The 115,678-nt window shown below is 52.9% G+C and overlaps 10 protein-coding genes and 2 long non-coding RNA genes across 27 annotated transcripts; 3 read left to right on the top strand and 9 right to left on the bottom strand.

The window, feature by feature from the left end:
- Positions 1–8,024: 8,024 nt before the first annotated feature.
- LOC148672517 (growth hormone secretagogue receptor type 1) lies at positions 8,025–13,698 on the bottom strand. Its single transcript, XM_088628307.1, has 3 exons — positions 11,500–13,698; positions 10,324–10,786; positions 8,025–9,457 (listed from the first exon to the last, which is right to left on the bottom strand). The coding sequence occupies exons 1-3, from the start codon at positions 11,839–11,841 to the stop codon at positions 9,174–9,176; spliced, it is 1,089 nt and encodes a 362-aa protein (XP_088484433.1). The 5' UTR covers positions 11,842–13,698; the 3' UTR covers positions 8,025–9,173.
- Positions 13,699–16,353: 2,655 nt separating this feature from the next.
- Positions 16,354–19,533, top strand: LOC148672515 (uncharacterized). Its single transcript, XM_088628305.1, has 4 exons — positions 16,354–16,564; positions 17,046–17,137; positions 17,360–17,509; positions 18,253–19,533. The coding sequence occupies exons 1-4, from the start codon at positions 16,525–16,527 to the stop codon at positions 18,904–18,906; spliced, it is 936 nt and encodes a 311-aa protein (XP_088484431.1). The 5' UTR covers positions 16,354–16,524; the 3' UTR covers positions 18,907–19,533.
- LOC148672516 (uncharacterized) lies at positions 16,449–17,039 on the bottom strand. Its single transcript, XR_015935807.1, has 2 exons — positions 16,857–17,039; positions 16,449–16,803 (listed from the first exon to the last, which is right to left on the bottom strand). It is a non-coding gene; the product is annotated as an uncharacterized LOC148672516 (long non-coding RNA).
- Positions 19,534–19,824: 291 nt separating the features above from the next.
- On the bottom strand, positions 19,825–24,531 carry ppp1r35 (protein phosphatase 1, regulatory subunit 35). Of its 3 annotated transcripts, none has more exons than XR_015935805.1 (7): positions 24,317–24,531; positions 23,405–23,661; positions 22,763–22,955; positions 21,630–21,863; positions 21,217–21,350; positions 20,439–20,692; positions 19,825–20,243 (listed from the first exon to the last, which is right to left on the bottom strand). XR_015935805.1 is itself a non-coding variant. In XM_088628304.1 (6 exons), the coding sequence occupies exons 2-6, from the start codon at positions 23,630–23,632 to the stop codon at positions 20,519–20,521; spliced, it is 963 nt and encodes a 320-aa protein (XP_088484430.1). In that variant the 5' UTR covers positions 23,633–23,661; positions 24,317–24,531; the 3' UTR covers positions 19,825–20,518. The 3 variants fall into 3 exon arrangements, 1 of the variants encoding a protein (XP_088484430.1); XR_015935806.1 differs by having other exon boundaries at positions 20,463–20,692; XM_088628304.1 differs by having other exon boundaries at positions 19,825–20,692.
- Positions 24,532–27,537: 3,006 nt separating this feature from the next.
- On the bottom strand, positions 27,538–36,360 carry slc12a9 (solute carrier family 12 member 9). Of its 3 annotated transcripts, none has more exons than XM_088628293.1 (14): positions 35,523–36,360; positions 34,002–34,166; positions 33,371–33,505; positions 33,131–33,268; positions 32,694–32,990; positions 32,432–32,539; positions 32,204–32,315; positions 31,626–31,783; positions 30,945–31,027; positions 30,735–30,859; positions 30,414–30,606; positions 29,807–29,981; positions 29,129–29,275; positions 27,538–28,695 (listed from the first exon to the last, which is right to left on the bottom strand). In XM_088628293.1, exons 2-14 carry the CDS (start codon positions 34,162–34,164, stop codon positions 27,737–27,739), a joined length of 2,793 nt encoding a protein of 930 aa, XP_088484419.1. In that variant the 5' UTR covers positions 34,165–34,166; positions 35,523–36,360; the 3' UTR covers positions 27,538–27,736. The 3 variants fall into 3 exon arrangements, with proteins under 3 accessions (XP_088484419.1, XP_088484420.1, XP_088484421.1); XM_088628294.1 differs by lacking the exon at positions 35,523–36,360 and adding an exon at positions 34,352–35,319; XM_088628295.1 differs by lacking the exons at positions 34,002–34,166; positions 35,523–36,360 and having other exon boundaries at positions 33,124–33,268.
- A 138-nt stretch (positions 36,361–36,498) lies between these two features.
- Positions 36,499–39,711, bottom strand: ufsp1 (UFM1-specific peptidase 1). Of its 7 annotated transcripts, none has more exons than XM_088628302.1 (2): positions 39,532–39,711; positions 36,499–37,476 (listed from the first exon to the last, which is right to left on the bottom strand). In XM_088628302.1, exon 2 carries the CDS (start codon positions 37,424–37,426, stop codon positions 36,767–36,769), a length of 660 nt encoding a protein of 219 aa, XP_088484428.1. In that variant the 5' UTR covers positions 37,427–37,476; positions 39,532–39,711; the 3' UTR covers positions 36,499–36,766. The 7 variants fall into 7 exon arrangements, with proteins under 7 accessions (XP_088484428.1, XP_088484424.1, XP_088484426.1 ...); XM_088628298.1 differs by lacking the exon at positions 39,532–39,711 and adding an exon at positions 39,318–39,525; XM_088628300.1 differs by lacking the exon at positions 39,532–39,711 and adding an exon at positions 39,010–39,287.
- Positions 39,712–41,461: 1,750 nt separating this feature from the next.
- gigyf1a (GRB10 interacting GYF protein 1a) lies at positions 41,462–71,165 on the bottom strand. 2 transcript variants are annotated; one of them, XM_088628290.1, is made up of 27 exons: positions 70,908–71,165; positions 66,690–67,214; positions 66,241–66,304; positions 65,168–65,297; positions 64,820–64,915; positions 63,881–63,989; positions 61,731–61,839; positions 61,360–61,400; positions 61,117–61,269; positions 59,697–59,959; positions 59,488–59,602; positions 58,738–58,971; positions 58,236–58,381; positions 57,670–57,829; positions 57,257–57,423; positions 56,301–56,404; positions 56,107–56,207; positions 55,806–55,891; positions 54,973–55,080; positions 54,157–54,348; positions 53,542–53,729; positions 52,665–52,828; positions 52,411–52,574; positions 52,085–52,129; positions 51,787–51,934; positions 47,195–51,141; positions 41,462–46,023 (listed from the first exon to the last, which is right to left on the bottom strand). In XM_088628290.1, exons 3-26 carry the CDS (start codon positions 66,273–66,275, stop codon positions 51,074–51,076), a joined length of 3,126 nt encoding a protein of 1,041 aa, XP_088484416.1. In that variant the 5' UTR covers positions 66,276–66,304; positions 66,690–67,214; positions 70,908–71,165; the 3' UTR covers positions 41,462–46,023; positions 47,195–51,073. The 2 variants fall into 2 exon arrangements, with proteins under 2 accessions (XP_088484416.1, XP_088484417.1); XM_088628291.1 differs by having other exon boundaries at positions 59,697–59,902; positions 70,908–71,164.
- Positions 71,166–72,672: 1,507 nt separating this feature from the next.
- pop7 (POP7 homolog, ribonuclease P/MRP subunit) lies at positions 72,673–75,348 on the top strand. The gene is made up of 2 exons (XM_088628292.1): positions 72,673–72,833; positions 74,108–75,348. The coding sequence occupies exon 2, from the start codon at positions 74,112–74,114 to the stop codon at positions 74,559–74,561; it is 450 nt and encodes a 149-aa protein (XP_088484418.1). The 5' UTR covers positions 72,673–72,833; positions 74,108–74,111; the 3' UTR covers positions 74,562–75,348.
- A 377-nt stretch (positions 75,349–75,725) lies between these two features.
- LOC148672509 (uncharacterized) lies at positions 75,726–78,710 on the bottom strand. The gene is made up of 3 exons (XR_015935802.1): positions 76,411–78,710; positions 76,169–76,293; positions 75,726–75,777 (listed from the first exon to the last, which is right to left on the bottom strand). It is a non-coding gene; the product is annotated as an uncharacterized LOC148672509 (long non-coding RNA).
- Positions 78,711–80,317: 1,607 nt separating this feature from the next.
- On the bottom strand, positions 80,318–87,402 carry LOC148672508 (uncharacterized). Its single transcript, XM_088628288.1, has 4 exons — positions 86,537–87,402; positions 85,099–85,394; positions 81,516–81,635; positions 80,318–80,903 (listed from the first exon to the last, which is right to left on the bottom strand). Exons 1-4 carry the CDS (start codon positions 86,691–86,693, stop codon positions 80,787–80,789), a joined length of 690 nt encoding a protein of 229 aa, XP_088484414.1. The 5' UTR covers positions 86,694–87,402; the 3' UTR covers positions 80,318–80,786.
- On the top strand, positions 85,392–105,212 carry epoa (erythropoietin a). 4 transcript variants are annotated; one of them, XM_088628285.1, is made up of 5 exons: positions 85,392–86,024; positions 97,094–97,224; positions 97,780–97,866; positions 98,295–98,459; positions 103,484–105,212. In XM_088628285.1, exons 1-5 carry the CDS (start codon positions 85,946–85,948, stop codon positions 103,631–103,633), a joined length of 612 nt encoding a protein of 203 aa, XP_088484411.1. In that variant the 5' UTR covers positions 85,392–85,945; the 3' UTR covers positions 103,634–105,212. The 4 variants fall into 4 exon arrangements, with proteins under 4 accessions (XP_088484411.1, XP_088484410.1, XP_088484413.1 ...); XM_088628284.1 differs by lacking the exon at positions 85,392–86,024 and adding an exon at positions 86,166–86,281; XM_088628287.1 differs by lacking the exon at positions 85,392–86,024 and adding an exon at positions 86,272–86,406.
- A 531-nt stretch (positions 105,213–105,743) lies between these two features.
- Positions 105,744–114,030, bottom strand: LOC148672506 (zona pellucida sperm-binding protein 3-like). 2 transcript variants are annotated; one of them, XM_088628282.1, is made up of 9 exons: positions 113,256–114,030; positions 112,054–112,169; positions 110,088–110,191; positions 109,273–109,456; positions 108,938–109,058; positions 107,780–107,871; positions 107,389–107,501; positions 107,079–107,237; positions 105,744–105,868 (listed from the first exon to the last, which is right to left on the bottom strand). In XM_088628282.1, the coding sequence occupies exons 1-8, from the start codon at positions 113,679–113,681 to the stop codon at positions 107,080–107,082; spliced, it is 1,314 nt and encodes a 437-aa protein (XP_088484408.1). In that variant the 5' UTR covers positions 113,682–114,030; the 3' UTR covers positions 105,744–105,868; position 107,079. The 2 variants fall into 2 exon arrangements, with proteins under 2 accessions (XP_088484408.1, XP_088484409.1); XM_088628283.1 differs by having other exon boundaries at positions 109,279–109,456; positions 113,256–114,021.
- Positions 114,031–115,678: the final 1,648 nt, after the last annotated feature.

Below are 115,678 nucleotides of genomic sequence, written 5' to 3'. Positions count from 1 at the left end.
AGAGTTACAGGATGTCACTGGGAGAGGGAATCAGAGAAAGGAATGGAGAGAGGGGACTTGTTCTGTCTCACAATAATAATACAGTGTGTGATCTCCTATCCCAGCCTGAAAGAAAGACAGTGAGTATCACTGTATCAATAATAATACAGCGTGTGATCTCCTGTCCCAGCCTGAGGAACAGACAGTGGGTCTGTCTCTCAATAATAATACAGTGTGTGATCTCCTGTCCCAGCCTGAGGAACAGACAGTGAGTCTGTCTCTCAATAAAAACAATACAGTGTGTGATCTCCCGTCACAGCCTGAGGAACAGACAGTGAACCTGTCTCTCCATAATAATAATACAGTGTGTGATCTCCTGTCCCAGCCTGAGGAACAGACAGTGAGTATCACTGTATCAATAATAATACAGTGTGTGATCTCCTGTCCCAGCCTGAGGAACAGACAGTGAGTATCACTGTATCAATAATAATACAGTGTGTGATCTCCTGTCCCAGCCTGAGGAACAGACAGTGGGCCTGTCTCTCAATAATAATACAGTGTGTGATCTCCTGTCCCAGCCTGAGGAACAGACAGAGTGTCTGTCTCTCAATAATAATAATACAGTGTGTGATCTCCTGTCCCAGCCTGAGGAACAGACAGTGAGCCTGTCTCTCCATATTAATAATACAGTGTGTGATCTCCTGTCACAGCCTGAGGAACAGACAGTGAGTATCACTGTATCAATAATAATAAAGCGTGTGATCTCCTGTCCCAGCCTGAGGAACAGACAGTGAGCCTGTCTCTCAATAATAATAATACAGTATATGATCTCCTGTCACAGCCTGAGGAACAGACAGTGAGCCTGTCTCTCCATAATAATAATACAGTGTGTGATCTCCTGTCACAGCCTGAGGAACAGACAGTGAGCCTGTCTCTCAATAATAATAAAACAGTGTGTGATCTCCTGTCCCAGCCCGAGGAACAGAAAGGAGCCTCTCTCTCAATAATAATAAAACAGTGTGTGATCTCCTGTCCCAGCCTGAGGAACAGTGAGCCTGTCTCCCAATAACAATAATAATACAGTGTGTGATCTCCTGTCACAGCCTGAGGAAAAGACAGTGAGCCTGTCTCTCAATAATAATAATACATTGTGTGATCTTCTGTCACAGCCTGAGGAAGAGACAGTGAGTATCACTGTATCAATAATAATACAGTGTGTGATCTCCTGTCCCAGCCTGAGGAACAGACAGTGGGCCTGTCTCTCAATAATAATACAGTGTGTGATCTCCTGTCCCAGCCTGAGGAACAGTGAGCCTGTCTCCCAATAACAATAATAATACAGTGTGTGATCTCCTGTCACAGCCTGAGGAAAAGACAGTGAGCCTGTCTCTCAATAATAATAATACATTGTGTGATCTTCTGTCACAGCCTGAGGAAGAGACAGTGAGTATCACTGTATCAATAATAATACAGTGTGTGATCTCCTGTCCCAGCCTGAGGAACAGACAGTGGGCCTGTCTCTCAATAATAATACAGTGTGTGATCTCCTGTCCCAGCCTGAGGAACAGACAGTGAGTATCACTGTATCAATAATAATACAGCGTGTGATCTCCTGTCCCAGTCTGAGGAACAGACAGTGAGTCTGTCTCTCCATAATAATAATACAGTGTGTGATCTCCTGTCCCAGCCTGAGGAACAGACAGTGAGTCTGTCTCTCAATAAAAACAATACAGTGTGTGATCTCCCGTCACAGCCTGAGGAACAGACAGTGAACCTGTCTCTCCATAATAATAATACAGTGTGTGATCTCCTGTCACAGCCTGAGGAACAGACAGTGAGTATCACTGTATCAATAATAATACAGTGTGTGATCTCCTGTCCCAGCCTGAGGAACAGACAGTGAGACTGTCTCTCCATAATAATAATACAGTGTGTGATCTCCTGTCCCAGCCTGAGGAACAGACAGTGAGTATCACTGTATCAATAATAATACAGTGTGTGATCTCCTGTCCCAGCCTGAGGAACAGACAGTGGGCCTGTCTATCAATAATAATACAGTGTGTGATCTCCTGTCCCAGCCTGAGGAACAGACAGAGTGTCTGTCTCTCCATAATAATAATACAGTGTGTGATCTCCTGTCCCAGCCTGAGGAACAGACAGTGAGCCTGTCTCTCCATAATAATAATACAATGTGTGATCTCCTGTCACAGCCTGAGGAACAGACAGTGAGTATCACTATATCAATAATAATAAAGCGTGTGATCTCCTGTCCCAGCCTGAGGAACAGACAGTGAGTCTGTCTCTCCATAATAATAATACAGTGTGTGATCTCCTGTCCCAGCCTGAGGAACAGACAGTGAGCCCGTCTCTCCATAATAATAATACAGTGTGTGATCTCCTGTCCCAGCCTGAGGAACAGACAGTGAGTATCACTGTATCAATAATAATACAGTGTGTGATCTCCTGTCCCAGCCTGAGGAACAGACAGTGGGCCTGTCTCTCAATAATAATACAGTGTGTGATCTCCTGTCCCAGCCTGAGGAACAGACAGTGAGTATCACTGTATCAATAATAATACAGTGTGTGATCTCCTGTCCCAGCCTGAGGAACAGACAGTGGGCCTGTCTCTCAATAATAATACAGTGTGTGATCTCCTGTCCCAGCCTGAGGAACAGACAGTGAGTCTGTCTCTCCATAATAATAATACAGTGTGTGATCTCCTGTCCCAGCCTGAGGAACAGACAGTGAGTCTGTCTCTCCATAATAATAATACAGTGTGTGATCTCCTGTCCCAGCCTGAGGAACAGACAGTGAGCCTGTCTCTCCATAATAATAATACAGTGTGTGATCTCCTGTCACAGCCTGAGGAACAGACAGTGAGTATCACTGTATCAATAATATTACAGTGTGTGATCTCCTGTCACAGCCTGAGGAACAGACAGTGAGCCTGTCTCTCAATAATAATAATACAGTGTGTGATCTCCTGTCCCAGCCCGAGAAACAGAAAGGAGCCTCTCTCTCAATAATAATAAAACAGTGTGTGATCTCCTGTCCCAGCCTGAGGAACAGACAGTGAGCCTGTCTCTCCATAATAATAATACAGTGTGTGATCTCCTGTCCCAGCCTGAGGAACAGACAGTGAGTATCACTGTATCAATAATAATACAGTGTGTGATCTCCTGTCCCAGCCTGAGGAACAGACAGTGAGCCTGTCTCTCCATAATAATAATACAGTGTGTGATCTCCTGTCACAGCCTGAGGAACAGACAGTGAGTATCACTGTATCAATAATAATACAGCGTGTGATCTCCTGTCCCAGCCTGAGGAACAGACAGTGAACCTGTCTCTCCATAATAATAAAACAGTGTGTGATCTCCTGTCCCAGCCTGAGGAACAGTGAGCCTGTCTCCCAATAATAATAATAATACAGTGTGTGATCTCCTGTCCCAGCCTGAAGAACAGACAGTGAGTATCACTGTATCAATAATAATACAGTGTGTGATCTCCTGTCCCAGCCTGAGGAACAGACAGTGGGCCTGTCTCTCAATAATAATACAGTGTGTGATCTTCTGTCCCAGCCTGAGGAACAGACAAGGCAAGCTGCTGGAGTGCTGCTGCTCCCAGTATCCAGAATTCGCACAGCTCTTTTTAGAACAGGGAATTGGTTTGACTGCTCATTAACATTTGGCAGCGAAGTGTCCAGCAAAGCCTAATGAAGAGTAAAATACAGAAACAAGCGGCGCGATCTGGCTGCAGCTGTTGCTATGGCTACCACCGACAGAAGGGAAATGTCGCACAGGAATCACACGCTGCCCCCTAGTGGAACAAGCCTGAAACTGCTTAGAGCCTGACTGTACCCTGTAAAGGCCCAGCTAGACAGTCTGATATAGAGACTGTACAGAGAGACACTGGATAGCAGCTCAAGAGAGCGTTAAAGACAAAGCAACCGGGATGCAGACATAGTTTTAAATGCTGTGTCGGAATGACGCTTTCTGCTGTTTCTGAAGCTCCCCCCCGTGCTACACCAGCAGTTCTGGTGTTTGGCCAGTAGGTGGCACAGGTGTCCGCTATTCGGGGGGGCGTCCGGAGTGCTTACAGCCCAGACTGTGACCCTTCACTGGGACTTCCGCGCTTCCATGGAAACGCCGGAACACTACAGGGGCAGGTCCAGTCACTACCCTGGTATCACCGGCTGAGGAAGAGGAGGAAGGAGAAGGGGGGATGGGGGGAGGAGGTCAGTCCATACACGCTGGGTCTCTCGGTTGTGAGACACAGACCATACCGCTGACTATGGCTCGTTATCCATAGTCAAAGCAGATATGTTTACAGAGAATCATAAACGAGAACGGGACTTATAGGCCCTGAGAGTATTTACCATGGTACATTTCAGTGTTAGTCATAGAATACTTCCCTGGGCTATCCAATCTTACATTTGACCATAGCTTTCATTTACAAGTGTTTCGAGTTTCTACTGTTCTTCTTTGCTTCCATCCTTATTTCACTGGTCTTTACTGCGCTTTAATCCTCATTCAGTGCTGGCGACTGCTCTTTCACCCTGATTTCGGAAGTCCTTACTGCACTGTACTGTGCATTGCTGTAGTAAAACGCGTTTCCCCACGGTACAAGCGAGCCCCGCTGAGGCAGGAGAGCTGTAGCTAAACTCCTCAAGAGAAAGCGAGAAAGCCACAGGCAGGCAGGAAGAGCTCCAGCGGGACATAACAGAGCATCACGCCCGCCAGCCACACGCCGACCCCCGCAGGACGATCGACCTGCACCGCCAGGCTCTGGGCTGGGCCGGGCCGGGCCCCCGGCGCTGGGCTGTCCTGAGAAGCAGTTCTGCGCCTCGCTCTAATCAGAGCACAGGCTCACCTGCCACGGCTGTGTCCCCGGGACGCAGCTCCCACGGGGCCGACTCCGTGAGAGAGCGGTGCCGCGGGGTCATTAAAGGCCCGGGCCCCGCCGAGACAATCTGAGCTCTCCCCGCGAAGCGCCAGGAACTCGGCCGGGGAGGCACGTTTCCCTGCCCCCCCCCGCTTCGATCGGTCCCGGCGGGTTTCCACGCCGGCCAGCTCTGCTCACACGACAGCACGGCGAGAGCTGCTCTCTCCCGTGTGCGGTGACGGTCACCTTCTCTAGCAGAGATGGAGACACTGCGTAACCGCTCTGTCCCAAAAACACGGGTTAGAAGGCAAGTGAGACAGATTCGTGGTGCCGTTTTATTCAGACTAACAGTTAGGGATGAACTTTGCATCGTCGGCACTATAAGTTTTTGAGTCTGAAAACCGGTCGGACAGCTGGTTTCGGCGCATCTTGAATTCTGGGCTACTCTACTTCTCCGAGGCGGGGGTGGGGTAGGGTGGGTTCGGTGAGTCCTGAATTCCAGTAAACTGTAGATCTCTGGGCCGGAGAGAGTTACAGGGGTCAGCCTAGGTAACAAAAAACCTTTAAGATTTACCAGCCAAAGCCGCACCCTAGTGACGGTTAATTTTGAAGCCAGCTCGTAAACTCGGACCCACCCCCCTTCTCCTCGCTGAGAGTGCTCTGGACCGCTTCCCTGCGGAAAGAACCGCGCATGTGCACTTCTACAGCCCGGTTTTCTGCGGTGTGAGCGGCTGTCAGGTGTGCGTCCGGCAGACACTTTTAACCAGCGATGGAGGAGACAGGCTCCATCTCTCGCACAAGTTAAGGTATCTCTTAGCAAAGAACCCCAGAGGGCCCCCCTTCACCACCGTAGCCTGGACAGCTTGTTCCACCCACCCACATCTCTGTGTGTAAAGACAAGCCTCCCATTCTCAGTCCCGAGATGCACTGCCCCTTTATGTAGAGGTGTTATGGCTCCCCTGAATGCAGCGCGTCAAGCCTGCCTGGTGCTCATTCGCTTCGTAACTGAGTGAAGACGAGGTCAGACTCCAGATTGTGCCCCCTACTTCAGAAAACAGAAATAATTTGGCGTTTCCGGTTGACTCATGTCAGCAATCATCACCCGGCCTCCTTGAGCGTCCTCCGGGGTGTGTGTCTTAATAAACGTTTAGTGCTAGAACTCCATCACTGCGATCTCTTAATTCTATAAACAGCGTGGCGTATATATTTCGACCTGTGAATGAATCAATCGTAGGGACAGCTCGTCTGTAGCCTTTCCTGATAATGGAGACGCTGGCAGGTGGCAGACGACTTGCGGTGGTGGCTGTCCGGTCTCTGAATTGGGTTTTGTTCCTGGACGTCCTAACCGAATCAGTGTTACGAGGGCAGGGCAGCGATCGCTAGCCGCTGCCGCACAAGCAGGGATGGAGATTTATGGCGCTGGGAGAGAACAGGCCAGCAGAACGATGCCCTGGGGCTGGACCGCCTCTCGCTCTTCCTGCCCAGACCCCGGCCGGCATCGATCGGCTGCCCTGAGTCTGAACCTGGCGCAGCGACAGACTGCCATCCCCTGCAGCTTTCAGTCTCTTCTCTCCCCTCCATCTGTGTCTCTCTCCTCCATCACTCTCTCCTCCATCTGCATCTCTCTCCTCCACCTCTCTCCACTCCATCACTCTCTCCTCCATCCCTCTCTCTTCTCTCACCTCCATCTGCATCTCTCTCCTCCATCACTCTCCCCTCCATCTGCATCTCTCTCCTCCATCTCTCTCCACTCCATCACTCTCTCCTCCATCCCTCTCTACTCCATCACTCTCTCCTCCTTCTCTCTCCACTCCATCACTCTCTCCTCCATCACTCTCCCCTCCATCTGCTTCTCTCTCCTCCATCACTCTCCACTCCATCACTCTCTCCTCCATCTGCATCTCTCTCCTTCATCTCTCTCCACTCCATCTCTCTTTCCTCCATCACTCTCTCTTCCTTCTCTCTCTTCTCTCTCTCCTCCATCTCTTTCCTCTCCATTTCTCTCCACTCCATCACTCTCTTCCCCATCACTCTCCACTCCATCACTCTCTCCCCCATCACTCTCCACTCCATCACTCTCCAATCCATCACTCTCTCCTCCTTCTCTCTTCTCTCTCTCCTCCTTCTCTCTTTCCTCTCTATCTCCCCCTCCATCTGTCCTCATCTTTCTCTTCTCTCTCCCCCATCAATCTTTTCTCCATCTCTCTGCTTTCTCTGTCTCTCTCCATCTCTCTCTTCTTCTGCACTCTCTTTCCCATCTCCCTCCCCTCCATCTCTTTCCTTCTCTCTGTTGCCCACCGTCCTCAGTCTCTCTGTCTTCTCCTCCATCTCCCTCTCGCTCTGTCTGTTGCCCATCTTTCAGTTTCCCTGTTTGTCTCACTGTCACCCTCTCGTTCTTGTCCAGGTCTCTCCATTACAATAACACACGAGGTGATGAAATTAAGGAAATTGATTTCAGGCAGCAGGTCAGTAGCTCCGGACTGGTTGGAAGTGCAGATTATCTGAAGATGGAATAATCGCTGTGGAGTATAAAGGAGAGGAAAATCTGGTGATATAGCAGTGATTCATTTCGAACATTGATTAAATAATTTATTGATCCACTTGTACGGGAAAACAGAGGAAACACTCAGAAGCTAATAGAATATAGAAAACCAAGCATTCTCTCTAAGCCTCCTGAACATACTACCTACAGGCTGGAGATCACAGCCAGTGTCCCAGTCCAGGATGAGTCCCTACAAAACAGAGATCCCAGTCAGGGTCCCAGTCCAAGGTGAGCCCCTACAGCCCAGAGATCCCAGTCCAGGATGAGTCCCTACAGCCCAGAGATCACAGTCAGGGTCCCAGTCCAGGATGAGCCCCTACAGCCCAGAGATCACAGTCAGAATCCCAGTCCAGGATGAGTCCCTACAGCCCAGAGATCACAGTCAGGGTCCCAGTCCAGGATGAGCCCCTACAGCCCAGAGATCACAGTCAGGGTCCCAGTCCAGGATGAGCCCCTACAGCCCAGAGATCACAGTCAGGGTCCCAGTCCAGGATGAGCCCCTACAGCCCAGAGATCACAGCCAGCGTCCCAGTCCAGGATGAGCCCCTACAGCCCAGAGATCACAGACAGGGTCCCAGTCCAGGATGAGTCCCTACAGCACAGAGATCCCAGACAGGGTCCCAGTCCAGGATGAGTCCCTATAGCCCAGAGATCACAGACAGGGTCCCAGTCCAGGATGAGCCCCTACAGCCCAGAGATCACAGACAGGGTCCCAGTCCAGGATGAGTCCCTACAGCACAGAGATCCCAGTCAGGGTCCCAGTACAGGATGGGCCCCTACAGCCCAGAGATCACAGACAGGGTCCCAGTCCAGGATGAGCCCCTACAGCCCAGAGATCCCAGTCCAGGATGGAATGCTATGATAGTGCTGTCAGATGTGTAGTAAGGTATACAGTATATCCTGCAGAGGAGTTTGTGCTGGAAAGTGAAATATCAGTCAGAAGGCTTGTATTCTTTCAGACGGGAAAACCCTGCAGCTGTCCGCAGGACAGGACCCTGAAATGTCAGTGCCACTTTGCCGAAAACGGACAAAGAAATTGACTTCACTTTGTGTTTGTTGATTTCTGCTGTACAGCGTCTCCGCAGGCCAGCCCCTCGCCCCTCACTCGGCCCCGGGACAGAGCACAGCTTGCTCCACACCTCTCCCAGTCCAGCCCGGCGTTTCGGGTCCGACCCGAGATTCTTAGACCCGGCAACAGCAGACCAGCGACCAGAGGCTGACAGCCGCTCGCAGGACAGGGGCTGGTTTGGGGTCAGAAATTTGAAATTTCACTGGCATCCCAGCCACCTCCAGGTGTGCCGTTCCTGCCTCCAGAGCCCCAGAACCCCCCCCCCATAGCAAAAAAAAAACAGGTGCAACAGTCCAGTCTTCAGATTCCTGTACAAGCCTGTACGTCAGACCCTCAGGGCAGGGAACTGTTGATTCTACTAAGTTGGTGCTGCCTCTGTTTTGTGCTTGGCGTTGATCTCACAAGTTGTTCTCTCTGTTCCTTTATAATATCCAGGGTCTGCACAAGACCCACAGGACCAGAGCAGCAGCATGAGCAAACATGAGCCATGTCCTTGTGGTTCACTGGCTGAACCACCCCTGCAGTAACAGTACTCCACCACCAGGGGGGCAGGTGAAACCACCCCTGCAGTAACAGTACTCCACCACAGGGGTGCAGGTGGAACCACCCCTGCAGTAACAGTAATCCACCACAGGGGGGCAGGTGAAACCACTCCTGCAGTAACAGTACTCCATCACCAGGGGGCAGAAAGTATGCCCAAGTCTATAGGTTGGTTTCGGAGTCCCAGGGGGCAGGGGAGCTGCGGGCGCCCAGGGGCAGTCTCTGGCGGCGACCCAGCAGACGGCAGACGGCGGCGCGGTAGCGAGCGGACATGGTGTTGTAGAGGATGGGGTTGATGGCGGCGCTGAGGTAGTACAGGACGAAAGAGACCAGGTTGAAGTACTGGCTGATGTAGTACATGTCCGTGGTGCCCAGGGACAGCGAGAAGAGCATCCGCCCCACATAGAAGGGGAGCCAGCACAGCACGAACGCCAAGACGATCACCGCTGGAGGGGGCAGGGCAAGGAAGACAGCGTGAGAGACCACATCACTGCACAGGTCAAACAGCAGTGTCTCACACACACAACATCAACTGGACTGTTAGAGAGTCCTAAACAGACAATACACACTAGCCGAATATCTGACCAAGCTAAATAACAGCAAACAGAAAGACCCTGATGAAGTACAGGCTCAGTGACCACAGCCTGGCCATAGAAACTGAACACAGGCAGACCTGGCTGCCCAGAGAGGACAGGCTCAGTGACCACAGCCTGGACACAGAAACTGAACGAAGGCAGACCTGGCTGCCCAGAGAGGACAGGCTCAGTGACCACAGCCTGGACACAGAAACTGAACGAAGGCAGACCTGGCTGCCCAGAGAGGACAGGATCAGTGACCACAGCCTGGACACAGAAACTGAACACAGGCAGACCTGGCTGTCCAGAGAGGACGGGCTCAGTGACCACAGCCTGGCCATAGAAACTGGGCGACACAGGCAGACCTGGCTGCCCAGAGAGGACAGGCTGTGCTCCCACTGCCAGCGGGGAGAAACAGAGACAGAGGTGCACTTCCTACTGCACTGTGGCACATATTCTGGGATATTTGTCACAGCACAGGAGGCCAGTGAGCCTCAGGACCAGCTGGCTCAGGGGGCTCTGTTTTGGCCTCAGCTCTTGGCTCAGCAGGGTCTTGTGGTGGTAGGAGTTTTGGTCGCCGTTTTTTAGGTGTAGCCAATACTTTATTACCCTCTTCTGTGTTTATTAATAATGGATGTTGGCCTAATTCGGCCCTGCACCCGTTGTTAGGTGTTTTTCTCTGCACACGAAGATGTTCCTGCAGGCTTTGTGGGCGAGTTGATGTTGAAGAGACTCACCCAGCATCTTCACGGTCTGCCGGTTGCTCCTGTCGCGGTGGGAGCTGTGCCGGCGGTGCCACAGCTTGTGCCCGATGAGGCCGTACAGCACGCTGAGGCAGCACACGGGCACCAGGAAGTACAGGCTGGACACCCACATCATGGCCGCCATCAGCCCCGAGCTGGTGGCGTACTGCGTGGAGCGGCACTCGCTGCCCGCGCCGTTCTCCAGCTCCTCCACGCCCACCAGGGCGAAGACGGGCCCGGCGCTGAGCAGGGCCACGGCCCACAGCAGCCCGATCAGCGCCCGCACCTTGCCGCGGGTCACCAGCACCTTGGCGCGCAGCGGGAAGCACACGGCCAGGTAGCGCTCGATGCTGAGCGCGGTGATGTGCAGGATGCTGGAGTTGGTGCAGGCCTCGCTCAGGAACTGGGCCAGCTTGCACACCAGGCTGCCGAAGTTCCACGGCCGGAAGCGCCACAGCTGGGGGATTGTGGGAAGGAGAGGGGAGGGCAGAACAGCAGAACGTCAGCTTGCGGCGGTTTTGACAGGACTTTGTCAGGTGTAACGTGACTATACTGCCCTATCATAGACAAGATCTCAGAAAATACTCTAGTGCTACACTGCACTCTGACTACAGTATTGTACTATGCTCTTCCATACTGCACTTTCTGTGCTGATATAGCTGGAGCTACACTGCGCTATACTGTCGTGTTCAGTACTGTACTGTGTTACGCTGCACTGTACTGTTCTGTGCCGTTACATGCTGAGATATACTGTAATCTGTACTGCTCTGTATTATAGCATACTGTACTGATCTACACTGTATTCTACAGTATTGTGTGCTGTTGTGCTCTATTGTACTGCACTGTGCTACAGTCTTGTGTGCTGTCGTGCTCTATTGTACTGCACTGTGCTACGGTCTTGTGTGCTCTTGTGCTCTGTTGTACTGCACTGTGCTACGGTCTTGTGTGCTCTTGTGCTCTGTTGTACTGCACTGTGCTACGGTCTTGTGTGCTCTTGTGCTCTATTGTACTGCACTGTGCTACGGTCTTGTGTGCTCTTGTGCTCTATTGTACTGCACTGTGCTACGGTCTTGTGTGCTCTTGTGCTCCATTGTACTGCACTGTGCTACGGTCTTGTGTGCTCTTGTGCTCTGTTGTACTGCCTCTCTCTCCGGCAGGGGAGGTCTGTACCTTGTAGAGGTCGAGGGGCATGAGGAGGAAGATGAAGATGTCGGACAGTGCCATGCTGCAGAGGTACAGGTAGGTGGTGCTGCGCAGGTCGGGGTACAGCCACACCACCAGGATGGTCAGCACGTTGCCGACCAGGCCCACCAGGAAGAGCAGCGTGCACACCGCCGTGACCGCGCACAGCTCGGGCACGGAGAACAGCGCCTCCTCCTGCCCTGCTGGCCACCACTCGCTCCCGTTGCCCCCGGCCGCCCCGCAGCCCTCGCTGCCCACTCCCGCTCCAGGGCACAGGAGCAGCTCCTCCGAGGAATTCCTCTCCCCGTCTCCGCTGAACAGCACGTCCATCTCTCCCGCGGGGTCAGGCTCGGGGATGTTGCGGGTCCTTGTCCTGTCAGCGAGTTGTTGGGCTGCTCGCTTTTTCTCCAATTCCTTGAAGCAGGAGGGCTGCTTCCTCCTGCTCAGATCTGCGCACAAAGTCTGCCCAAGGTGTGCTTAAAGAGTGCCCAAGGTGTGTTTAAAGAGTGCCCAAAGTGTGCTCACAGAGTGCCTAAAGTGTGTTTAAAGAGTTTAAAGTGTGCCCAAGGTGGTCCCCGTGCGGGCTGGGCCTGGTCTGGGCAGTGGGTGTTGCCCAGACCTGACCACCCCCCCTGGGCGGAGTTAGTACACCTATTCCACTGTGTCCCAGGACACAGTCCATCAGACAGGCCTTGCTCACACCTGAAGAAGGCTCCACAGCTGAAACGTTGTTTTCTTTTTTCTCTTTTCAGCATGGAATAAACCTATTGCTTGTTCCTCTCAGGTCATGGTCACCGAGACCGCCCCACAAGGCTTGCAGAGGGTCAGTGTCGTGCTGATTAGAACTGCCCCTGGTACCACAGCCCAGAACCAGCCCGCACCGGGCCTTCAGAGCTGGTCCAGTTTGTGTTGGTGAGAGGGGGAAGAGAAGGAGTGTTTGTTGTCAAGTCCTCCTGCAGCATTCTGGGGTACAGGGACAGACACCCCCAGAGAAGTACTGAGATTTGATCTATACAGTACCTGTACTCAGGGCACTTCACAATCCTCCAGCCAGGCCAATGTCACACTCACACTGTACTCTACTATACTGGAGTCCACTCCATTGTATTACTCTGCACTTTACTGTACTGTATCAGACTGTGCAGCACCTTATTATACTGTGCTGCACTTTACTGTACTGTATCAGACTGTACTGCACCTTATTAAACCACTGTGCACTTTACCGAACTGTATTATAGTGTTCTGCACTTTATTGTACTGAATCATACTGTACTGCACCTTATTATACTGTACTGCACTTTACTGTACTGTATCAGACTGTACTGTACTATCATTTTCCCTACGGGATTAATAAAGTATTATCTATCTATCTACTGCGCCTTATTATACTGTACTGCACTTTACTGTACTGTATCAGAGTGTACTGCACCTTATTAAACTGCTGTGCACTTTACCGTACTGTATTATAGTGTTCTGCACTTTATTGTACTGAATCATACTGTACTGCACTTTATCACACTGCTCAGTACTTTACTGTATGTATTACACTGCACCTTATTACACTGTACTCCACTTTACTCCATTATACTGTACTACACCTTACTACACTGCTCTGCTCTTTACTGTACTGTATTATACTGTACTGCACCTTATTGCACTGCATTGCACTTTACTGTATTGCACCTTATTACACTGTACTCCACTTTACTGCCTAATACTGTACTACACCTTATTACACTGCTCTGCTCTTTACTGTACTGTATCATACTGTTCTGCAGTGCAGAGAGTGGAACTATACCAGACTCCAGTCAACTATATGGAGTTGTATTGGACCGCTCTCTACTTCCAATTACTGTATATAGATTTAATTGAAAGGCAGATAGCTGGAACAGAGTGCTATTAATAGAGAGTCATCTAATAGAGAATTATCTGTGAGTGTAGCAGGATAGTGCCGGACTGTGCTCAGTAGTTCAATCACAATGTAGTTAATCTCTTCTCTCTGCTCTTTCCAGGGGCTGGACTGGAGTTCTTTATCCATCCCATTTACAGGTCCGAAACAAAAGCCCCCCAAGGGAGGCTCAAGGGGGTGAGCTGGCCAATCAGCTGTTCTTGCCCTGTTAAGTGACACGTGAGGGTGTCCAATCACGTTCCTCTGTTGCAGGCTGGGTTTGTCAGTGAGAGGGGAGTGGGAGCTGTTGATCTGAAAAACAGGACAATAACAAAAATGCAAAGAACTAAGATTATATTCTTCATCTTTATACTCACCAATTACTCAATCTGCTATTTGGTATAGGGCAACTCTTCATAGCTTTGATTCTGAATTGTCTTTTGATGAACATTAATGTGAAGATACAGATGATCAGTCTGAGTGTCTTTACAGTCTCTACAGATCTGATGGTGATGAGTGTGAATGTGAAGATACAGATGAGCTGGACTGAGTGTCTTTCCAGTCTCTACAGATCTGATGGCGATGAGTGTGAATGTGAAGATACAGATGAGCTGGACTGAGTGTCTTTACAGTCTCTACAGATCTGATGGTGATGAGTGTGAATGTGAAGATACAGATGAGCTGGACTGACTGTCTTACAGTCTCTACAGATCTGATGGTGATGAGTGTGAATGTGAAGATACACATGAGCTGGACTGAGTGTCTTTATAGTTGTATGTCTCTCTCATGCAAGCTCAGTTCCTTTCTCATCCATCCATTTTCTAACTGTTTCATGCGATTCAGGGTTGCAGGGCAGTCGGAGCCTATCCCAGCAAGCAACAGGCGTAAGGCAGGTACACCCTGGACGGGACACCAGTCCATCGCAGGCCATTCACACACACACAGGCATCTACACACTCACACCAGGTTTCCTAGGAGCTGATTACCCTACCAGTATGTCTTTGGACTGTGGGAGGAAACCAGAGAGAACATGCAAACTCCAAGCAGACAGCACCCAGGAATCGAACCCAGGGCCCCAGCGCAGCAAGCCAGCAATCACACCACCCTCCTCTTTCATCTTTTACTTTTGTTGTGTTTCATCCATTTTTTTATGATCTGTATTTGTCTTTTTTCTGTATTTTATGTCCATTATAACAGTGCTACAATATACTGTGTGAATACAACAGCAATGCCAATAGCAGACAGTGAGATGCATGTGCGATGTACAATGTTCTCATGTATATTAAAGCTTCAATAAGACATAATTCACTTGATAGCTAGGAGGTGCCTTTTCCAGCCCCTTGAGCACAGTGTTACCAAGTGTTCAGAGTTGCTTCTACAGCGGGTGACCACTGTACAGCATGACCGGTCCTGCGTGGACCGGGCTGAAGAGCTCCTACCTGTCCAACGACACCACTGGCTCAATCACGCTGGGATCCACCGGGAAAGTCCGCCTGCTGGAGCCAGGCTGCTATTCATCAGCGGTAGCACTCAGGTCTTCCTCCCTGCGTGTGGGTCTTCAGCTTCAGGCTGGGCTGCAGGTATCCAGTCAGACATGAGCCTGTGTCTCTCTTTCTCTGCCTGCCTGCTCAGCCAGATCCGAGGAGGGACAGACAGGGGAGGGGGGGGCTCTCTCTCTCTCTCCTCCTCTCTCTGTTCACTCACCTTCAGAGACAAGGAGCCTCTCTCTCCTCTCTCTCTCTCTGCTCCTCTCTCTGTTCACTCTGTTCCTCTCTCTGTTCACTCACCTCCAGACACAGGGACCCCCTCTCTCCTCTCTCTCTCCTCTTCTCTGTTCACTCACCTCCAGACACAGGGCCCCCCTCTCTCCTCTCTCTCTCCTCTTCTCTCTGTTCACTCACCTCCAGACACAGGGACCCCCTCTCTCCTCTCTCTCCTCCTCTCACTGTTCACTCACCTCCAGACACAGGGACCCTCTCTCTCCTCTCTCTGCTCCTCTCTCTGTTCACTCACCTTGACACAGGGACCCCCTCTCTCCTCTCTCTCCTCCTCTCTCTGTTCACTCACCTCCAGACACAGGGACCCTCTCTCTCCTCTCTCTCCTCCTCTCTCTGTTCACTCACCTCCAGACACAGGGACCCCCTCTCTCCTCTTCTCTCTGTTCACTCACCTTGACACAGGGACCCCTTCTCTCCTCTCTCTCCTCCTCTCTCTGTTCACTCACCTCCAGACACAGGGACCCCCTCTCTCCTCTCTCTGCTCCTCTCTCTGTTCACTCACCTCCAGACACAGGGACCCTCTCTCTCCTCTCTCTGCTCCTCTCTCTGTTCACTCACCTCCAGGGAGAGATGGAGAGGAGGACTCCCTCTCAATGACATCATCGTCATGATGTCATCTTTCCACTCGGTGTTTAACATCAGCCCTGCCACAGTGGGCAGAGGGACATTGTCCTCTCTCTCTTCTCTCTCCACTGCTGCCGCTGCTCCTGTCCATGAGCGGCCACGTGTCTCCATGTCCGTCCTCCTCACCGGTCCGGCCTCAGTCTGAAAGACAGGGCTTCGGGTCTCTGAGCTAAACAGCCCTGTGCTGAATCACCACTGATACCCTTGGATGGACGGAGAGGACCCATGGATGGACAGATGGAAACAGATCTCTTGGATGGAGTGGACAGACAGCTGCGGACAGTGGACAGCACACTTGGTTGGACAGAAGGATGCACAGAGGTGATACTTGGACAGACATAGACGGACAGTCTACTTGGAAGCTCAGACAGAAAGTCTAGTACTACATTCATTACAATAAAAAATAACAGTTTAACTAAAACTTTATGAACGTGGGCTTTATGTTTTTCTGCCCGCAAAGCCTGCTTTCGCATGCCGCGCTTCGCCCGCCCAGACGGAACAGTACTGCAGTGCAGAGAGCTGGCCGCCAGAGGGCAGCAAGCGAGCACTCACACCGTGAGCTCAAATGAAACTGAAAATGTAACTACAGGAAAGTTGAAGTCAAGAAAACAGGCGGGGAATTCAGCAGCTGACAGGCCGCTGACGAATTTAATGTTTTTTTTTAAGAGTAATATGTATATTGTAAATTAATCTTTCTGCGATTGCTTGAGGTTTTTGGTTACGATGGAGCAGCCTCAGAATGACGGACTGAGAAACGGAGCAGGTGAGCTCGGGAGAGAGGGAGACCGGGCGAAGCGATCAGGACGCTAATATATTAAAATTACTGCGTTTGCTGTTAGTCTTATTTAGGAGAATGTGTGAAGCGAGAGAGCCGGTAATGCCGACTTTTTAGTGAAACGTTGTGACTTCAGCCTCCCAGTATTGTTGCGTGTTAATGGGGTCAGACAAGCTACAGTACAAGTCGGTAAACAGCCTGGCCGTAGACACTGGACACACACAGACCTGGCTGTCCAGAGAGGACAGGCTCAGTGACCAGAGACTGGACGTAGACAGACCTGGCTGTCCAGAGAAGACAGGCTCAATGACCACAGCCCGGACACAGATATTGGAGATGGAGAAACTGAGGTCTTTCAGAGAGACAGGAGGAAGATGGGGGCTGGCGAGGGAGACAGAATTCAGTGACAGTGTTTTTGGAAGCGATGATGATGATGATGATGATGATGATGAGGTTTATTGATGCTCAGACCCAGGAGCTGTGCAAGTGAAGTTTCCCTGCTGTGCAAAGATCTCCAGCCTGGAGGCACTGAAGGAGCGGATCCAGTCCACCCTGAACCAGGTGAGAAACCAGGACGGGCCTCCTGCCTCCTGCCTCCTGGAGTGGTGGACCTGGCTGCCTTGTTTGGGAATGTAATAAAATAATTCTGAAAATAAAAGTCTTGGATCAACTGCTTTTTACTGGATTTTGTTTCTGAAACAGCTGCAGGAACCAGAGTAAAGTGCACAGAATCACCGGAGCCAATGTGCTGATGGTTCTGGGCGTCTTTCTCCATCCCCACAGGGCAGCAGCGACTTCACCTGCCCACAGTGCGCCTTCCGTTGGTCGTGGCCTCAAGTGCGACAACTGGCTCTGCTGAGTGAGGAGGAGAGGGTGGGACTGGAGAGGAAAATTCTAGAGCTCAGTGTGGACAACACTGACCAATACAGGAAGGTCAGCTAATGCACACTGATGTCCGGTGTGTCTGTATTAACCCCCCTCTCTCTCAGTGCAGTGTTAATGGACTGTAGTGTCCAGTGTGTCTGTATTAACCCCTCTCTCTCTCAGTGCAGTGTTAATGTACTGTAGTGTCCAGTGTGTCTGTATTAACCCCCCTCTCTCTCAGTGCAGTGTTAATGGACTGTAGTGTCCAGTGTGTCTGTATTAACCCCTCTCTCTCTCAGTGCAGTGTTAATGTACTGTAGTGTCCAGTGTGTCTGTATTAACCCCTCTCTCTCTCAGTGCAGTGTTAATGGACTGTAGTGTCCAGTGTGTCTGTATTAACCCCTCTCTCTCTCAGTGCAGTGTTAATGGACTGTTGTGCCCAGTGTGTCTGTATTAACCCCTCTCTCTCAGTGCAGTGTTAATATACTGTAGTGTCCAGTGTGTCTGTATTAACCCCTCTCTCAGTGCAGTGTTAATGTACTGTAGTGTTCAGTGTGTCTGTATTAACCCCTCTCTCAGTGCAGTGTTAATGGACTGTAGTGTCCAGTGTGTCTGTATCAACCCCTCTCTCTCTCAGTGCAGTGTTAATGTACTGTAGTGTCCAGTGTGTCTGCATTAACCCCTCTCTCTCAGTGCAGTGTTAATGGACTGTAGTGTCCAGTGTGTCTGTATTAACCCCTCTCTCTCTCAGTGCAGTGTTAATGGACTGTAGTGTCCAGTGTGTCTGTATTAACCCCTCTCTCTCCCTGCAGTGCCCACGGTGTACTTGTCTGTGTGAGCAGGTGCCAGGTGCAGGAGGGGTAGGGCTCTGCGCGGTGTGCGGCCCCTGCTCTCTGGACCTGCGCCGCCTGTACCGCTTCTGTTGGGACTGTCTGCGGGAGTGGAAGGGGAGGCCGGAGAGAGGGAGGGCCCGTGGGCGCGGGAGCAGCTCGCGGGACGGGGGGACGGGGAAGGAGGCAGGAGAGAGGCGGGGAGCCCGGTCCCGCTCCAGGGAGGGACACGGGGCCGGGAGGGACGAGGAGGACAGAGCGGAGACCGACTGTGGCAACGACCGCTGCCCCCAGCAGGCACTCCTGCTGCACTGCCCCGCGGTGGACGAGCCGGGAAACGAGGTACACGGCTGCCCCTCGGTCCGCGCCTGCCCCGCCTGCTTCACCCTGGTGTCCCACATGCTGGACGGCTGTCCCGAGGTGGACTGTCCCAACCTGTCCTGCGGGGCCGCCTTCTGCTTCCGCTGCCTGGAGATGAACGGGGACCACGAGTTGCCGCACAGGGTGGAGACTGAGGAGGAGGAGGAGGAGGAGGAGGAAGAGGAAGAGGAGGAGGAGGAGGATTATGATGATGATCTGGAGTATGACGAGGACGCGCATTGCGTCATTCAGCCCCGGCAGAAACCATTCTTGTAAGTGGCGGGCGGCAGAGAGAGGGCAGGAGAGGGAAAGAGAGAGGAGAGGAAGGCGAGGAGAAGGGGGAGAGGGTGAGAGAGACAGGGACAGGCAGAGCCTGTACTCCGTCATTCACCTCCGCGAGACAAGTCCATTTTACCCCACTTATGATGTGTTGTTGCAATAGTAGATCTCCTGAGTACAAAAGGAACTGCAGGTCAGGCACTGGGTGTCCGTGCTTGGCTGAGGAGCCAATGGTGTGAACCTCCCTTTTGTGAGATTATGACTAAGCACTTCTAAGGCAGGATCTCCCTAAAAGGTACATTGTGATTCTGAGGGATGACAGCTGTGAGCTCAGAGCAGACTGTTCCAGATCGGGTGGAACATAATTGATTTTCCTAGAGTTTCAAAAACAGAAGGGTATCACTGATAAATAAGTGCAGCTTTAGAGCACCATCTTTATCACAGCTGAACAAATCAGTGAGCACACATGTTTTGGAAACAAGGGGCTATGTCTGTAACTCTCTAGAAATGCTCAATGTTATCTCTTTACACTGCAGTCAAACTCAATTTGTGACTAAGAGTGAGGCCACATAAAATCTGTTTCATTGTTACTGTCCATGCAATAAACAGCATGTTTAAACCAGACTTTGAATCTGTGGTTTCCAGAGACGGTTAAGAAGCAGTTAATACCATATAATAAAAAACAACTATTATGTGTTGGAGTTCAGGGTACAACAGCACTGCACAGCTCCTGGTCTCTCTGTGGACAACAGCTGTACTGCACAGCTCCTGGTCTCTATAGAATCATCAAGAAACAATGTACACCACCAGACAGGAGTATTTAACCCATTCCAATGATATCCTGTTGTCTTGAATTACAAATCATGTATACACATTGTAAATGACTTTAAATTGAACACAGGAAAGATATGTAAATATGTAAGCAATCAACATTTTATACATTTGAGCTTTTGCTTACATTTAGGTTTTTATACCCAAAAGTGTTCAGTTTTCAGTGAAAAACATTTATTTATAATATAATTGTCTATAAAATATACAAGACTGTGACACAAAATGTATAAAACAGTTGACTTAAAAAAGTGTACACTTCATCTGCAATTCAAGAAAAAGGAACGCTGGTAGCACAGAGGCTCATGGCTGCCTTGCAGTGCTGGGGCCTTGGGTTCGAGCCCGACCTGGATCTGGGGTGCTATCTGTGGGGAGTTCGCGTGTTCTCCCTGGGTTTCCTTGAGTTTCCTCAAAGTGCGCGTGTTTGTGTCTGTCGGTCCAGTGTGTACCCCGTCTTACAGCCGCTGCTTGTGGGCACAGACTCCAGTCCCCCCTGTGACCCTGAACTGGAAGAAGCATTCAGAAAATAGACGGACAAAATGGAATCTTACAGGAAAGGGGTGAATACTTATGCAAAACATTGTAATAATTGTAATAATAATAATAATAATAATAATAATTCTCTCATAATAATAAAAACTCACACACAGAATTATTTAAATAATTTAAGACAAAAATATCTACTATATATAAATACACACCCGCTTACTACAGCTCTATCACACCTCAAAGCTCACACACTCTCAGTCAGAGCGGCTCAGCTCCTCGCAGACAGGGGGCGTCATGCCTCCCACTGCCGATGCTTGTGGTAGAGATCGAAGGTTGCCTGCGAGGGCCTGGGCACGGGACGGGGTCGCGGGAGGGTCACCCCCTCCCCTGGCAGGAATGGGGTCTCTCGCAGCAGCTCGCTGGGGCTGTAGAAGTGTAGGAGGTCGGGTCCCGCTGTTGGAGACTCCTGGAATTGCACACAGAAAGCAAACTGGCTCGGTCAGGGGAGAACTGAGCGGACCAGCCCAAATCCAAAAGCCCTGGGACACTAGAGCTCCCTTACTAAATTAAATATCTTGTTTCACTGATACATAACTTACAAGTGTTCCCACTAATTAGATTTAGGCAATTCAAGACGAAAGGCCAGTGAAGTAATCCAGTCAGCCAGTCCCTGCTGAGACCAACGGGTGGTGAAAGGGAGCTTGAGTCATGTAGGGCACATTGTGGACTAAACCAATTTTCCAGGTACCCATTTGACAACTTGTGTCAATAATTATGCAACCCACTACTTTGAAACGTTCACTTTTCATTTTATTGCAATGTACCCGTCTCCTAAAAAAAAGAGGTATCTGCTCAGCGCCTCCTTATCTTTTCAGAGAGCAATAATGTCTAGACAATACATCAAAAATCCTCCTGCTTTCTTACAACATGGTTTACCCTGGAGGTGACTGGCGGGTAGAGCGACGAGCCTGTGACTCCTCCCCTACTGACCTTGTTGCCGTGGGCGCGAGGGGGCGGGGCCAGCAGCAGCCTCTCTTTGACAGCCTCACTGATCAGCTCATCCTCCGGCACACTGACACTGACCAGGGCGCGATAGAGCTGCTGGGAACGAGGGATGTTCACTCCTGACAGAGAGGGACACAGGCTGTAAGAGGGAGTTAAGACAGCATTTTTCCTTCTTCAATTCTTCCCAACCTCTCATTTGCCCCTCTCTTTGATGAACTTCCTCTCCTCTCTCTTTCACTCCAGTACTCATTTCTCACATCTACCCCATCTCTCTCCTCCCTCTCCAAGCCCTCTTTCCTCCAGTCCCTCTCTCCTCTTTCCATAATTTGTTGCTTTGCTCCTCCTCTCCTCTCATACCCTGTCCTGTGCTCCTCGGCTCCACTGTTCCCACCTCTCACCCTCAGTGGCTCTGATCTCAATGGCGTTCTTCCTGTGTGCCGACTTCCTCAGCTGGTCCTGCACCGCCCTTTTGGGGTCAAACTCCGCCTCAGCCACGCCTCTTAGCTCCACTCCGACGGCCAGGGTGGTGTTCAGCTCCGGACCTTCTGCGAGGACCCCTGACTGGCAATCCAGGGGTGTCTCTCGCACTGCCTGCTTCTCTTGGTGCCTTTTCCGTATCTTGTCTTGATCCCCTGTTCACAAAAAATAAAACTGATCACCATATTCACAACCATGCTAATAACCACACACTGACTGTACTAATGGCAATATTGACAACTGATTTACTGTTGCATCAAGGTATGTTTTCTTTTAAAGTTACACAAATCAAGCTACACATACTACAGCCCACTTGATTTTACAAACCAAAGAGCCGGGATGAAAATGTAACATCAAATGTCCTACAAATATAGCAAACACCTGTGATTACTGCTTTCAGATCTTCTTTATATAGGTTTCTGATGGCAATCATGTGAGACTCAGAAAACCCCCAGTGGTTTTTGAATGGTTCCCAAAGGATTTGAAGAGGGAGAGAGAAAGTGAGACATGAAGAGGAAAGAGAAAAGACCATCTGGACAGCAGGATTTTCCCATCAGGCTCTGGAAAAGCCCCACTCCAGCAGGCTTGATACGTTACTGTTAACTTGCCCATTTCCAAAGACCAGGAGCAATGTAATTGTTATTATTAAAGCTGGAGACCACTTAATGAAATAATGAAGAGACCATTAGGAGAAAAAAAAAAATAAAGTCAGTTCCCTGATTAAACAAATTATGTGATGAACTGCCAGACAATAGAGCAGTTCCAAATGAGAGGAGGCCACTTGAGCTGGTGCTTGTATTGTGGGTAGTTAGTAGGTAACTGATTCTAGGATCTCCTCCAGCTGTTTGTCGAAAGAAGTCATGGTATCAGCTTCAATAACTTGTTCCACGCTCCCACAACTCTTATTATAAAGAAGTGCCTCCTGCTCTTAGTTTGAATCTACATGCAGATTCCAGTCTGAGGAATAACACACCAGCGATTGGGGCTCCTGGGGCATTGGGGACCCCTACAGACAATACCTCTAAGGGCTCAAGCAGCAATGCACTTTTCCCACCTTTGGGGGCCTTGTATTTAGCTGACTTGCTCGGCGCCTGTGGTTCCTGTCGGCCGAAGAGAGCTGCTGTACTATCCCGGGGCTGGGGGTGTGCCCCACTTGTGGTCACTGTGGAAATGGCTGGCCCGTCCCGCTGTGGGGGCGAGAGATTGGCCGCTCCGGCCTGCGAACCCGGGCTGACATCAAAGCGGACCTGAAGACAAAAATGGTGTACTGCGAGGGGCCGTCCCATGAGAGAGACGCACCAGCACACACCAAGGCAGACTCCCGGATGATGTCGCACCACTGGCTGTGTGCCATTCTGCCTTACTCCACCTGCATTTAACAATCTGTGTCTGTTTCCCGCTCCCTCACTCACAGTACCTTCCTGTTAACGTGTTCCTCTCTGCTTCACTCTGTCTGTCCTGTAAAACTCCAACCCCAGCTGTCTGTGTATCTCTCCTTTTCTCTTCCTCTCCCTGTCCTGATCTGTGTGTGTCTGTCTCTCTTCCTTTCCCTGTCCAGATCTGTGTGTCTGTCTCTCTTCCTCTCCCTGTCCTTATCTGTGTGTGTCTGTCTCTCTTCCTCTCCCTGTCCTGATCTGTGCATCTCTCTCTCTTCCTCTCCCTGTCCTGATCTGTCTGTGTGTTTCTCAATCAGTACCTGTCTGGGAACATGTCTCCCCCCTCCCTCTCCATCTCTCTTCAGGATCCCTGTCGTTCTGCCCAGTCTGTCAGGAGTCAGAGAGAGGTCAAGGTCAGACGTCGAGGGCAGGTGAAGACTTCTTGGACTGCTGGTCCCCATGGGCACAGGGGGTGGCCGGGGACATAGGTGGCTGTCATGGTCAATATAGCCCCCTAGACTGCACATCTGGGGGGTCGCCATAGCCATTCTGCCACTGCAGTCTTTCTTATGCCTGCCTATCCATCAAAACACAAACAAAACACATTCATTAGAATGTCAAACTTGCAATAAACATCAGATCTGAAGTAAATCCTCTCAGTCCAGCTCATCTGTATCTTCACATTCACACTCATCACCATCAGATCTGTAGAGACTGTAAAGACACTCAGACTGATCATCTGTATCTTCACATTCACACTCCTCACCATCAGATCTGTACAGTAAAGACACTCAGTCCAGCTCATCTGTATCTTCACATTCACACTCATCACCATCAGATCTGTAGAGACTGTAAAGACACTCAGTCCAGCTCATCTGTATCTTCACATTCACACTCATCCCCATCAGATCTGTAGAGACTGTAAAGACACTCAGTCCAGCTCATCTGTATCTTCACATTCACACTCATCCCCATCAGATCTGTAGAGACTGTAAAGACACTCAGTCCAGCTCATCTGTATCTTCACATTCACACTCATCACCATCAGATCTGTAGAGACTGGAAAGACACTCAGTCCAGCAATTGACTTTTGAATCCCATTCTCAATAAAAGATTCAATTTTAATAAATGACCTAAGAATTCAAGCAGTTTTGTCGTTCGCTATGAATCTTGCAATGAGCTACAGTGACAATAACGTTCATTACTGCTTGACACAAACCATACAATCTTACCTGAAAATATTTCCAACTGTAACGTATCGTTTTTCCGTGTTATAAAGTCTTTACTACAATTAATTAAAATATCACAAATGACATAAAAGTGATTATTTTATATAAGGCTGCGTTTTTTTTCTTTAAGTCCTTATTCCAACCCACTAACGTTCAAACTTCCCTCCACGAACCCCGCCGCAGCCATCTTTCTCAGTTCCAGTTACAAACAAGACCTTTGACCCCTCACTTCCTGTCTCCGCCGGAAGCGGTACAAACTAACTTCCCCTTAGTGCACTACAGTTCCCAGAAGTCGCTTCGAGCTTGTGTTTGCTCGTGCTTGCTGGCAATTCGCGTCTTCAGGAATTAAAGCACTGCCACCTAATACTTTTTGACCCTACATTTTTGTCCGGGACTCAGAATTAAGTGTCCCATCTACGCTGAAAAGGAGATTTCAGAAAAAAGAAAGGGGAGAAGGAGGAATGGGAGACGGGAAAATGTATCCATTTGACTCCTCCTGATATAGTGTTCTTTATGTGTCATGCGAAGAAGGCTCCACAGCCGAAATGTTGTGTTTACTTTCTTCTCTTTTCAGCATGGAATAAACCTTTACTTGTTCCTTTGCAACCTACGCATGCTGAAGCAGCTACCTACTTGAACTACATGTGTTCTTTATACCGGTGACTGATCTGTCTCTATGCCATCTTCAGGAACAGCTGTACTACTTTAAAGCCAGCTATGTTTTTTCGGATCATCATTCAGAATCAGAAATTCATTTAGAAATTCAGAATCACTGACTGCTGTTCCTTGAAGTTTCTGCTCATGACAGCAGTGCAGACACACTGACCCCACAGGACCAGGGCTGGACACCCTGCAGACACACTGACCCCACAGGACCAGGACTGGACACCCTGCAGACACACTGACCCCCCAGGACCTGCACTAGACACCCTGCAGACACACTGGCCCCCCAGGACCAGGACTGGACACCCTGAAGACACACTGACCCCCCAGGACCAGGACTGGACACCCTGCAAACACACTGACCCTCCAGGACCAGGAATGGACACCCTGCAGACACACTGACCCCCCAGGACCAGGACTGGACACCCTGCAGACACACTGACCCCCCAGGACCTGCACTAGACACCCTGCAGACACACTGACCCCCCAGGACTGGACACCCTGCAGACACACTGACCCCCCAGGACCAGGACTGGTCTACCTCAGTTAATTAAGTTTTGGCTAAATGATTAATTGTCAATCAACAGTCCAGAAACACACCACATAAGATCAGATCAGGAGGAGGCAAAAGAGAGAAAAAATGGGAAAAAAAGGTGTGAAAAGAGAGGGAGGAGAAGAGGAGAGGGCACTTGAAGCTCGAGCCAAGCAAAAACTTCAAGGTCGTCAGAAAAGACCCAACTGGAGCCAAGTATTTAAACCTTGCTAAGAGAGCGTGGTATTCTGTAGCTCTCTTGGAGTTCCTGAATAAAGGATCCCTGTTTAAAATTGCCTCTCCCGCCTTGTGGGTGCATTTAACAAGATAGGGATACAGTGTACTCCCATTTATTTTGTGGCATCCAGATTAGAGAGAGATTTAATCTCAATTGTAGATTGTATTCTAGTATAGCCGGCAGCTGAGCTCTTCTTTGGCTTCTGTAGACGTTACTTGAGAATCAGATACTTTCCAGCAGCCTGGGGTTTTCTGGGGGACAAGTTGTAGACCTCTGAAACGCCTTGTCTGTGCACCTGTAACAGGAACTTGTGTGTTGTAGGTTTATGCTGTGTATAGTGTACTGCGTGTTACTGTCATTATGAATAAATATTTGCTTAACCCAATGTGCCTGCATTATTACTCTTTTTAGCAAAACTGTGCCAGAGAACAAAAAACTCACGTGCCTCTGATTATACCAACCCCTCGGGTATATTCTTGGATAAATGATTGGGGGGTTATGATCAACTATTTTACTTATTTAATAACCTGCTCGGTCATTTACCGATCTTCACCATATTCGTAATCCCACCCATTTGTACCAATTTATTTCTAAACCTGTGTGATTACTCTTTTTCTGGAAACCTTATTGATGCTCCATTTGAAAATACGTTGTGTTGAACCTGTTAGCATCTAAATTGTTACTGCAGATTAAAAGGCTTTGCTTTCTCTTAATGCAAAAAGCTTATTACTGTATATTTCTTTATTAATATTACTTCATGAAGTACCACGATGAGGTCCTCCTTTCTGTACATGTCTCTTGCAAATAAAGAGAAATTCTTTAACAAATGAAATATCAAAACGTCTACTTTCATATTATAATAAACTGCCGAAATATTCTAAATAACCTGAAATTACATTTGGATAGTTGCTCCGCGCTGCATATTTTAACACGACTTTATAACTTTCAAGTCACAGAAACCTGTATTCGTTTCTGGGTTTTACACGTACATTTCCAGTTTTTCACCCGAACAGTAACGAAAACATTCGTCGCGGGCACTTCTGTATTCCTGAACACTACTTGCGTCCTAATAACTTCGCTTCGGTCGAACCCATGGAATAGACTGCGCAGTTTTTTGGAGGGGGAAGGGAAGCGATTTGATGCGTCATCAGCCGGCGCCAGGAACCTCGGCAGCGAGGTTTAAGAGGCGCGGTTGCCATGGTGCGTTTGAAACCGAATGGGCTGGCCTGTATTTTGGTCCCATCTGAATTTCATTACAATTTTTAAAGTTTTTAAACCTCATTTTTTTGACACAGCTTTCTCCCGAGCCAGACCTCCATGAGAACCAACAGTCTGGACTTTTCTGTCTGTTGGATCCGCTTGCAGGGCAGTGCCCCGTTCTGCCTGATTTAAATCCCCTTCCTACCCCTGTCTGCCCATGAGCGTCTGAGTAAGGCTCTGTGCTTGCAACGCGGGCAAAGCTACGCAGGGCACGAGCTACTGTCCGCTGGTGTTCAGTGCCAAAGCTGTGTCAAAGCTAACTCCCTGGAAGAAGCTGGTTTTAGTTAAATTTTAAATTTCCAAAGTGCTTTTGCAAAGGCAGAAGGGACATAATCTGAATGTGGAACAGAGGGGATCTGAAAATGATGATACAGAGGCATCCCTTTTAAGACAAGGTGGGCGTTGAGGTGAGGCACAGATTAATTTAAAAAATAGTATTATTATTAAGAATACTATTCTTATCTACTGCACGAATATATATAAGAATAGAATAATGAAGTGAATTTGGTATTGTGCTGCTCATCACACAAATTAAAGCTCAAAAGCTCAGGTTTTATATACAGAGTTCGTATGTACACAGTTTATACAGGACAAGCAACACAGTCCACAGGCGCTCGCTCTCATTGGCTCCTTGAAGACAACAGCAAGCTCCGATTGGACGGCTGACGTCGGGGACAAAATAAGAGTCGGAGCCAGAGAAAGCGTGGGAAGGCCGGCTGTCGGAAGCCAGTCAGAGGTCAGTGCAGGTCACCGGGGTCAGACCGTGGATGAGCAAGGTGGGGCCGAGGTCACGGGTCATGACCTCCAGCTGGGACAGGTAGCTCTGCAGCTGGCTGGTGTCAGCGGGGGGGCAGGGCAGGTACAGGAAGCGCACGACGGCGTCGCCGCTGTTCTCCCGCAGCAGCCTGTTGAGCGCGGACAGGAAGTCGTCCGACACGGGTCCTGGAAGCGTGGCGCAGGCCGCGGAGGGCGCGGTGGCGAGGGACGAGCCATCGAAATCGGCACCCTGACCCCCGCCCCCTGCCCCCGGCGTGGCGGCCCGGGGCTTCTTCCCCCAGTGCAGCCGGGCCACGGTGTCCCAGTCCACGATCCGGATGGTGGCCCTGATGCGCAGCTTCCCCAGCAGCTCCCGGAGCTTCTCCTCCTTGGCCATCCAGCCCTGGTCGCCAGACTCCGACTCCACGCAGAGGAAGATGCGCAGGCGGGCGCGGCGCCACCCCGTGGCCATGTTGAGAATGCAGGCCATCTGCAGCAGGAAGAGGCTACAGACGTCCACGAAGCCGCTGCTCTCGGGACGCAGCAGGTTGAGGGGCCAGACATCGATGCTGCCCTTCTCCCTCTCTCTTCCTCTCCTCCACCCCCCGAGCCCCCTCTCCCTCTCCACCTCCAGCTGGAAGAAGTAGCGGGCCAGGCACACGTTCTTCTGCATCTTGATGGCGTCCGCGATGATGCTGACGTACTCGTCCGGCGCCAGAGAGCGGCTGGACTCTGCGTCCCGCACGGGGGGGAAGTGGGCTTGCAGTGAGGGGATGTCCACCCCAAAACTGTCCCCCCCTCCTCCTCCTCCTCCTCCTCCTCCTCTCCCGCCTCCCTCCGTCACATTCCGAAAGACAGGGTCCTGCAGGAAGTAGTCTTCTGGCACGCAGTTGTCATAGAAACCCAGGACCAGTGTGTTGGGCTTCATTCCGCCTGGAGAGAGGAGAGAGGAGGAGAGAAAGAGAGAGGGAGAGAGAGAGAGGAGGAGAGAGGGAGAGGGAGAGGGTAGGGTGGGAGAGAAAGAGAGAGAGGGAGAGGAAAAGGGAAAGAGGGGAGAGAGAGGGAAATGGAGAGAGTAAGAGGGAGCAGAGTAAAACAGAAGGGCTCATCCTCCTGTCCTCAATCGTGCAGACACGGTCACAGGGAGTCTACCTGTACTAGTCCTAATACTGCCACTGCTGCTGCGTACTGCTGCTGTGAATATTAAAATAATTACTACATTCGATAGTTCCAATATTGCTAACATACGCTAGTTTTACAAATAGTGTTCCTAGTACTGCTACTGTGGTTTTTATATTTAATAATGCTGGTACTGATTTTTCTGCTGTAAAAACCTTGCTACCAAATTGTAAACCGTTCTGCTCACCCAGGCCGGTGATCCGCAGGAGATGCTGGGTGCCCTGCCGCACAGAGGGCGACAGCGTGAGGTCAACGAACGCCTTCACCCCCAGCTTGTCCACCAGGCTGAGCCAGAAATTGTATTGGGGCTGTATTGGGTCTGAAGGCAGGGTGTCTGAGAGAGAGGTGAACACTACAGTCCATTAACACTGCACTGAGAGAGAGGGGTTAATACAGACACACTGGACACTACAGTACATTAACACTGCACTTAGAGAGGGGTTAATACAGACACACTGGACACTACAGTCCATTAACACTACACTGAGAGAGAGGGGTTAATACAGACACATTGGACACTACAGTCCATTAACACTGCACTGAGAGAGAGGGGTTAATACAGACACACTGGACACTACAGTACATTAACACTGCACTGAGAGAGAGGGGTTAATACAGACACACTGGACACTACAGTCCATTAACACTGCACTGAGAGAGAAAGTGAACATTTAATACACACTGGACACAACAGTAGAGTAATGCAGTAATGAGACTGAGTAGAACAGTATAGTAGAAGCAATATAGTAGAACAGAGTTACAGGAGCTGATTTTAAGACACCGACACACTAAGGTACTGAGGTACAGGCTGTCCAGAGCTCTGCAGCCCTCCAGTGTCCCCATGTGCACTGGTCAGTGTTCTCACCCAGGTCCCCCAGCTGCACATGCCCCAGGATGAACAGGCCCCCCTTCTTGAGGTCGTTGATAAAGCTGATGAGCTGGCAGCTGGAACGGGGGTTGGCCACCATCAGCAGGACCTGCGGCCGCCAGAACTTCACATGCTCCTTCCTCACGTCCAGCATCAGGAGGTACTTCCGCACCTGGACACAGCGAGAGTCAGTCCGTATAGATAGACTGCAGACTGGGCTGTGCAGCAATATTACAGACCAAATACTACAGACCAGTCTGTACAGAGATACTACAGACCAGACCGTGCGGGGATGCTACAGACCAGGCCGTGCGGAGATGCCACAGAGCAGGCCGTGAAGAGATACTACGGACCAGGCCGTGCAGAGATACTACGGACCAGGCCGTGCAGAGATACTACGGACCAGGCCGTGCAGAGATACTACGGACCAGGCCGTGCAGAGATGCCACGGACCAAACCGTGCAGAGATGCCACAGAGCAGGCCGTGCAGAGATGCCACAGAGCAGGCCTTGCAGAGATGCCACAGAGCAGGCCTTGCAGAGATGCCACAGACCAGGCCGTGCAGAGATGCCACAGACCATGCTTGACAGAGCGGTCTGCGTACCTGGTGGAAGATGAGGGCCTGGCTGATGTAGCCCCAGCTGCTGGTGGGGGCGCGGTAGTGGAGGAGCAGCAGCAGCAGCAGCAGCAGCACCATGCTGGCGGAGGAGTAGACTGCGTTGATCAGGAACATCATCACCACGCAGCTCAGCAGGCCCAGCAGGCAGGTGTGCCAGGAGAACAGCTGGAACGTGGGCCTGGGGGAGAGGAGAGAAACAGAGAGAAGGAGCTCGGGCTGGAGGAGGGAGCAGACAGGCAGAGGGACAAGGCGCCAGCCGGGCAGAAACGCCTCTCTCTCCCCCTCGTGTCCGCAGGTGCGACTCACCTGAAGTTCGGAGCCGATGCCCACTCCAGCGCCAGGCAGGCCAGGTCGACAGCTGCGTACGCCAGGAGGTAGAACACGGTGACCAGGCTGGCCAGCGCGTTGAGCTGACCCGCGCACAGCACCACCTGGGCACAAACCAGTCGTCAGTCACGGCGCTCCCCCTCCCCTGATCGCCCCCGTGCTCCCCACCCCCACCTCCCTCACGCTCACCTGCACCAGAGCCCAGGTGTACAGCACGGCCACCCAGGGGTTCCCCGAGCTGGACGTCACCTTGGCCGGGGCCAGGGGCCGTCCTGCAACAGAACAAAACCCACAATCAATAATCAATAATCGAACTTGACATCTAATTCCACATAGCACTTCATGCAGCTGGGCCTGTTTCAAACCCTGTTGTCATCTCTCCCTCCTTCTTACAGCCTGCTCTCCCAGTCTCCTTCACTGCCTCAGTGTCAGATTTTTCAGAACGTTTTCTTTGGTTTCTTTCTCTTGTACTTTGGAAGACCAAAGAAAAACAGACGGCTATTCCACCTCAGTGCACTACAGATCAATCCTCACTCTGCCTCACCCAGCCCTGTCGTGCCCTGCCTCGCTGAGCCCCACTCTGCCTCACCCTGCCCTGCCGCGCTGTGCCCCACTCTGCCTCACCCTGCCCCGTCCAGCCTCCCTCTGCCTCACCCTGCCCAGCCTCACCTTGTCCTGACCCGTCCAGCCTTGCTCTGCCTCACTCCATCCTGCCCTGTCCAGCCTCGCTCTGCCTCACTCCGTCCTGCCCTGTCCAGCCTCGCTCTGCCTCACCTTGTCCTGCCCTGTCCAGCCTCGCTCTGCCTCACCCCGTCCTGCCTCATTCTGCCTCACTCTGCCCCGTCCTGCCTTGCCCCTGTCCCGCCTCACCGAACAGCTCGTCCTTGGCCAGGGCGTGCAGGATCCGCGACGCTCCGATCAGCGTGCCCATCGAGGCCGACAGCGAGGCACAGTACACACCGATGATCACGAAGGGGGGCCACACGTTGATCCGCTGGAAAAATCCGTAATCCTGGAGCAGCAGCACCCTGGGGAGCACAGACAGCGACAGGATCAGGGTCTCTATCTTTAGCCTGGAGCCGAGAAGACCACGAGTGACTGACAACTCGATCCAAGGATTCAGAATCCTCAAGCATTCGTGACAAAGCCAAACAAAAAGGAAAACGCAAACCAGTGGCAACCACTGGGTAGTACATTAGAACTGAGACCGGGGGGTGGGGACACCTCTTTACACAGACAGTGGCAGGAGTGTGGAGCAAGCCGTGCCCAGTTGAGTCGTGGAAGCAGGTTCCCTTGGGTCCCTCAGGAAGATGACTGGATCAATCAGCTGCCAGCTAACAATGCTAGATACCCGAACAGCCCCTCTTGTCTGTAACCCCTGGTTTGTTCTCGTGAACTGCCTCGCTAAGTGTTGACAGCAGAGTAGAGGAGTGCTCGGGGCTGCAGACCTGTCGCAGGTGGAGCTGACGAGGAAGAAGAGCAACAGGTAGATGACGAGGGTGTAGGAGACGGCGATGATGGTGCCCTTGGGAATAGACAGGCTGGGGTTCTTCAACTCCCCTGGAGAGAGACGAGCCGGAGGGACAGAGGAAGAGAGAGGCTGTTAGCAACGTCACTGCGGCAGCTGCTGCTGCCGTGACGACGGCTGTCACGACTACCAGGAACGAGAGCAATACCAGACATGTTGGCCCCGGCCATGATTCCTTTACAGCCGGTGAACATCACGGCAAACACAGTGGCGAAGGTCATCATCTTGGCCGTGGTGTAGTCTCTGGAGTAGTTCCCTGGTCAGAGGGAGGGGACAGACAGAAAGAGCCTTAGTCTCGCTGCAGGTCCCCTGGGCCTGCTCCTCTGCCTCTCCCTCCTTCCCCCCCCCCCGTGACCCTCCTTCCCTTGCCCAATCCCACCCCCCCAACCACCACCACCGCCCTCCCTCACCATACAGGTTGCTCCTCAGCGTGGTGGCATTGAAGCCTGTGTAGCTGGCATTGTAAGTGATGTTGGCGCCGTCCTGGTGGACGATGAAGAAGCTGCGCGGGGACAAGGCCAGGGGGCTAATGAAGATGGACAGCAGGGAGAGGGTGACGATGAGGAGGATGAAGAAGGAGGCACGGGAGTAGACCTTCGCCCCCACCAGGCAGACGAGCAGACAGAGCAGCAGGAGAGCGGATGAGTACATCAGGCTGTACCAGTAGCCCTGGGGCAGGACACGCAGGGCGTCGTGCTCGGAGGAGCCTGGGGGAGAGAGACAGAGAATGGGCGAGGATGGACAGAACCAGCGAGGGCAGAGAAGAAAGGAGGGGACTGGAGATGGAAACAAAAACAGAAATGCAAGACTCAAAAAAAGGGAAGATCTACGACCCCTGACCTCTGACCTGGCACCTTGCCGAAGACATCCAGTATGGCCTCCACAAGCCCCAGCATGTAGACCCCACAGGCACACACGTTGGCCAGGTAGAACATCAGGCCGATACTGCCTCCAAACTCCGGGCCCAGAGTCCGGCTGATCATGACTGACACGTATAGTCAAGGGTAAAACTATCAGTGGACAAACTCAGCCTGCAGAGGAGTCTTTCAGCATGTCAGCTCAGCTCCATATTATCTGGAAAGGATACAGTAAGCCCCGCCCCCCTGCACTGCCCCATTGGTGGAGATGGCGCAGACGGACAGGATCGTCAGGAAGATGATGAAGTAGGCCACGCCCAGCATGAGCAGAGCCTGCAGGAGTCCAGCCTGACCCACGACAAAGCCTTAACAACAATAAGAATGTGTTACCAACAGTTATTCGTAATAATTCCTTATACTTATGTAGCGCTTTTCTGGATACTCCACTCAAAGCCCTTTACTGGTAATGGGGACTCTCTATGGTCATGAAACATTTCAGGGCCTTGCTTGAAAAGAGTAGGGGTGTTGACCTGGTGTCCTGGTCTAATTTCCCCCTGGATTTTACCAGTCATGGCCTCCTGATATCCCCCTCTCTGAACATTGCTTCATCACTCTGCCCTCCTCCCCACTGAGAGCTGGTGTGTGGGGAGAGTACTGGTGCATCATCCAGGTGGGGCTGCACACTGGTGGTGGGGGAGGGGATCAAAATGACCTATGAAGCGCTCTGAGTGGAGTGTCCAGGAAAGCGCTGTACAAGTTCCCGGTCTTGCTGTCGTCTCTGCGTTTATACCTGAGCCAACCCTACTCCTGCTACCTACTCCCCCCCACCCCCCATCAAAGCGCTGTGCGCCGCGGCCTCACCGATGCGCAGGAAGACCACGATGTTGAACATGGACAGGACGGTCGGCACCATGACGCCGAAGAACGTGCCCAGACTGCGGCTGGCGCCGCCGGGGGCTGTGGCGCTCCCCCCCGACACGCCGAACAGCCCATAGTTGAGGAGGGGCGAGCTCTCCCTGGACATGGCTGAGGGAGAGGGAGAGAGAGAGAGAGGAGAGTGAGGGCACACTGGCTAGCACCCTACAGCAAGAGTAGGACTGCGTCCCGTCCACTAGAGGGCGGCAGCTGTCACTCGAGCGGGGGCCCCTGCGATTCAGATCAGTTTTAACACGGAGCTGGGGACTCCTTTCAGCGGCCCGGCTCCTACTGACCTGGCGTACGAGTTCAGTGCGGAGGCGGTATCATCCCCGGTTAGTGCGCCACCTCTCAGCTCGCTGCATTTGCCCCAGAGAGATGGGAGCAGGGGGGCGAGACGCAGCGAGAGGACAGGGACTTGTAACTGCGCCAGAACCGACCCCAAAAACTGTCTGCGGCGGCAAACGGCACGAAGGCGTGTTCCCACGCCGACTCAAATCTGCAGCGCGCCGTCAGTACACAACGAGTACAGGCCATTCCACGCGAGACAAATCACGAAATAGGCGATGTTCGCCTTTGAGCCTCGTGCGGAAACTGTCTAGCAGGCGAAACGTTGTTGTCCCCCCGCTTATTTCTGCTCTTCACCTCTACGTGCTCGTTTCAGGCGACTCACGCTGACGCCGCACGCCCCGGTACAGCGCACCGCATTACCGGTGGGCTAACCGCGGCGATTGCGGAACCCGGCGTTGCCACACCGCCGTCTTCTCTGTCAAGCGCCACAGGCAAACCCGCAGGAACCGACAGGGGCGCGGCTGTACGAACTGGTCAACAGCCCAGCGTGAACAAAAGGGGAACCGAGATCGCTGCCGGCTGAGCCCGAGCTACCACGGAAAGCGACCCTCTGCGGGCCACCTGAGCACGGCTAACAGACGAGAGAGGGTCGGCCCAGCCGGGAAGGGCTCGGAACCGATATCGCAGTTCGGACTGGGCGGGGAAAATAGTTTCGGTACATTGGGGCCGACAGGACCAGGGTGTTCTGTATGTTGAGGATGTCGACAGCAACATCCCTTTCGGACCGCGGTGCAGGCGCTTCCTCGTCATCATTAGCGTCTCTTATTTTCAGACTCTTTGACAGCGGCCGGCCGGCCCGCTGCCTCTTGTTTTGTTTCCGGTTTGCGCGGCGCCGGGCGAGGTGACGCGTCTCTTCCGCTGCTGCGTTTGCCCGAGTTACCGCGCCGGGCAGCCTCGCCGCCACGGTCCCTGCGAGCGGCGTCCCAGTGAGGACGAGAAAGAGAGCCGTGAATAATTTCGGTGCTGCGGGGGAGGACGAGGGGGGTCACTGGCGAGGATGCACGGGGGAGAGGAAACGGAGCAAAGAGCGGGGGGCTGCTCGCGCGCGCACGCGCTTTTCTGAGGCCGAATTTCTTTATTTTTTTCAAGCAATCATAATAAAAACTACGCCCTTACCTTAAGGTCCTCGCCTCCGCGGGCGAGCTCGGTGGAGGGAGCGGTGTCGGGACCGCTCGGTCGGTGCGGGGCGCCTCCGCCTGTGCTTAGCCGGCAGTAGCAGCTTCACTTCACACAACTTGTGCCGCCGCTGGGACGCAGAGGGAGGTCGCCCTGTCCCGCACACGCACACGCACACGGGCACCTAGACGCGGCAGAGCATCCTCTTGCGACCGCCGATGCCGGGACTGCAAGGTGAACGCACAGCCTCCGCGCTGTCGCTGTTATCCCCGCCGCTGGGAGGGGAGAGTCGAGGAGAGCACGGCGCGCCTCTGTCTGCGGAGAACCTCACACCCCACTGTCAACCCCCCCCTTCGGCACACACCCCGTTTTTTCCTGCCCGTGACTGTTAGCCGGAGAGTCATGGGACTCTTCATGTGACGAGGTAGAGAGAGAGGGGGAGGGAGGGAGAGCAGGTTAGAGATAAGGGAGGGGAGGAGAGACCAAAGGAAAGGAAGAGAGTCAGAGGGGGCAGATGGAGCAGCTGCACGGGCACAGTGGCACCCAGAGAGGAAAGGCAGCTCCGGCACACGCAGGGCCTGACACGGATGCTCACATCCTGGATGCTGGAGGTCGTTGGCACCGTGACTGTACTCCCAGCAGTCCCTGCGCCCCGAGCTAGAGCAGGGGTCAAGGGGTCACTCACAGACTCCCTTCTGGTGGGGCCTCGGCTAGAACTCACACATCGGCTCTAATTAACCACGCGGCTGTCACACTTCCCTCTGGGCTCACAGGCCTGTGACACGGGGAGGGGTCTTGTGCGATCAGCTGCGAGAGAGAAGCCCCACGAGGCTGCTCCGGGGAAGAACTGGGAGGACTGGGCTAACTGGGTTAACTGGTAACGGAGGACGGAGGAGAGTGCAGACGCCAGCACCAGACCCTGCAGGAGGGGAGCTACAGCGCATTACTGCCATACAAACACACTTACAGCAGGGTGTTGTAGTCACAGCAGGTTTAATCAGCTGCTGCCGAGGACGGTCGATCAGAACACTGTCAGGGGCACATCAGCCCACATGCCCTCCGAGCGCAGGATCGCAACACCGCGGTACCGTCCGCGACCGGCTGCCCCCTCGGCGGGGTCCGAGTTACCACACAGGGCCACGGCTCTAACCCCCCCCCAGCGGAAACAGTCAGGACTGTAGGGGCTCCCCCTTTGCCCCCCTGACGGGCCCCCTCGCCGGTGGATCCGCCCGCCCCCCTGCGGCTCACCTCCCCGGGGGCTGGGGCAGGCAGAGGTTGTAGAAGGAGCCCGAGTCCAGGGAGCCCAGCCCCCTCCAGGCCACCCAGCCCCCCCTCTGGGCCGCCGGCCCGTCCAGCGTGGCGCCGTAGTAGTGGGGGTCCAGGACCAGCAGGTAGCTCCCCCGCTTCCCGTCGCAGACCCCCAGCACCCCCTTCGAGGCGTTGTCCCGGTCGCCCCCCATCATGACGGGCGAGCCGTGCGCGCGGAAGTGCCCGTGGAGCTGGCCCGCGACGTCCCGCAGCTCGGGCCCGGGCCGGACGTGCAGGACCCGGCAGGGGACGTCGTGAAAGTGGTCCAGGAGCATGGCCGCCTCGCAGGCCCCGATCCAGTCGCGGGACCCCAGGAAGGAGGCCGGCTTGTCTCCCATGGCGACCAGGGCCCGCTGGATTTCGGGCAGGCTGGGCGGGGCGGCCGTGCTGCTCCCGGGCCCGGTCACGCCGTTCAGGCAGACCCAGGAGGAGAGGGTCTGCAGCGTCCGGTAGCCGCAGCCCCACCCCCGGTCGTCGTGGCCGTCGCAGCCGTAGTGGAAGTACCGGCACGGCCCCCTGATCAGGGCACAGCGGCTGATGTCCCCCTCCGGCTCGGGCAGCGGCAGTCCGAGGTGGACGCCCGGGTCCCCCTCCATCCCTCCAGCTCCTCACGATGGCCGTCCACGGGCCAGGGGGCACGCCTCTACTGCAACAGCAGAAGGAGAAAGGCAGAGGTTAATACCACAAACACGTCCGGTCTCCCGAACAAGAGGCTCCGCTCCTCGTACTGGTCGATCTGGACTGAACCGACTCACAGCTCCTCTCCAGTCCCTGGAGCAGGTCGATTCTCAATTTATACTGGTCGATCTGGACTGAACCGACTCACAGCTCCTCTCCAGTCCCTGGAGCAGGTTGATTCTGAATTTGTACTGGTCGATCTGGACTGAACCGACTCAGCTCCTCTCCAGTCCCTGGAGCAGGTTGATTCTGAATTCGTACTGGTCGATCTGGACTGAACCGACTCAGCTCCACTCCAGTCCCTGGAGCAGGTTGATTCTGAATTCGTACTGGTCGATCTGGACTGAACCGACTCACAGTTCCTATCCAGTCCCTGGAGCAGGTTGATTCTCAATTCGTACTGGTCGATCTGGACTGAACCGACTCACAGCTCCTCTCCAGTCCCTGGAGCAGGTTGATTCTCAATTCGTACTGGTCGATCTGGACTGAACCGACTCACAGCTCCTCTCCAGTCCCTGGAGCAGGTTGATTCTCAATTCGTACTGGTCGATCTGGACTGAACCTACTCACAGCTCCTCTCCGGTCCCTGGAGCAGGTTAATTCTCAATTGGTAATGATCAATCTTTACTTGAAACATCACGATAGGAAAATGAACTTGCAGAATTCAACTAGAAGTTCTTTCATGGGGAAACTAGCTGACATCAAAACACAGCAAACTGTTCATCATTCTTGACCTGTCCTGACACCAGGCATTATAAATAACAAACACAACTCCTCGCACTGATATAGCATCATTCATGCCAATGAATCTCCCTCGACACTATTGGTACCAGCCAGAGTGTAGTTCTATTCTGATCTTTTCCTAAATAGTTTCATTTCCAGCCAACGACCGATTGTATTCGCCTATCCTAAAGCGTATAGCATAAGCAACTTTATTATACTATACACAGCTGAAGAACAAAACAGAAGCGTGAGTGTATCGGGCGAAACTGATGACCCAATATTCCCCTCTCCGCATCCCCGTGGTAATACAGCATCTAGAACTCCTCCTGAAATGAGGACATTTCTTTCTGCCCTAAAGAGAACCCTGTGCAGCAAGTAGTGTTCATATTTAACACAGGTCAGGCGTTCGGCACTGCAGAGAGCGGTACCTCTTTCACGCCGAGCAGACGCGTCAGAGCAGCGCTAGGCTGGCTGTGAAGTGTCTATTTTCTGTATCTGTTTTAATATTTTGTCTCCTTTTGTGTATTTCTGATGTTTAAATTAAAAACTTTTTTTTAAAAGAAGCAACAGGAACGCACTTCCTGTGGGCGAGCTCCGTGAAGCCGCCAATAGAAAAGGAACTTCCCGTCAGAGAGCCTACTGAGAATTTCAAAATAAAAGTCCCAAACCTTAAAGAACCGAGCTGGATTATCTGATATTTTAATGTAAAAACAAATTCCTTCAATTTTTAAACGTCTTCAGTTAAAATCCATTTCTTTCTACTTGTCAGTTACTTTACCGGCTCCGCTGGTGAAATTCTTCCCTTGAACTACAAACTCCCTGGAGGGGGGACACAGTTACGTTCCGCATTCAGGTCTAAGAATAGTGTACGCTCCAAATAAATGAAGGCCTTGAGCCAGAACGGAATTTAGATGTTGCGTCTTGAAGGTAACGAGTATCAGCAGCTTTCATAATGAAATCAGCTTAAGGAAACGCAAATATTCATACTTTATCGTCAAAACAGTCGCCAATCCATTATTTAAATATTCGAGTGGGAGCTGTTTCTAGCGAGGAATCAGCATTCCAAAAGTTGCCTTTTTAACTTACTCTCAGTCGCAACTATTGAAAACCTTGGCTTTGATCAACTGCGCAGTAGCAGTAGTAGTAGTAGTAATCACAGATCTGGTGCCTACCCTAAGGGTCAAATACACCAGCAGTGATGACGTCAGGCGATATTATCAGAGACGAGATGTGCATAAAACGTGAATAGTAATAAATAATGCAAATTGTCCTGGTAAAGCTGCTTTTTCTTTGTATGTACAGCTCTGTCAGGACAGTAGAGGTTATCAGTTTAGCACAGGTGCAGCTCAGAATCAATCGCTTTTAGGGTATCGATGCAATTTCCAAATCCTGCTCTGTCTGAAGGTTTCTGGGTTCTCGGGAAACATGAGTACGAGTGACGATGCACCACGTTCCGTCATGAAACCGTTACTGCATAGCCGCTGCGCCGGAAACAGCCCGCGCCAGACAGCCTGGAAGAGTTTCCGGTGTGGGGACTGTTTCCGAGAGGGAAACACCTCCCCCTGCAGGTGCCTAATAATAATAATAATAATAATAATAATAATAATAATAATAATAATAATAATAATAATAAAATAATAATAATAATAATAATAATAATAATTAATCATCATCATAATAGGAATTCCCCTCAAGAGTGCAGCTATAAGTGGGGAGAAGAACAGAGTGATGAAGCCAGTTCAGAGAGGGGGATTATTAGGAGGGAATGACTGGTAAAGGCCAGGGGGATATTTGGCCAGGACGCCTACTCTTTTCGAGAAATGCCCTGGGCTTTTTAATGACCGGAGTCAGGACCTCGGTTTTACGTCTCATCCGAAGGACAGTGCCTGTTTACAGTGTAGTGTCCCTGTCACTCTACTGGGGTAATAACAACCCACACAGACTGCAGGGTGAGCGCCCCCTGCTGGCCCCACTAACACCTCTTCCAGCAGCAGCCTTAGCTTTCCCAGGAGGTCTCCCATCCAGGTACTAACCTGGCTCACAGGTGCCGATTTCCAGCGGGCTGCCAGTTCTGGCTGCTGACCCATGTGGCTTCAGGCCCTAGAAAGCAGAACCTGAGTGTTGTGCTGTGAGCTGTTAGGATCATTTATGCGGGGTTTTCCCATTCCGGTAGGTTCAACGTAGCAGAATGTGGGCGTCGTCACTTACCAGTGCAGGCCAATAGAGGGCCCTCCAGTCTAACTCCAGTTCTGTAGGCCACCCTCAAGCAAGTGTTTAAACTTAATGGGAGCTCTTCTTAACTATTCGTTAAGCGATTTGTTCAGTTCAGGTGACACCAGCCCTTAAAGCGGAACAGGTTTCCGTTCTGAATGAGCTCTAAATGTTATAATCAGTTGCTTGATTAACTGATGACAACACAATTCATCAATGTTGGGAATTTAACAGCAGCCTACAGAACCCGCTGGATTAGGGTGCAGAGACGGGGCAGGAGGCCTCTGTGATACAGGCGCCTGTGGTTAGTCTGTGCAAGGCAGCTGTGAGTTCCTTAACAGCTTAACAGGACCAACAACACTCATAAGACTCCTGTCACAGAGCAGTCAGGTCCACTCCAGGTTTTACAGGACACAAGAGGCCCCTACTTAGGGAACAAAAACAGCCTTCCTGCTTTATTCGAATTGCTGTGCAAGGGGAATGTTCATCTGCATGCACAACTCATTTGTAATTAGGCCTGACGAATACGAGAACACAGAAGCACACTCTCACATCTGAGGAGTCACACTCACAGATTTCTGCACACATACAAAGGTCCACACTGAAAAGACACACATGTACACAGCTGGACTGGTACGTATGCACACGCTGAAACTTCACAGGCCATTCGGAGTTACGGGTGATGCTAAAGGGCAGGATTGGGATAGAGAGAGGAGGACATTAAAGGATGAGAGTGAGGGGAACTGTAGAGAGTTCGGATTGGGATCAGGCGTAGGATTTCTGGAGTTGGCGACAGAGGAGTAGGATTGCAGGCAAGGGGGAGGTTAGGAGCAACAGTGAAGCAAGAGTCTTGGACCAAGTGGAAACCTGAGGGCAGGAGTGCTGGACGGGAGGGACATCGGGGACAGGAGATTGTTCAGGCTGGGGCTCCTGGCCAGATTAGGAGCAGGACTGCACGTCGTCACATCCATCTGCAGATTCTCCAAGACGAAAAGAAACCAGCAACAGACCTCTCCCGATTCAACTTTAAATCGGTTTATTTTTTGTTCTCTTCAAAGAAAAAACTATTTACATTTTCTTTCAGTTGTTCTGTTTCGTTTTAGATCTCTAGAACATTCACAAAGTTCAAAGCTGGAGCTGAGCGAAATGGGTGTGAAAAGGCAGAATTGTGTGAAGCCAAAATTAAAACACAAACAGGACCATGACCGGAGCGCGGGATAAGAAGCAACAGCTCGTCTCATTCTCCTCCTCAGTCCAGAAGCCCCACTGTTCTGTTACAGCAGAAAGGAAACCTAGGAGGTTCTTAAAATATTTAGACAACTTGAAACACTGCTGCTCACAGTTCTGTACAATCACAATACAAAAACTGGTTTAATTCCAGTTAAAAACCTACAGTATTAAATAGGTCTGTGCAAATTAAAAAACCTTGGTATCAAACAATCGACTTATCGGTAGACAATCCCACTGAACACTCGCTCATCCTAGCAGTTGGGGGTTCAAATCTAGGATTACTATCACGATACACAGGGGCAATACTGATGTTGAGAACGCCAGTGTGTACCACTGGCACTTATTAGACTTTTGACCAGCTCCGGCAAGGAGCTTTTGGCTGGAGCGGTCATCCCTCTTACCGCTCCGGATACGGACAGAAATCCCTTAAGAGGTGGGGTGTCCACATCACAAGCCACATTAGTTACATAAGGTCTGACCCTTCTCGTATAAAATCAGAATACCTCCAAAACAAAACAAGCACACAGAGAGGTCACATCTCCGATCCACTGTGTAGGGGAGCTCCTGAGAGCAAAGCACGCTGGGATGGCAAGTAATACATCAAGGCGAGGATCTGTGTGTATCCCCATCTAAACTTCAAGATGCCAGGGCTTTGGGAAAACACTGCATTCCGTTTTATGAACAGCACTGGAATTCTCTGTGTGCAACATTTTAATGGACCCTACTGGGAACGATGGTGAGAAAAAGACGAGACTGCCCGCCCTGCAGAATGCAGATGCAGCACCAGAAGAACTGAATCCCCATTAAATATTTATTTCTCCCACATTAAGTATAAAATCGGACTGGAATCGTTCGGGAAGACAGGTGCTGAAAGTGCGCTGGAAAAGCCCCAGAGAAAGCAGACAGGCGTAGCGTCACTTGGGATCGTGGAGTCGGAAGACGCAGAAGGCGGGAGGAAGCAGACATGCTGTAAGGTAAGGAGCTCATTTTCTCCGAAACATCTTGCACGGGAGAACATTACAGAAGGAATTGTGACATAACCTAGCACAGCTGGATCAGGCCTGCTCAGTCCTGGTCCTGGAGGGCCAGGGTGTCTGTGGGTTGTTATGTCCGATGACGGCCCCAGGACCCTGACAGCTGAACGAGACAGATCTGTTGGTCCAATCCAGCCAATAACAGGCCTGGAGTCTGGAGTGAAAACCTACTGACATCACAGGCCCATTCAAGACCAGGACTGCCTCTCTACTTCTGCATATCAGTGGGTGAATTTCAAAGTTCCGGTGGGGAAAAAAAAATCACAGGGGCTGGGCTGATCTTATCTTCAAGTTCTGGACTTTGTGACGGCCTGGGTTTATAGTTCTAGACTTTGCGGTACTGGAAACATTTTTGATTTTTATTGTCCTGGGCTGTTCCGGGCTTTTCTGTACCAAATTAACCCGGTTTCTGGATCTGGACTTTACTATACGGCTCTGCTGCATAGATCTACTGGACTGATCTCCATACTCTTTATTCTGCAGTACTGTTCTACACCCTGTGCTGTACTGGACTTCACAGCTCTTCATTGAACAGTCTTGCCCTGAACTGGACCAGAAGATCCTGCACAGCTAAAAGATCACACCAAGAACAATAATCAAAGAGAAGCCAGTTAGAAAAAGGCCCCCAGTCCACCTTTCTGCTGTAAAAACCCTCCCAATATTACCATCAACGTGTTATCACTGCCAGTTCACACCTTTTCACAAGAGTCATGTGACAGCGCGGCACCTCGTGCCCGGGGCAAAGACAACATCTACACTGTCCCCTTTTCTTTCTCTGTTCGGTAAGTGTAGGGGAATGTTTCATTGGAGGAGATATAGGCATTGGAGGGTAATCGAGAGAACAAGATAAGCTAATGCCTTTCCCTAGGTATCTGGGTAATTAACTATTCCAGCTTCCTCTGCAAGAGGTTCATTTGACCATCCTGAGACTCAAACAAGCAATGTGCACGAACAGAGGTGAACAGGTCCCACCTAGGGAGCGGACCAGACTCTGTGCACACCGACAGCTCTCCTCCAACCCTTGCTCATTCACAACTCAGCCCAAACCGGAGAAGCCAGAGACTTTCCTAACGGCAACTCTGCAAATCATTTCGCAATAAGGCAACAGCCCTGAGCACCTCTGTGCCTACTGCTAGCTTCCCCGAAATGGGACAATCCTCTGTGCTGTGAGCGAGGGGGTCCGGAGTCCGGCTGCCATACCAATCGGGGAACACGGGACCGATATTCAGTTCCCAAATCCTCAATCAACCTCCAGGCCCATCGAACCAAAAATAAGTCTAGTGTTGTTGCTGCAATCGGAGGCACCGCGCCGTTGCCAGAGAGCCACACAGAGTAAAACAGAACAGCTCAGCCGATGCCTGCTGTTCTGTGAAACACCGCCCTGCCGCACAGCGACCCCTGTCCCAGAAGCACTGGGTGTCAAGATCCAGAGCAGCCAGTTCAGGCCTGGTTCCAGAAAGGCAACGACTTTCAGGTTGAATAGGATTCAGATTTAAACCTGCTTGTCAGGCAACTTATTAAATAATACAATTTGGAGATCAATGTGAATTGGAATCTGTGCACTCCTTCAGCCTTCGAGGACCAGGCTTCTGCTGTTTGAATGGGCGACTTGCTTAATTTAGCAGTCACACACGGGTGTTGCCAATCTTTAGAAACCAGTGAAGCCTAAGGCCCACAGGATTGGAGTTCTTCAGAAACAGGTCTGTAGAGCTGCTCTATGGCATCTACAGAGCACATCCTGTTAATGGGGCTCTGTACAAGCACATTACACAGCAAATTCTGCAAGTTGGGCGCAACTGCACACTTGAAATTCCACAGCACGCTTGTAGGCACTGATCTGCAATGCCATCCCCGCAAGGGGACAGTACTTTGACAATCCTATCCAGCCACGCAGGGGGAGAATATACTCGACTCCCACGGTGCCCAATGCGGCCAGGAAACGCTATCTGGCAGAGAGGCTATTTGGCACAACTCCAGTCAAGCGCAAAGAAGCACAACACAGTCCGGCCTCCAGCACTGAGGCCGGGAAGCAAAGAAAAGGAAAATAAAAAGACACCCCCCTCCCCAGAAGCGATGGTACCAGGAATCAGCAAGTGGGTTTGAGAGCAGATGCTGGCTGCACAGCAGGGGGCAGCTCGCCCGTCGGGCCAGGCGCAGCCAAGCGCAGGTGCGCGCAGACCTCCGGCACAGAGGCTGCACAGCGGCTACATATCGGCGCTTCAGACTGGACTTTATTTTAACACTTGTGCACATGATTCAGAGGGAGACTGCCAGGGCATCTCAGTCCCATCCCTGTGCTCAGTTTCTGGAAGCTCGCTGGCCTGCGCGGCCTGGGAACGGGCGTCAACCCCCTGCCCCCTCCCCGCTGGTCACTCACCTGGGCGAGACCACACCCCCTCGCCACACAGGTGAGGCCCGAGGGGGAGGCGCCATGGCTACGGCTCGCTCTCGGTGTTCCCCCATTTTAAAATCTGTGAGCTTTCCCCCCCACCCCCCCCGCATGTCATCATAAAAAGAACGCGTGAGCCACGAGGGGTGGCCGATTTGTACAGTTAAGGCATGTCAACGAAATTGGAAAAAAACAAAAACAAAAACCAAACATCTTACATTATTTACATTAGAAGCTCTTTCTTCTTCTTTTATGTACAATATGAGACACATCACAGTCCAGCTGCTGGCCCGTTCAGAGCCAGGAGGAACAGGGGTCCCCTGAGCCTGCCCACTCACACCCCGCACCCAGCCGTGCAGGGGGGCTGGCTGATTCGGGCTGACGGTTCGAGGCGGGGCCCTCCCTGGATCTCTGCACTCCTGCCCCGGCGGCGCCCCTGGCGGCGCCCCCCCCCCGGTCCCGGCTGTGTTTGGAGAAGAGGAAGGCTCGGCGCGGCGCGGAGACAGGGCCCGAGCTCCGCCGAGTCCGTCCGGCCAGGGGAGGGGCAGAGGGGGAGGGCACGAGGAAAAGATCAAATCAAATGAACCAGACTTTCCTGGAAAAGTTCCAAACCAAATCCAAACAAAAAAGGTGGGAGGGGGGATTGGAAAACAGGAATTCGGATACACTGGGATAACAGGCGGATGATCCCCGAACCCCCTCCAACCCCTCTGCCGACACCGTCACAGCTGCTCTCCGTTCCCCAACTCCAAAGAGCTGGGCGGAGACTTGCGGCCCGTCCTTCACGAAAGGGAAACGAGCGAAGGCTGAACGAGGGCGGTGCAGGGGTGCAAGCTGGGAGAGGCAGGAGGAGCGAGGAGGACATTCATAGTCTGTCCGCACGGGAGGTCGAGGGAAGGTCTTTCCGAAGCTGTGGGACATGCAATTCCTGCAAAAGGGATGAGAAACAGAAAAGGAGACGCGATTCAGAGACCGGGGACAGAAGCTCACAGTTCACAGTTTAATGATGGAGCAGCTACTGCCCAAAGAACTAGCGCTGCGCGTCCCACAGAAACACACCAGAATGATCTTTTCACTGCTCACATCATAGTTCGGAGTTAAAATGGTTTATTCGGCACTACAAGATAACAGGAGGAGAGACGCAGCTCTCACTGACAGCACTGAGAGATCACAGCAGAGTGAGCACTGACTGGAGGAGACACAGCTCTCACTGACAGCACTGAGACATCACAGCAGAGTGAGCACTGACTGGAGGAGAGACGCAGCTCTCACTGACAGCACTGAGAGATCACAGCAGAGTGAGCACTGACTGGAGGAGACACAGCTCTCACTGACAGCACTGAGAGATCACAGCAGAGTGAGCACTGACTGGAGGAGAGACACAGCTCTCACTGACAGCACTGAGAGATCACAGCAGAGTGAGCACTGACTGGAGGAGAGACGCAGCTCTCACTGACAGCACTGAGAGATCACAGCAGAGTGAGCACTGACTGGAGGAGAGACGCAGCTCTCACTGACAGCACTGAGAGATCACAGCAGAGTGAGCACTGACTGGAGGAGACACAGCTCTCACTGACAGCCCTGAGACATCACAGCAGAGTGAGCACTGACTGGAGGAGACACAGCTCTCATTGAGCCTCTCATTCTCAGTTCTTTACTCATCGTCAAACCGCTATTTGTATCATTTAATACAAATTCACCAGCACAGTCACTCCTGACTACTATAGACACTGCTAGAGCCACTGCTGTCCTTCTCCTCTCACACTCACCCTGAATTCACCAGCACACACACTGTCACACCTGAATGGACTGTAGACACTGCTAGAGCCACTGCTGTCCCTCTCCTCTCACACTCCCCCTGAATTCACCAACACACACACACTGTCACACCTGACTGTACTGTAGACACTGCTAGAGCCACTGCTGTCCCTCTCCTCTCACACTCCCCCTGAATTCACCAGCACACACACACACTGTCACACCTGACTGTACTGTAGACACTGCTAGAGCCACTGCTGTCCCTCTGCTCTCACACTCACCCTGGATTCACCAGCACACACTGCTGCCCCTCGCTTCCAATCTCCTCTAACTTTCCTTACCTTGTGTCTCCGACTGGTGTGTGGCCCCTTCTCTCCCTCCAATGCGCCGAAAATCTTCACTCCACCTCCCGCAGAAGAAGGGGGAAAAGTATAAAAAAAACTTGCTTGTGTTCCTCCTCCATTTGGCCAATTTGCTGAACAAACCAAATTTGAACGAAAACAATCCAGGCCAGTCAGGAAGATTATCCACAGCTTGAACCAGCATGTACTTTATATGATCTCCAAAATCCCTTCTGGTTCAGGTTAAAAAGTTTTTTTTGTCTCTAATAGAAGTTCCCGGGACACCCACTGCAGCGACACGGGCTTGTGATCCATGGGAAACGGAATGGCAAAGGTCTCCATCTGCCGGACACCCTCCAGCCATTTCCGGTCTCTTCCCGTTCACTGGGCTCGTCGCTGCTGTCCCGGCTCCCCAAACTCCCGCCCGGCCCTGTCCCGGATCGGCCTGGGAGGGAGCGGTCACGGAAAAATGTTGGGATGGGGCGGGCGTGTGTGTGTGTGTGTGTGTGCGTGTGCGTGTGCGTGTGCGTGTGCGTGTGCGTGTTGGGGGGAGGGGGGGGGCGTGCAGCGCTCTCGACTGGCAGAGGCTTCGAAAGAACGTTCGGAGCTCGTTTTTGGGGGTTCAGCTTCCAGAGCTTCCTTCATGGCTGAGGCCCGGCTATCCCCAGCGTTGTCCTTGCTAGCGGTCGCCGAGTCCGTCCCGCGGCCCCTCCCCCGCGCTGCGGAAGAGGGCGCGGGCGTCTGTCCCGTGCCTGCGTGAGAGAGAGAAAGTCTCGACCTCCTCTCTCGCCCAGCCCAGCGTCCGGTCCCGGCTGGGCTCCGCAAGCTTCTCGTCCGCCCCAGACGTGCCCCGTCTCCCGCCTTCTGCCAGCTTGAGAACATCCTCACAGTTGCCCCCGACCTGTTTTCCTCCCCCCAAGGAACGAAAGTGCATAGTGGGACGCCCCAGCAGGACCCGTCCAGGGGCATTTCTCCTCTCTCGGCCCCAAGGAAAACCGTGGAAAAATTCTTCCAATCGGATGATGGCATTCCCAGTTGTACACTTCCTCAGACAGCAGAGGCGCCATCTTCCTTCCTTCTGGGCCTTCAGCTCCTTGCGGCCCTCCACTCCCACCCACCTGTATTTTTTTACATTTTCTTTTTTTTTTTAGCAATATGGAAAAAAAATAAAATAAAACCAACAATCCCCAACAAAAATCATCGCCTGAAAAAATGAAGCAAAGACTTCTTTTCTGATTGAAGTGTCGTGTACCGGACAGATTCTCTCCTTAGTTTAAGCCGTTCGGCTTCTGTGTGTTTTTTTCCCGCTCTCTCTTTTCTGAAATTAACAGGCAGTTTAAGCCAAAACTGAAATGACAAAAAAAAATTAGCCATACAGAAAATCTTCACACTCAACGAACATAACACCCCCCCTCCCCCCAATAAGATTCCCACCCCCTCCCCCCAGAAAAAAAATCTTTCACAAGTTTTTGTAAAACCAGTTGTGTTGTGGTAAGCCCCTGTTTCTCTCCCCCTCCCCCCCACACCACTCATTCCTACAAAAAACTGTTTTCGGATGGGGATCTGGGGGGGGGGTGTTTGTCACATTGTAGGAACGGAAATGCCAACCCCCCCTGCCCCGCCACTTCCTCTTCCTGTTTCGAGCGCTTGTGACAGAAGAGTCCCGCGTGGATCAATCGCGCATGTGGGGGGGGGGGGGTAAGGGGGGGGCCCCATCAGATTTCCAGGAGGCCTGTAAACAACCACACACCCCCAGTGAGGAATACAGGTATAAAAAAACTGGTTTTGACAGGGTTCAGAAGAGGCAGTGTCTTCAACAGTAGCAGTCTGGTGTTCGTAGGTTTTTTTTAAAATTACTTTTTTTGTCATTTTGAGTTTTTTTTATACAAATAAAAAAAGAACAAAGCCTCCACCTTCCGTCCGATTCCTCTGTGAAATAATCCCCGCGTCCCGTCAGGTGCGAGGATCTGGGATCGTTTTTTCCTCCATTTCCGTTCTGTTTTGGAATACATTCAATGTTTTTTGTTTCGAAACAGAAAAAACACAAACGCACTTAGACGGGAGGCAATGAAGACTCATAGCAGCCTCAAAGTGCTCTGAATCTTAGTTCAAATACTTATCACTTTATATATATAATGGATATATAAAAAAGACAAAATTAGCATCGTCATCATCATCAATAGCAACAACAATGAGAGTAACACAATATACTAACATCTGCACATCTGGCTGTTTCTTAACACAGTTCAGATGTCTGTATCTTTTATAGCTCGGTAGAAAACCCACTCACACAAACATTCACTCCATTCCTTCATGCTCTCCAAGTTGCATGACAAATCGACAACAGGCAATATAAATCACATCCAAGAACTGACAACAAATGATTTTCTCTTTCAAGAGAGTCCCTGGACAAATATGGAGAACCACAAGGGCCAGAAGGCTGGAATGGGGAGGTGAGACGGCACACTTTCACTGCCCACAAAGCCAAGTAAAGACCTGCTTTCCACGCCAGAGGGAAAGAGCTCGAGAAATGAGAGAGAGAATCACAAGTCTTCAGACTCCTTAGGCTCCAGTTGAAGCTGCTGGGACGAATTCACAAACACACCAACAGAGAAAGGCCGATCTGGACAACACAAACAGGAACGCCACCCGGCACGAGGAGACAGCGCAGGAGTCTAGCTTACACCCACGCAAGCACTGATACTCACACAAACGCATGAAGAGGCGCAGTGTAGCCGGGGACACAGTCAGAGGCCGGGGACTGATGACCCACCTGCAGGTGGCTGCGCAGGTGCAGCTGGGCACACAAGCAGAGGCCAGGGACTGATTGCCTACACGCAGGTGGCTGCACAGACGCAGCTGGGGACACATGCAGAGGCTGGGGACTGAAGGTGCACACGCAGGTGGCTGTACATGCTGGAGCTGAGCCACATGTCCCGAAGAGAAATGTTAACGCAAGAGGGAAGCAGAACAGGTGTTCAATAATGAGAGGCAGGCTGGGACTAGGGCAACTGCCAGGGAAGAAGGAAAACATATTTATCCAGGGACTAAGAGCTGGTGATGAGAATGATGCCTTGTGCAATATTGCCCACTCTGCCTCGCGCACACACACAAATACAAAATCCTCACTTCAACAAAATGACAATAATGGCCTCTCTTCTTTTGATACATCTTGGTAAGCAATGAAAAAAATACATTGTGCAGACTAATGTATGACTCTGTCTCACACACGCACGCACTCGCACCGATATCCACCTCGACTCCACATCCATTTTTTTTTGTTATTTTTACATAAGTGCAAATCTTCAAGTTTCTTTTTAAATCCATATTTTTTTCAGAATAGCTTCAAACTTTTATATATATATAAACGTTTTTTTAAAAAACAAAAAAACAGTGTTTGTTTTTCAAGAAAGGATTTGTTTTCCGATATGAAAAAAAAAAATCGACCCTCCCTTTCCCCCCCAGCTACGTCCTGCAAAAACACAGACTATCCAGTTATTTATATATATGTATACACACACACATATATATATTCAGTCTCAAGGTTTCTAAAATAAGAAAACAAATGGAAAACCCGAAGCAAATCCCCTCTTAATAAAGTGCATTAGTTAGTTTAAGGTGCTTAATGTAGTAAGTGCCAGAGGGATCCCCTTCCTCTCTCAGTTCGAGGGGTGAAGAGAAGGCCCTAACTGTGGCTCCTAAAGGAACGAGTGGAGCCCCTCCCCACATCAAACCCTTCACCTCCACACCCCTACCTCTCTCTCCAGGGACCCCCCCGTCTTGCCCCGCCCCCCCTGCCCCCCGCCCACCCCCAGCAGTGCACATTCCTCAATCAGTAAGACTGATTTGACAAAAGGCAACAGGATCACTATTGCTATTTCAATAGTCCTCCACAGGCTCCATCTCACTCAGGCTCATTCGCTCTCCTGAACTGTGGAACGAGTAACCTGGAGAGAGAGAGGGAGACAGGGAGACAGAGAGGGAGGGGGAGAGGGGTGGACAAGAGGAGAAAAAGAATGAAAAAAATAGACATGACTTATTGTGGCAGCTGTATATATACAGCTACAGGCACTGGCCAAAACATTAGGACTCCCCCAGTCTAATGGACAGACTTGGTGCGCAGGGCAACGTGTAGTTGGGCTTGGAGTCCAGGAGAGAAGAGGTCTCACCTCCCAAGGCAGGAACAATCCCCACCCAAACCAGATCTTAACTGAATGTCATCCTACCAAAACACCTGCGGCCTCATCCCGCTCTGTTATATCAGGAAATTTAGAATGTCTTGCTGCTCACAGACGTCCAAAGCATAACTCAAGCAGGGGGTTCTAATATATCAACCAATGAGTCTCTCTAATATACTAGGACTGCAGTGCCTCCTTGTCTGAATAACATCTGGTCTGCAGTACTTCAGTGTGTATGGTGCCTTACTGCAGTGCCCCCTTGTGGCATCAGGTCTGAATAACATCGGGCCTGCAGTACCTCAGTTTAGTCTTACTGAAGGGGCCATGTGGGCCCCAATCCTAACAGACTGGGGCCACAGCAGCCCAGAGTGTACGGTGTAGCACATGGGCGGGGCGCAACAGTAGGCACTGTACCCAATATACTGGGGTCGGAGTGAAGCATCATGGTTTGCTTCTTCTTCATCTTGCTGGCCTGGCTGCCGTCGTACACCCCCGCCTTCCCGCTGTGAGCCGACTGAAACATGGACTGAAGACTGCTAGGGTTGAGACTGCGCATAGCATCCTGCAGAGGGAGAGGCAGGGGGGGCGCGCAGAGGAGCAGAAAGAGAGGGTGAGATGGGAGAGCTGTCAACACCCACTACACAAAAAGAAGTAAACAGAATTAAAAGGGAAAACGGAGCACAAGAAAACCAGAGAGAAATAGCGGCAATACCTGTAGAGGGAAGTTCATGGTCAGTCCTGCCACTTCTTTAGATAGCTGCAGAAACAGGATACAGAGGGGTCAGCACAGGGAGGTGCGGACACAATAACCACCCCCACCAGGAACAAGATGGCCGAGAATCACCAGCACAGACCCAGTCTGCAATACAGCACGGTTTCCTGGCTCTGCAGGCCTTAAAAACCGCTGACAATTCTGTAAGCCTTCACCGCTGCAGAGCTGGGAATCGGGGCGCGACTGGAACCCCTTCCTCAGCCCTCGCTGGGGGCGGGCGAGTGGGTTTAACGACTTCTGTTCCGCTGAACATACGGCCTGCCCACCTGCTGCTGCTGTCTGTGGTGATTGGCTTTCTGTTTGGCACGGCGCTCCAGGAACTGTTTGGCGAACTCTTTGGCTTCCACGGTGTCTCCCAGGTAGGAGCGGATGAAGTCGTGGACCTCGTACGGAGACTCCACCTCCTTCAGGTAGGACACGATGGTGGGGACTGGAGAAGAGGATTTCACACGTATGAGGGGCAGAGAGAAAGAGTGCGAAGGCAGCAGAGTCTGACAGAGAGGGGGAGCGGAAGCGTTACCGTCGGGGGAGGAGGAGTTGTTGGAGGAGGTATTGAGTGCGTGCAGCATCTGCTCGCACCAAGTAGTGAACCCGTCCTGCGGCTGCGGCTTCATGCCCTGCAATAACTTGAGCAGCTTCTCCTCCTCCTCTGTGCGCTTCCTTCTGTTCATCACATACTGGTCGCTGCATGGGAGAGAGAGCCGAGCACCGTGACTTTACCGGCACCCACGGCAATACACCGGGACTCTCACCGACACACTGGCACCTTGGGCAGTGCACTATCAATCTCACCGATACACCGTCACTCTCGGCAGTGCACTATCAATCGCACCGATACACCGTCACTCTCGGCAGTGCACTATCAATCGCACCGATACACCGTCACTCTCGGCAGTGCACTATCAATCGCACCGATACACAGTCACTCTCGGCAGTGCACTATCAATCGCACCAATACACCGACACTCTCGCCAGCACACTGACAGTCTCACCGATACACCTCTCGTCAGCACACCATCACTCTCCGATATATCAGAACTCTCGATGATACACCGTCAATTTTGGCAGTACACCATCACTCTGATCGATATATCGTCATCTCTCGTCAGTACACCGTCACTCTCACCGATATATCATCATCTCTCGTCAGTACACCGTCACTCTCACCGATACACCCTCGTCAATCTTGTCAATACACCGCCCACATCGTTTGTAACACCATTACTACACGCGACACACATCAATACACCATCAGTCTTGTTAACACACTGTCAACCTCGTCAATATACCATGCATCTCCTCATCTCATACAGCCCACTGTGTGGGAGAAAGACCTGTATGCTGTCTGTCTCAGCTGTCTTAGTGAAGACATGTGGGAAATGCTGTATGAGGCCTACCTGAGTGAGGGACTGCTGCGGCTATTCTTCAGACCCAGGTTCCTCAGTCCAGCCTGATTTTTCAAAGCCTCATCCCACAGGCCCATCCCAGTCTTGCCCTCCATCGCGCTGGCCCAGAGCGCAGCGCCATCCCCCCACTGACTCGCCAGGGAAGACACGCTCGGGCTGCCCATGGACAGACCTCCATGCTGAGGGAAGAGAGCAGAGAAGACAATGTCAAGATCAGGTCAAGATCATACACTTACAGTGACCCCTGATCCTACATATGTGCCTGTGCTATAGTGACCCCTGACCATACACACAAGCCCTCACACTGTAATGACCCCTGACCTGTACACAAGCCCCTGCAGTGACCCCTGACCCTAGACACACCCATTGTAGTGATGCTACATATGAACCCCACCTGCAGTGACCCCTCCCCTGCCATGACCCCTGACCTTAGACACAAGCTCAACCCTGCAGTGACACCTGACCCTAAAAGTGAGCCCCCCCCACTATAGTGACCCCCTGACCCTGCACATGAGCTACTCCCCTGCCATGACCCATGACCTTGCACATGGACCCTTGACCCTGTAGTGACCCCTGACCCCTGCAGTCTGCGCCCCAGTCGCTCACCGCTCTCTGCTGCTGCTGGGCCCGCTGCTGCTGCTGCTTGTGCAGCTGCCTCTCCGCCTCCTGCTGCAGCTCCAGCAGGCTCTTGCCCTGCTTGGGCAGGCTGGTCCAGGAGGACGGGTTCTGCTGCGAGGCAACGGCCACCTGCTGCTGGGTCTGCTGGATTAGCTTCATGATCAGCTCGTGCTGCCGGCACTGTGCAAAGGAGGGGTTTCAGAGTGGAGTCAATGTGGGTTGCACCTCAGAAGTGGGGCCCCGTCCATCCCGCCTGCCACCCATGACCCTGACCCCCCAATCCCAGAAATCCATAGGGCTGCTTCTCCTGCCTGCACATGCCCTGGCTGTCTGTCTGCACCTCTCTCTTGGAGCATGTGGTCCTGTCAGCTCGCCCCAGTTCTTATTTCTGTTACTAAGTTAATGTTCAGTCTAAAACCAGTGACTGCTTTCTATTCTCTCTTAGGGAAAACATCTGACCTTGACAGAGCTGAGAGCACATTTACTAATCAGCCCCAAGCAGAAACTGAATCAACCCACCTGTGATGAAGAACTCAGCTGGAGAAAAACCCAAAGAGACAATGTTGCTCCAGAACCACTGACCTAGAGCAGGAGTTCTGACCCAGTCTCAAAGCCCCCTTGCCCACTGGTTGCCATTACAGCACACTTGAAATCTGCATTTGCACCGATAGATAAATGATTTTCCACAGTCAGGTGGCAAATACCTGTTACCCTCTTCCACCAAACCGATATGCCAAGCCGAGGAAGGGGTCTCCTTCCTCGGCTTGGCATATCCACCTGCCCATCTCTTCTTCTTATCCCTACCTGTTCCCTCCGTTTCTGCTCATCCTGCCTTCTCTTCTCCTCCCTCCGTTTCCTCTCCTCCTCTTCACGCTTAGCCCTGAGTTCAGCGTCTCGCCTCTCCTGCTGGAGCTGGAGGGCAACACAGACGAGACATAGGGTCAGGCACCCAGTGGGGAAACCAGAGGCACAGAGGCAGAGGGGAAGGGCCATCCATCGGCCTTACAACCCCATGTAAAAATGTTATCTTCTCACTCTCCCATACCAGTGTCCTGACGACCTATTGCCCCCCAGAAATACAGGATGCTCATTGCTGGTGAGCCCAGGTGACACCATTTTATTCCCTCAGAGGCCACCTGAAATTCTGCAGCTTGAGAGGACAACCAGGTGATGAGCCCAAGGGCCTCATAAACAAAGTGGAACGGCCCCTTCCCGGATCCCCTGTGCTTTCAGGGCACAGTTTCATGCAGAAACCCATTCAAAGATGGCCAACACAAAGCTTGTGGTCAAAGAGAGATGCACAGAGCTCCACGAAAAAAAAAACAAAGAAAGACATGACGGGCTAGCCGGGCAGATAGGAATGGGCTGTAGAAGTCGGGCAGCACAGCTCATTCTCGGAGAGGAGGAGGAAGCCAGCAGGCAGCCCAGGGGGCGAACGTCCATCACAGATCGAGGGGGCAGTGAGTGGACACTACCTACCATCGACAACCCACTACTGTTCTAACAGGGGTTACGGAATGAGCGAGAGGAGGGGAGAGCTGCTTGTGGAACACATTCATTCATTTCTCACCACATCCCAGTCGCTCCCATGGAACTCGTTCAAGCTGGACAAGGGAAACAAACCAAAAGATTCTCACCTTCTGTCTCTCCAGCTGTAGCTGTTCGAGAGTTGGACCCTGAGTTGAAGAATTCATTGTTAAGTCCCATAAACTGGCTTCACCTCCTGGGGAGAGACCACGCGGGTGGGGAAAAGGGGAGATGGAGGGACACAGCATTAGTATGCATGAGCATGTCGGGAGCGAGTCAGGGGTCACTATCCTGGGTGTCCAGTCCTTGCGTGAGGCCCAGAGTCCAGTATGTCAGTATGTGAATAGCCTGTCGAGTCTCTGGTGAGTGTCCAGGGAGTGTGACAGGTGGGCGCTGCAGGCACAGACCTACCTGACGGCTGTGAAGCTGAGGTATGCATGTCCCACATGGACCCTGTATCTGGCACTGACATCGACCTGCTCATCGAAGGAATCATACCCTGCTCTCCGCACCTGGGACACACAGACAGAGGAGGGGAAGAGTTGCTGAGGAGTTCAGGCAGGCAGCAGGACGGAGAGTGAGGGAGAGGGTCAGTGTGCCGTTACCTGTTGATGAGCTGGAACAGCTGCTGCTGCTGGAGCTGCTGGAAGAGAGCTGCTGCCGCTGCCAGCTCCTGCTGTTTCTTCAGCCTCTCCTGGTCCATATTCCCCTGAAATACAGTCAGGGAGTCAACATCTCCTGGTCTATAATCCCCCCTGTAGCACACACACACCTCTCCTGATCCATAAACCCTCCTGTAACACTCACACACACCTCTCCTGGTCCATAAACCCTCCTGTAACACTCACACACCTCTTCTGATCCTTTAACCCTCCCGTAATACTCACTCACACACACCTCTCCTGGTCCATAAACCCTCCTGTAATACTCACACACACCTCTCCTGGTCCATAAACCCTCCTGTAACACTCACACACACCTCTCCTGGTCCATAAACCCTCCTGTAACACTCACACACCTCTTCTGATCCTTTAACCCTCCCGTAACACTCACTCACACACACCTCTCCTGGTCCATAAACCCTCCTGTAATACTCACACACACACACCTCTTCTGGTCCATAAACCCTCCTGTAATACTCACTCACACACACACCTCTCCTGGTCCATAAACCCTCCTGTAATACTCACACACACACACACCTCTCCTGGTCCATAAACCCTCCTGTAACACTCACACAGACACACACACCCCTCCTGGTCCATAAACCCTCCTGTAACACTCACACACACCCCTCCTGGTCCATAAACCCTCCTGTAACACTCACACACACCCCTCCTGGTCCATAAACCCTCCTGTAACACTCTCACACACCCCTCCTGGTCCATAAACCCTCCTGTAACACTCTCACACACCCACCTCTCCTGCTCCACACTCTCCTGTATTCCTGCTGTTAAATTCCTGCCCTGACACTGTCCTTTCACGCATGCAGCGGAAAGGCAGATCCACACGCAACAGAGAGAGAGATGCGGAGCCCCAGACGGCCCAGGTGAGGTCCTACCAGCAGGGGTGGGGGCGACGGACCAGGAGCGAAAGGCACTCGTCCCCACATCTTGATGACCTCTCCCAGCGGCTGGAAGCCCTCGTCGCAGCCGCGCTTCACCAGCAGGGTCATGGTGAAGTAGCCCGCCTGGAACCACTCCGACATCTCCAGCGTGGTGAAGGGGCCTGGGGAGGGGCAGGGAAGCAGGAAGCTACAGCCTGGAGCAGCGGAGGTTTTCACACAGGTAACACAGACACGCAGAAGCGCATCTCCTCCCCCACACCAACACTGCCAAGAACTTCTTACTTTTCTGAAAACCCTCTTGTACGTAAAAGGTCTTAGTATCTGCTCTTTGCATCTCGGAGACCCCCCCCCTGCACTGACCGGCCCGGGGGCCGGAGACCCCCCCGGTACAGTGTGTAGCAGTTTACCCTGTATCTCTCCCTGCGGGTCCTTGTAGAACCACTTCATGGCCGCCTCGTGCGACAGCGGCAGGGCGGCGGCAGTGTTCCTGCTCTCCTGCAGCGTCTGCGTGAAGCACTCCTCCTCCAGAGACGTGTCCTGGAGCGAGGCCACCATCTTCTCCGCCTCCTGCGCAAGAGAAAACCCGCGTTAACGTTAACTCCGTCTCCCAGACCACGGCCCATCACCACCGGGCAGATCTCGCACGCAGGGAGAGTCCGCAGACTTAACCCAGCCTCCCACGAGGTGCTGCTCTGTTGATCAGTAAGGGTTATAGTGGTTCCCTTCTGAGCTTTTCTCTCTTGATTTTCACCAGGACTGACACGAGACCTAGTTCTCACGCCACAGTGGCATGTCACTTGACCACCAGCTGTCAATAATAAATCTAAGTGACGCCAAAAACATTTAGGTCCATCTCCCGGCGACAATGGCGTGGCCAGGGGTCGCTGGCGGCTTGTGCAGCACACGGGTCACACGTCCAGGCAGAAACCCCTCGACCCACAGAAGACACGCAGGGGCGCCACAGCCCACCTACCTGTTGCAGGTGCTTCATCCCTTCATCATCCTCGGTGTCCCCTCCCTGAGGGAATTCAATAGCAGCAGAGGAGGAAGGGGGGGAGGAGGAGAGGGTGGAGGAGGTTCCAGGACTCAGCTGGGCAGTGCCCCCTACTGGCGAATTATCTTCACACAAAAACACAAGAGCAGAGTTTGACGTCAGTGGGCAGGTTTGGCCCTCGTGTCCCTGTACCTGCTGTTTAGACCAACAGTGGACAATACTTTATCAAATCAAAGTGACACCAAAAGCGTTCAGCATCCAAACTTGCATACCCTTACATGCACAGCGCGGGACGTTTCTGCCCACGCTCAACGCATTTCAAACTCACGGAACGGACCACGGCAGCACGCAGCATACTTGTGCAACGCAGTGCTCAACACCCCAGTACACTCCTCCTGCGGCCAGAGAGGCAGACTGACTCAAGGCCCCGCGGGACCCCCGAGGGCAGAACGGCACTCAACAGAGGCGGGCGCGTCCGTACCTTCGCCGCTCGTCTTGCTGGGTCTGGCGGGGTGCGGTCCCAGCCCAGGGGATGGGGTAGTGTCCGCGTCCGGAGAGGGCAGCCCCAGGGACGCGGGCTGGGCCTCTGTTACCGCTGGGGGGGTGCCGGTGGCGGGAGCCGCAGCGGCAGCAGCGTTAGCCGAGACAGCTGGGGGCGAGGGGGGGGCGGTGGACTTCACCTCTCCCTCGGACATCACCACGCCCTCCTTCGCTTCTGCAGAGCAGCGCAGGCGGGCCAGCGGAGAGAGAGGGGGAGAGAGTCAGCGGACGGCCAGACCGCCCTCAGCCTCTGTGAACAACACCCGCCTCCGCAATCACCCCACCACACTCCCTCCTCCCATGCAACCCCAGCAGAACTGGAAAGGAACTGCTCTCTCAGCCCAGAGGACCCCAGAGCTCTTCACATACAGGGGAGGACCCCTTCATTCACACAGCAGCCCACCGCACACCCCAAAGGGGAGCTGGGAGGAACTACTTCGCCAGCTGAAGTTAAGATGCAGAGGGGCCTGACTGGAGTGAGATCCTGCTTTGGGCCTGTACAAAGTCCTCATCCCTACTTTTACACATTGCCCCAGGATATTTAACGATCGAAGTTGCTGGGACTTCAGTTTAACGTCCCGTCTGCAGGACGGCGCCTCCTACAGGGCAGTAGGTCTAGAACCAGGTTCCGACGGGGTACTGGCTTGCCCATTCTCTTTCCGCTCATCTCTCTCTCATGCTCGGCGTGTACCTCTCTCTGAGCTGCTGTCCTTCCTCTCCCTCTCCTCGCTGGGCTCCTCCTCCTCCTCCTCCAGGCCCTGGAACTCCAGCTCCTGCTCCTCGGGGATCGGATCCTTCGAGCCCTTCTACCGAAACGGACGGAGAAAGAGGGGGAAGAGAGGTGTGGGGAAAGTCCGGCAGGAGGAGGACGGCAAGAGAGAAGGCGGAGGCCCCGGATACCTTAATGGAGAGGAAGGCCCCGGAGGAGTCGAAGGTGCCCATCTCCCCGTCCTCGTCGTCCGTGCACCACTCCGGCAAGCCGTCCCGCTCATCCTCCATGCTGTCGCTGCGGCGCCGCCCCTCCCCGTGCTCCCGGAAGTCGAAGTCGAACTTGCGGCGCCGCTCGCCGCCGTGCTCGCGCCAGCCCGCGGAGCGAGGGCCGCCGTCTGACAGGGAGCGAGAGAGAGGAGGAGGGAGGGAGAGCGAGGGGCAGAGTGAGACACCTACAGATAGAGCCACAGGCAGAGACCCAGAGAGGGGGGGAGGCAGGGAGCGACCAGAGATGCACACAGGTGAGGAGACGGAGAGCGAGAAAGAATTCAGAGCACTGCATTGACCGTCTCTGCATGTCCGCTGCATTCTTGCTGATGCTAGAAGCAAGCTGTATGCAGCACAGTATTATTACAGTGTGTGTCTACAGCACACAGTCAAGCATGAGTCAGTGCCCAGCTCAGGGGGCATGGCCTGTTACCAGTGTGTACCAGTGCCCACAGCACTGTGTAGTCAGTGTGTCTGTGACCACCGTGTACCAGTATCCACAGTACCCACTGAACCACACAGCCAGTGTTTACATGTGGCCTGCGACCACCGCGTACCAGTACCCTCCGCACCGCGTGGCCAGTGTGCCCATGACCACCGCGTACCAGTACCCACCTCACGGCTAGTGTATTCGTGACCACCGCGTACCAGTACCCTCCGCACCACGCGGCCAGTGTGCCCATGACCACCGCGTACCAGTACCCACCTCACGGCTAGTGTATTCGTGACCACCGCGTACCAGTACCCTCCGCACCACGCGGCCAGTGTGCCCATGACCACCGCGTACCAGTACCCTCCGCACCACGCGGCCAGTGTGTCCGTGACCACCGCGTACCAGTACCCTCCGCACCACGCGGCCAGTGTGTCCGTGACCACCGCGTACCAGTACCCACCTCACGGCCAGTGTGTCCGTGACCACCGCGTACCAGTACCCACCTCACGGCTAGTGTATTCGTGACCACCGTGTACTAGTACCCTCCGCACCGCACAGCCAGTGTGTACCTGTGCCCCAGTGACCAGTGTTACTGGTGCCCACCACACTATGTGGCCAGTGTGTGTCCGTGCCCTGTTACCAGTGTGTATTAGTACCCACCACAATGTGTGGCCAATGTGTAACTGTGCCCCCCCATGACCAGTTTATGCGTGTACCTGCCACGCTGTGTGTTCGGTGAGTGCCGTGCCCTGTTGCCACTGTGCACCGGTGCCCACCGCACTGCACAGCCAGTGTGTATAAGTGCCTGTAGCCAGCGTGTACTGATGCCCACCATTCCGTGCACCCAGTGAGTGCTTGTGCCCTGTGGGCAGTGTTTACTGGGCTGTGCTTAAAATGGCAGGTGTTTACCATCTCTGCGTGACCCGGCCAGTCTCCAGCTGCCCCCAGGCTCAGCGCCCTCCTCGTCCTCGTGCTCCTCTCTCAGCGTGCGCCAGTTCTCGCTGTCCGAACGCGTGTACTCCTTCCTGAGCCCAGGGCCCGCCTCCTCGAACCCGACACGCACTGTGGGGGTGGGAGGGGGAGAGTTTAATACGGCCGGCACCAACAGAGCAAGGGAACACTCTACAAATCAAGACCCTGGGCGATCCTCACCTCCATCTCTTCTGATGGGCTTCTCGAACCTCCTCTCTCCTCTGCAGGGGTGGAAGGACACAGCACAGAGTGAAGTTAGTCATTCTGCTTTCCACCAGCCCCCTGGGCTTTACCCGAGGTAGCAGCCCTGCAGTTTCTAAACTGGTGCTGTACTGCTGTATTCCAGTGCAACCCTGAAGCAGCCTACAGAAACAAGTCCGGCACCAGCGGGGCAGTGAGAGGCACAAGGCAGGACAGCATCAGTGGGTGCAGGAGTGTGAAAGAAGGAGTAAGGGAGGGATAGGAGGGGTGAAGGGTTGAAAGCACATGAGCAAAGAGCAAGGAAGAGGAAGAGAGGAGATGGCAAAGGAGTAAAAAAAGGGGAGAAATACCTGTCGTCCCAGCTCTGGCTGCGGTGAATCTCTCTCCCGCTGCGCCCAAATCCCACTTCCGGGTCTTCAATACTTCTTTGGTAAAATCCACTGTCGCCTCGTCCCCGACCTGCCCTCCGACAGATGGACAGAGCATTAGAGCAAGAACCAACACCTACACCGAACTCCACTGTCACTGCCTCCTCAGACTGCGCGTGCACGGACGCCACGAGTGCGCATGCACACTCATACAGGTACGCTCACACATGCACACACACAGATTCACAGACGCCACACGCATGCGGGCACGCTCACACATGCACATGTAGATTCACATAGACACTGCACACGCACGCACACATATACATTCTCACACAGATGCCACATGCATGCAGGCACTCACACATGTACACTCGCACATTCAAAATAGGATGCCACGAGCACACGCGTACATTCACAAATGGATTCCACTTGCACATGTGTACATTCACACACGAACGCCATACGCACGTGTGCACACACGTACATTCACACACGGACGCCAAACACGCGCGTGCGCGCGCACACACACACATACATTCACACTCAGACCCCAAGCGTGTGCACACACACATGCACACGCATACATTCACACACAGATGCCAAGGGGGTGCACACACATTCACACTCAGACCCCAAGCATGTGCGCACACACACATGCATACATTCACTCAGATGCCAAGCGGGTGCACACACACATGCACACGCATACATTCACACACAGACGCCAAGCGCATGGACACACACACACCTACATTCAAACACAGACGCCAAGCGCGTGCACACACATGCACACATTCACACACAGACGCCAAGTGGGTGCACACACACACATGCATACATTCACTCGGATGCCAAGCGGGTGCACACACACATGCACACGCATATATTCACACACAGACGCCAAGCGGGTACACACACTCACACAGGGTCACCACACGCATGCAGGCACACTCACACGTACACATTCAGACAGACGCCATAAGCTTGCACACACACTCACACGTACACATTCACACAGATGCCACACACACTCACACGTGTACAGTCATGCACAGACACCAAGCACATGCACGCTCACTCACACATGCACACATGTCCATTCACACAGACGCTGTATGCGTGCATGCACACTCACACATGCATTTGTGTACATTCACACATGGACACTAAGCATGTGCACGCACACTCACACATGCACACGTGTACATTCACACACGGACACTAAGCATGTGCACGCACACTCACACATGCACACGTGTACATTCACACACGGACACTAAGCATGTGCACGCACACTCACACATGCACACGTGTACATTCACACACGGACACTAAGCATGTGCACGCACACTCACACATGCACACGTGTACATTCACACATGGACGCCGCACACTCACCATGCACACAGACACACAACAAACAATCAGCAAATATGGGAGAGAGGACAGTTTGGCACTGGTTCTACTGAACCTCCTGAGGAATGTTTTTTGTGTGTGGTTCGAGTGGCGGCTCGATGTAAAAGTGTCACTTGGGAGTAAAACTGAGTTCAAGAAATTGAAGCCATTGAAGCAAAATCGGAGAAAAAGATCACAGCGATGAGCCTGGTAGCAAAAACCTCCTTCTGGACCAGGATTTTCAAACAGGCGACCCAGGATGGTGACTGGGGATACTGTGCTGTAGGCACAACCATCCTTCAGAAGAGATATTTACACAGAGGCCGCGATTACTTGCTCATTAAAGATCCCAGGGCGGTTCTTAAGAGGGGGACCGTTAACTCCTGGGTCCTGACCCTTTCTGGCCTTTCTGAGCTAGTGTATCAGTTTCTATCCCCTCCCTCTGACTTGTGTGCAGGGGGGCCATTGGTGCACCATGGATGCTGTGTGGTGCGTCTACCTACCCAGGTGGGGGCAGCACTTCACTAAGGAATGAAAAGAGCCCCCCCCACGACCACATGTGAAAGCTCTTTAGGGTGTTCAGGGATGAAGAGCATAAAGCAAATGCCCCCCAAAAAACACAAAACAAAAATAATGCCACACGATAAACCTACAAAAACCATCTACTGTAATGAAAGATAGTGAAAAAACGTCATCAACACTGCGCTACTCCACACTAATCAGTCAGCTCTCACCTCTGCCTCTGGTGCTGCCCCTTCCTCTGGCCACACCAGCTGGGATTGCTCCACCTTTTCCCATCAGCCTCAGCACCGCCACACTGTTCACAGACATGGAGAAGTTTCTCTGCAAAGACATATGGATTAAGACTGTCAGACCGAGCCTTTAACAGCACTGGGTCTGTGTTATTATGAATGGGCTCAACAGTTGGGCAGCACGATGGTACAGCGGCGAGCACTTCTGCCTTGGTGCCCTGGGGCCCTGGGGTCAATTCCAGACCTGGGGTGCTGTCTGTGTGGAGTTTGTACGCTCTCCCCGCATTTGCGTGGGTACCCTCCGAGTGCTCCAGTTTCCTCCTGCTCACTACTTTAGACTTCAATGAAGTTGCTTTTTCGGTCACTTGTGAGCGTCAGGAACTCCTAATGTCAGATGTACCATTTCCAAAGGCTGGAGCGCACAGGACTTTATACAACCTGACTTCAGCTCGCTGGCTGTTATTTCTGATCAAGCAGTTCTAGTAGGTAGTCAGACGCACGTGGGGGTGACTCGGTATCAGACACCACCCCCAAAATAAGCATTTCTTCCTGCTGCAGGGCCAACCGCTGAAACTTCAGGCTCCCCACCTGAACACAACTGGTAAACAGTACCCAGTACTAAGCACTTCTGATCTTGTAAGACCTAAGAGCACGTTTACCAACCAGCCTGTGATGAAGAACTCGGCTGGAACAAAACCCGGAAGACAGAGCGTTCCTCCAGGCCCGGGACTGGGAAGCACTGCAGCAGGGACTTCGGCAGACACAAGCAGCATGTCTGTTTGTCTGTGCTTTAGCACCTCCATCTCCTGCCTCAGATTATCCCAGTGAAGTCAAGATCCCAGCGTGGTTCCCATACCACACGGCGGCCCCTGGGGACCATGGGCTTCCCGGGAAAAGGAGGCTGGGGCTCTCCTGCCTCACCTGCTCCTCCTCTGTCAGAGGCACCAGGGCCAGGGGCTGGAGAGGCTCCTCCTGGAGAATAGCAGCAAACTCCTTATCCTGCATCTCCTCTGGGACCTGGAGAGGGGACCGGCGCACAGGCCAGACGAGGGCAGCGAATGAAACAGGGGAAGAGAAGAGACGGGAGGGGAAAATATGTTAGAGGTATGGAGGAAAAGAAAATAAGAAAACAGGGCGACGAGGAGTGCTGTCAGAAATTTAGGAAGCCCAGATGATGACAGTAGTGCTTGTTCAAACCGGCTGACCTGAGCTCCTACTGCCCTATAGTGTGAGTGGCCAAATCAGCGAGACTGCAGGTCCAGCCCTCACCTTCTCTTCTTTAATGTAAAGTGCTAACATCTCCTCTCTGCCGTATCGGTACTCCGCCAGCTTGTACTTTGGCATCGCGGGAGAGGGGGGAGGTGACGTCACACTCCCCCCACTGGACAGTGCACGGAGCCTAGGGAGAGAGGCAGAGAGGGGTGGGCGTTAACATAGACACACTACATATGGAAAGAATAACTGCTAGAGATGGCACTGGACACTACAGTCCATTAACACTGCACTGAGATAGAGGGGTTAATACAGACACACTGGACACTACAGTCCATTAACACTGCACTGAGAGAGAGAGAGGGGTTAATACAGACACACTGGACACTACAGTCCATTAACACTGCACTGAGAGAGAGAGAGGGGTTAATACAGACACACTGGACACTACAGTCCATTAACACTGCACTGAGAGAGAGAGAGGGGTTAATACAGACACACTGGACACTACAGTCCATTAACACTGCACTGAGAGAGAGAGGGGGGTTAATACAGACACACTGGACACTACAGTCCATTAACACTGCACTGAGAGAGAGAGAGGTTAATACAGACACACTGGACACTACAGTCCATTAACACTGCACTGAGAGAGAGGGGTTAATACAGACACACTGGACACTACAGTCCATTAACACTGCACTGAGAGAGAGAGGGGTTAATACAGACACACTGGACACTACAGTCCATTAACACTGCACTGAGAGAGAGAGGGGTAATACAGACACACTGGACACTACAGTCCATTAACACTGCACTGAGCGAGAGAGGGGTTAATACATTCACACTGGACACTACAGTCCATTAACACTGCACTGAGAGAGAGGGGTTAATACAGACACACTGGACACTACAGTCCATTAAAACTGCACTGACAGAGAGGGGTTAATACAGACACACTGGACACTACAGTCCATTAACACTGCACTGAGAGAGAGGGGGGTTAATACAGACACACTGGACACTACAGTACATTAACATTGCACAGAGGGGGTTTGGTATACAGACACACTGAACACTGGGCACTGAATTTAGAGAACATCTCCCTGCCCCCCCAAGCAGCACCGTACCATTCTGGTCCGAAGTTAAGTGTCTCAGCAGTCATTGTCTTCTCCTCCACAGGGTGCTGACGTACTGATATTGAAGGAAAAAAATAAAAATGATTAAAATGGGCTTGCTGGCTCAACATTGATGTAATCATGGCAGAATTCTGCACACCATTTCCACCCCTGTCCTATCCCAACGCTAACGAGAGACGTGCCACTCCTCCAAGTGGCGCCAGCTCTCCTGTGGGGCCCCTGGCAGGGAAAGGTTGAGACATTTCATTGCCAGCAACTACTGCTGCACGCCATATTGTTGTGCATTTGATACATAAACTTTGATTTGATTTGAGACTGGCAGGGGAGCAGCACCCTCCTCCTCTGAGGTGTCTCCCCGCTGCCTGCGGGAACAGGGGGTGGCCTCTGCAGGCAGGTCACACGGGCGCTCCTGTGTGTGTGTGTGCCCGCGCGGTTCTTACCCTGTCCAGCGGAGAGGAGAGCCAGGGCCTCGAGGTTGTGCTGCGAGGGGGGAGGCAACGAAGGCAGCGTGGTTCCGATGCCCGGGTGAGAGACGGAAGGAGGGGGACCCCCCACAGGAGAGAATAGCTGCCTTAGTGGTGGGGGGCGGGGGTGGGGTGGGGGGGAGTGGGGAAAGGAGGAGAGAAAAGGGGGTCGCCGAGCGAAGGCCAAAAAACTGAAGCCGAGAAGGGGTGGAGACGACGGGCAACACCAAAGTAACGACCAGAAGCAGAGCAGTGCTGCCCTACCGAGACGAACTCAGACCTGAAGTGGTGGGCGAGTCTGTGGGGGGTGGGGGGGAGCCTGTGTATGTGCGTGTGGGGTGGGGGGGGGAGGGCGTGTGGGGGGGGGAGGCGGCGGCGCGTTGGCGTCTCTCTCGTTGTCCTGCGTCCGGCCCACTTCTCTCTGGGATGCGCCGTATTCGCCTCTCTCCTCGCTCTTCTCCCAGCGTGGTTTCGGCCGCCTGCTCCTTGTCTCCCGAATTCCTGGAAGGAAAGAACAGCAGGCGGTGGGGAGGGGAGCAGAGCAGATCCGACCAGGAAGGGGAAGGGGAGAGGAGAGCTTCAGGACTGCGCGGCAGGAAAGCCACTGGCAGTGCCAGCACGAAGGGCACGCCTGCGGTCAGGTACGCACACGAGGCTCAAAGAGAAACGGGAACCCGCGGGGCTCACTTGGGGTGCTAGCGGCTGAGCGATCCGGGGTGCCAGCGTGGTGAAGGCGCCACGGTCTCTTGGGAACTCCAGCTCCACAAACAGATGGATCCAGAATAAACCCCACTATCGAACGGTTTCAATGCAAACATCGAACCCAAAACAGGAAAAGGCGGAATGTCAGCTCCCCAGAGGGCAGAGAGCAACGGAGCTCGGGGGGAACGACTCCCCGACGCTGGCGGCACTCTGAAATCACGGGCACCACAGCCAGCCACAAGGGCGGCGCTGCTGCGCGCCAATCTGAGAATACTCCAGCAGCCACCCTGCAACTCACAACTGGAAACCCACTGGAGCTCAGCAGGTGTGAGCCTGGTCAGTACCTGGATGGGAGACCTCCTGGGAAAGCTAAGGCTGCTGCTGGAAGAGGTGTTAGTGGGGCCAGCAGGGGGCGCTCAGCCTGCGGTCCATGTGGGTCCTAATGCCCCAGTATTGTGACAGGGACACTATACTGTAAACAGGCCCCGTCCTTCGGGTGAGACATAAATCCAAGGTCCTGACTCTCTGTGGTCATTAAAAATCCCAGGGCATTTCTTGAAAACAGTAGGGGTGTTACCCCGGCGTCCTGGCCAAGCTTCCCCCTGGCCTTTACCAATCATGGCCTCCTAATAATCCCCCTCTCTGAACTGGCTTCATCACTCTGCTCTCCTCCCCACTGAGAGCTGGTGTGTGGTGAGCGTTCTGGCGCACTATGGCTGCGGTCGCATCATCCAGGTGGGGCTGCACATTGGTGGTGGTGGAGGGGATCCCCATTACCTGTAAAGCGCTTTGAGTGGAGTGTCCAGAAAAGCGTTATATAAGTGTAAGCAATAATAATTATTTTTATTAATAAATAATACTCCGGCAAGCTCAAGCCCACTTTTCTTCAGAGGCTCTGTGCCAACTCGGGACTGGCATTCAGTGGGGCTAATTCAGTGTGGCAGGAACCATACTGGGTCCAGGGATCCGGGATCGGTGGTCTGCAGAAGTCCAGCTGGGCTCGGATCAAGCTCGGACCATCACTGGCCATGCAGCTCAGGGCCACACGCCTCCTGCCCTCTCAGAGCGATAACCGAGTTCTCTTCATCCCTTTTACTCCTGACAATGTAAAACAGTCCACTATTCTGCCCAGCAGAAGGCCCAAGGCCAGCCAGCTGCATTCAAGTTAATGTAGTATCTAAAAGACACGAGCTCAGGCTCAAACCACTGTGACAGCTCCTGTTGTAAATGGCTAATTTTTTTACCACTATTTTGGCAGCATAACGGACTCCCACTGGACTGCAGTTTGATCCACTGCAGGGTTTAGAGTGTGTCAGACTCAAATGACACAACTGGGCCAGGTCTGGCCAATTACAGGAGGCTCTTCTATAAAGGCAACAGCAGGTGCTGGAGCATTCAAGCGGTCAATTTGCCAGTTCTGTCCCTCTCCTCTCACACTCACCCCGAATTCAACAGCACACACACACATTGTCACACCTGACTGTACTGTAGACACTGCTAGAGCCACTGCTGTCCCTCTCCTCTCACACTCACCCTGAATTCACCAGCACACACACACACTGTCACACCTGACTGTACTGTAGACACTGCTAGAGCCACTGCTGTCCCTCTGCTCTCACACTCACCCTGAATTCACCAACACACACACACATAAACTGTCACACCTGACTGTGCTGTAGACACTGCTAGAGCCACTGCTGTCCCTCTCCTCTCACACTCCCTCTGAATTCACCAGCACACACACACACTGTCACACCTGACTGTACTGTAGACACTGCTAGAGCCACTGCTGTCCCTCTCCTCTCACACTCACCCTGAATTCACCAGCACACACACACTGTCACATCCTGCTGCGAACTGTAACACAGCAGACACTGATAGAACCACCACTGACAAGAAAATATGAACATTTCAGTCTTAAAAAACTGTGCTTTGAAGTCTCATGGTATTCTCATCATCATCTCAATAGTTACCCTCCTCCAAAGCAATGCCTTAAAGAAATGAACAAAACACTCTGAACAGACAAAATCATACAAACGTGCCTTAAAGTAAAGTACTGAACAGCTGAAAAAGAAACTCAATCCTCCCCCTAAAGGCAACACTGCTTTGTTGCTGACCAGCCCAGCTCCAGATCCGGACAACTATACTGGTTTAAACCATCAGAGAGAACAGTGTGTCACTGGTCCAGGCGGAGACCGAGTAATGAAGAAACCCAGGTCTCAGTGCATCACTTTCGTGAGTGCTCGGTCACCGAGGGGCACCTAACTCAGGATTTCATCGCAGCGCAGGGCCGTCCACTTTCCAATAAGTACTGAATCGACCCTTGATTGCTGAATTCGCTCCGATCGATAACGAAGGATCAGCCGGAGAGTAGGCTTTAATGAGATAAGATAGATCAGATTTTTATCGTCCCCTGAGGGATTTTTTTTTATGGATGACGGGGAGCGCAGGTGCCGGGCCTGACAGCCCCCTGCCAAAAACAACGTCCGTGCGGGACCAGACCTCCACGGACCGCACGCAGAAAATCACCCAGCTCCCTGAACCACAGGCCAGCGCCAGCTCGCAGGGATCGGAGTGCGCGCACTGCCCTGCGCGGTTTTAGCGCATCCAAACAAAACTTCAAAACACAAAAACTCGCCGCCGCCACCACAAACCCGTCTGCACCTTGGTACGGTGACAAGCACCTCAGGGGGGACAGTCCTAGCTTGCGGGGCGCTGCACGGCGCCCCCCGAAAACTGCCCGTCCCCACCCCACACGCCAGGCTCCCGGACCCACTGCGCGGCTGCAGTCCGTCACCTCCACGGCGTCAGAACAGGCGCACCATCGGCACCGTGAACACCGACACGACCCGCTCTGCGCTCACGCCGCCCCGCCAGCCCTGCCGCCCGGTCTTGATTAACGCATGAGCGGCGCAGGAAACGCAGCACCACCTTGTTACAACACCAGCACCGATGGCAGAAGCAGCTGCAGCTGCGGCGACGTCCCAGCAGCGGCCTACCCTGCGCGGTGCAAAGCGACGTTACTGAGGCTGTCGTGGGAGGAACAAACTAAAAACAAACAAACCCGTGCAAGTTCCAAAAAAGACGGGTGTCGCACAGCTGTGCACGCCGGGCGATCCTGCACCGATCCAGCCCCCGAGATTCCCGGTCGGGAGAGAGGGGGCCCGACGCTGCAGGCCTTCCAGCAGGGAGGGGGAGGAGGAGGAGGAGGAGGGGGGGGGGGCGGGGTGTGAGAGGCACTGACCCCCTCCCGCCCACCTCCCCTCCCCGCCGGCCGCCCCTCCAACTCTACCCCGCTGCTCTCGCCGCGGCCTTCACCTGCTCTCGGTCTTTCCTCCTGCCCTTTCATCCCCACGACGAGGCGAAAGAAACCCTCAATCCGCGCAAGACTTAGAGCCCCCCAAACAGACAAACCGCACCCCTGTCGCTTACACACACACCTCCTCCTAAAAAATACAGTTAAACCCGGGAAGAAGCAAGTCTGGCGCTTACCTGCGTTTTGTTTATGTTCCCGACTTGAGTTTTTTAAATGTATTTCTCTCTCCTTGAATTATTTTGTTCGTCTTCTTTCCGCTGTCTCGATTTTTTTTCCTCCGCCGGATTACTCGCTGCTATTATTATTAATAACTATTATTACTACTGTTGTTTTAAATTCTATTTTTAAATGCAAGTAGTATCCAACAGTCGTTGCGCGTTTGTCGCTGTGCTCGCTCGCTCCTTGTTTGTGTTTTAAAAAAAGATGGCCGTCCTACTCGCGCCACGTGATAGGGGAGCTCGAGAAGCTGAGTTTTTCCCCGAACCACAGAAGTCGCCCCCTGTCACGTGATATATGATCCAGCAGGGTTGGAGGATGCCGCGCGGCTCCGGCTTCTAACTCTGTTTTTTCACTTAATGCGCCAGCATAATGTGTGGAGTGCTGTTCATGTGGACCCCTTAACTAAAGCCAGCTTGCAATGAAAAACACGAAAGGCCCTCCAGGACCAGGACTAGACAGCTTGCTTTAAAGAGACCTGGAGAGACTGCAGACACATTGACCCCTCCAGAACCAGGACTGGACAGCCCTGCTTTAAAGAGACCTGGAGAGACTGCAGACAACTGACCCCTCCAGGACCAGGACTGGAAAGCCCTGCTTTAAAGAGACCAGGAGAGACTGCAGACACACTGACCCCTCCAGAACCAGGACTGGACAGCCCTGCTTTAAAGAGACCTGGAGAGACTGTAGACACACTGACCCCTCCAGGACCAGGACTGGACAGCCCTGCTTTAAACAGACCAGGAGAGACTGCAGACACACTGACTCCTCCAGGACCAGGACTCGACAGCCTTGCATTAACTGTACAAGAAGCCTTTTCCTTGCTCTGCAGCAGGTGAAGGTTTAAAGGGACCTGCAAGCCCCAGAGCTGGGCGCCTCTGATTTAAATACACCTCTTTCAGCAGCATTCAGGGCAGAGAACGGATGACATATCTTCACACAAAGGACAGTGGGTTTCTGGAAAACGTTGCCCAAGAGCTCTGTTGAAGCTGATTCCCCTGGATCTTATAAGAAAGGGCTGGATAGGATTTGTGGCTCATTAGCAATCCAATTAGCACGAGGGGCAGAGGGGCCTGCTCACTTTTGTAACTCTTTGTATGCACTTGTGCGCTTGTGAAGTGACCCTCCTGTCAGCTGGGAGAACGTTGTGCAAGTCAACTCATACGCTTCATTCCTCCTTCGCCTCTGCAGATCTGGAAACTCCCTTCTGGGACTATTGGAAAACGCGCATGGCTGCGTCCATCACAGGCCTGACCAGGTGGTGCTTGCATGTTCTGCCTCCGGTCTGGTTTCTGAAAGGTCACTCTCAGGTCACTTTCCCGCCTCCCCTCTCATGCGTGAGCCTGGGTCTCGTCTCTCTCACACACAGCTGGTTTCCAGACACCGGGCACTTATAAAATCCACCTCCATAGCATCGGCTTAAACTTCCTCCTCTAGATGCCAGAGCAGCACATATTTTTAGGGAAAAAATTCAATATGTAGCTAAAATAACTTTAAAAATCCATCAGCCATTGTATGAAGTTCCATAATTCAACACTTTTATGCCACATAGAGGTACTTCTTGCCGTTTCAGATGGCTATTGGACTTCAAACTTAAATCAATTAAGTTTTTCAGGGGGTTCACATACTGTATCTATATATAGACGCTAACTCCTCGTTGTCATGCATTTGTTGGTCGCTGTGGCGTCCGTCTATTAACGTTGTCCTACCGGGGCTTTCCGCCTTTCCGGGTCGGACCAGTTCAGCGGTGTCGCTCTAAAACCCTTCCTTCTCTCTGCATGCGAAGCCCCAGGACAGGGAGCCGAGACCGCTGTCCGGGTCGCAACAGCACGAACGACACCACCGACGTCGATCTGTAGTCTTCAGTTCTCTCACTTGGAGAAAAGGTCAGTGGTTTCGTTGTGCAAAATAAAAGACAAAAACAAACGAACTAGCTGAACCAATGCCAGGAGCCGTTTTAAGTAACCGCAAAGAGGTGGGCCACGTCATCTGCACCGATGTTTCCTGACGCGTTAAGCCGCCAGAGAAGCTCACCTAATCGGCCTTCACCAGGGCATAAAGCCCCCTCCCAACTTAACTCGCTTTCTTAAGGCAGAAAGAAATGTTGTATGTTCACTGTGCTGTCGTCCGATTTCACTAAAGAGCGCGAACACGTTTATTACGAAAACGTGAGAGTAAAACCGATGAAGCCGAGACTTTGAATGATGAAATCAGGAGGATGTTATTCCGGAACTTTTCGGAACACATTTGCCAGCAACAGAACTCTTCATAAAATGTATTGCTCTTTTTGCTACGACTTGCGTGTCGTCCTGGGATTGTTTTCATTTTGTTTGGCATTACTGTATCTCTCCATTCATGGCTGTGCAGACCAGCAAAGAAATTCTGTCTCTTCTCCCTTAAAATGACACATTCCCTGCGTTTCGCCGCGTAATTCCAAATTCAAATACATTTGGTGTAAACATAGGCTAAAAGCTTTGGAGGCGTCTGACAATCGACCAACAATAACAGTAACAGTAAACCAACTGGATGTGTAAGTCTTACTGACAAAGTCATCATAAATGTATTCCATTGAATATTTAAAGATTAGGCAAAAAAATATGTACAGTACATGTTTCTGCAGTTTCACATAAAGAATAAAACCCAGGTTTAACCCAGGAATTCTCTACCTTGGTGTTCTCCTTCATATATAAAAAAGACAGTACACATACTCCCGTTTATGACTACATTTGTACAGAGAGGAGTGTGACGATATTCTACATAAAGGCAACAGTAGACCCTGGAGGGGTCAGTGTGTCTATATGATTGCATATATATTGCTGGATATTAATGTATTAGCCAATATTGTTCACAAAGTAATTATGTTTTAACACAACACCAACTCCCTCTACCTGCTCCTCCTCCATCTCTCTCTCTGTCTGCTCCTCTCCCTCTCTCTCTGCCTGGTCCTCTCTCCCTGCCTGCTCCTCTCTCTCTCTCTATCCCTCTCTCTCCCTGCCTGCTCCTCTCCCTCTCTCTGCCTGCTCCTCTCTCCCCCTCTCCCTCTCTCCCTGCCTGCTCCTCTCTCCCCCTCTCCCTCTCTCCCTGCCTGCTCCTCTCTCCCCCTCTCCCTCTCTCTCTCTGCCTGCTCCTCTCTCCCTCTCTCTGCCTGCTCCTGTTCCAGTGTGATGGCGGATCCCCGGAGTCCTGTGTCTGTCCCTGCCAGTGGAGGCACTGCCCGGCCACTGGGGGGCGCTGGCGAGGTGGAGATGGACCCCGTGGAGTTCACCCTGCGGAAGCGGCTCCCGCGCAAGCTGCCGCGCCGCCGCAACGACGTCTACGTCAACATGAAGACCGACTTCCGCGCCCAGCTGGCCCGCTGCCAGAAGCTGCTGGAGGGCGGCGGGCAGCGGGAGATCTGCGTGCACGGCCTGGGCCTGGCCATCAACCGCGCCATCAACATCGCGCTGCAGCTGCAGGCCGCCAGCCAGGGGGCGCTGCAGATCGCCGCCAACACCTCCACCGTGGAGCTGGTGGACGACCTGGAGCCCGAGGACGAGGAGGGGGGCGAGCCGCTGACCCGCACGCGCAACAACTCCGCCATCCACATTAAGGTCTTCTACGGCGAGGGGCACTGAGGGGACTGGAGCGGGCAGGGACGCGCTGACCGGTCCCGCAGGGTCTCCGGTCCCGGGGCATTCTGGCTCTCGGAGGACAGCGCGTTGGGAGATCCCATCTGCACGCGGTGTTGCACTGATCCGCGGCAGGACGGCCCAGGCTCCTGATCGCTCCCTGCGTGCCCCCCCCCCAGCTGGTCTCTGAGCAGGTCGTCACTTCTCGGCCGTTGCTGTGGTTTAATGACTGCTGGGACAAGAGCTGACAGCCTGATCACACCGCCGCGCTGCTGGAGAAGGTGCGTGGGTCCTGCTGGGTGGGGTGGGCCTGCGCAGGCCCAGCGTCCTTTCTGCCCCATCGCCCTTTTTCCAGGCGAGGGCCTTGACTCTGTGCCGTGAACAGGACGAGGCTGGAATCTGAGCAGCAGCCTTTCCCTGACGGTGTCGGCCAAGGAGATGCTGTGCAAAAAGAATGACGCTGATAGAGTAGTTTTCATCCCATCGGCAGTCGTGTCGTGTTTCATGTCGTGAGACATCAGCGAAAACGGACTTGCGTTCCGGGAGCGGGTTTGTCCTGAGGGATCCAGGAAGGAGTGGGTGCCTCAGGTCCGCTTGGATTCAGGCTGGAAAGGCAGAGCAGTGAGGCGGACGGAGGGGGGTGACCAGTGCAGAGCTGCAGTGCTTGGCTGTTCGTGTGTATTTCAGCCCCTGGGAGGTCATGGGTACATCCGTGTGGGCACACTTGACACGGGACGGTTGTTTTGTTTCTGATTGTTCCTCTGTAAATAAAAGTATTTTCTGTTTGACCGAAGCCCCTGGCATCTCTTAGGATTGGTATGTCAATAATCCAACAGTAGGTAAGGCAGATTCCCAAGCCTGCTGCTTGCACTTGCAGACATTTACACCAACAGGTCTGTGGAGGCCAGGTTATACTACAGGATGCCTTTCTGATTTCATCAGTACCATAAGTGCAAGAGCCTCCTTCAGCTGGTAATACCTGGGGTGGATCAGCTCCTGCTGTGCAGTGAGAACCTGATGGCAATCGCTGTAAAACCCGGAGTGGATCAGACTGCTGTGCAATGGGAGACTGATTGACCATACTATAAAACCTGGAGTGGGAGTCTAATTTGTTTGTGTGTGTTCTTTGTGCTTCACCATTCTTTGCTGTAAGCTTCCTTTCCCAGCTGATAATTAACTCAATTACAGTCTTGTATTAGTTCAGGTGGTCAGCATGCGTAGGCTGCAAAGGAACAAGTAATAGGTTTCAGGTGAAGAAGAAGAAGGCTTCACGGCCAAAAAGTTTTGTTTTCTTTCTTGTCTTTTCAGCATGGAATAAACCTATTGTTCCTTTACAGTCTTGTATATCCTATGTAATAATTTAATATTATCACTAGGGGGCACTCACGCAGTAGCATCTAGAAGGTCTGCATCTCAATAGTTCATGCAAACATCGGAGGAAATAAAAGTCAGGTCATCCATACCTTTGTAAACTGGTGCTGCATTTGTTAAAAATGAGCAAAACAATCTCGCTCATCCGTAACTTCACATTAACACACATCACCATCAGATCTGTAGAGACTGTAAAGACACTCAGTCCAGCTCATCTGTAGCTTCACATTCACACTCATCACCATTAGATCTGTAGAGACTGTAAAGACAGTTTCTGCAGTCCAGGTCCTCTGCAGCTTCACGTTAACACTGTTTTTTGTACTTCACACTGATCCTTTCCTTTCAAACACCTCTGCCTTTTGTAGACCTAGGAATAAAAGCAGCTTGTTAGTCCTGTAACTCTGGAACTGCTGAATCAGCAGGTCCCACCCACTTTGGGAAATGAAATACTACAAGAGGATAAGGAACAGGCAGGCTGAATCACCTTTGTACGACAGCAGGGACTGGAACCCACAACCTTCCAGCTGGATCCCCCTCTCTGAACTGCTTCATCACTCTGTTCTCCTCCCTACCGAGTGCTGGTGTGTGGGAAGAGTACTGGTGCACTATGGCTGCCATCGCATCATCCAGGTGGGGGTGCACTCTGGTGGTGCTTGAGGGGATCCCCAATAACTGTAAGAGTGGAGTGTCCAGAAAAGCGCTATATAAGTGTAAGGAATTATAATAATAATAATTATTATTATTATTATTATGAGAGACCGAGCATCCTATTGCTACATAAAATTAAAATACTGGGGCAAGTGAACAAGGGGTTAGTTTTCTAAGAGCAGCAAGGTGGGGGTCTCCACTCCACAAGTCCCTCTGTCCCAGCTGGCGGAGAGGCGGTGGTGAGGGGTGTCAGGGTTCAGGTTTTCTTCAGGACGGCGACCACAGGTCTGGGCGATTGTTCTGTCCCTGCTCCTCGCACCCCAACTCCACGCCGCGCTGTGGACGAGAGTCCTGCTCTTGATTTTGGAGAGAGAGAGAGAGAGAACGGAGGGAGGGGGAGCAGGTTCCTAATACTCTGGATGATGACTGAGTCAGGGGCCATGCCGTGACAGAGAGGGGCAGACAGCGGCCGTCCGGTCTTCAGGAGACGCGGGCCAGTGTTTGCTTGTTTACTGTGCTATTCAGACCGCGCCGGTGTGGGGCTGTGCATTGTCACTCTGCGGCTCAGTTCCTGGGCCAGGGCTGTGCCGGAGCCGGAGCCGGAGCCAGCGCGAGGGTTATAAAAAGAAGCCCCGCGCGGGCCGGGGAGCGAAATACCAAAACCCTGTGGTAACTCAACACCCCCCCCCACTCCTCCTCCTCACTGTTTATTCTGACTGCGCGATGAGCCCCTCGTCACCTCGGCGAGCAGAGCCGGCGTATTTATAGCAGGGTCGCGGGGAAACAATCGAGAGGTCAGCCAAGGCGCAGACGGAGACAGGCGCGGGACGGCGCTGGCCAGTCCTGCCCCCCCCCCCGCCGAGCCCGAGCCGAAGCCGAGAGGCAGGGTCTGTAGGTCTCTGCTGTTTTTAGCCGAGGAGTGGGGAGGGAGGGGGCGCTGATCAGCACGCCATCTACACCGCATCCTGTCCTGTCCGCCTAGCAGCACAGTCTGTGGCGGGGCCCAGGCCTGTGGGACCCTACCAGAACCCAGTGGGGACCCTGGCCCAGTGTCCTCTGGTTCGGGCCTTCTGCTCGTCAGGTGTCTGTAGCGGGAACCAGCCCGAGAGCCAAGAACACTGCCATCAGAGTCTCTCCCCCTCCCCAGTCTCCAGTCCCCCTGGCACGGCTCGGCTGGCGAATACTGGGGGTGTGGAGGCAGCCGGTGGGGGAGGGACGTTGTTCTCCCCCTCCAGCCGCGGGCAGGTTATGTCTTTCGCCCCACTGGACGTTACTCCCAGCCGTGGGGCCGCACATCCTCCTTTTCCTGGAGCAGAGAAGGCCGAGTGGATCCTGAGAGAACACTGACAGAGCTGGCCCAGGGGAGCCGAGAGCCAGGAGGGAAACAGGCACCAGAGCACGAGGGGAAAACACCAGGAACTGCCTTTAGAACTGAGAACAGAAAGAACTTCTTTACACAGAGCATGGTGGGGGTGTGGAACAAGCTACACAGCCATGTTGCTGAAGTCGGTAACCAGGCTCCTTTCAAGAAACAGCTAGATGCTCAGATACTCCATCCGGGACAGGGTGTGGTTGTTTACACAAAGGGTGGTGGGAGAGTGAGGCAAGCTAGCCCGCCATGTCCTTGGATTAATTAGCCTCACGTTCGTATCCTGTCTCACGATCTTATGATGTCGCTGCTCTGGGGTTGGCGTGCGCTGGCCTGCAATCCTGGCGTGGCTCTGTCTCTGGAGGGGTTCAGAGGTGAGGTGAGTCACAGAGGCACCCGGACGCTGGACCCTCCGGACCTCCGAGGGGCTGCGTCTTTGCCGCGGCGGCCCGAGAACGTGAGCACCGATAAGACTGAGCGGGCTGAACGGATGTCCCATTTCAGGACGGGCACGTGCAGGCAGCACCGGCGCCGTGTTTCAGACTGTCAGGAATCCCCCAGCGGTTAGAACAACAAACAACCCCCCGAACCCAGGCCGGCGCTCACGATTGATTTTTACTTATCTGTCTGCCTCCTGTTCAGAGCGCCTGTTTGCTCGTGGGCTGCAGGGGCGGCCGGCGCAGGGGGCCTGGGGTACGTGTGGCGGGACATGTCCAACTGCAGGGGGCAGGGGGCGGGGAACTGTATGGCTGTAGGGCAGGGGGCTGTGGGGCTGTGGGGCTGTGGGGCTGTAGAGCAGGGGGCAGGGGGCAGGGGGCTGTGGGGCTGTAGAGCAGGGGGCAGGAGGTTGTGGGGCTGTGGGGCTGTGGGGCTGTGAGGCTGTAGGGCAGGGGGCAGGGGGCTGTGGGGCTGTGTGGCTGTGGGGCTGTAGAGCAGGGGGCAGGGGGCTGTGGGGCTGTGGGGCTGTGGGGCTGTGGGGCTGTAGAGCAGGGGGCAGGGGGCTGTGGGGCTGTGGGGCTGTGGGGCTGTAGAGCAGGGGGCAGGGGGCAGGGGGCTGTGGGGCTGTGGGGCTGTAGAGCAGGGGGCAGGGGGCAGGGGGCTGTGGGGCTGTGGGGCTGTAGGGCAGGGGGCAGGGGGCTGTGGGGCTGTGTGGCTGTGGGGCTGTAGAGCAGGGGGCAGGGGGCTGTGGGGCTGTGGGGCTGTGTGGCTGTGGGGCTGTAGAGCAGGGGGCAGGGGGTTGTGGGGCTGTGTGGCTGTAGGGCAGGGGGCTGTGGGGCTGTGGGACTGTGGGGCTGTAGAGCAGGGGGCAGGGGGCTGTGGGGCTGTGGGGCTGTATGGCTGTGGGGCTGTGGGGCTGTAGGGCAGGGGGCAGGGGGCTGTAGGGCAGGGGGCTGTGGGGCTGTGGGGCTGTAGGGCAGGGGGCAGGGGGTTGTGGGGCTGTGGGGCTGTAGGGCAGGGGGCAGGGAGCTGTGGGGCTGTGGGGCTGTAGAGCAGGGGGCAGGGGGCAGGGGGCTGTGGGGCTGTAGAGCAGGGGGCTGTGGGGCTGTGGGGCTGTGGGGCTGTGGGGCAGGGGGCAGGGGGCTGTGGGGCTGTAGGGCAGGGGGCAGGGGGCTGTGGGGCTGTGTGGCTGTGGGGCTGTAGAGCAGGGGGCAGGGGGCTGTGGGGCTGTGGGGCTGTGGGGCTGTGGGGCAGGGGGCAGGGGGCAGGGGGCTGTGGGGCTGTAGAGCAGGGGGCAGGGGGTTGTGGGGCTGTGGGGCCGTAGGGCAGGGGGCAGGGGGCAGGGGGCTGTGGGGCTGTAGAGCAGGGGGCTGTGGGGCTGTGGGGCTGTGGCGCTGTAGAGCAGGGGGCTGTGGGGCTGTGGGACTGTGGGGCTGTAGAGCAGGGGGCAGGGGGCTGTGGGGCTGTGGGGCTGTGGGACTGTGGGGCTGTGGGGCTGTGGGGCTGTAGAGCAGGAGGCAGGGGGCTGTGGGGCTGTGGGGCTGTGGGACTGTGGGGCTGTGGGGCTGTAGAGCAGGAGGCAGGGGGCTGTGGGGCTGTGGGGCTGTGGGACTGTGGGGCTGTGGGGCTGTAGAGCAGGGGGCAGGGGGCTGTGGGGCTGTAGAGCAGGGGGCAGGGGGCTGTGGGGCTGTGGGGCTGTGGGGCTGTGGGACTGTGGGGCTGTGGGGCTGTGGGGCTGTAGAGCAGGAGGCAGGGGGCTGTGGGGCTGTGGGGCTGTGGGACTGTGGGGCTGTGGGGCTGTAGAGCAGGGGGCAGGGGGCTGTGGGGCTGTAGAGCAGGGGGCAGGGGGCTGTGGGGCTGTAGAGCAGGGGGCTGTGGGGCTGTGGGGCTGTGGGGCTGTGGGGCTGTGGCGCTGTAGAGCAGGGGGCAGGGGGCTGTGGGGCTGTGGGGCTATGGGGCTGCGGCGAGCCAGGGGAGCACAGCGCCCTGATGAAAGGTAGACAGACAGGCAGGCAGGCCGGCCGGTGGGCAGACGGAGCAGCGCACAGTAAACAAGCGCGCTGGAGGGGGCCAGGCTATATAAAGACGAGGGGCCCTGGGTCGGAGCCAGGCCGGACTGGCTGGCCGACAGTGCAGCAGGACAGGAAAGAGGAAGGGAAGTGTTTTGGGGGGGAGTGGGGGGAGAGGAGGCCATGGCGGCAGAGCTGGGAGTCGGAAGATCCCTCTGTCCAGCAGGTGAGCACAGAGCTCCCAGACAGGACATTCGCCCACACGTGGCCCTCTCTCCTTCTGCCTGTCCTTTTGTCTGTGCCGGGGTCACACTCTCTCCTTCTTGACCCTTTGGTCAGCGTTCACCCCTGGACTTTCCTTCTTTCTCCTCCTCCTTCTCTTTCTTTCAGTCTTCCTCAATCCCTCTCTCCCTCCTCCTCCCGCTGCCTGTCCCTTGCACCCCTGGACCTCTGGTAGGGTGACCAGGCCCTCCATGGCGACTCTCGGAGGGCAGCCAGCTCTCCAGCACTCTCCTGGGAAGGAAGCAGGAGGGAATTCTTCATAACTCACATTGCCACCAGAGGGAGCCCTGCCCCTACACCTCTTTAATATAACATGAGGACCCCCTTCGCCCCCACATATGCACACAAATCCCCCTGAACCCCAATCAGCCAGAGATGGCACCCCTCTGGGAGGAATCTCAACATGCCGTGCAACAGGCACCCCACCAGGGAGAATTCAGGCCCCCTTCTGGTTTTGGGACACCACAGCCTTTGAGTCAGAAAGCCTACAGTCAGGGCTGAGGCAGAACAGCGTGCAGTACAGTCACCACTCTTCCCACGCCTGTTCCAGCTGAGATGGTTACGTCACACGTCATTGAACTCACCAGGGCCTTGACTGCACCCTGGAGATCCAAAGTCACTTCTGAAACACCACAGTCAGGACGCAGCCTGTTTAGGAACGGAAAACAATTCCACAGATTCCTCCTGACAGGTCAGCAAAGGGTTTGATGAAGTAAATGATCGACTTGAACAGAAACCAGGGATTGTGGGAGCCTCCAGGACAAGCAGGATGGCCTGGTTCTGGGATCGAGACCCCCCCCCAATCCTGCCACAGACCCCAGACTCCCCATGCGTCTCCCTTACCTGCCGCTGAGCTCCGTCCAGGGCTGCTGTCGGTGTAGTAACTCGCGGACACCCCAGCCGCAATCCCCCAGGTGTTACAGGCTCCTCATTAACCTCAGGGAGGGGTTGAGCGGGAGACATCTGATTCAAAACAAGTCAAGACTGAAGTGAAAACCAAGGAGAGAGGGTGCACCTCCAGGACCAGAAGTATCATTGCACCTCCAGGACCAAGAGTGAGTATCTGTGCCCCTGCAGGACCAGGAGTGAGTATCAGTGCCCCTCCAGGAGCAGGAGAGAATATCAGTGCCCCTCCAGGAGGAGAAGAGAATATCAACGTCACCTGCAGGAGCAGGAGAGAAAATCAGCACCCCTGCTGGACCAGGAGTGAATATCAGTGCCTCCTGCAGGAGCAGGGGTGAATATCAGTGCCCCTCCAGGAGCAGGAGAGAATATCAATGTCACCTGCAGGAGCAGGAGTGAATATCAGCACCCCTGCTGGACCAGGAGTGAATATCAGTGCCCCTCCAGGAGCAGGGGTGAATATCAGTGCCCCTCCAGGAGCCGGAGAGAATATCAATGTCACCTGCAGGAGCAGGAGTGAATATCAGCACCCCTGCTGGACCAGGAGTGAATATCAGTGCCTCCTGCAGGAGCAGGGGTGAATATCAGTGCCCCTCCAGGAGCAGGAGAGAATATCAATGTCACCTGCAGGAACAGGAGTGAATATCAGCACCCCTGCTGGACCAGGAGTGAATATCAGCACCCCTGCTGGACCAGGAGTGAATATCAGTGCCTCCTGCAGGAGCAGGGGTGAATATCAGTGCCCCTCCAGGAGCAGGAGAGAATATCAATGTCACCTGCAGGAGCAGGAGTGAATATCAGCGCCTTCTGCAGGAGCAGGAGCAAATATCTGCATACCTACTCATACTCTTTATTGAATACGCCACTCCAGAACCTATGTGTTGGTCTGCCTGCTTCCGGCATAGGCAAATGATGTAAACTGAAGACAGTACTTTAAACAGAGGTATTTGCTTTCTTCACCTTTTAAACTACTGCAGAGTGAAGAACTCTCCACAGCCCTTGACAAGAGCCTAGATACTGAAGACATTTTAAAATTCTCAATAAATCATAAATTATTAGTTCAATTCACTTTATAAGTTTACTTAACTTTATTACTTTATTACAATTCACTTTATTAACTTACATTAAAGATGTAAAATATTACCGAATATACCGAGTCACAAAAGTAAATAACGATTTCCATTTCTGATGATGCTCATTATTAATTGATTAGGTGTCATAGTGTCCATTACAAGGGTTGTTCCAGATGAAGGCTGGGCTCTGTGATTCATTGTGCTCGAACCCGGTCTGCCAGCCACCTGTCACTAGGATTCAATTGTCTGGGTGCTGCAGGAGGAGGCGGGGAGGGGCAGAGATTTCCAAACCTCCAATAAGCGACGAGCCTCCTGCACATCGCCGTGGAGCTTGTGACCTGTCAAGAGGTGATTGGCCCTCAATTGGGGCGGCGGGTCAGAGCAGCCCTTGTGGTCACATGGTAATAATAATAATAATAAACTTTATTTTATATAGCGCCTTTAAAGGTGGCTTCTCAAAGCGCTTTACAGGGTGACAATAACAATAAATAAGAAGGATACAACAATAAATAAGAAGAATACACAAGATAAGACACAATTACAATTACAACAATACAACAATAACAATAGAGGAGACCGTGGAAGGTGGTACTAAGAAGAGCAGAGGGGTGAAGAATGGGACCAGTTAAGTAAAGGCTTTTCTGAAGAAGAGGGTTTTGAGTCTGGATTTGAAGGAGTTTAGAGAAGGTGACTCTCTGATATCCTTATGGTGACATGGTGACCTGAGACCTAAATGCAATTAGTTATTCCAAACTGTTTGGCTATGTAATATTTAAAAAGTTTTAAAATGTAAAATTTGTTCACATATTTTAACATATGATAAGGGTGATAACCATTTGGATAGCTATAGAACAGGGGTGGCCTGCTGTGGCCCTGGAGAGCCTCAGTCTGCCTGGTCCGGTAGCCCAGCCTTGAAGCATCGATCTGTAAAAGGTGGGACACGTGGGTTTCCGTCAGCTGAGCAATCAAACCTGCTCAATGGCCAGCCGAGCTCCCTCAGGGCTGCGGGGTGTTGGTATTTCCACTTCAGGTTAACAGTGGTGGGGTGGTGAGCACTGCTGCCTCACAGCGCTCAGGCCCTGGTTCAATTTCAGACCCGAAGGGCAGTCTGTGTGGAGTTTGCATGTTCCCCCTGGGTTTGCGTGGGTTTCCTCCCACAGTCCAAAAACCTACTGGGAGGTTAACTGGCTGCTGGGAAACTGGGACCTGGTGTGAGTATGTTTGTGTGTCTCCCCTGCGATGGACTGGCGATGGTGCGTGCCCTGCCTTGCGCCCGTTGCTTGCTGGGATAGGCTCCGGCACCCTCATGACCCTGAGCTGGACAAAGCATCTAGAAACTGGATGGACGGATTCACTGAAGTGTCCAAAACGAAATTGTTCCAGGTGTTGGGGGTTCGATGGTTTAAGGAGTGACCCATCAAACCTGCTGGCCACCCTGTTATAGAATATCTCAAAGACATACAGGATGTTTAAGAGGACAGTTCTATAAGGGATCCCTTAATATTTGTGAATACTATCTACTATATGGATCCTATAAGAAATGTATTGGATTCCTGAATTACTATTCTTCTAGGAGATACTTACATCAGTATCCTATAGAAAGACCTACAGAGATGTCCTATAGTTTAGTATTGCCCATGATAACAAGATGTTGTCTTGTACTGTTAATGCTGCGCAATAGGACTTTTAGAGTAAATGTTATTTCTAATGAATTAAACCGTGTAGGCCACAGGGTACAAATATTTATATTGGCTTCCCCTTTGCAGTATTCGATAGATTAACGAATAACAGACACGGAGGTAGAGGCTGTAGACAACGTTCAGGTTGTCTGAACTGCACACATCACCAAGTCCTCACGTGGAACGTCCGCGACCAGCCAATCGCCGCCGCGGTGACGTAGAGACCAGCCAATCGCCTCTCGGGTGACGGCCTTGCTCTCGCTGCGAGTTTAAAAGGCGAGGGTGGAAAAGAGGGGGGACGGGGTGGGGGGGGGGGGGGTCGGGAGTTGAAACAATCCTCCATCAGAAAGTTCTGTGTAAACACGGCATGCGACCTCTCGCCCTCTGGGTGACCTTCCGCGAGGTTGTTTCCTTCAAGTGTCCCTGTGGACTCCGCTGTCCACGTACCCATTCCTGCAGAGGGGTGCGAAGACACGCGCTTCCCAGGCTGCGATCGGATGTCGCCAGTTTTATGTGAAGTTAATGCCACTGGGCTTGGCTGTGTAGTCCATTTAGAATCTAACCGGGCTCGGTCTGTATTCCCGCTTCCAATGCGGGAATCTGCAGAAAACAAATCCTAGAAACATCTGGAGTGATCAATGAACTCCGACAGTGGAAGAGCACCTTTGTGAAGCCATGTCACCGATTAGTCGCGATCGATTAGCGCGGCGCTGCTCTCAGCAGCACGGCCGGCAGCGGCAGGCGCCCTCTCCCAGGCTGCTCGCTGGTTACCTGCGGGGGTCCGGCTCGCGGGGGAGATTCCCGGCAGCGAACGTGCAGGATGTTGCGTTGGTCTTTTTTTCCACGCGCCGGGCCGTGTCCCTCGGGGGCAGCTCTGGAACTCCATCCTCGAGGAAAGCCCTGCTTCCGCCCCCGAGGCTCCGGGGACAGCTTGATTGATATAGGGCGGCGCGGGGCCGCCGGGCAGCTCTCAGCACACGGCCAGCCGGCGCGCAGCCCGAGTGCGGACAGCGCAGACCGACTGGCAGAGGGAGAGAGAGAGAGGGAGGGAAGGGAGAACTTGCACGCTGTCCAAAAAAAAAAGAAAAAAGGGGGAAGGGGGCGCAACATCGCAGTAAAATATTAACCTTGAAAGACTCCACTGCGTTACCATAGTTTTCTGCACCGGTGCATATATATTAGCTTATATTCATAAATATATATGCATGTATTTGTCTTCGCATTGATTAAAAAAAAAGATTAATGTGCCTTTTTCTCACTATTAAGAGAAGTTACCCGCGAGGCAGAGAAAGAAGACAGAAAGCAACAGTTTTCTGTTTGGCTTAAAAGCCAAATATTTTTTTTTTTTTAAAAAAGGCATTGCATCAACGGGCTTTTGAACTCTCTAGGATGTTTTAAAAAGTCGCTTATTTCGACTGAAACCTGTGGGACGGGAGAAGTGGGAGAAAGGAAGAAGAGGAAGAGGCTGCAGTCGCCGGAGCCACGCAGTGGACAGTGGTGATTTAGGGACCTTCCCTGTCATCGTGCTCCAGGCGGCAGGAGGTCGGGTGCGAACACTGGTCCCGAGAGAGCGCCAGCGCGCGGAGAACTCTTCCAGAGAGGAGCCGAGTCGCCCCTCATGGGAAATAGCTGGGCCAATGGACCACGAGACGAGGAGCATCTGAAGGAGCATGCCGATTCGGATATGGGGATACCCAGTGAGTAGCTCCAAGTGCGCACGTTTCTTCCCCCCGCCCCGGGGGGCTTTGCCCCATGCCGTTTTGGGGTGCTCGCGCCGCCGCAGCTCCTCACCCGCGAGAAGGCTGCCCTGGTGTGCGTGCGTGCGAGAGCGAGTGTGAGTGTGTGCGCGCCCCCGCCAGCCCGTGTGCGAGTGCGAGCGAGGGAGCGCGTCTCTCTCTGGCTCGCTGGGCCGGCCGGCCGGGCAGGGCAGGGCAGGGCAGGGCAGGGGGGAACGGTGAGTGTCAGCCGGCAGGTGGGGGGTGGGGGGGTTGCCAAAAACAACACTCTGGGAAGCCGGAGAAGTGAGTCCGGCGGGTGGAAACCGGGGCCGACCCGCTGCGCAGCGCTGTCCCGGCGCAGGTAAGGACGTCCGAGCTGTCACCGACGGCAGCGGCGGTACTGGGCTCCTCTCTGAACTTACTTCTTCTGTCAACCAGGGCTCTCGGACCGCGGTGTCTGTGTGAGCGGCGTGGGTTTTTTTTGTCTTTACCTGTGAGGTTGGAATGGAGACAAACGCGAGCGTGTGGCGCCAACCGACATTTTCTGCCGTTAGACCGCGCTGACACCCCAACACGGCCACTCGCGCCTGACTCCTCGCTCTGGACGGCTGGGCGGCGGTCGGGGGTCGGGGGTCGGGGGTTGGCCATGACGGCTCTGGAAAGCCACGCCGGGGAGGAACCGGGTCCGAACGCGGGCGCCCGTCTGGTCCCTCGGCTTCGGCTCTTCTAAAGGCGGAAAATGTTGCCGGTTCGACTTCAAAATCCAGAACTTTCTCCTCACGAGGATTCCCCGGGGGAGTGGGCTCGAGGTCCGACGGCTGCGAATAGAGGCTGCCGCGAGCTGTCCGAGCTGCCGCGAGCAACCCTCGCTCAGAAGCGCGAGCCAGCATTAAACTGTCTCTGTCAATGAGCCTTTTCACGCGCGTCCGTGACTTCAGCGTCTATCTGTGGCTTTCGGCTCCTTTAATGTGGTGCTGAATCAAGTGTAATTGGCGTTGTATTATAAACTGGACGATATTTTTTAAAAAATCAGATTAATTAGTCTCAAAAACGTGCACAAAACGTCTCCTTTTAATCGTGTCATTTGACAAAAACGTTTAATTTAAATGTTCTTATCAGTAGTAATAACTGTGGCGTATTTATCACCTATCTACATCATGGCTAATACTGATACGGATTTTCCGGGAAGAATGACTTGACCCACACGTGCGGTGGAACAATGCCAGAGCCAGTGTTTATTTATTTAAAGGTGGAGACTAGGTGCATATTGAGACAATATGTCAGCCTACGTCACAAAATGACGGTCCGCAATTTTTAAAATATCAGAATCCGGAGAAAAAAAAAACGCCCATCATCATTCTCAATCAGTTATCATCAGTTAATACCCATGTTGTACTTGAGATGGTCTTGGACTTCATACTGATGATAATTTTAAAGCTAAAATATCAATTTTCTCTTCTCCTGGAGACGGTTCTGAAGTTCGACACTAATATAAAATCACGCGGAAGCGGAGAGGGCTGGTCGGTACCGGCAATATCTCGATGGGTCCGCCTCGGTTCTGTTGCGCGTAACGGGTCAGGGGTCCCGGCCCGGCGCGTCAGGAGGCGTGAGAATCGTGCAGAGCGAGTCTGTGAGACAGAACATCGCGCTTCGGCCTTGATCTCTACAATACAGTCAGACAGCGTGCCGGTGTGTCAGTCACTGTGTCTGACAGTGATTGTGTCTGTAATTAAGTATGACACAGAGTCAGGGTGTCGATCAGTGTGTCAGACAGTGTGTTAGTTTGTCAGTCAGTGTGTCTGACAGTGATTGTGTCTGTAATTCAGTATGACACAGAGTCAGGGTGTCGATCACTGTGTCAGACAGTGTATTAGTTTGTCAGTCAGTGTGTCTGACAGTGATTGTGTCTGTAATTCAGTATGACACAGAGTCAGGGTGTCGATCACTGTGTCAGACTGTGTTAGTTTGTCAGTCAGTGTGTCTGACAGTGATTTTGTCTGTAATTAAGTATGACACAGAGTCAGGGTGTCGATCACTGTGTCAGACAGTGTGTTAGTTTGTCAGTCAGTGTGTCTGACAGTGATTGTGTCTGTAATTCAGTATGACACAGAGTCAGGGTGTCGATCACTGTGTCAGACTGTGTTAGTTTGTCAGTCAGTGTGTCTGACAGTGATTGTGTCTGTAATTAAGTATGACACAGAGTCAGGGTGTCGATCACTGTGTCAGACAGTGTGTTAGTTTGTCAGTCAGTGTGTCTGACAGTGATTGTGTCTGTAATTCAGTATGACACAGAGTCAGGGTGTCGATCAGTGTGTCAGACAGTGTGTTAGTTTGTCAGTCAGTGTGTCTGACAGTGATTGTGTCTGTAATTCAGTATGACACAGAGTCAGGGTGTCGATCATTGTGTCAGACAGTGTGTTAGTTTGTCAGTCAGTGTGTCTGACAGTGATTGTGTATGTAATTCAGTATGACACAGAGTCAGGGTGTCGATCAGTGTGTCAGACAGTGTGTTAGTTTGTCAGTCAGTGTGTCTGACAGTGATTGTGTCTGTAATTAAGTATGACACAGAGTCAGGGTGTCGATCAGTGTGTCAGACAGTGTGTTAGTTTGTCAGTCAGTGTGTCTGACAGTGATTGTGTATGTAATTCAGTATGACACAGAGTCAGGGTGTCGATCAGTGTGTCAGACAGTGTGTTAGTTTGTCAGTCAGTGTGTCTGACAGTGATTGTGTCTGTAATTCAGTATGACACAGAGTCAGGGTGTCGATCAGTGTGTCAGACAGTGTGCCAGTCAATCAGTTTAAGTCAGTGAGTGTCAGTGCTGAGTGTCTCTGTCAATCAGTGTATCGGTTAAGATGCCAAGAATTAAATGTGTGGATAAGTAAACCAGTGTGTTGGCGTGTTAGTCAGCATTCCAGTGTGTAAATCTGTTAGTCAGGAGTTCAAGGTGTTGATCAATGATCCACTGTTTCAGTCAGTATGTCAGGAATAAAGAGTATCAATCAGTGTGTCAGTGTGTGGATCAGTGAGTCAGGAATTAAGAGTACCAATCAGTGTGTCAGTGTGTGGATCAGTGAGTCAGGAATTAAGAGTACCAATCAGTGTGTCAATCAGTGAGTTAGTCAGTCGGCAGGTCAGTCCATCAGTTGGATTATTTGGCATGTCTACATGTGAGCCAGTCTGTCACGCATGTCACGTTGTCAGGGAGAGACCAAGCTCGGTGTCTTGTGCCGCTGGGAATATGAAAGACCTTTAATCACAACTGGCAGAGCAGTTCCTAGAAACTGCCTCACTCGCTCCATGGAGCCATGATCCCAAGGCTTTGGAAGGAAGTCAGTCTGAAGATCCACGGATCCATTTCATTCATATATATTTCATGAATAAGCTCATGTTGAGTCTGCAACCTCAGCTTCGCATCAGCAGTGTGACTCAGGGGTTCTCCACGTGCACAGGCTGCTGATCTGTCCTTTTTTCTGGCACATAAAAGAAAGAATATTTGCTGTGTCACTGAATGCCTGTTCAGCAAATGGACTAGTTAATGTGGAACAGCATCACCTTATGACTCAGCGAAAGGGGGGGAAGTAGGACAAGGTTTTTATTTTCAGACTGAACTTTTCAGCAGTTCACACAAGCCCGAGAGACAGGAGAGAGAGTGTGTGTGTGTTTGGCTCTGGGGAACCGCCTGTGTGCGAGTGGGATGTAACCCTTTAGAGTCCAAATGATCAATGACACTCAAGTGTCTTTTGGGATCCCAAAAGTTAAATCTCTATTAAATTGATTTAGCTCACAGTAAAGACCTATTTCTCTATACATTTACTGTAGTCCCTATTATAACAGGACTGTTCTGTACTGGGACTGTAGTCACTATTGTAACAGGACTGTTCTCCTGTATTGGGACTGTAGCCCCTATTGTAACAGGACTGTTCTCCTGTACTGGGACTGTAGTCCCTATTGTGACAGGACTGTTCTCCTGTATTGGGACTGTAGCCCCTATTGTAACAGGACTGTTCTCCTGTACTGGGACTGTAGTCCCTATTGTAACAGGACTGTTCTCCTGTACTGGGACTGTAGCTCCTATTGTAACAGGACTGTTCTCCTGTACTGGGACTGTAGCTCCTATTGTAACAGGACTGTTCTCCTGTACTGGGACTGTAGCCCCTATTGTAACAGGACTGTTCTCCTGTACTGGGACTGTAGCTCCTATTGTAACGGGACTGTTCTCCTGCACTGGGACTGTAGCTCCTATTGTAACAGGACTGTTCTCCTGTACTGGGACTGTAGCTCCTATTGTAACAGGACTGTTCTCTTGTACTGGGACTGTAGCCCCTAGTGTAACGGGACTGTTCTCCTGTACTGGGACTGTAGCTCCTATTGTAACAGGACTGTTCTCTTGTACTGGGACTGTAGCCCCTAGTGTAACATGACTGTTCTCCTGTACTGGGACTGTAGCTCATATTGTTACAGGACTGTTCTCCTGTACTGGGACTGTAGCCCCTAGTGTAACAGGACTGTTCTCTTGTACTGGGACTGTAGCCCCTAGTGTAACAGGACTGTTCTCCTGTACTGGTACTGTAGCTCTTATTGTTACAGGACTGTTCTCCTGTACTGGGACTGTAGCTCATATTGTTACAGGACTGTTCTCCTGTACTGGGACTGTAGCTCCTATTGTAACAGGACTGTTCTCCTGTACTGGGACTGTAGCTCCTATTGTAACGGGACTGTTCTCCTGTACTGGGACTGTAGCTCCTATTGTAACAGGACTGTTCTCCTGTACTGGGACTGTAGCTCCTATTGTAACGGGACTGTTCTCCTGTACCGGGACTGTAGCTCCTATTGTAACAGGACTGTTCTCTTGTACTGGGACTGTAGCCCCTAGTGTAACGGGACTGTTCTCCTGTACTGGGACTGTAGGTCCTATTGTAACAGGACTGTTCTCCTGTACTGGGACTGTAGCTCCTATTGTAACAGGACTGTTCTCCTGTACTGGGACTGTAGCTCCTATTGTAAAGGGACTGTTCTCCTGTACTGGGACTGTAGCTCCTATTGTAACAGGACTGTTCTCTTGTACTGGGACTGTAGCCCCTAGTGTAACGGGACTGTTCTCCTGTACTGGGACTGTAGCTCCTATTGTAACAGGACTGTTCTCTTGTACTGGGACTGTAGCCCCTATTGTAACAGGACTGTCCTCCTGTACTGGGACTGTAGCCCCTATTGTAACGGGACTGTTCTCCTGTACTGGGACTGTAGCTCCTATTGTAACAGGACTGTCCTCCTGCACTGGGACTGTAGCCCCTATTGTAAGGACTGCAATCTCCTCACTCCCCTCTTCTCCGGACAGTGCTGGGAAAACGCTGTTGTGCATTCTGCACACTTCTGTCTGGCAGGTGCTCTGGCTGCCCGGGACACCTGGGCAAGATCCAGGAATAACCCAGAGGGGGGAAAGTAAATAAAGCCAGCGGCGTGTGCCACCACTCCTGGATTGCTGCCCGACATCCAGCTGGCAGAGGCTGTGGGCAGCTGACTCCACTTTGGAGTATAAATAGCAGTACTATCTAATTTTTGCTACGCTGTGTAAATATCACCTCTCTCCTCTTTCCCTCTGGTACTGCGTAGTGCGTAGAGCTACAGTGCTGGACACTGCTGGGTTTGTGGCCAACCTGTTTTAAGCTCGGTGTTTCAGGTGTAGCATTTTTGCATAACATGTAACTTGTGAAGTAGTGTTTCTCCTTCATGTGAAACTTAATTGGATAGTATGTAAGCCAGGTCTGCCGATTATACACTGTAATTCCAAACAGACGTCATGGACTCTAACGAGTAGTATCAGTCTATTGGGGACAGAGTACATTCAGAGGTACAGTATGTGGGAAGAACATGTCGTTGCTACGATTTATGGGAATGGTAATATTAACGAGCCCTAGCAATATCACAGCACTGGAAGGCAGATCCCGAGAAGAGATCCGTTCTCTAATCCTGCTTCTGCCTGTCCGCAGCCGCAAACAGCTGTGTCGCACACAAGTCTCATCAGCATGACGCAGCCAGCTCAGACCAGTGGAACAGATGACACATGTAAATTACAGCAGGAGAACTCTCAAGGTTACAGTGCAGTCGTTATGAATTAGGCAAATGAATATTAATTAGCTCTCACCATTTCATGAAAGAGAGACGGGACTGCTCCTTGTGATCCCCTGTGAGAGCAAAACAGTGGCCTGTGCCTGCTGCCCATAACTTTGACTTGTTGAATTATTTTGATTTTTCTTTGACTTATTATAAGTCAGCTTAGGTGGTTCTGCCTCACTGGCAAAGTGCAACAACTGGAACTCATTAATATTAACTTTGATCCACACAGTATTCAGAAAAACCAATACTGTAAAGTTACAAATGATCACACTGAGTGTATTTACAGTATCTAGAGACCTGATGGTGATGAGTGTGAATGTGAAGATACAGATGATCAGTCTGAGTGTCTTTACAGTCTCTACAGATCTGATGGTGATGAGTGTGAATGTGAAGATACAGATGAGCTGGACTGACTGTCTTTACAGTCTCTACAGATCTGATGGGGATGAGTGTGAATGTGAAGATACAGATGAGCTGGACTGAGTGTCTTTACAGTCTCTACAGCTCTGATGGTGATGTTAATGTGAAGATACAGATGATCAGTCTGAGTGTCTTTACAGTCTCTACAGATCTGATGGTGATGAGTGTGAATGTGAAGATACAGATGATCAGTCTGAGTGTCTTTACAGTCTCTACAGATCTGATGGTGATGAGTGTGAATGTGAAGATACAGATGAGCTGGACTGACTGTCTTTACAGTCTCTACAGATCTGATGGGGATGAGTGTGAATGTGAAGATACAGATGAGCTGGACTGAGTGTCTTTACAGTCTCTACAGCTCTGATGGTGATGTTAATGTGAAGATACAGATGATCAGTCTGAGTGTCTTTACAGTCTCTACAGATCTGATGGTGATGAGTGTGAATGTGAAGATACAGATGAGCTGGACTGAGTGTCTTTACAGTCTCTACAGATCTGATGGTGATGAGTGTGAATGTGAAGATACAGATGAGCTGGACTGAGTGTCTTTACAGTCTCTACAGATCTGATGGTGATGAGTGTGAATGTGAAGATACAGATGAGCTGGACTGACTGTCTTTACAGTGTTTACAGATCTGATGGTGATGAGTGTGAATGTGAAGATACAGATGAGCTGGACTGAGTGTCTTTACAGTCTCTACAGATCTGATGGTGATGAGTGTGAATGTGAAGATACAGATGAGCTGGACTGACTGTCTTTACAGTGTTTACAGATCTGATGGTGATGAGTGTGAATGTGAAATTACAGAGCAGACAGCGAAACGCGCTCAGTCGGAGGTGTGACGCCTGCATCCTTGGAGACAGGGAGTCTGGAGCGGACGGGGTTAAAGACAGCAGCTCCGATCCAGCCGTCTGGTCACAAGCCTGCACACACAGATTCACACGCACAGTCCCCGCCACGGATAAACAGCGCCGCTCGGAAGCATGACGCTGTTTGTATGCACAGACGGATGCAGGCACAGACGCCCCTTTTGTGTTGTGGGATTTCTGCATCGGTCCGTGCGGGAAGCCCGGGGAAGAGGGCGTTGTGCCGGGGCCGGGGTGATTCAGGTGCCCAGGGTGTGCCATGTGGACAGGTAGGCACAGCGGATAACCTCCGGGTCCTCCCAGCTCTTCTCGGTCCGCCTTGAAGATACTGAAGAACCCAGGCTTCTAGGGTTAGGTGTGTTGGATCCGAATGATGGCGACAGAGGGGTGGAATGTGCGGAGGGTGTTTGGCGTGACTCTCCTAGCTGAGGGAGTGGCAGTCTAGCTGCTCACACCCCCCCCCACTACAGCCAGGACTGAGCCAGGGAGCTCAGATGGTGGAGGGGGGCACTCGAGAGAGATAAGGGGTGGGAAGACCTGGGTATGAGACTTATATACGCAGGCAAGCAGACGTGTGTGATATTAGGATCTCGCCTTCCCCCACTCTGCATCAGCTTGTTCTCCCTGGTCGGTCCCCACACGGCTCAGTCTTGTCCAGGTTGGTGTGGGATGGGCCGTGTGTTAAAAGACACTGGAGATCGGCTACAAGAGGGAGCGGTTTCTCTCTGAACCAGAGGCCAGCTTGCAAAAAAATTTGAACACTTTAAAGTTCAAATAGGTTGAGCAATATCATAATACACGAAATTTCACAATCCACATTTTTGCGAAAATGGAGAACTATCTACGAAACCTTTTCTGTGAACTTGCCAATCTCATAAATCAGAAATTTAGACTCCCAGCTGGTGTTGGAAAGACCCACAGATCTGTATAAACTAGACAAAAAGGAATTATGGGCAAATTCGAGGACAGGCATCTAGATAGACAGGAATGAATTATCTCCTGGATCATGATGAGTATAAAGTTGTAGAGACATGGCCAATACTGTCAGTCCTTGACAGACAGACAGTCAGACAGATGGACAGAAGGACAGAAAGACAGAAGGAGAGAGCAGTTAAGCAGACAGAATCTGTGTGCATGCACAAACAGTATGCTCTTTATGCCTGTTGTGTGTGTTGTCTGTGTATTGTGCACCTGGTGGAAAGAAAATCTAGAGATTTTTTTCTGTTCTTTGACTCGGTCGTCAGGTGCGGTTTTGGGTTGTTTTGATATTCAAGATGTGTGTAGAGCCTGCATAGAGAAGCATCAAGCGATTGATCTAGCAGTGTATCAGTTACTCTATCAATCAGTCAGACAAAGACAAAGTCAGACTGGAATGTTTAATTTCCACTCCTACCAGAATCAGAACAGCTCTTGATCCTACTGCAGGAGGAAACTCAACAGAGTTGCTGCTCAGTGTGTGATCACAGTTCCTATCATAGTCTGAAGAACAGTCAGCCTCTCCAATAATAATATTCTGTAATTATTTTAAATATTTTGCTAATAGTTATCGGTTTGACAACACTAATTCATTGGTCATGCCAACCATGTTCCACCCCAACCACGGCTTTTCCCCTCTCTCAGTAATCCGCATTCTGTTCGGAGAAAAGGAGAGCATGATGCAGTTCTCACTCCAGCAAGCGGGTCAGACGCCAGGAATAATGGAGCTTTTCAGCTATTCAGTTCGAGAGTGAACAAAAAGGAGATGTGTTTACTTGAAACTCATCTTTATACTGCTTGCAGCTAAGAAGGTGGCGTCATCCTGAGCTTCATTCAGAAAGAAACCTCTTTATGTAGATCCAGTACAGGAACACAGCCCAGTCACAGGGCTCTAGACTCTTACAGTCCCTGTGGAGTCCAGCACACTGACACAGCCCAGTCACAGGGCTCTAGACTCTCACAGTCCCTGTGGAGTCCAGCACACTGACACAGCCCAGTCACAGGGCTCTAGACTCTCACAGTCCCTGTGGAGTCCAGCACACTGACACAGCCCAGTCACAGGGCTCTAGACTCTCACAGTCCCTGTGGAGTCCAGTACACTGACACAGCCCAGTCACAGGGCTCTAGACTCTCACAGTCCCTGTGGAGTCCAGTACACTGACACAGCCCAGTCACAGAGCTCTAGACTCTTACAGTCCCTGTGGAGTCCAGCACACTGACACAGCCCAGTCACAGGGCTCTAGACTCTCACAGTCCCTGTGGAGTCCAGTACACTGACACAGCCCAGTCACAGGGCTCTAGACTCTCACAGTCCCTGTGGAGTCCAGCACACTGACACAGCCCAGTCACAGGGCTCTAGACTCTTACAGTCCCTGTGGAGTCCAGCACACTGACACAGCCCAGTCACAGGGCTCTAGACTCTCACAGTCCCTGTGGAGTCCAGTACACTGACACAGCCCAGTCACAGGGCTCTAGACTCTCACAGTCCCTGTGGAGTCCAGTACACTGACACAGCCCAGTCACAGGGCTCTAGACTCTTACAGTCCCTGTGGAGTCCAGCACACTGACACAGCCCAGTCACAGAGCTCTAGACTCTTACAGTCCCTGTGGAGTCCAGCACACTGACACAGCCCAGTCACAGGGCTCTAGACTCTCACAGTCCCTGTGGAGTCCAGTACACTGACACAGCCTAGTCACAGGGCTCTAGACTCTTACAGTCCCTGTGGAGTCCAGCACACTGACACAGCCCAGTCACAGGGCTCTAGACTCTTACAGTCCCTGTGGAGTCCAGCACACTGACACAGCCCAGTCACAGGGCTCTAGACTCTTACAGTCCCTGTGGAGTCCAGCACACTGACACAGCCCAGTCACAGAGCTCTAGACTCTTACAGTCCCTGTGGAGTCCAGTACACTGACACAGCCTAGTCACAGGGCTCTAGACTCTTACAGTCCCTGTGGAGTCCAGTACACTGACACAGCCCAGTCACAGGGCTCTAGACTCTCACAGTCCCTGTGGAGTCCAGTACACTGACACAGCCCAGTCACAGGGCTCTAGACTCTCACAGTCCCGGTGGAGTCCAGTACACTGACACAGCCCAGTCACAGGGCTCTAGACTCTCACAGTCCCTGTGGAGTCCAGTACACTGACACAGCCCAGTCACAGAGCTCTAGACTCTCACAGTCCCTGTGGAGTCCAGTACACTGACACAGCCCAGTCACAGGGCTCTAGACTCTCACAGTCCCTGTGGAGTCCAGTACACTGACACAGCCCAGTCACAGGGCTCTAGACTCTCACAGTCCCTGTGGAGTCCAGTACACTGACACAGCCCAGTCACAGGGCTCTAGACTCTCACAGTCCCTGTGGAGTCCAGCACACTGACACAGCCCAGTCACAGAGCTCTAGACTCTTACAGTCCCTGTGGAGTCCAGTACACTGACACAGCCCAGTCACAGGGCTCTAGACTCTCACAGTCCCTGTGGAGTCCAGTACACTGACACAGCTCAGTCACAGGGCTCTAGACTCTCACAGTCCCTGAGGAGTCCAGTACACTGACACAGCCCATTAAGCCATTAAGAATGCTACAGGAAACCAAGTCCAGTTGCCTTTCGCCGGCAGCCACATCCTGCTAACTCAACTCCTACCCCTGTTTCTCCTGTCCTTTGCTCCAGGATTTTTTGCTGTGCTGTTGATGATTCTAGAGTACTCTCGCCTAGGACGCCCTGCCCTGCTACGCCCCATCTGTGACTCTCGCGTCCTGGACCGCTTCATCAGGGAGGCCCGCGACATGGAGAACGCCATGGTGGGCACCGGGCACCGGCCTGCCAGCATGGTGGGGGGGCAACTGTTGGATTGGCTGCTGGACCCTGGGAGTTGAGGGGGCAGTTAGGGGCACAGGCACAGGACTAATATAGAGCAGTCAGGGAGCACTGGGGTGAGGAGGTAGTTTTGGGGAATGCTGGGTCATAAGGAGGCAGTTAGGTTGGTACTCAGCCTTGGTCAAGGTGAGAGAGGGGCAGTTAGGACTTTTCTGGGTCCTGGGATTATATGACGTGCGGGGGAATTCAGGGTGCTGCTTGGCATTGGATGGACAGTTAGGGCTTCTGGCTCATGAAGGGCATCAAGCTACAGCAGTAGAGGGGCAGAAAGGAACTGGAGTGAAATGGTCACGTGTTGTGACCTTTACTCTAATGAAGTCCAGGAGGCCCCACTGACTTCACAGGGACCAATCAGAAATGCACAATAATTCTGCCTGTAGGTCAAGCTGCCCTCAGCTGCCCTCAGGATTTCTTGGCCTTCAAGTGTGCTCTTGCACAGGGAGTTTTGAGCTAGTCTCTCTCTCTTTGTCTCTGTCCAGAGGACGTGCAAGGAGGGCTGTGGTTGGACGGAGCCTCTTGCTGTCCCCTTCACCAGTGTCAACTTCAACGAGTGGGAGAGCAAAGACGTAAGTTCGGATTTTACCTCTGTCCTCTTACCTTTGACCTCTGAGCCCCTCGGTTGCAAACCTGTTCGCCGTGAGTCAGTGCGTGAGTCAGACCAGCCAAGTGTCCGTCAGTTTACCTGTCAAAAAAGCACAGTGCAATCAAGGTAAAAGCACAGTGCAGTGCAGTAAAGGGAAGTAAATACAGTCAAATCAGGGTAGGAGTGCAGTATTACTTGGTCAAATAAAAATGTAGGCAGGTGTGGGAGAATTAAGTACTACTTAAAACCAGAAGAAACCATGGCAAAGCAAACACATAATTGTTCAAGTCTCAAAATACTTTTCTTCTAGTTCTTAATCTACACTAAGATCCCCTGTGTCTTTCCAGGGCTGGAGTAGCACAGCAACAGCTGATACAGGTGTGTGTACTGACCCCTGTGTGTCTTTGGCAGAGCCGGGAGCAGGAAGAGGAGGTCCAGTCTGGGTTGAGGCTACTGACCCAGGCCATTTCCACAGCAAGAACCACTGTCACCAACATGGGCCTGCAGGAGCTCATAGACACCAGCTACAGCAACCTGTACAGTATAAGGCAGATACTGAAGAGCTTAAACATACAGGTGAGATGGCACTGTCACTGGGGAGAGAGGGGTACAGGTGAAAGGGCACTGTCACTGGGGAGAGAGGGGTACAGGTGAGAGGGCACTGTCACTGGAGAGAGAGGGGTACAGGTGAGAGGGCACTGTCACTGGAGAGAGGGGTACAGGTGAGAGGGCACTGTCACTGGAGAGATGGGTACAGGTGAGAGGGCACTGTCACTGGACAGAGGGGTACAGGTGAGAGGGCACTGTCACTGGAGAGAGAGGGGTACAGGTGAGAGGGCACTGTCCCTGGAGAGATGGGTACAGGTGAGAGGACACTGTCACTGGAGAGAGAGAGGTACAGGTGAGAGGACACTGTCATTGGAGAGAGATGGGTACAGGTGAGAGAGTACTCTCCCTGGGTAGAGAGGGGTACAGGTGAGAGGGCACTGTCACTGGAGAGAGAGGGGTACAGGTGAGAGGACACTGTCACTGGAGAGAGAGAGGTACAGGTGAGAGGACACTGTCATTGGAGAGAGATGGGTACAGGTGAGAGGGCACTGTCACTGGAGAGAGAGGGGTACAGGTGAGAGGACACTGTCCCTGGAGAGATGGGTACAGGTGAGAGGACACTGTCATTGGAGAGAGATGGGTACAGGTGAGAGAGTACTCTCCCTGGGTAGAGAGGGGTACAGGTGAGAGGGCACTGTCACTGGACAGAGGGATACAGGTGACAGGGCACTGTCACTGGAGAGAGAGGGGTACAGGTGAGAGGGCACTGTCCCTGGAGAGAGGGGTACAGGTGAGAGGGCACTGTCACTGGAGAGAGAGGGGTACAGGTGAGAGGGCACTGTCCCTGGAGAGAGAGGGGTACAGGTGAGAGGGCACTGTCACTGGAGAGAGGGGTACAGGTGAGAGGGCACTGTCCATGGAGAGAGAGGGGTACAGGTGAGAGGGCACTGTCCCTGGAGAGAGGGGTACAGGTGAGAGGGCACTGTCACTGGAGAGAGAGGGGTACAGGTGAGAGGGCACTGTCCCTGGAGAGAGGGGTACAGGTGAGAGGGCACTGTCCATGGAGAGATGGGTACAGGTGAGAGGGCACTGTCCCTGGAGAGATGGGTACAGGTGAGAGGGCACTGTCACTGGAGAGAGAGAGGTACAGGTGAGAGGACACTGTCATTGGAGAGAGATGGGTACAGGTGAGAGGGCACTGTCCATGGAGAGATGGGTACAGGTGAGAGGGCACTGTCCCTGGAGAGATGGGTACAGGTGAGAGGGCACTGTCACTGGAGAGAGAGGGGTACAGGTGAGAGGGCACTGTCACTAGAGAGAGGGATACAGGTGAAAGGGCACTGTCACTGAAGAGATGGGTACAGGTGAGAGGACACTGTGGCAGTGTCCTTTCTGCACCATTCTGACCTCTGTAGGTGAGCTCTAACCAGTGTCCTATAAACTGCTACATTTTATGGTCTCGTGGCATTGTCCACATCAGGGCTACAGTGAATTAATTTGGTCATTGACATCCCTTTTAAAAGGCTATATCTTTAAGTGCAGTGCTGCTGCTTGTAGTCCACACCTCTTCCATCTGCTGTAGAGGTTTGTAAGTAGACGTGCAATTGTAAAAAGCAGTATATCGTTTCCAGACTCAAAGGAATGGATGTGTTTAGTAGGGCTGCCTCTGACAGGAGCCTGTAAGCTCTGGGTCTGTCAGTGACATTGAGTCCTGATACCTGCTTTGTGCTTTGTACACAGTCTGCAGACACACTCTCTTCACACCAGCTGAATCAGTCAGTTTTTAAAACAGAGGAGTGAGGAATGGAGAGACAAGAGAGAGGGACAGAGAAAAGACAGAGACTGATGAACAGAGAGTGGGACAGGAGAGAGAGAGACTGACAGAGACTGAGAGAGGAAGAGAGAGACAGGAGAGCAGGGGAGAGAGACAGACAGACTTAAGGGAGAGAGATAGTGAAAGGGAAGAGGCTGATAGAGGGAGAGACTGGAGAGAGAGAGACAGAGAAGGGACAGAAACTGAGGGAGAGACAGAGAAGGAGGAAAAAGAGACACAGGGAAGAGACAGAAGGGGAACATTTGTGTATTATTGTTTGGTGCTTGTTACTATTGTTTACTGCACATGTTTGCTTTGGCAACATCGAAGCACAGTGGCCATGCCAATAACTCTCCTTTGAGTCGAAATGTGAGAGGGGGGAGAAGAGAGACAGGCTCTGTTCCTGCTCGCAGTCACGTATCCCGGGATGGTCAGGGGTCTCGCTGCTCTCTCCAGCCTGGACGGCCCAACAGGAAGTTCTGTGATAACAGCAGAGAGCGCTGTTTGTGTTGGGCGACTCTCCCAGTGCACCACAGCTCAGAGAACAGGGCCCAGGAGAGTGAGGGGACTGTCAGAGGGAGTGTGAGAGAGTGATCATGTGTTGACACTGAGAGTGTGGGTGTGGCTCTGAGACTGAGTGTGAGTGTGTGAAAGAGACATAGGGAGACTACTTTTACCCCAACTTGTTCAATGGGTTTTACTGCACTGTATTGTGTGTTTACCTGATTTCACTAGACTTTTCTACACTTTACTGCACTTTTACCCCATTTCACTGTGCTTTACTGCACTGTATTGTGTTTTTACCTGATTTCACTGGGCTTTACTGCACTGTACTGCACTTTTACCCTGATTTCACTGGGCTTTACAGCACTGTACTGCTCTTTTACCCCGATTTCACTGTGCTTTACAGAACTGTACTGCACTTTTACCCCAATTTCACTGGCATTTACTGCACTGTACTGCATTTTTACCCTGATCTCACTGGGCTGTACTGTACTGTATTGTGCTTTTACCCTGATTTCACTGGTTGTTACTGCACTGTACTGTGTTTGTAACCTGATTTCACTGTGCTTTACAGCACTGTACTGTGCTTTTACTCCAATTTTGTTGTGCTATACTGCACTGTTGTGTGGTTTTACCCTGATTCCACTGTGCTTTACTCCACTGTACTGTGCTTTCATGTGGTCTCACTGGGCTTCACTGCAGTATATGGTGCTTTCATAATGATTTTACTGGGCTTTGCTGCACTGAACTGCACTGCTTTAACTGAGCGCACTGCAGCGAACCAGTACAGGCGGATTCCTTGACAGTGAAGTGAGCTGGTTTCTCGGAGAGGTGTACGTGCAGGGAGCGCAGCAGAGCACAGAGCACACAGTGAACAGGGTGTACCGAGACAGTCACTCATTAACTCCTCAGCCTTGTTTCTCCCTGCCTGGCTCAGCAAACTTTTTCCCAGGAACTGCAGGCCAATTTCCTCAAAACCCTGGGCTCTAACAAAAAGTGATACAGATTGTGTTTCTGTCTCCATGCCATTCCCTGTGTCCCTTTGATGTTGTCTCAATGGCTCCAGGAATCTTTGTGCAGACAGGTCAGATCCTGGATAGCAGTGGGGGAGGGGTGGGATTGTGAAATTGCAAATACAGCAAGGCCCTGCACAAAACCCGTTAACCCCCTCAACTCCGAACCCGCGATTGTAACGCAACTGACGTCACAGAGCTGCAGCAGTAATGCAGTCGAGTCACAGCACAGCCGCAGTAACACAGCTGGTGTCACAGTTCTGCAGTAGCAACCCTGCTGGTTTTGCAGCTCTGCAGCAGTAACTCAGATGGCGTTGAAGAGCTGTAGCAGTATTGCAGCCGATATCATAGAAATGCAGCAGTAACGCAGCCAGCCTCACAGAGCTGCAGCAGCAAAGCAGCCTGTGTTACAACGCTGCAGCAATAATGTCGTCGGTGTTGCAGAGCTGTCAGGTGAAAGATCCGCAAGCAGATGCAACCGTGCCATTGGAAAGCCTGAAAGCAAACAGTGATCCATTAAGTTAAGACTTATGTTCCTGTGAACAACCATCGGCCATCAGCCCGGCCGTGACCTTCAGCGCGGCACGGTAGTGTGCAAGGAGGTTAGTTATTCATGGAGAGTAGCTACACTCCCTGCTGGTTATAATAACACACGCACGCACGTCTCACTTCTCTCTCACTCAGCAAATAACGTGATCCCTTTCCAAGAGAGAGTCTCGTTTCCGAGGAGAGCTCAGAGTAAAGGTGATGTCTTTCTCTCACTCCGTCTGGTTTTGTCTTCACCAAAGCCCCATCCTGTGCTAGGAGGCCAGCACCTGCTGAACAGTTTCACAGTTTGTAGATCTGCCTTAAAATCTAGATCTAAACCTTTCCTTGAACTGTGATGAACACAGTATTTTATTGCACATGGATGTAGACAGCATTTCACCAACATAATGAATTTAAGAAAGAAGGTGCATGTACTCAGTAGACAGCTTTGGGGTTGTAGCCCTCCTGCACCTTATAGGAGCTCATTACCCATCTGCTGGGCTAGCAGAGGTTCAGGAAAAGGATAGATTGGAGATTGGATTCAGGTTTTTAAAATCCCGGAAGGCATTGACTCAAGTCAGGCCAGACTCGGGGGGGGGGGGGGGGGGGGGACCTGGGTTTGTCAGCGGATACAAACGGGAAGTTTGTTAGATGCTTCCCTGGCGGAGCAGAATGTGGTGGGAGTGCGCAGCAGGCTTCCCAGCCAAGTGAGTTGAAGATGATACCCTGGCTTCCTTCAAGAACAGGCTGGAAGAGATCCTCTAGTTAGGACAAGACAAGAGTCTATCAGCAAAGGGTGGTGAGAGTGTGGAACTTGTTGCCCTGCTGTGTTGTTAAAACTGACATTTTGGGGTCTTTCATGAATGTAGCCAGGATGGACTGGTAGTCCTCAGTTCAGGTAAAATGTGTATTTTGATCGTTCAGGTTGTTACCTGGGGGTCTATACATGGGTTCATGTTTCCCCTACCCCTGGCCTTGATGCTGCCTTCAGAGCGAGTGCTGAATTGCACACTGTTTTCTCCAGATCACTGTGAATGCCATTATAGGAGACTATAATATCGATCACCGAATAATCGAAAATCTACTGCGACTGTGTTCTAGCTATAGCTGAACTGCAATGAAAATGGTAAAAAGACCCATGTAGTTCTCGCAGTTCTCCGACATTGACCCCTCCCAATTCTCTGTTTTTCCAGGAGGGTGGGCCGTCAGCCTCAGTGATGCCAGGGGAGATGTGGCAAGTGTCCAGCCTGGCAGAGCTGTTCCGGGTTCACACCAACTTCCTGCGAGGCAAGGTCCGCCTGCTGCTCAGCCAAGCTAAGGCGTGTCAGAAGAATGGAAGCTGATTGGTCAGAGCAGGGGTGGGGCAGGGTTTCAGGAGCGATACCTGATTGGCTGAAATTAGGGGTGTGGAGCGGAAAGATGGCAGCTGATTGGGCCAAAACCAAGGAAGAGAGGTATGAAGACATGGCTTTGGCCTAGGACCTAGGGAAGAGACCATTAGGAGTGGAAAGAGTTTATGAGACATGGATTTTTATCTCTTGATTGAGGCTTGGTAACCAGACAGAGAAGAAACTGGAGCACTGATGAACTTACTACAGAAGGGCTGATCCAAACACTGCTGCCCCACGTATCTGTCATGAGACTGTCGGTAGTTCCGTCAGTCTGGGCTAAAGAGGCAAGCTTTAATCCTACAGTGCTTTCTACACACAGCTGTTTCATCTCTTCCACATCTGTGATTCCTGATTTCCTGGGTTTGGGCACGATGCAGTTTTCCCTTTTGCCACCACCTCCAGACTGGATCGACAGACAGGCTCATTCCGCTGGTGGGAAGTGCAGAGCGGCTGGACTCCGCTGGGGGGGAGGGCGGGGAGCGCTTGTGTGGCAGTCGTCATCATTGGCCCCCCCCACGTCTCTGGCTGAGCCAGTTCACCCTCCACCATCGATCGCGAACGTGAGAAGAGAAAAGACGTCTTTTGCTTCCTTGACTGGGAATCGCCCAGTGTTAACCCACACAGCACACTGCTCTGGCAGCCCATACGCCAGCAGGGGGAGCCGACGAGCGGCGCAAGCAGGCCTCCTTCGTCCCACTCCGCGAGATCCTGCACGGAGTGTGAAGGCAGAGCTGGGCTGGAACCAAAGACATGACGGACAACATTCACTACGCTTAATGACATTAGCAAACATGTTTTTCCTGGATCAGGGGATTTCATGCTACAGTCTACAGATATCCAGGATGTGGGTGTGGATTCTATATGCTGCACACGCCTGAGCCAGGCTCCTCCTCCTTCCCCCTCCTTCTCCAGCTCGTCCACGGCCCAATCCCTCCGCAGGTGTGTTCGGAGGAGCCTCTGCAGGACAGATCCTACCCGAGCGCGGGATTCCTCAGAGGAGGGTGGTTTTATCAATCGAACTGGCGGCAGGTGGGCGAGCTGCGCTCGAGGAGTCAAAGCAGGGTCTCGGCCCCCCTTTCTCTCAATGTTATCCGCCCAGCATGCCACTCCTACAGCTAAAGCATGTTCCTGTCGGACATGGCCTTCCCAGTCTGGCGCTGGGAGAGGGAGAGCAGTGTGGAGATTCACAGCCAGGCCCCCAGGGATCCCCTGGAGAGACAGAGGCGAACCTGAGGCTGGGACACTCGGGGCACACGCTCCGAATGACCAATCCCGCCAGGACAAACGCTCATCCCCATCGCCTAGCTTCCTTCCCGCCCCTCTCCCGGCCATGAGAAACCACGGTCATCGGAATTCTGGAGTTTGCGTGTTCCTGTCCATGTTCTGTTTTTATTATCCCTTTCCGGATGCGTTGCGGGTCTTAAGTTATGTTGTACAGATTCTCTGATACAGGTTCTTTGTTTTTTCACAGAGCTATTTGCTATTTAAATAAAAAATATTATTCTTAGATAAAACGGAAAAAAACCCAAAATGCCAGGTGTCGATAGCATTCTTCTGCATTCCTGGGGCATGACGGCGTTTCCTTGTCTCGCTGGTGACTTCTGTCCTCATGGGAACGGCGGGACCCAGAGTCCTTCCAGATATCCGCCAGGGTATTCCTGCAGGAATCCCGGTGGCAGCCCCCGGAGAAACATGTGGGAAAGGAAGAAAGAATTCCTGGAAACTTCCATCACTATCAGATCTAACGATAACAGGAGTGAAGCTACAGATGAGCTGGACTGAGTGTCTTTACAGTCTCTACAGACCTGATGGTGATGAGTGTGAATGTGAAGATACAGATGAGCTGTTGTCTTTACCCTTGTACTGCAGTAAGCTCAGCTGCAGGTGTGAGCATACTGGACACTAACCGCACTGTGTGAAACTCCATTCTCGCACGAAACGAAATACCAAGCACCTAATATGCTCTTGACACTCCTACAAGGGAATTATGGGTACTGAACTGACCCAGTAAGTATATTCTAGTTTTGCATTTTTATGGCACTGAAAAGCAGTTCAGACCAGCTTTGCTCTGCAGATGCGCTTTATTCAGGCTACAGCAGGGATACGTGACCTCCTCCCCCCATAAGGTAAATCAAATCATTTGAAAAGGAACAATCTTCTGTGAACCACAGCCAGGGGCACCACAGCCTAGAGGACAGAGAGAGAAAAACCAATCAGGTCTGACAAAGAGCGTACTCCGAGCACAGCGCTTCCTGCTGGGGGTCATACTAGAGCCTGAATTTGCCCTTGGGTCAGCACCTGGGGAGCCCCAGTGGAGCCTCAACCTGTCCACAGGTCAGCACCTGGGGAGCCCCAGTGGAGCCTCAACCTGTCCACAGGTCAGCCCCTGGGCCCCCCCCCCACAATGGAGCCTCAAACCTGTCCACAGGTCAGCACCTGGGGAGCCCCAGTGGAGCCTCAAACCTGTCCACAGGTCAGCACCTGGGCCCCCCCCCCACAATGGAGCCTCAACCTGCCCACGGGTCAGCCCCTGGGGGGGCCCCAGTGGAGCCCCCTGGTTGTACATTTTAGAGAGATGGGTGCTTGTTTGCTGCCCCCTCATTATTCCACTGTCATTCGCAGGCATTAAACTTTCTTACACAGCACTGTCATGCATCGGGGACAGGACTTGTTTTAAAAAGGATACCAGCCTGAAATGCTGGACAGTTCAGGGAGCCTGGGTCCCACACAACCCAACCCCTTTGTGAAGGGGTCAGGCCGTTCCCAGCAGGAGACACCCTCCACCAGTCCCCCATCCGAGTAGGCAGGTCCAGCACACTGCTGTCCACAGCGCAGATCTGACACCCCTCAGTCCAGCAGGGCAGAGAACCGAGCCTTCGCTCCAGGAGGCCCGCTGGACCCCCTATCCAGAACCCTGCTCGAGCAGGAAAGCCCAGTGCCCCGCTTGCTTCTGTTGGATCTTAAATTTTTTGGTGCTTTTTAGATAGAAGCGTAATAGCGCCCCTTGCTGGACAGAAGTATCCATTGCAAACATTCAAATATATAACTGCTGCCCTTCAGGTGCCCTCTAGCAGATCTCTAAATTAATTAGAAATTCACCAGTTAGAAAACATGCAACTGTCTTTCAGCTCTGACAGGAGATTAAAGTTTCCACTAAAGAATTAATGTAAGTGTAACTTTCCTAAGACTGGGAACAGAGCTGTGAAAGAGTGGACTCCCCTGCCACCTAGTGGAGTGTGAGGAGCACAGCAGAGGTGTGCCTCAGACCCCAGCAGGCCCTACTTCAGGAATCTGCACAATCGCACAGCTGATCCAGATCAACTGTTCCGCGTAGTTTCATGATCGACTCCAAGCCCGGTCTCATCGTCTCCCCCAAATCCCACATCCCCAGCCTCACCTCACTGTGGCCAGGGAAAGAGTCTGGGCGGGCTCCGGAGCGAGCCTGCCTGAGTCGAGCCCTCCCCATGGGCGCGGGGTGCTCCTGCAAGAGAAGCAGTCCAGCGGGAGTAGGGCAGGACCTGGAGGGGCCCCAGCCCCATGTCCATCTCTCCTCCCTCTGGACCCGAGAGAGACGGAAGAGTGCACATGTAGCGTTAGGAAACATGCTTTAATCTATATAGTGTCCTGTCAAGAAAGGCACTATATAGATTAAAGAGCCAAGTGAGGGACAAGCAGGTTCAAACTGCAAGAGGGTGGGACAGGCTCACCTGCGAAGGGGAGATGGCTTCCACTTCTCTGGCCAGACCCTCTGCTGGGCTCCGAACACGTCCCCGTCCTACAGCAGCTGCACACCCCTGCTCGCCCCTCCAACGGGGTCCAGCTACACAGCAACACAACAGTCGCACAGCCCCGTGAGCCACAGCAACACAACAGCAACACAGCTGCCACACAGCCACACTGTGAGCTACAGTCACCACCAGACAAGCAGCAGCAACACTGCAGGCACACAGCCCTGTGAGCCACAGCAACACTGCAGCCACACAGCAGCTACACAGCCCTGTGAGCCAGTTGCCATGAAACAAGCAGCAGCACCACAGCCCTGTGAACCACAGCAGCAGAGCCATCAAACACCAGCAACACCACAGCACCGAGGCTCACCTGCGCGTCCTGTGGCTGAAGGAGCAGGCTTTGTTCACGGGGTCCGGAGATCTGTCCGCAGGCATGGCCTTCAGGTGACACGTCAGGTACAGCTGCACAGGCACGGGACATGCAAGGCAACGCACTCGTCACTGGGCTGGCAGGAGCAGGGAGGACACGGGTTCAAAACGCTCCTGCAGAACCTGCCCATCCCTGAGCGATAAAGAGCTCTGCTCCCGGGCAGAGGGCTGCATTGATCCAGTTAAGGTTTAAACAGCTCCCTCTTTAGCCACCCACCACAGCCTCCAGCTCCTGATTGATCGAGGAAGCCCCAGCACTGAGCCCCTCTGCCTCTCAGTCCAACATGTGCTGTACTACAGTCCTGCCTCTCGTGTAGCGGTCATCCCTCCCCACTGCGGGCTGTACTGAGCCCTGCGCCCGAGCAACCACACGCAACCGAGCCCTGTGCCCGAGCCCCGCGCCAGAGCAACCACACGCGCCCGAACCATGCGCCTGAGCAACCACACGCGCCCGAGCCCCGCGCCCGAGCCCCGCGCCCGAGCCCCGCGCCCGAGCCCCGCGCCCGAGCCCCGCGCCTCAAGGGCATTGGAACGCCAGGAACACTCATACAGCACAGAGCGGGGAGCGAGGAAGCTGGAGGAGAGGGTCCTGGCGAACCTCAGAGGGAGGAGTTGGCGAGATGTTGCCAGACGGGGCTTCTCCACTCCGGGGGAGCGCTGGAAGGGCATGAACAGCAGCAAGGGGTTAGCACAGTGAGAGTGCCTCCAAGCCCTACCCAGCCCCAGGGGGTTAAAGGTCAAGATGTTAACAGAACACTTGTAACATACAGTAGGAGAAATTGCATGACTTGTCACAGTGTGTACTCGTAAGAGAGAAGTAGTTCAGGTGGGTAGCTGTATCAGGTAACGGGTTTATTCCATGCTGAAAAGAGAACAAAGGAAACACACCTGAAGAAGACTCCACAGCCGAAACGTTGCATAAACCTTTACCCGTTATAGTTTATTTTGTTAGAAAGAAAAACTGTACCTCAAGGTACAATCATACTGCAAGATGCAGTGTTCTTCAACCCAGTGTAGTATAAAACGTCCCACTAACAGCGATTCTCCTCCAGGTGTCCAGGCGCTCGAATGACAGTACATACAGCCTCTCCTGTCTCACCTCGCTCCGCGTGTCCCTGAGGAACCGGAAGGCCACCATGCTGAACTGCAGGATCTCTGGGCGGATCCTGGGGCTCCGGAAAGCTGAAGGAGAGCCTGGAGTGGTCCCGTCCAGCAGGCAGCTGCCACAGGGAGTGTGGGGAGGAGAAGGATTAGGTTTCTCAGGCAGCTGTTGCCTCCAAGTTTCAGGCAAAAAAAAAAGAACAGTTTGCACATGAGCACAACAGACACCCACAAACGATCCTTTTCCCAGCAAGCCGACGCACACAGACGCACACAGACGCACACAGACGCACACAGACGCACACAGACGCACACAGACGCACACAGACGCACACAGACCCATGGTGGTCGATGACCACGTAGCTGGGGCTGGAGTCCAGGTCAGGGGTCAGCGTGGCCACGCAGCGGTCCACAAACAGCCGCAGAGGAGGGTGACCCTGGGAGCTGACCGCCGCCTCCAGACGCACGGTCTCCCCCAGGTAGAAGACGCTGGACAGCCGGGGGGAGCCCCAGTCCTCTGGGGAGAGATGGAGAGGTGGCTCAGAGCTCAGGTTCCTGGTTCCTGGCCCCACAGCCCAGAGTGGATCATCGCAGGGGTCTTCATACAGGGGTAGTGCAGACCTCCATCCAGACCCCTTAATCAACCAGCTGGGTCAGGCTGGCCTGAAAGACTGAAGCCCCCTGCAGCTCTCTGGGGCTGGAGACTCCTGTGTGCTACCATTGGCTTGCCCACTACCTCAGATTGAGTGTTTGTGTTTAAAGCTGTCCCTCCCCAATTCTGCAGGTTTTCATTCCAGTACAGGGCTTCCTGACCCAACAATAAGAGCGCTTTGATATTTTCCATCTCTTCTGGTGCTGCCAGATTACAGACCCAGAAACCATGTCCAGGACTGGTCAGTGTGTCTGCAGTCTCTCCTGGTCTCTTTAAAGCAGGGCTGTCCAGTCCTGGTCCTGGAGGGGTCAGTGTGTCTGCAGTCTCTCCAGGTCTCTTTAAAGCAGGGCTGTCCAGTCCTGGTCCTGGAGGAGTCAGTGTGTCTGCAGACTCTCCAGGTCTCTTTAAAGCAGGGCTGTCCAGTCCTGTCCTGAAGGGATGATAAAAATGACCAGACAGCCCTGCAGGGGGCGCTGTGTGATCTGGGGAGCCTCACCGTTCATGGTCCGCAGTGAGAAGCCCAGGAGCCCCCCGGCGGAGCGGGTGGAGGTGAAGGGCAGCCAGGTGGGGCGCACGGCCTCGCTGCTCACTCTGTGCTTCCTGCAACGAAGAGTCGTTAGATAGCGCTTTTCACTGCCCCGCACACCTCCGGAGGAGACCGGTGTTTTCATCAGGCAACAGATCAAGAAAACGTGTCCAGCTATTGAGGCTTGGCAGGGATCATCCCCAGAGCCCGCCTCCCGCAGTGACACTCGAGGGGCACAAGCACACCTCCGGGGCCCGCCTCTCGCAGTGACACTCGAGGGGCACAAGCACACCTCCGGGGCCCGCCTCTCGCAGTGACACTCGAGGGGCACGAGCACGGGGCCCACCTCCTGTAGTGACACTCGAGGGGCGCGGGCGCGCCCTGGGGCTCACCTCCTGTAGTGACACTCGAGGGGCGCGGGCGCGGGGCTCACCTCCTGTAGTGACACTCGAGGGGCGCGGGCGCGCCCTGGGGCTCACCTCCTGTAGTGACACTCGAGGGGCACGAGCGCGCCCTGGGGCTCACCTCCTGTAGTGACACTCGAGGGGCACGAGCGTGGGGCTCACCTCCTGTAGTGACACTCGAGGGGCGCGGGCGCGGGGCTCACCTCCTGTAGTGACACTCGAGGGGCGCGGGCGCGGGGCTCACCTCCTGTAGTGACACTCGAGGGGCACGAGCGTGGGGCTCACCTCCTGTAGTGACACTTGAGGGGCGCGGGCGCGGGGCTCACCTCCTGTAATGACACTCGAGGGGCACGAGCGCGCCCTGGGGCTCACCTCCTGTAGTGACACTCGAGGGGCGCGCCCTGGGGCTCACCTCCTGTAGTGACACTCGAGGGGCACGAGCGCGGGGCTCACCTCCTGTAGTGACACTCGAGGCGCACGAGCGCGCCCTGGGGCTCACCTCCTGTAGTGACACTCGAGGGGCACAAGCGTGGGGCTCACCTCCTGTAGTGACACTCGAGGGGCACGAGCGCGGGGCTCACCTCCTGTAGTGACACTCGAGGCGCACGAGCGCGCCCTGGGGCTCACCTCCTGTAGTGACACTCGAGGGGCACAAGCGTGGGGCTCACCTCCTGTAGTGACACTCGAGGGGCACGAGCGCGGGGCTCACCTCCCGTAGTGACACTTGAGGGGCACGAGCGCGCCCTGGGGCTCACCTCCCGTAGTGACACTCGAGGGGCACGAGCGCGCCCTGGGGCTCACCTCCCGTAGTGACACTCGAGGGGCACGAGCGCGGGGCTCACCTCCTGTAGTGACACTCGAGGGGCACGAGCGCGCCCTGGGGCTCACCTCCTGTAGTGACACTCGAGGGGCGCGGGCGCGGGGCTCACCTCCTGTAGTGACACTTGAGGGGCGCGGGCGCGCCCTGGGGCTCACCTCCTGTAGTGACACTCGAGGGGCGCGGGTGCGCCCTGGGGCTCACCTCCCGTAGTGACACTCGAGGGGCACGAGCGCTCCCTGGGGCTCACCTCCGGTAGTGACACTCGAGGGGCACGAGCGCTCCCTGGGGCTCACCTCCGGTAGTGACACTCGAGGGGCACGAGCGTGGGGCTCACCTCCTGTAGTGACACTCGAGGGGCGCGGGCGTGGGGCTCACCTCCTGTAGTGACACTCGAGGGGCGCGGGCGTGGGGCTCACCTCCTGTAGTGACACTCGAGGGGCACGAGCGTGGGGCTCACCTCCTGTAGTGACACTCGAGGGGCACGGGCGTGGGGCTCACCTCCTGTAGTGATACTCGAGGGGCACGGGCGTGGGGCTCACCTCCCGTAGTGACACTCAAGGGCGCGGGCGCAGGGCTCACCTCCTGTAGTGACACTCGAGGGGCATGAGCACGCCCTGGGGCTCACCTCCTGTAGTGACACTCGAGGGGCACGAGCGCGCCCTGGGGCTCACCTCCTGTAGTGACACTCGAGGGGCACGAGCGCGGGGCTCACCTCCTGTAGTGACACTCGAGGGGCACGAGCACGGGAGAGGCCCGCTCGAGCACGCCGCTGGCCGGGGAGGGCGAGTAGACCAGCTTGTTGAGGTAGACCAGCGCCTGCGGGGTCACCTGCAGAGGGACAGGCAGCACTCTGAACACAAACCCTTTAAGAGCCCTTCCGAATATCCACAAGTTGAGGAAGACCAGGGTCACAAAGCGGCAGAAGGAGGAGAACCCAGGTTTTGTCACCACCACAGTCCCAGCCGTCCCCCCCATTAGGAAACGGGCAAAGGAATAACCTCCCGGGTTGGAGAGGAGGGGAAGAAGAGCCGGGAGAGTCCGCAGAGCCCTGGACCCTGGCCAGAGCCAGCCCACCTCTCCTGCTCCGGTGGGCTTTCCAGCTACTGCCCAGGCAAGCCCAGTCTGAACCTGGTGTTGTCAGCTTACTTGGCCTATTTGAAGAAAATGAGTTATGAACTGTATGTGGGGGGGAAATACACAATCTCTTACACGTATATGGCACTTTTCTGGACACTCCACAGGCAAGGGGGATCCCCTCCACCCCCACCAGTGTGCAGCCCCACCTGGATGATGCGACAGCAGCCATAGTGCACCAGTACTCTCCCCACACACCAGCTCTCAGTGGGGAGGAGAGCAGAGTGATGAAGCCAGTTCAGAGAGGGGGATTATTAGGAGGCCAGGATTGGTAAAGGCCAGGGGGAAATTTGGCCAGGACACCAGGGTATCACCCCTACTCTTTTCAAGAAACACCCTGGGATTTTTAATGACCACAGAGAGTCAGTCTCATCAGAAGGGCGGCACCTTTTTACAGTATAGTGTCCCCATTATATTGGGGCATTAGGACCCACAAAGGCCACAGGGTGAGCGCCCCCTGCTGGCCCCACTAACACCTTGTAACACCTTCCAGCAACACCCTAAGCTTTCCCAGCAGGTCTCCCATCCAGGTACCGGCCAGGCTCACAGCTGCCGAGCTTCAGTGGGCTGCCAGTCGTGAGGTGCAGGGCGATATGGCTGCTGGCGATATAGAATATAAAATATAAAATTGCTTCTTACTACTTTCACAATTAGAAAAAAGGAACGAACAAAAACATCGAAATAGTTCTAACCAACACTTTCCAGTCTCGAAAATAAGTAAGTCGAGCCTGCAGACTAAAGAAACCAACGGCGAACAGACCTCCTTGTGCGCAGGCTTACCCGAGAGACGCTCCCGCACTCGTGCAGGCGGGCGGTGATGACCAGCGCCGCGCCCGGCACAGAGGCCGTGGGCTCCGGCGTGCAGCTGCCGGGCGCCCGGGGGTCCTCCCCCAGGCGGAGAGAGGCGGCGCTGACCGGGCCGGGCTCCCCGAAATAGAGTCTGTCCACGGAGACGCGCACCGTGGCCTCCCCGCACTGCACCCTGATCCGGGGTCTCTCCTGCGCTCGGAGCTGCACGTCGGGCGCGGGGGCTGGGGGAGGCGAGAGCCGGGGGGAGATCTGGCCCAGTCTGTCCGGGCGAACTCGGGTTCGGGCCCGGTTCCTGGAAATATCCCCAAGCCAGGCAGCGAATCCCTGGCTGTGGGTCACGAACACACACAGCGTGGACAGCACAACGCCGAGAGCAAATGGCTGCGAGACCGACATTATATTTTTGTATTTGATTGGCGTGAACTAAGCCGCCCGCTTTATCTCCGCGTTTTTAAATGACCGTGGGCAAATTCTCCAGATTATTCCTTAAACCGCTTTCATACCCTTTTAGAAAACACGTTGTTCTTCTCGAGTAGAGTCATAGATTTTTTTTTTTGTAAAGAGAAAGTGGGAGAGTACTTAAATATACAAAATAAAGTCCCTCGTCATACAAAATCGCCGCTAATTGTTTAATTGGAATCCGGCGTGCGCGCTATCAATTAAAATAATGTAACACTGGAATCATAATTGATTAATTGCCAATATGAAAACAGTGTGGAGCGATGTGCGGAAATCTGACAGTTTATTTCCAAGGATCATTTAAAGGAGACAGTGGCAGTGCTTATGGCCGACACGCCCAGACCATCCATTTTCAATACCCACTGCAAGAAGTCAGGGCGCAGTTCAGCGTAGTTTGGAAATACGTTCATTACAGACTGAGAGAGTGCGAACGCTGACACATCGTGTTCTCTCATTCCGCCCAGCCATTTTCTATCTGCTTTTTTCAAATCAGGTTCACAAGCGTGCCGGAGCCCATCCAAGCAAGCAACGGGCACCAGGCTGGGCACATCCTGGTTGGGATGCCAGTCTATCGCAGGGCACACACTCACACACACACAGACACACACACACTCACCCCAGGGCCAATATTCCCAGAAGCCAATGAATCCTCCAATCTGTTTTTGGACGGTGGCAGGAATCTGGAGCACCTGTCAGGAATGGAAGCTTAAAGATGACCCTGTGCAGGGCTAAAAGGGAAGTAGCAAACTCTGTAGCGAGGTCCAGAAACACTAGGCAAAAATCCCCAAGCCAAAAAAGGAGCCAAAAAGACCGAAAACCGGTAGAGGCAAAACAAATCCGAAGATGTAAGGCGAGAGCGAGAAACCAGGAAAGAGGCGAAGGACAGTAATTCTCTTAAGAAGAAAGGCGTTTGAGATGTACGCACACTATAGGAGCTCAGGGAGATTCACCACAGTAGTGAGCGAGGAACAGGGGGAACTAAAATAGTGAAGGCAGGGGAAAGTGATAGGCTAATCACTTTCATGTGAGCGTTTGTGAAAGCGGGCACGCGGGGATTTAATAATTAATAATTGCTTACACTTATATAGCGCTTTTCTGGACACTCCACTCAAAGCGCTTTACGGGTAATGGGGACTCCCTTCCACCACCTGGATGATGCGACAGCAGCCATAGTGCACCAGTACTCTCCTCACACACCAGCTCTCAGTGGGGAGGAGAGCAGAGTGAGGAAGCCAGTTCAGAGAGGGGGATTATTAGGAGGCCATGTCTGGTAAAGGCCAGGGGGAAATTTGGCCAGGACGCTGGGTTAAACACCGTCACTATACTGGGGCATTAGGACGCACACAGACTGCAGGGTGAGCCACCCCCTGCTGGCCCCACTAACACCTCTTCCAGCAGCAGCCTTAGCTTTCCCAGGAGGTCCCCCATCCAGGTACAGACCAGGCTCACACCTGCTGAGCTTCAGTGGGCTGCCAGTCGTGAGTTGCAGAGTGATATGGCTGCTGGCATATGTCTGATTAATTTATAGTTTAGGTGGGTAGCTGCGTCAGCATGCGTAGGCTGCAAAGGAACAAGTAATAGGTTTATTCCATGCTGAAAAAAAGAAGAAAGAGAACACAACGTTTCGGCCGTGGAGCCTTCTTCAGGTGTCCTGAAGAAGGCTCCACGGCCGAAACGTTGTGTTCTCTTTCTTCTTTTTTTCAGCATGGAATAAACCTATTACTTGTAATTTATAGTTTATCCAGTGTGTTCTTGTTTCATTTTTTTTCCGTTTATTGTGTTTTTTCTTTTTCTTCTTTATCACTACACGGAGCGTACTTGGGTTTGGAAAGGCGCTTTATAAACACACGTTGTAAAAAACAACACAACTTGTTAATGTTATAACACGGTGGTGCCAATAAAGCTCTTTCAAATTGAAGCTTAGATCTCGCGGG

This window comes from Lepisosteus platostomus, chromosome 4 (genome assembly GCF_059453375.1).
Source record: "Lepisosteus platostomus isolate fLepPlt1 chromosome 4, fLepPlt1.hap1, whole genome shotgun sequence".
NCBI lineage: Eukaryota > Metazoa > Chordata > Actinopteri > Semionotiformes > Lepisosteidae > Lepisosteus > Lepisosteus platostomus.
Note: the sequence above shows the minus strand (reverse complement) of the source record. Positions and strands in the feature narration are given on the sequence as shown.

What these genes read in the sequence shown, in the direction of transcription:
- LOC148672517 (XM_088628307.1), bottom strand. Translation starts at nt 11,841, where the DNA reads ATGGACGTGCTGTTCAGCGGAGACGGGGAGAGGAATTCCTCGGAGGAG. An exon ending in TGCCCCTCGACCTCTACAAG is followed by an intron (nt 10,787 to 11,499) that starts GTACAGACCTCC and finishes ACAATCCCCCAG; the next exon opens with CTGTGGCGCTTCCGGCCGTG. An exon ending in GCAGACCGTGAAGATGCTGG is followed by an intron (nt 9,458 to 10,323) that starts GTGAGTCTCTTC and finishes TGCCCCCTCCAG; the next exon opens with CGGTGATCGTCTTGGCGTTC.
- LOC148672515 (XM_088628305.1), top strand. Translation starts at nt 16,525, where the DNA reads ATGGAGCAGCCTCAGAATGACGGACTGAGAAACGGAGCAG. An exon ending in TCCAGTCCACCCTGAACCAG is followed by an intron (nt 17,138 to 17,359) that starts GTGAGAAACCAG and finishes CCATCCCCACAG; the next exon opens with GGCAGCAGCGACTTCACCTG. An exon ending in ACACTGACCAATACAGGAAG is followed by an intron (nt 17,510 to 18,252) that starts GTCAGCTAATGC and finishes CTCTCCCTGCAG; the next exon opens with TGCCCACGGTGTACTTGTCT.
- ppp1r35 (XM_088628304.1), bottom strand. Translation starts at nt 23,632, where the DNA reads ATGGCTATGGCGACCCCCCAGATGTGCAGTCTAGGGGGCTATATTGAC. An exon ending in GGAGACATGTTCCCAGACAG is followed by an intron (nt 22,956 to 23,404) that starts GTACTGATTGAG and finishes TTTTGTCTTCAG; the next exon opens with GTCCGCTTTGATGTCAGCCC. An exon ending in TGAGATCAGAGCCACTGAGG is followed by an intron (nt 21,351 to 21,629) that starts GTGAGAGGTGGG and finishes CCTCTCTGTCAG; the next exon opens with GAGTGAACATCCCTCGTTCC.
- slc12a9 (XM_088628293.1), bottom strand. Translation starts at nt 34,164, where the DNA reads ATGTCCAGGGAGAGCTCGCCCCTCCTCAACTATGGGCTGTTCGGCGTG. An exon ending in CGTGGTCTTCCTGCGCATCG is followed by an intron (nt 33,506 to 34,001) that starts GTGAGGCCGCGG and finishes ATTGTTGTTAAG; the next exon opens with GCTTTGTCGTGGGTCAGGCT. An exon ending in CCTGCGGATCACCGGCCTGG is followed by an intron (nt 28,696 to 29,128) that starts GTGAGCAGAACG and finishes TCCTCTCTCCAG; the next exon opens with GCGGAATGAAGCCCAACACA.
- ufsp1 (XM_088628302.1), bottom strand. Translation starts at nt 37,426, where the DNA reads ATGGAGGGGGACCCGGGCGTCCACCTCGGACTGCCGCTGCCCGAGCCG.
- gigyf1a (XM_088628290.1), bottom strand. Translation starts at nt 66,275, where the DNA reads ATGACTGCTGAGACACTTAACTTCGGACCAGAATG. An exon ending in CTCTGACAGAGGAGGAGCAG is followed by an intron (nt 63,990 to 64,819) that starts GTGAGGCAGGAG and finishes ATGTCTTTGCAG; the next exon opens with AGAAACTTCTCCATGTCTGT. An exon ending in GGATGAAGCACCTGCAACAG is followed by an intron (nt 57,830 to 58,235) that starts GTAGGTGGGCTG and finishes TCTCTTGCGCAG; the next exon opens with GAGGCGGAGAAGATGGTGGC.
- pop7 (XM_088628292.1), top strand. Translation starts at nt 74,112, where the DNA reads ATGGCGGATCCCCGGAGTCCTGTGTCTGTCCCTGCCAGTGGAGGCACT.
- epoa (XM_088628285.1), top strand. Translation starts at nt 85,946, where the DNA reads ATGGGAAATAGCTGGGCCAATGGACCACGAGACGAGGAGCATCTGAAG. An exon ending in GCGACATGGAGAACGCCATG is followed by an intron (nt 97,225 to 97,779) that starts GTGGGCACCGGG and finishes GTCTCTGTCCAG; the next exon opens with AGGACGTGCAAGGAGGGCTG. An exon ending in TGAAGAGCTTAAACATACAG is followed by an intron (nt 98,460 to 103,483) that starts GTGAGATGGCAC and finishes CTGTTTTTCCAG; the next exon opens with GAGGGTGGGCCGTCAGCCTC.
- LOC148672508 (XM_088628288.1), bottom strand. Translation starts at nt 86,693, where the DNA reads ATGGCCAACCCCCGACCCCCGACCCCCGACCGCCGCCCAGCCGTCCAG. An exon ending in TCTCCATTCCAACCTCACAG is followed by an intron (nt 85,395 to 86,536) that starts GTAAAGACAAAA and finishes TTTTTTGGACAG; the next exon opens with CGTGCAAGTTCTCCCTTCCC. An exon ending in CGCGAGCCGGACCCCCGCAG is followed by an intron (nt 81,636 to 85,098) that starts GTAACCAGCGAG and finishes GTTTTGAATCAG; the next exon opens with ATGTCTCCCGCTCAACCCCT.
- LOC148672506 (XM_088628282.1), bottom strand. Translation starts at nt 113,681, where the DNA reads ATGTCGGTCTCGCAGCCATTTGCTCTCGGCGTTGTGCTGTCCACGCTG. An exon ending in AGTGCGGGAGCGTCTCTCGG is followed by an intron (nt 112,170 to 113,255) that starts GTAAGCCTGCGC and finishes GTCCCTCTGCAG; the next exon opens with GTGACCCCGCAGGCGCTGGT. An exon ending in AAGCCATCTCCCCTTCGCAG is followed by an intron (nt 107,238 to 107,388) that starts GTGAGCCTGTCC and finishes TCTCGGGTCCAG; the next exon opens with AGGGAGGAGAGATGGACATG.